Source organism: Elgaria multicarinata, chromosome 4 (assembly GCF_023053635.1).
Source record: "Elgaria multicarinata webbii isolate HBS135686 ecotype San Diego chromosome 4, rElgMul1.1.pri, whole genome shotgun sequence".
Classification (NCBI taxonomy): Eukaryota; Metazoa; Chordata; class Lepidosauria; order Squamata; family Anguidae; genus Elgaria; species Elgaria multicarinata.
Window position 1 is genome coordinate 145634227 of NC_086174.1, and position 121896 is coordinate 145756122.

General features: G+C 42.7%; 1 protein-coding gene across 1 annotated transcript; it reads left to right on the forward strand.

Annotated features, from left to right (window-relative positions):
* Nucleotides 1–20317: 20317 nt before the first annotated feature.
* Nucleotides 20318–119955, forward strand: SPTLC3 (serine palmitoyltransferase long chain base subunit 3). The gene is made up of 12 exons (XM_063125869.1): nt 20318–20444; nt 65698–65889; nt 70617–70771; nt 73092–73240; nt 90131–90255; nt 91974–92067; nt 93043–93148; nt 95160–95379; nt 96899–97025; nt 112538–112673; nt 114260–114389; nt 118933–119955. The coding sequence occupies exons 1-12, from the start codon at nt 20334–20336 to the stop codon at nt 119044–119046; spliced, it is 1659 nt and encodes a 552-aa protein (XP_062981939.1). The 5' UTR covers nt 20318–20333; the 3' UTR covers nt 119047–119955.
* Nucleotides 119956–121896: the final 1941 nt, after the last annotated feature.

The window sequence follows — 121896 nt, forward strand, 5'->3', positions numbered from 1 at the left end:
AGTAGAGCATCAGTGTCTACAGTGTCTAATAAATAAAGGAATAAAAATAATTTCCTCTATGACTGAGTATTCAATAAATGTTTGCCTTGGTAAAAAAAAATCTCTGGGTGTACACCCTAATGAAATGTGCTTCGCATGCCTATGTTAGAGAGATCCAGCAAGGTGTATGTAAGCCTTCTAGAATGCAAAGCAGTTTCACCATGTAAGGCAGCAGGTCGCAGTGGGTGTGTTTCTTCCTAACCTCCTGCTCTCGTTTTAAGAAATGCAGCAGCTCCTGCTACATTCTGTTCTTCCTGTGTTTATACCACTAAAACAGAACTCCAAGTAACAGGGAAAGTTCAGCAAAGTGAGGAGCAGAAGAACATAGGCTGACAGGCATTACCCAGAGGACCTTCTCTTCTGCTGATCCCAGACTGTGGAATTGCCTGCCGGAGAAGATTCGTCAACTTAACAGCCTTTTAGCATTTAAGAAGGCTGTAAAGACTGATCTCTTCCGGCAGGCCTATCCAGTGGAATTTTAGGATGCTTTTAGGGTGTGTGTGTGTGTGTGTTTAGGAAGTTTTAACAATGTATACTGTTTTTAATCAGTATTTTACGTATTTTTTAATTACTGTTGTTCCCCTCCTTGATCAGGATGGAGAGGCGGGCAAGAAATAAAATTATTATTATTATTATTATTATTATTATTATTATTATCATCATCATCATCATCATTATTATCATAGGAAAGGGAGGTCTCTGTGCAAGCGGTAGTGAATCCGCGTGTTGTTCTGGTTATAGTTCTGTGTTTACAAAAGTTACAGTACTTATTTATCCATGACACATACAGCTTGGTGGGGTGTACTGACTGGGTAGGTTAAGCTAGAGGCAGGGATTTGCAACTGACAACATCCCAGCTGAATTCAGTACACCCTACTTTGAACTGCCAACCCGCTCACGCCATGCCACCCCCACCCCACCCCACAGAAACCACCCTTCTGTTCCCTACTTTTTGGGCTTAAAGCAGCTCCAAAGGATCAAAGACAGAGGGAGCCAGAGATAGAAAGGAGCACCAGGGAGAGAATTTCTCTCATCTTTCATAGGTGGGAAACTGCTGCGGCAGATAAAAGGGGAAGACAATGGAGGTAAAATGCAGGGAGGGAGGGATTAGCCTCGGAGTAGCGGCTCCCTCACACTTGAAGACACCACAGGATAATAAATCAGTGTGCAGCCAAGTGCAGGTATGTTCTATCCAGACCACAGTTTTTTCTATAGAATGCACCTTCAAATGCACATCTACACCCACACTGAGATGGACATTTAGAGACATCTAAATACACATTATGTCCTATAGATAGATAGATTAACTGATATGCCCGGCATTGCATATCAACTCCCAGCATGCCTTTTGCAACCTCCTTCCGTTCTGCTACCGATGGGGCCTAGTAACTGAGGCAGCCAACCCAGGCACTCTCCCTTCAGGCTCAGGATGGTGAGCCACTTCCAGATGATGGCTGCCACAGCCTGATAAATCTTCCCTCCCAGCCAAGGCTATTGAAACAGAAGAGTGAATGGAGGAATGACTGACAGCTAAGGCTAGAATGGAATGGTGGGCGGAGTTAAGGGCAGTTGGGGAAAGTCAGTTAGTGGGGGCCGAGTTAGGACTGAGAGATAGTGATGCCAGTACTACAGCTCCCAGCATGCCTTTGGCAGCCCTCAGGTGCCCACATCCTCTGAGACAGCGGTCCCCAGCCTTTTTGGCACCAGAGACCGGTTTCGTGGAAGACAATTTTTCCACGGGCTGGGGGGGGTTGAGGGGATGGTTTTGGGAAGCCCTCCCCCGCCCCCCGCCCCTCTCCAGTGTCCTGGCTTTGCTTCAGCTGGGTGGGCGCCCAGCCGAAGCGAAGCTAGGACGCTGGGGCAGGCAGGCGGCTTCAGAACAGCGTACCTGGAAGTCACTCTCCCAGAGCAGCTTCCAACCGGGCGCACCGTTCCAAAGCCACCCCACCCCAAAGTCCTGGCTTCGCTTCAGCTGGGCAGGCAAGATGGCGCCCCGCGCCCAGGTACGCTGGGGTGGGGTGGGGTTAAAGCAGCTCTCCTGCGCAGCCTGGTACCGGTCTGTGGCCCGGGTGTTGGGGACCCCTGCTCTGAGAGGCACTTTCCTCCTCTCATGGCTGATGCTGCTCCTTGACAGAGCATTGAGGAGTAGCTTTGCCAACAAGGAGTTGCAGCCTACCTACATCTGGAGAACCCCATGTTCCCCAGCACTAGGCCTCAATATAAATGGCTCCATCAAAAGGTTTGCTGCCTGATGAAGCCCTCTATAGTTTAAAATATAGAATGTGCAAACTTATTGTGCACCTTCAAATGTTAGAGCAAGGTAGGCAATTGCATGTCCTCCAGATGTTTTGGACTACAACTCCCATCAACCTGGTCATTGGCCATGCTCATGGGAGCATATGGGAGTTGTAGTCCCAAATAACTGGAGGGCATGAGGTTGCCCACCCCTGTATTATAAATCAAAAGCTGTACGAAGGGATTCACCAGGTAACATTCAACTGGACAGCCCAATTGAATGGACAGGAAAAACAGTATTCCTGTGGTTTCTAACCCTGATAGATCATAACTCAGGAATAGAAAGTATAAGGGCTGGCCCTGGACGTAGTGAGATTTTTGTAGCCTTCAGCAATTTTGTTTTGCGTATCTACCCCTAAGCATGGTAACACTAAACTGTGATGACGTCAGGATACATATTAGTCCAGGACCATTATCTGCTCATTCATCCATTCAGAATGCAAGGAGCTGCAAGTCCTCCAGTTTCATTAGCCTGAATAAACATCTCTGGCAAGTGTGTCACAGGAAATGCCTTCATTAAAGGAGGCACATATATGGGTTTTTTTTATCTTGATGTGGGTGTAACAGGTTTCCAGGAAGTAAATGTACCATTTTAAGACTTGAGAGATGATGCATTCTCAAACCAGCTAAGGGAAGAAAGGCCACGGGAAGAATCCAGTCCACGGCACCTATCCCAGTGAGTTAACGTTCAGTCCACACTATGATAGCCATTCCCCCACACAAATAGGTAACTAAGGCTGCAAATCTAAATGACTGATCTGGGAGTAATGGAGTAAATATGCATAGGATTTGGCTAGTATCTTATACACACCTACCTGGGAGCAGTGGAGGCTGGTGGCTCCAATGTCAGTGGGGCAGTGAATCTGCTCTGGGCTTCAATCAGAACCAGTCAGAACTCTAGATGAGCAATGCAAGGTGCTGAACCCAGTTTGGTGTTGTGTTTCAGCACCTTGGATAGCTCTTTGAGAGTTCTGACTGGAGGGGGGGATATTGGTGTCAACAAGTTATCATTGCTTTGTAAAAAGAATGTTCCAGCTGTGTTTCCTAGATGAAGCTTGCAAGTGTGTAAAAGTTAGCAGTGTGTGTGTGTGTGTGTGTGTTGGGAATGCAGTAAAAAGAGAGATGGCACATTCCTTTGTAGGGTACCCTAAGTCTCCTTTGGAAATAGACAGGGACTAATTAAAGCAGCACAATTGAAAGTCTTGCAGGAAGTGTAAAAATTCAAGCCTGAGCTTGCTTTGCATTGTTTCTCAACAAAGTGCCCCGAAACTGTTCCATAACAACAACAAAAGTGAAATATACAGATATCTTTAGTGGTAGTGCTATGGCTTTTGCCAGTTTAGGCTCTGGTGGACAGAACATAGAATAGATCTCCAGACTAGAGGCATTCCAGAGGCAGCTGGACAACCATCTGTCAAGGATGCTTTAAGGTGGATTCCTGCATTGAGCAGGGGGGTTGGACTCGATGGCCTTGCAGGCCCCTTCCAACTCTACGATTCTATGTTTTGAACTACAACTCGCAGAAGCCCTTGCCAGAATGACCAGTGATCAGGAACGCTGGAGGTTGAAGTTCAAAAACTCTAGAGAGCTACTTTTTTGCCCATCCCTGATAGTAGCCTTCCCCAACTTGGTGCCCTCTAGATGTGTTGGACTGCAGCCCCATCATCCCAAGGCACCCTGACATCAGTTTGGAGAAGGGTGAAATTACAGAGAAGGCCTTTGGGGGAAGGTTGCTATTCTTCCTTCAACACAGAAAATTTGAGAGGGATGGGTGGAGTTCTCTGTAGCAGGTTTCTCTCCAGTTCTTATCAGTGCCACACTTACTGTAGCACTATAACATGCATCACTGGGTGTGGCTAAGAACAGGCTCTGAGAGTTATGCCTCCATGATAACAATCAGTTTATCTACCTCTTGGGCCTTTGCTGCTGGAAGGAGCAGGAAAGTCCAGTAGTGGTCTAACTAGAATGTCAGGTAAATTCCTTATCCTACCACAGCTTACTGTACCAGCACTGTCTGAATCAGCCTAAGGATTGACACACACGTTTTCTTTTCTTTTTTTCAGGAGGAAGGGGCAGGCCTTGAATAGACAAGTACAACTTCCTGCAGAAGTGAATGTTACCAGTAGTGTTCTAGGATAGGCATGTGTGAAGACTGTGAACAAGAGTTTCTGGTGTAACCTTTTATACTGTGATGTAATGTTACATTAAGGATGATTTGTGTTAACCTTCTCCCCGCATACCCAAAGCTGAGTATTGGCAAGGGGTGTATTTGTGTGTGTTGCAAAATCAATTGTGCATTTCAATCCCAGATAAGGCTGCCACGTTGTATTTCATTTTCTGGCAATGTTCTTGTCCACTGAACAGCTGCCCGATTGGAACATAGCTGTTAAAGGCACAGAACAACTCTGGAAGAAGAAGAAGAAGGCGAAGGAGAAGGAGAAGGAGAAGGAGATTTACATTTATATACCGCCCCATAGCCGAAGCTCTCTGGGCGGTTTACAAAGATTAAAACACTGAACATTAAAAACCAATATACAAAATTTAAAACCATAAAAACAGATTACATACAATATCCATTTAAAACAACTATTCTGGATCAGTTAAAAACTCAACATATGCTGTTAAATGCCTGGGAGAAAAGTCTTGACCTGGTGCTGAAAAGTTAACAATGTTGGTGCCAGGCAAGCCTCATCACCAAGATTGTTCCACAACTGGGGAGCCACCACTGAAAAGGCTCTCTCCCTTGTTGCCTTCCTCTGAGCTTCCCTTGGAGTAGGCACCCAGAGGACGACCTTAGATGTTGAGCATAGTGTACAGGTAGGTGTTCATGTCGGGAGACACGTTCTGTCAGGTATTGTGGTCCCAAGCCATGTAAGGCTTTATGGGTTAAAACCAGCACCTTGAATCGGGCTCAGAAAGGTACAGGCAGCCAATGCAAGCAGGCCAGAGTTGGTCTTATATGTTCGAACCTTCTGGTTCCTGATATTAATCTGTCCACTGCATTTTGCACAAGCTGCAGCTTCCAAACCGTCTTCAAAGGCAGCCCCACGTAGAGCATGTTGCAGTAATCTAACTTGGAGGTTATCAGAGCATAGACAACTGAAGCCAGGTTATCCTTGTCCAGATAGGGTCATAGCTGGGCCAACAACCAAAGTTGGTAAAAGGCACTCCATGCCACTGAGGCCACCTGAGCTTCAAGCGACAGAGATGGTTCTAGGAGAACAATGGCTACTAGCACTGATGGTTGTGTGCTATCTCCAATATTCAAGGCAGTGAGCCTGTGTGCACCAGTTGCTGGGGGACATGGGCAGGAGAGTGGTGTTGCATCGTGTCCTGCTTTGTTGGTCCCTGGCTGATGGCTAGTTAGCCACTGTGTGAACAGAGTGCTGGATTAGATGGACCCTTGGTCTGATCCAGCATCAAGGCACTTCTTATGTTCTTAACTCCCAAGCTACAAACTTGCTCCTTCAGAGGGAGTGCAACCTCATCCAGATAGGCTAACAAAGCTGAGTCGCCAGCCAAGTCAATGACTTTCTGACCAAACATACTCCATCTTATGTGAAAAGTCAGTAAGAAAAAAAATAAACTTTTCCAAAATTGAGGACGGTGATGGCATTTGGGGACAATTCTGTGCAACAGGGTGTTTCTGTATGAAAAGTGTTCTGAATCCAAAAACCTAGTTTGCCAAAATTTTGGTTTAGTAGTTTGGCACCATCTTAGAAAATAGCTGCCAATTTTCAGATTTTTGATTATTGTGTACAATATCAAACCCATCAAGCCTCTGCATACAAGGATTAATGTGAAATTTCAATATTGTTTCATAAGGAAAAAAGTATGGAGTTTTTTTCCCCTATGGCAACATTTGTTATTACTTTATAAATTCATGAAATCCAAAGCACAGAAATTGAAACTATTTCAATTTTTTATGCTGAATTTCTGCAATGTGATAAATTACTTTGTGCCATTTTAAAAGAGAGTGGTGCACACAATTTCATCCTACAAATGAGTCAAATCTTTCTTTTTATTTCTCTTTCATTCTGTCTATTTTATCCTCAATAAATTCCAAGTAGATGTCATCAAGCAATCAGACAAGAGCTTCCATCAGAGTCATAGAATCATAGAATCATAGAATAGCAGAGTTGGAAGGGGCCTACAAGGCCATCGAGTCCAACCCCCTGCTCAATGCAGGAATCCACCCTAAAGCATCCCTGACAGATGGTTGTCCAGCTGCCTCTTGAATGCCTCTAGTGTGGGAGAGCCCACAACCTCCCTAGGTAGCTGATTCCACTGTCGCACTGCTCTAACAGTCAGGAAGTTTTTCCTGATGTCCAGCCGGAATCTGGCTTCCTTTAACTTGAGCCCGTTATTCCGTGTCCTGCACTCTGGGAGAATCGAGAAGAGATCCTGGCCCTCCTCTGTGTGACAACCTTTTAAGTATTTGAAGAGTGCTATCATGTCTCCCCTCAATCTTCTCTTCTCCAGGCTAAACAGGCCCAGTTCTTTCAGTCTCTCTTCATAGGGCTTTGTTTCTAGACCTCTGATCATCCTCGTTGCCCTCTTCTGAACACGCTCCAGCTTGTCTGCGTCCCTCTTGAATTGTGGAGCCCAGAACTGGACGCAATACTCTAGATGAGGCCTAACCAGGGCCGAATAGAGAGGAACCAGTACCTCACGTGATTTGGAAGCTATACTTCTATTAATGCAGCCCAAAATAGCATTGGCCTTTCTTGCAGCCATATCGCACTGTTGGCTCATATTCAGCTTGTGATCTACAACAATTCCAAGATCTTTCTCGTTTGTAGTATTGCTGAGCCAAGTGTCCCCCATCTTGTAACTGTGCATTTGGTTTCTATTCCCTAAATGTAGAACTTGGCATTTATCCCTATTAAATTTCATTCTGTTGTTTTCAGCCCAGCACTCCAGCCTATCAAGATCACTTTGAAGTTTGTTTCTGTCTTCCAGGGTATTAGCTATCCCACCCAATTTGGTGTCATCTGCAAATTTGATCAGCGTTCCCTGCACCTCCTCGTCCAAATCATTAATAAAAATGTTGAAGAGCACTGGGCCCAGGACTGAGCCCTGCGGCACCCCACTCGTTGCCTCTCCCCAGTTTGAGAAGGTTCCATTGATAAGTACTCTTTGAGTCCGATTCTGTAGCCAACTGTGGATCCACCTAATAGTTGTTCCATCTAGCCCACTTTTAGCTAGTTTGTTAATCAGAATGTCATGTGGTACTTTGTCAAAAGCTTTGCTGAAGTCAAGATATATGACATCCACAGCATTCCCACAGTCCACAAGGGAGGTTATCCTATCAAAAAATGAGATCAAATTAGTCTGACAGGATTTGTTCCTGACAAATCCATCCATGGTAGATCAGGCCCCAATATGGCTTAATGGAACTGGAAAGAGAGGTGGTGGGACTGGAATTACAAAGACATCAACAGTTTTGAACCAATGCAACCTCTGCTTTCAGTTTTCAGCCAACTGAAGGTGTCTTCAACCACCCTGTACAACATGGTGGAACACGTTAACGCTCTCCAAGATAAATCCAGCAGTTCAGAAAAACAGCATGATAGCAGAGATAGACTCCCTATTCAGCATTCTTTGAGGCTTCAGTGGTTTCCACAACCTGGATGAATCCTGCTTGTAGAACATTGCTGATAAGGACTTGCCCTCACAAGACATCACAGATTCTTTACTGGCAAGTGACCTACTGCATACTTTCATAAAGAACAGGCTGGTTCATGGCAACGGCATTCCTGTCGAGAGAGAATTTCATGCCAAAACGATTAGAAGCAATCCCCAAATTTTCAATTCCCTGTATACCAGGCATGGAGAACCCGTGGCCCTCTTGATATTATTCCCATACAACTTTTGTCATCACTCACCATTGACCATAGTGGCTGGGGATGTTGGGAGTTGGAACCAACAACATCTGGGTGGCCACAAGTTCCTCATCCCTGCTCTATACTTTGGTGACACAATCTCGAGTAAAAGAAGACATTCTTAAAGCAGGCAGACGTATCTTACAGTAGCCTTCCCCAACCTGGTGTCTTCTGGATCAGTTGGCGTGCAACTCTGGCCTTGATACCCAGGGTTGGTGGGAGCTGCAATTCAACATATCCAGAGAGCACTGGGGAAGGCTTGTTGCGGGAAGAGAACATATAGATCCACATTCCACAGAGCATTTTGGTGCTGTCATCCACATGGATAAATACTTTCAGGAAAGATGAAGCAATGAATTAATGTATCTAGAAATGTATGTCCTCATCTCTGTCACATGTATTCGAATGTAAATAGCATTCCTGATGTACATAGGCATTGCAGAAGTGGAAACCTTGGAACACTTCATGGCCAATTAAGTAACGTGTGTGTGTGTGTGTGTGTGTGTGTGTGTGTGTGTGTGTGCATGCATGTGCATGTATGTGTTTAAAGCATTTTACCCCACTCTTCACACCCGCCCCCCCACACACAAAAAGACTCTCAGATCAGCTTACAAAAATTAATAAGACAGTCCCTCCCATCAGACTTGCAATCTAAAAGCCATGATACAAAAGAAAAAGGAATTGGGTGGGAGGAGGAATAAAGCAAACCTCAGGCATAAGTTCTTAGTTTCAAAGTTCTTATAGGCATTCTTTCTGGCAGGGAAGGGCAAAACAAGCTCCCTGTAGCTGTTTCTTCTCTGGCCAGTGCATGGGGCTAGGTTGCTCTCCCCCTTGCCGTAGTGTTCTTCCTGGAGGTGCAGCCTCCCAGTCGCTCTTGACTTTCTAGCTGATTTTGGTTTCAGAGGCCATGCGGGTGGAGGAATTAAAACTGCCAGAGGGGGCATTTGCAGAAGAAAATTGGAAAGAAGGAGTAGGGTTAAGTACCCACTCCCTGCAGCCTATTGCTTCTGCACTGCAAATGCCATTCCCTCACAGCCCACATGAGAGTTTATTTATTTTATCTATTCAATTTCTATACTGCCCAATAGCTGAAGCTCTCTGTGGTTCACAAAAAAATAAAACCATAAGGTACAGCATAAAATATAAAATATGGAAGCTTAAAACCACAATATAAAAGTATGAGAGTTATGTAAGTAAAACAAGGTTGAGAACCTCACCTTCCTTGTAATGTTCAGTTTGGCCCTCCCTGTGCATAGGACAGAAAGGCAGAACAATTCTGCAGAATCATAGGCCGTATCAGGGCCAGATAAAGAGGGTGGAAACGCTGGGCCTTTCCCAGGGGGCCAAGATCAGCAACGGACCCACCATACTAACAATGCCATCATTATACAAAGGCAACATGAGAGAATTCTGAGTTTATACAACCCATCAACTTATCCATCTACTAGCATTCAAGAAAGCTATAAAGACTGATCTCTTGCAGCAGGCCTATCCAGTGGAAGTTTAAGAAGTTTTTAGGATGTTATGTTTTAATTCAGTTTTATGTATTTTACCGTTTACTGTTGTTCCCCGCCTCGATCAAAATGGAGAGGCGGGTAAGAAATAAATTTTTTTATTATTATTATTATTATTATTATTATTATTATTATTATTATTATTATTACTACTACTACTACTAGCTGTACCCTGCCACGTGTTGCTGTGGCTCAGTCTGGTTAAATTGAAAAGAAAGAAAAGACAAAGCGGATGTTTCTAATATGTTTAATTTCACAATGCTTGAGGATATACAATATTTTTAGTTGTTCCATTGTCTGTGTAGATATAGAGATTGTCTGGTTTGCCGACTCTAGAACACGTAACATATAATTGTCCATGTGAGAAGCAATCTGTGTCTAGATCTAAACTGCACAATTCTAAAGATTGGCCCTGAGCTTTGTTGATGGTGATTGCAAACGCCAATCAAATTGGGAATTGCAATCTCTTAAATTGAAATGGCATATCTGTTGGAATCATAGGAATGCGAGGAATGAGGACATCTTCACCTTTGAAAGGTCCTGTCAAGATTGATCTCCGACTATAACAATTGCCACTTTGTCTATAATTGGAGCATTGAATCTTTGCACATGTTCTCCAGCAGGCGTTTTGTCAGCATGAATAACAATCTTGTGTGTATCAGATGGCATCATGTCAATTGCTGTTTTGAACAAATGTACTAAATTGTTTTTTTCGTGAAGTAGCTGTTGCAGTTTTGAAACGATGGACCTTTTTATGCCGGTATAAATTCCGCAGCGTGCATTCAATTCATCATTGCCATCACCAATGAAATACATTTGTAGGAATTTATGTTGACTATCTTGAAACGGAAGGAAGGAGCCGGCTTTATGATAAATTTGTCCTTTGACTTTGAAAGTTGGCATAAATGGAGCTGTGATGATTTCTGCGCCGAACGACGTCATTTGGAAGCATGAGTTGTATTTCCTGATGTTAGATAGGAAATGCTTTGATTCTGCGGTATATCCGGCAAGCAAAGTTTGTAATGGCTCTGGTGGTTCTCCAAGTTGAGGCAGTTTAATTTTTCCAGCAGCACAACACATTCCTTTTGTTTCTCCATTAAATTTAAGAGCCTTGCAATAAGGACACACTTCAGTCATAGTGCCGATGAGAACACGCCGCCTCAAACTATAATCATCAGCTGGGTTGTACCAGAATGCAAGGCGATTGGAATCGTGTGATTGTTTACCACGGAGTCGTGTTTGACGCTGATGTGCTGTTTCTCGTTGACGTCTTTCAGCCACTCTCAGCCTGTCGCATTCATTCTGTTGAGAACAAAGCAGATCTGAAGCTGTAGAACGCGATTGCCGTGCTCGCAATCGTGCATCCTCAAGTCTGGCTGAACGTTGCTTGGCTGGTTCCTTGGCACGTATTTGAGGCATTCTTTTTCTTTTTTTCTGTACCCTGCCACGCGTTGCTGTGGCTCAGTCTGGTTAAATTGAAAAGAAAGAAAAGACAAAGTGGATGTTTCTAATATGTTTAATTTCACAATGCTTGTTGATATACAATTTTTTTTGTTGTTCCATTGTCTGTGTAGATATAGAGATTGTCTGGTTTGCTGACTCTAGAACACGCAACATATATTTGTCCATGTGAGAAGCAATCTGTGTCTAGATCTAAACCGCACAATTCTAAAGATTGACCCTGAGCTTTGTTGATGGTGATTGCAAACGCCAATCGAATTGGGAATTGCAATCTCTTAAATTGAAATGGCATATCTGTTGGAATCATAGGAATGCGAGGAATGAGGACATCTTCACCTTTGAAAGGTCCTGTCAAGATTGTTCCTTCTATGACGTTGCTCAGTATTTTTTTTACTGCAAGCCGCGTGCCGTTGCAAAGTTTTGGCTGGTTGATATTTCGCAACATGATAATTGGCATGCCGATTTTCAATTGCACTACGTGCGGTGGCATCCCTGGCAGATCGAGTGAATTCAAAAATTCTGTTGGATAATTAACCTCTTCATCTGCTTCCACAACAGTGTCGATGGACTTGTATGTGACTGCCTCGCTTTGAATGTTAGATTGAATAATATTGTTAAGTTCGTAGACGTTTTTGTTCTTGGCCGCAAGAATAGCTCGTTCACTCAGCCAGTCGTGATTCTTATAATTGGTTTGAATATTTGGAAATACTTTTTCAACCAATTCTTCTTTTGACGTCACTAAATTACAGAAGTTATGAGGTAATAAAATTCGTCCTGAGGTCAGATCAACCGGCACCTTTCCGTTCCCAATTTCCAGCAATTGACGTGAGAATATCTCAGCTGATCGATCATTTTGCAGCTGGACATGCATATTTGTAGTTAATTTTAACGTCTTTACATGTCGCCACAAAGTAGAGTATTTCAGGCAAGCATTTATTTCGTCCGCTGGTGTCGATCGAGGAATTACAGGTAATGTTTGCCTGAAATCTCCTGCAAGCAATATTAATGTGTTCCCAAATGGTCTGATGTTTCCACGCAAATCTTGCAATGATCTATCAAGAGCCTCGAGTGATTTTTTGTGTGCCATTGTGCATTCATCCCAAACAATAAGTGTGCATTTTTGTAATATTTTTCCCATGCCGGATGCTTTGGAAATGTTGCACGTGGGAGTTTCAATGAATTGTATGTTTAATGGCAATTTCAAAGCGGAATGAGCAGTTCTTCCACCAGGTAGCAATGTCGTAGCTATTCCGGACAACGCAAGAGCTAAGGCTATGTCATTTTGGGATCGAATTGCTACCAGAATCAATCTAATTAGGAACGTTTTACCAGTTCCTCCTGGCGCATCTAAGAAGAAGATTTCTCCAATCCTGTTATTGATGGTTTTCATTATTTGATCGTAAATGCATTTTTGCTCAAGCGTTAGCTTAGGAATATTTGATTGCACATACGACAAAAGATCATCCGTGTTGTAATTTTGGTCACGACGCAATTCTACATCGAACGAAGCAGCAACAGTTCAATTCGGTGATGGCATTCCCAATTGATTGAGAACTTTGTTTGCGATTTCTAAGCACAAATCTTCAATCATTATCAACGCTTCGTTGTCGCGTTCATTCTGTTGAGAACAAAGCAGATCTGAAGCTGTAGAACGCGATTGCTGTGCTCGCAACCGTGCATCCTCAAGTCTGGCTGAACGTTGCTTGGCTGGTTCCTTGGCACGTATTTGAGGCATTCTTTTTCTTTTTTTCTCATTTGCTGATGCCCGTTCTTCCTGAGTCTGATTTGCAATTTCTCGTCGCAGTGCTTCCGCTCTGCGAGTACAACGACCTAAGTGTGATCTTCTGCGAGGCATTATTTGGATGAAGTAAAGCAGATTGTTTGGTTTTTTAAAAAGGATGTTTTTACGGTGAGGAGGTTAGTGGAAACTCCTGGCAGTTACCTTTCTTCAGAACGTGTAACTGTCACAGGTGTGACATCTATATTCACTCAGCCAATTGTGAGAGAACATGCAAATAGGAGAGGAGGCAGAGGCAGCGGATTGGCCTACTGGTTGGCGATGTCACAATGACCTATAAGAGCAAATAGGAGAGAACATGCAAATAAGAGAGGAGGCAGAGGCAGTGGATTGGCCTACTGGTTGGCGATGTCACAATGATCAGCAGGACTGGTTTTGAGGAGGTCTATTTCTTCAATTTTAAGACAAACCTTTGACCCCCATATAGAACATAGTTACATAACAATGCTCGCGTATTCGAATGCAACGTTGTGTCAAAATTTCAAAGCAATCGGTGAAGAACTTTCGGAGATATAACATCTGTTTCGAACGAACATTTACATTTTTATTTATATAGATTAGGTTTTTTTAACCTGCCTTTCAGCGCACATTGAATTCACCAAGGCTGCTCACAATATTATAAAACAATAACATTCAATTACAACTAAATACACACATACACAACAGCAGCAGCAAAAGATTTTTAAAGCACCATATGCAGACTGGATTAAATGTGTTTTTAGGAAATATATATTTTTAAAGCCAGCAGTGATGAGGCTATACATATCTCCCTGATGGAAAGTTCCAAAGGAGTCACCACTGAGAAATCCTGGTGGGCCAACCAACAAGAGCCATTAGTCTGATGCTGGAGTGGCTCATATACACGTAGATAATGTGGTGGTAAAACATTTAGAGCTTTAAAGGCCAAAGCCAACAGCTAAAACTGGGCCCAGCAATTGGGCCCAGAAATTACCAATGTAAATGATATAGAATAAGAGTAATATGAGCCGAATGCTTAACCATCACAAGCATTCTAGCTGCCACATTCCATACCATGAACTGCCTGTGTGACGTGTGTGTCATTGAGCAAGAAGTGTGTGTGCGTTTGTGTGTATATGTGTGAGAGGGAGTGAGGGAGTGTAAAGTATGAATGTCTGTTATAGAGGCATCAGATTGAGGATTCATCTGTTGTCTCCTCAAATGGCTTGCAGGGGAAACTGTTTCACTTGCACTTTTTGAATCTGGGAGTTACAATCTCAACGTTACTCAAAAAATTAACGAATTCTGCCTAGCAGGGAAATGGAGGCTCCCAACATCGAAGACCGGGGGTTACAATTTGCACGTATTGGGGCCCAATGAACGACCTTGCTGCCAGGGGAAAAGGCACCCAGATATTGTGGCACTTGGCTGACAGTTGTCAGTCTGGATACTGTTTTATACTGTTATTTTTAATATTTTGATGGTTTTAAATTTTGTATACTTTTTTTAATTTTCACAGTTTTAAACTTTTGTAAACCGCCCAGAGAGCTTCAGCTATGGGCCGGTATATAAATTTAATAAATAAATAAATACCAGCTGCAGGTTCATAAGAACATAAGAAGAGCCCTGCTGGATCAGACCAAGGGTCTATCTAGTCCAGCACTCTGTTCACACAGTGGCCAACTAGCTGTTGACCAGGGACCCATAAGCAGGACACAGTGCAACAGCACCCTCTCACCCATGGTGTACATAGGCTTACTGCCTCTGATACTGGTGGTAGCACATAGCCATCAGGGCTAGTAGCCATTGATAGCCTTCTCCAGGAATTTATCTAATCCACTTTTAAAGCCATCCAAATTTGTGGTCATCACCACATAGAATCATAGAATCATAGAATAGCAGAGTTGGAAGGGGCCTACAAGGCCATCGAGTCCAACCCCCTACTCAATGCAGGAATCCACCCTAAAGCATCCCTGACAGATGGTTGTCCAGCTGCCTCTTGAATGCCTCTAGTGTGGGAGAGCCCACAACCTCCCTAGGTAGCTGATTCCATTGTCGCACTGCTCTAACAGTCAGGAAGTTTTTCCTGATGTCCAGCCGGAATCTGGCTTCCTTTAACTTGAGCCCGTTATTCCGTGTCCTGCACTCTGGGAGGATCGAGAAGAGATCCTGGCCCTCCTCTGTGTGACAACCTTTTAAGTATTTGAAGAGTGCTATCATGTCTCCCCTCAATCTTCTCTTCTCCAGGCTAAACATGCCCAGTTCTTTCAGTCTCTCTTCATAGGGCTTTGTTTCTAGACCTCTGATCATCCTGGTTGCCCTCTTCTGAACACGCTCCAGCTTGTCTGCGTCCTTCTTGAATTGTGGAGCCCAGAACTGGACGCAATACTCTAGATGAGGCCTAACCAGGGCCGAATAGAGAGGAACCAGTACCTCACGAGATTTGGAAGCTATACTTCTATTAATGCAGCCCAAAATAGCATTGGCCTTTCTTGCAGCCATATCGCACTGTTGGCTCATATTCAGCTTGTGATCTACAACAATTCCAAGATCTTTCTCGTTTGTAGTATTGCTGAGCCAAGTGTCCCCCATCTTGTAACTGTGCATTTGGTTTCTATTCCCTAAATGTAGAACTTGGCATTTATCCCTATTAAATTTCATTCTGTTGTTTTCAGCCCAGCACTCCAGCCTATCAAGATCACTTTGAAGTTTGTTTCTGTCTTCCAGGGTATTAGCTATCCCACCCAATTTTGTGTCATCTGCAAATTTGATCAGCATACCACATCTTGTGGTAGTGAATACCATAGTTTAACTGTGCACTGTGTGAAGAAGTCCTTCCTCTTATTTGTCCTGGACCTCCCACCATACAGCTTCATGGGATGTCCCCTGGTTCTAAAATTTTGAGAGAGGGAGAAAAATGTCTCTCTATCCACATTCTCCACACCATGCATAATTTTGTACACCTCTGTCATGTTTCCCCTTAGCTTCCTTTATTCCAAACTAAACAATCCCAGCTGTTGTAATCTTCCCTCATAGGGGAGATGCTTCAGCCCCTTGATCATTTTAGTTGTCCTTTTCTGCACTTTTTCCAGCTCTATAATATCTTTTTTGAGGTGTGGCGACCAAAACTGTACACAGTATTCTAAATGTGGTCGCACCATAGATTTGTATAAATGCAGTTATATTCTCAATTCCTTTTCTAATAACGCCTAACATGGAGTTTGCTTTCTTTACAGCGGCTGCACACTGGGTGAACATTTTCATCGAGCTGTCCACCACAACCCCAAGATCTTTTTCTTGGCTGTTAACTGCCAGCTCAGATCGCATCAGGTTATCCCGTTTCCAAATCCTCTTCAAGGACATTCCTAAGGAGAGCACATTACAGTAATCTAACTTGGTTGTAACCAAAGTATGTGCCACTGTCGCTAGGTCAGCTTTCTCTAGAAAGGGCTGCAGCTGCCAAAACAACCTAAGTTAAGGTGGCCAACTGAGGATGTTTTGCTTGAGGGTCTCCAAAATCCTGCAACTGACACTGGACGCTACGCAAAATGGCCATCCCATCCTTTAGCCTAATCTACAATGAAAAGGAGATTTATGCTTAGATTTTACATGCTATTGTTATTGGAGCTGTATATCTTCAAAACCACACTGAGCAATGTATAACTTTGGGATCAAGCTCTGCAGCCTAATCTATGCTGCTTACTGAGAAGGCAGCTCATAGAATTTGTCACTGGTGCACGAGGACACAACTGGTGACTTTGTGCCAGCTCTGGAAACCAACTCCAACAGCCCCAGAGCCCACTGATGCTTGCCCCTCACTTCCACAGTGGAATAATGGTGCTACACAATGTAAGTAATTTTAGTTTATTCATTTGGAACTCTCACCCCACAGGCTCAAAATTATCAGATTTTATTCAGAGCTCTCTCATGGGAGAGGTCCTTTTTCTCCTCCTTGGCATCTTTTTCTTAAACAACTTCATCCTAGGAAATTGCCTGGAAGCTGCATCACTGCCATGTTCCTCAGCAATTTCTGCTTCTCACCTGATGCAGTAATGCACCCTGGTTCCCTTTCACACCTAAGCTAGTTTAAAGGGATAGGATTATCCCTTTCTCTGTTCTATCCAACCTGCTCTCTTGTAAAGACCCCCCCCCCAAAAAAATCACCCCCTGGGTGTTTTCTGCTTCACTTTCGGTGGCACACATTCCCCCTAGACCAGACTTCCTCAACCTTCCAGAGATGTTGGACTACACCTCCCATCATTTCCAGCCAGCATGGTCAATATCCCTGTTGGGTGGAAACAATGGGAATTGTAGTCCAAAGCATCTGGAGGGTGCTGGGCTGGAGAAAGCTAACCTAGACAAAGTGGAAAGGAAGCACCCTCCCTAGATTCTTCACTTCATTTTCCTTTTAACATCTAGTTTGGCCTGCTGTGTATCACTATAGGACCAAAAGAAAGGAGAATTTCATAGAATCAAAGAGCTGGAAAGGAACTTGCGTGTCATCTAATTCACCACCACCCTGTTCAATGTAGAAATTACAACACAGGATGCAAGTACAACATTCTTGAAATACCTTCAGTGAAGGAGAACCCACCACTTGCTAAGGTAATCCGTCCCACTTTTGAACAACTTCTACCATTAAGAAGTTTTCCTAACGTTTAGCCAAAATCTGCTTCCCTGTAATTACCACCCAGTGGTTCTAATCCTGCCCTCTGGAGCAACAGAGAACAAGTCTGCTCCATCTTCTAGAAGGCAGCCATCTAAAGATTGGAAGATTTTAATCTTCTCTTTTCCACAGTTCTTCATAGGATGTGGTTTCTGTGAAAATCCTCCAGTTTTTCAATCTCCTTCTAAATATGCTCTATCTAAAACTACACACATCAGTATTCCAAAGGCAGCTTGACCAGCACAGACTAAATCAGTTCTATTACACTCCATGATCTGGATACTACGCTTCTGTTCAGTATCAACGTCAGGCTGACTGGTCCATAGTTTCCTAGATCTTCATTTTTTTACCAAGTCGCCAGACACAGGAAGCAGCTGGGAGGTAGCACTCCTTTCTCTTCACTTGGTATTTTCAAACCCTCCTCTACCTTTTCCCTCCACACTCCATGCTTTGTGTGAGTTGCCTTGTGCAGCCAGATCATATGCATATTTAATTAAAAATTGGTGCTTGCCCCCAAGTAAATGTGCATAGTACTGTAGCCTTTCTGGAGGGCATAGCCTGTGTCTTGATTTTGTTTTAGTTATAGTGTTTAGTTACTGCAGGTGATTATCATGATCATTACAATCATTATTACAAATCTTATCAGGATTCAGTCTAAGGGATTTGCACAGGAATTTTGTTTTTCTTAGTAGTAGTTTATTTACCTGTTTATATAATCAGTAACAATAATAATAGAAATTAAAGAACAACTAAAATTAAAAAACAGATTATCCTTTTGAGTGGTACAGAACTATTTGGAAGCAGTATCTAATCATTATATTATGTCCCTGTGGGCCAATTTTGTATTGCAGGCCTCATTCATTTAATATGATAATTCATTTAGATAGATTCAAATTTAAGATTTGCCTATTTCTCCAATGACCACAGGATGTAAGACTGCATTAATCTATGCACACATACAGAGTAATCCTAATTGGTGTGGGTGGAGGAGTGAAGTGGTCAGGGCAAGAGATGTGGGGTTGCTCTCCCATTGTAACTTGGGGTGGGAATTTGCTCCAGGCTTGCATAGTGAAGGGGCCCAATTCAGGCTTCTCAAGGGAACTGAGGTGCTTTGAATCCACTGAATCCAAAACTACCTCCACTCTACCCCATTTTGGGGGGCTACTGCTAGTGAGAACAACACGGGTGGTAGATCTACGCCTGCTTGTGGCAATTTCTGAGGGCATAACTGGGGCCTACAGGGCTGCTACACTACTCCTCTCTGCTGGTGGAGGGGAGCCACGGCCACATCCTAAACCCTGTGGTACACCTGTCTTGAGTAGGTTAGGATTGCTCGGCCCCTTAAGACTAAGTCCCATTGAATTCTGCAGGCTATCCTATAAAAACACATGTATATATAGGATGAAGCTACGCCTCTCGTTTATTTTAGTGAATCTTCCCCAAGCACATTCATACAATTGGTTACTGCTGTCTTGTTCTGCTATGGATTGGGGCTCCTATTCTTTTAAAGAGAAGGGGGAATTTAATTAGGTGCAGTTTTTCTTACCCCACGCTGGTACGCTGAAGGAAAAGCTACCCTCGGCAAAATCTAAATTTTGCAACCCCCTTGACAAAACTATCGGCCGAGTGTTTTCAGGTAAGGACAGAAAAGGGGTTTTGATCCCCAACATACTCATGAGTAGTACACACATGCAGCATGGGGCCTACAGGAGGCTGAGTATCGCGTTACACTCGGATCAATATTGCAGATGCGGCCCCGAAGTTTAGCTGATAAAAGAGCAAGCCTACAATTTACCTTTCTGCTTCTGGCCTCCCAGCCGTTTGATGTACATCGAAATCTAGCTAATCCCATTGCTAGCAAATCGACAAGATCCCGAAACTGAACTCAATATTCCTAGGCTTTAAAAAGCGCCAGTATTCAATGGAAGTTTTGCCCGAGAAAGGATTGACGTGTTTACTTAACTATCTTGCTGAGTTTTCAAAGTGGAATTCTTTTTTCTCATGGGAAATAAAAACCTGCCACTCTGCTGACAAGGGCGCTTTCCGGAGTGGGTGTGTTAATTTAAAAATGCGTGTACTTTTAGACCGAAGAGTTGGAAGGTGGGGAGGACGAGATCGTACAAATAAAGCAATTGCTCTGCTTCCTTTCCCTCCCCGCGCCTATAAAGTTAAATTTCAAATATTGGCTGAGTTCGGACGACACGCTAATCAACTGTTTCCCATTCTGTTCCTATTACCCAACCCCGCAGTTGATTAGCGTGTCGTCCGAACTCAGCCATTGCAGCACCATCGACAGACGCGCGGGTCGGATCACATTGTCAAATATTTCGAAAGGAGTGTGCCTTTAAGGGTTCCCGCCTTCTTCCCTGCCCCACCTTTTTTTCCCCTTGCTAGCTCCTCTAATCCTATTGAGTCACAATTTAGGAACTCAGTACCCGGCATGGGTTGCACACTTTGTCCCGTGCTGTTTAAAAAGCAACTTTTTGCTATTCTCGTTCAGTGGGATTGAAAGGCACAGACCAGTTCGTTTTTTTAGCTGCTCAGGTTTTGTGAAGCGATTGGTATAGCATTTCCTCGAAAAGCCAGCCAGACCAGTTGGATGCCTTTCTACAGGTTTCTCTGTAGGAGACTTTTATCTGCTCATCCTGCGTTGGTTTGTTAAAAGTTTGAAATACCAAAGCCCTCCTAAAGGCTAGGAACCTGCTCTTTGAAAGTAAATGGCCACTCCTAATGGTCTCTGCAATGGACATCTGCACAGTCGGCAGAAAAGGAATAACATCTTCAAACATGAAATCCACAAGAAGAATGGAGTTGTTAAAGAAATTAAGGTAAACTTTGCGTTTCTGGCTCAGCTCTCTGAAAAAGAAAAGAAAAAGAATGTTTTAGTTATATGGGGTAGCTTATTCTCTCCACCAATTTCTTCCTGCTTTCATTGTAAACCTTAATACATAGTTGTGGAAGTCAGACTGAATTGCCTAAAACCAATACTTAAGCTGTTGTTATTTCACACCCCCTTCCTTTCCTAATTAACTTCTGGCTTTCCATAGCCCACTTGGCTGCACATGCTTTTCCTGCCTCTGTCTAAAAGGCACCCTAATAGCTCATACTATCAGCACCCTAATAGCTCATACTAAAATGAATCACAGCTTTTTTTTAAAAAAAAAAAAAAAAGAAGAAGCAAACTTTGCTTTCCCTGCTCTTATATATGCTGGATGGTCTAACTGCTGTGTGACTGATTTACAAAATGGAGCCAACTGGTATGAGAGACCTCTTTGTCATTTCGTAGCTAATACCACCCTAGTATGTTCTTGTTAAAACTATATGGAATAAACTGAACATATTACCATCCTTACTTGAGATATTATTTCGCTTCCTTCACTTTCATCATCCTCAAATCTGGGGCTGCAAGGTGGCACTGTGTCAATTATACAACACAGCAGCCACCTCACAGCCATCATGGGGCTTTCCCATGAAGCTGCAGCTTTAAAAAGTCAGGGACTTACCCTGCATCCCCCCCCCCCCCCCGGGAGCAAGACGAGAATGGCACGTCTGCCATCTCTCCCTGCTTTGGAGTTGTGGCGGAGGTGTTCCTGAGCAGATGGTGACCCCTGATTGGTCGCCATCCGCCAGAGCAGAAGGCAGGGAGGGCCCAGCGTGTCAGTGGCTGCTGGAAACCCTGGGGGCCCCTCTGCATTAAGATTAGCCCTTGCCACCCCACTACAGAGAAAGCAAGGGGTTTTGCTTAAGGCGGTGGAAACCCATCACCATATAGGTAGCCCCTCAGATGCTTCCTGATTTATGGAGAGTCATCTTGCAAAACAGGCTGTGGTTAAAGTTTTGAGATGGGTGGCGGGGGAGGAGGACACTTTCCATATAGCAAAGTATTATGTGATGTTTAAAATGTATAGTTGTGATGGGAAAGGAGGTGGAACCTAGGAAGGTGCCGTCATGCAGAATCAGCCCCCTGGACTATCTGGCTCAGCATTGTACAGCTGGAGGGCCAGGAACCCACTGCTGGGTTCCAGCCTGATCTAAGTCACAATAAACAGCAATATCTCTATACAGCTATATGGTGAAAAATTAAGAAGTTGGTCCCTATGTTTGGATTAAAGGTGGGGCCCAGGTATGGAAAAGTTGAAAACTACTGGTGTGCTCCCTGGTATTAGCTCCCTACGGTTTCAGACAGGAGTCTTTTTCACCCATACCTGAGGATGTTATGGATTGAACTTGGCATGCAGACTAGGTACTACATACAACCCTTCCCCTAAGGTGAAATCAGTTCCTTCTTTCTGGTAATTCAAAGTTTTAAGAGGATAAAATGTATTAACCATGAGATTTTAAAAGCTGTGGTTTTGCTGAGTAAAATAAAAAGTGTTCATTCATAATCTAGTGTTGCTTGTCGGATAGCATCTGGGTTCTAACTTTCCCATGCATGGTTTAAATACAGTGTGGTGACAGAACAGCTGTTGATTGAATTACCCAGGCTTGGAGATCCTTCAAACAAGAATTTCCTATCTGGATTCTCTTCCTATCGCAAAATGCATGCTTACCTATGATTATGAAATAGATCCACCCTGTGCCTGACCCAAGGAATGTCTGTGGGTGGCTCTTGCTTGGCATGACAAAGGAAGAATACTTGTGTAACTTAAGGGAAGGGGGTGTTTGACTCAGATTTGTGACGTTCACCACTCTGAGGCTTAGTTCAACGTGTATAAGTAGTTACTTGATGAATGATGGAAGAGAACTTTTGACGAATAGACTCTGTGCAAGAGAAGAGATCGTTTCCCAAAATCTAATAACCTTCTTTAAGGAGGATATGACCAATAAAACAATATTTGATAAATGAACATTTTTACAATTGTAAATAGAAGTGATTAGAGAGAATTACTAATAGGGGTATAATTGTATTATTATTATTATTTACTTTATCGGGGTATCTTTTAATACCTCTCCCGCATGCATGAACACATTCTTACAGTATCAGGAAAAATCATAACTGTCTGGCCCTTTCTACACCTAAGGATTATCACAGGCAAATGGAGGGATCATCCCTGCCTGCTCCCGGGATCCCCTGTGTGTCATCTGGATGCACAGGGATGATCCCAGGAAAAAAGGCAGGTGTCGAAATAGCCTCTATCTAGAAGACATAGAGTTCTGATTCCCCACCACCACCACCAAAAATACTATGAAGCAGTGGAAGTGTTTTAAGTCTGTAGTAATATTTTGTTTCCTTTATTAAATTGATCCAAAACATTCTCATGACTTTAAAACTGCCTTAAATTCATGTGCCTGTTCCATGAGTTTATCATACTTCGCTCACACTTTGTGTGTGTTCAGTGCTATATCTACACAAGTGTGCTTGGGGTGAAGGGTGAGTTGGAGGAAAGAATGCTGCATATGGTCTTTTGAGGAAAGTGATCTTTGAGACTTGCCATTTGAAATATCTGGGATCTCCAGACCATGTGTTTGCACTGCCACCCAAGTGATCTTATTTGCCACCTCATTGTCTAATCTCTCTGTATATGGTAGTCCATGGGTTTTTGAAAAGATCTACATACGTAGATCAACCTTGGCAAGTACAAGTCTTTTTCCCCCTGTAAACTCCCCCCCCCCCCGGGCCTGCCCTCTCAAACAAATGGTGGATTTATGGAGTAGAAAGGGATTTCTCACCTAAAGAGAAATCTAGCTCCTGGGATAGTAGGATTATAGAGAGGAATTGTGAACAGGAATGTTAAAATAGCAATGAGGGACTCACAGAAATGATCATATGTTTGGAATTCTTTCTTTCCCTCTATTCTTTCTGTGGGCTCATCTACACCAAGCAGGATATTCCACTATGAAAGCGATATATAAAAGGTAGGAGCCACACTACTACTTTATAGCGGTATTGAAGTGCACTGCAGGATCTACACTACTGCTTTATAGTGGTACTGAAGTGCACTGACAACTGTTGGGGCCCATGACACATCTACACCAAGCAGAATATCCCACTATGAAAGTGGTATGAAAGCAGTAGATGGTATGTGTCATGGGCCCCAACAGTTGTCAGTCCACTTCAATACCACTATAAAGCAGTAATACCGCTTTCATAACACTTTTATAGTGGAATATCTGCTTGGTCTAGATGAGTCCTGTGTCTTAACATACATATCAGTGTCTGTTCTCCATTTGGATTTCTTGTACATTCCATATGTTCACATGTAGAATGGAGATGTGTGTGGATCCTTTTCAGTCAACTACCATTGTTGTTGTTTATTCGTTCAGTCGTTTCCGACTCTTCGTGACTTCATGGACCAGCCCACGCCAGAGCTTTCTGTCGGCTGTCGCCACCCCCTGCTTCCCCAAGGTCAAGTCTGTCACCTTCAGAATATCATCCATCCATCTTGCCCTTGGTCGGCCCCTCTTCCTTTTGCCTTCCACTTTCCCTAGCATCAGCCTCTTCTCCAGGGTATCCTGTCTTCTCATTATGTGGCCAAAGTGCTTCAGTTTTGCCTTTAATACCATTCCCTCAAGTGAGCAGTCTGGCTTTATTTCCTGGAGTATGGACTGGTTGGATCTTCTTGCAGTCCACGGCACTCTCAGAATTTTCCTCCAACACCACATTCAAAAGCATCTATCTTCCTTCGCTCAGCCTTCCTTATGGTCCAGCTCTCGCAGCCATAGGTTACTACGGGGAATACCATTGCTTTAACTATGCGGACCTTTGTTGTCAGTGTGGTGTCTCTGCTCTTAACTATTTTATCAAGATTTGTCATTGCTCTCCTCCCAAGAAGGAAACGTCTTCTGATTTCCTGGCTGCAGTCAGCGTCTGCAGTAATCTTTGCGCCCAGAATGTTTCCATATATTGAGTTTAGTACAGAAATGTTAACTAGTTACCTTTTAAACACCATTTCTATATTTCTCAGGGCTGCTTCTGTTGCAGGCCGTTCCTCCTAGTATGTAGCTATTAAATGCACAGCTGTCAGCCCCAAACCTGAACCCTCTGCTGCTGCAGCAATGGTACCAGGTCAGGCTATTTTTCTATTTAGCCCAGTATTGACGACTCTAACTCACGAGCAGCAGGCCTCCATGGTCACAGGTAGCAGCCTTTCTCATTGCCTGCTTTCTGATCCTTTTCACGTAGCAAGGGAAAACCTTTCAGTGGAAAAGAAAAAATGTTTTCTTCCCCCCCCACACACACAAAACCCCTCTCACATGAGACCTAAACAGAACTGAAAGTTTCCTGTGCTACGTTTGTCAGAGCTCTAAAGAGGAACACCTGCCTTATGCATTGGGCTTTCATTCTATTAATTACTGCTAGGACTTCATTTGGAGGTGTGACCTGGATGCCCTTGCTGAGGGAATTAAGAACTTACAGAGTTGCCATATTTTGATTTTAAAAATATTGTTGCTTTGTGTGGGGGCAATTATTTGTTGCTGCAGTGGTATGTAATGGCTGGGATCAAACGAGCTATTTTAGACATGCTTCTAGTAAGGACTTCTACTTAGTGCTTTTGAAATCCCTCAGTTTCAAAAGTAGTTTGCTGTGTGGTACAGAAGTCAAGTCCCCAAAACTCCATTGAGTAGAACTGGTTGTGTAGGTCTTTGGATCCCAATTTTTGTCCTTAAAAAGAGAAGCTTTGGGGTGAGAGTTGGTGTAAATTCTACTGTCCCCTGAACATTTCTGGGAGGTAGAAGAGGAAAGAAGAAAAGTCTCATAGTGTAACTTATCTCTATAGGAGACAGTCTACAATGGATCTGAGAGTTTGTTAAACCACTCAACGTTGAATTAAGCAAGCAAAGTACATAACAGCTACCAGGAGTTTACAAAATAGGTAATGCTTATTACTAGTGCTGCAGCCAAGAGCTTCTGCGGTAATAGCTGCTCGCATTCTATTATAGCTGCAGTAAATCCACTTTGAATAAGCTATGAGCCCGCTGTGGTCTTCATTCTCACATTGCCAAGCAAGGCGGTAGAGCTAATTAAGACAGGAAAACAATACAGCATGATGAATAAAAAATCAATAATTTTAAAAAAATCAGAAAAATATTTTAAGTTAAAAAATGTAAATACTACGTCTCTCTTAAATAATAACTAAATTCATGTCCAATAATCTGGATATAAGCATGTTAGCCATACAATTGACCTCTAAATTGAATCAGTGCTTCTACCAGATACATTGAGTTAAAGGAGGCTTTTCTGGCAAAATGAAGAGCAAGTCCGATCATTTCTCAGAAATGAGTATTTACATTCTACCCCAATGTTGGTATTTAAATATGTTAATCTTTTGTAAACTGCCCAGAGAGCTTCGGCTATGGGGCGGTATTTATTTATTTATTTATTACATTTTTATACCGCCCCATAGCCGAAGCTCTCTGGGCGGTTCACAAAAGTTAAAACCATAATAAAACAACCAACATGTTAAAAGTAGAGAAATGTAATTATAATAATTAATAATGAAGTTCACGTGATGAAAATAAACTGTTCCAGTCTGCCGAATAACTATCAAACCTTGCTTCAGCCTATCAGTCATAAAACTGTCCAGTGTGCATCTGCCTATATTACCGTACTTGGGCTGCAATCCTGTAACCACTGTGCTTGGGAATAAGCCCCATTGAACTCAATAGTGTATAGTAGACATCTATAGGATTGTGCTACAAATTATCATGGGTGCTGGTTCTAAGAAATATCTTGTATGGGATTTTTTAAAAGACTTTTTTTATAAATTAAAAAGGAAAGCATGCAAAAGATACACTATGAGAGAAGGAGCATCAAAATGAAGCAAACCCTACTTGTAAGTATGAACTTGTTCAGATGAGCATTTTATCACATGCTCACGACTGGCCACTCATGGATCTTTGCGGGTCATTTTGATGATGATGTATTCCTCCTGCGCTGGCCTCTCACTCCTTCCACCATAGCATCACCACAAAATGCTTAATGAGTAGATTGCTGGTTTGGCATCTACCTGTTGCATCTTGTTCAGCAAAACCTTTTGTTCCATGTCTATTAGACACCACAACATCTCTTTAATAAGGGATTGTCTAATTCAGCTAATTTCTGGTAGTGTAATACAGCTAATTCTTCTTGTAAACATATGTTTTGGCAATGTCCAGTAATTATTTCTTTTATTGAGGAGGTTATTACACATTTTGTATTGGAACAGTCGTTAGTATTGACAGATGTACACACACTTTTAAATTAACTAATGGTCAGCATAAATGGATTCTCCATACCCCTTTGACAGCTCAGAGACTGATATTACAACACTGGAAGGATGAACACTCACCTCCTATAATGCAGTGGTTTGAGAACCTTACAATGTTTTCAATATTTGTACAGGTGACATATAGAGGGCATTTGGGACATTTGGTCCATTTTTATTGAAGCCTAAGTATAATTGCTAGAAAGTTGTGTTCATTTCATACAAATCCATGTATGTATCTTTTAAAAAATGGAAACAAGAAAATAAATTTTTAAAAAAACATTTTGGGTGCCTGGCACCACGTTGGGAACCTCTTTGTGGGCACCATAACACCTATGCGTGCTCCATTGGGGACCCCTGCTCTATTTGCTTGTAAATGTACATGGTTTAATAGTCAGATTTGCAGCATTTTTCAGGAAACGTATCCAAGTGTCAATGGGAAACTTGATTTATGTAAATCAACCTTTTTTCTTGCTGATTTAAACTGTTCCTGACACAGAATATTTCCTGGCTTTTCAGAAGTGCAGCTGCTGCATCCAGTTATCCTGCTTTGTATTAGTGGATTTACTGTTTCTGTTCTCTCTGATATTTGGGTATCATGGTTTACCATTGTGCTTTTGGTATAACTGCCCCCCCCCAAAAAAAAACTGTCATCCAGTCCAACACCATCCTAATATAGTCCATTCAACCCCCATCCCACTTAGATTTCAGATCTTACTGCTTCATAATTAGATGCTTCAAAGATTCCATTCACCTGCCAGCTCTTCTTTGTTGAGCTAACCAAATCTAGCATTGTTGTGAAAAACATGTGCGTATGTGATCAGTACTCGCTATGGCAGAATTGCTCACTTTGTCAAATCATAGGTACCTGATAGACCAGCCTCCCACAGCTTGGTGCCCTCCAATTGTGTTGGACTACCAATTGGGGAAGGCTGTGATTGAAGGAAGAAGTGGGTAGTGCTGTCCTGAAGTGGGTAGATGCCTTCTGGCAAAAGCTGTGCATCTAGATTGAAGGAATGGTCTTCCCTGAATACTGTACATTAACTTTCACCAGGGACTGGAAAGCACATAAGAGCTTCACTGGGCCACTAAGCTGGACAGCCAGGTTCTTTCAGGAAGCCTACAAGCTGGACATGAAGGCAGTATGTTCACTTAGCAATCATGGCTAATATCTGTGGATCAACATCCTCCATTAATTTGCCTAATCCCTATTTATTAGAACCATATAAACTGATAGCTATTAGCGCATTGTGTACTGTGTAATGTTATGCTTATCCTCAGTCTACTTCCAGTCAGTTTCATTGGGTGACCTTCTAGTCACAGTGTTACAAGGGAGAGAAAATGATCTATCCCCCCACTTCAGAGTGTGGTTTGCTTTGAAATACCAAGATTGTCAGGGGTGACGATAATTTAATATATGAGTGCACATCATTTTCTACACAAGTCTCAAGTAAATGTGGCTCACTTGGACAGTCTGACAGATTGGCCACAGTGTTTGCGTGTGGAAGGTTTTATTATACACCATTAACAGGTTCTGTTACCAGATCGTATTTTAAGACCAAGCTTGGCAAATCTTTAATTGGAGATCGGGGGAGGGGGAGTACCAAGTAGCAGCATACCCCTCAGACTCTTTGTTGTTTATTCGTTCAGTCGCTTCCGACTCTTCGTGACTTCATGGACCAGCCCATGCCAGAGCTTTCTGTCAGCCATCGCCACCCCTAGCTCCCCCAAGGTCAAGTCCGTCACCTCCAGAATATCATCCATCCATCTTGCTCTTGGTCGGCCCCTCTTCCTTTTGCCTTCCGCTTTCCCTAGCATCAGCATCTTCTCCAGGGTGTCCTGTCTTCTCATTATGTAGCCAGAGTACTTCAGTTTTGCCTTTAATACCATTCCCTCAAGTGAGCGGTCTGGCTTTGTTTCCTGGAGCATGGACTAGTTTGATCTTCTTGCAGTCCACGGCACTCTCAGAATTTTCCTCCAACACCACAGTTCAAAAGCATCTATCTTCCTTCGCTCAGCCTTCCTTATGGTCCAGCTCTCGCAGCTCTCCCTCAGACTCTACCTCCATTCAAACTGTGTGCTCCAGTTGTCAATATATATTGGTTTTGCATCCGATACTGCAGCATGTTTTCCAGCAGACCTGACCTTACCATTAGGCAGAGTGAAGTGGCAGCCTCAGGCAGCAAATGCTGAGTGGTGCAGAATGGACAGAACGGTATATGTCATGCAACTCGCCCTGTGCCCCCTAAGTTGGCATTGTACCGACAGGTGCAGCGGAAAATATCCTGTCACCAGTGATGAAATAAGATTTGACTGCCAGTATGTATTTGTTTATGGATGGGGGCTTCAGGCCCATCCTGTCCTTTGCCTCAGGCAGCAAAATGTATTGGGCTGGCATAATTTTCAAAACCTCTATAATGTCCTCCACCGTCATCCCACTTGGTCATCTGTTTTTTCCTAAATTATAAATCACCAAATGCTTTAGAGCATCTCTACATTAAGGGAAATGACATTGTTTACCCAGGGCTGTTGTGCGTCCTAGTTCTTTGTCACAATTGATATGGGCTGCATTACACGGGAGGAGAGGGGCGACGAAGGGGAAAATCCTGCTGTTTTCCGGGTCGCTTTTCAACAGCAGACATGTTTCATGGGAGCACCTCCCTCCCTCCCTGGCATGTGCGCAAAGGAGCAGGGGTGGGGTGTCATGTGCTATAAGTCTGCAACTATTGGCACACTTACTTGGGAGTAAGCCCATTGAACACAATGGGACTTCTGAGTAATCACATGGGAACTACTAGCAAACGCTAACAGAAAGAAGAAAAATTAAAGAATCATAGGCACAACTCTAATCTACCATAATGAAGGGTCTTCCTTACTTGGGAGTAAGCCAAGTCTGCTTCCCCTTGTTGCAGAGAGGCATTTTAACTTTTCTCCCTCCAATAGCAGGGAAAGTCCTTCCTTGGCAAGTTTGTAGTGCACTGTCAGTTTTGCATACTGCTGATTTCGTGCCATTAGAGGTTTATTCCAGGTTATGAATGATTTTTTTAAAAATTAAGTAAGCCGCAGGGACGGGGACCATAGGAGACTTCCTGTTTGTTTACAGCGCCATGGACTCCACCCGAAAAATTCTGTGAGTGGCCAGTTACGAGTGTTCTATAAATAGCTGGTTTAGAGGAGGCCCATGTGTCTCATCGTAGGATAGACGCTCCCATCTCTTGATTGTATTAGTTGCTACTTTCTGCATTTCCTACAGTGACCAGAACTGTATGCAGTATTCCAAATACAGTAGTACTGCAGGTCTGTATGAGATATGAAAATTGGATGTTTCATATTTGATCCCTGCCTGGAATTTGCTTCTTCTCTGTGTCGCACATTGGCTAACTTTCACTCCCATTTTCCTTGTTCCTGCTGGCTTTCTCGTACAACGTAATTTACAGTCGGCATGTTTAATTAAGATGGTGGCATATTTAAAGCTGGGGGGGGGGGAATAATCACTTGCATTATGCAATTACAGGTGGAGCTGCCACCACATAATGTAATTTGTGTGAAGGATATGCCACAACTAAAGGAAGAATTAAGTATTTATGTAAGCAATGGGACATCTGTAGTTATACAAACAATTTTTCTGCTTCTGGAAACTGCAGAGGAAACACAACTTTCTGCACCACAACCATTTTAACTGTTATTTCATGAGAATACTGGTTCTGCTACTTAGAGGGCATCTATGACCAGGACTGTCTCTTTCCAGCTTTGCTGGATATTATGATGATGTGACTGGCACATGTGTTCTGGTAACCTTATTGCAATGCACTCTGGGGAAAGTATTTGGAAACTGAATACTCCAGAATGCAGCTGTTGACAGTTCAAGAGACTATACAAAATAGGCCTCTACTTGGCAGCCAACCAATATATTTGGCTAGCCAGTTGCAAAGTTCATTCCTAAAACAAAAGTGGCTGAAACTGGGTAAGAGCATCCATTAGTTGCACCACTATGCTTACTAACAAACAGCACAATAGTCCAGTAAATTTATGCAACTAGATCCCATGCAAGCCATCCATACTACTTTTCACAGAAAATTTAGGCTTCAAACTAGTGTACACTTATCTGAAAGTCCTAAGCCCTGTTCATAAAGCATGTTACCTCTACCCATGAGGGAGTGGACACGTGTCCTAGCACCACTGCCCCCATTATCATCAGCCTCCACTTGTAGAGGCTGACCATCTGCTACAGAGAGCCTTCTGTATCTGTGTAGGCTCTCTACTGAGGACTGTCAGGTGCTAGTTATGGAAGTTGACGGTGGACGGGGGTGCAGAGCAGAGGAGGCTGGTGGCTCTGATTTCAGTGGGGCTGTAAGTCCATTCTGGGGTTTAGTCAGAGCTCTAAAGGAGCTGTCCAAGATCCTCAATCTATTTTGGATGGGATACAGTTCAGCACCTTGGATCCCTGCTTCAGAGTTCTAGCTGGTTCTGACTGCAAACAAGAATGGATTCATAGCCCCACCAGCCTCTACAGGGACAGAGCTAGCATGCTTGTGCCTGCTCTCCCTCGTCATGTGTTGAGGTTACATTCTTTATGAATACCTGCATAGAGCCCTACTGAACACATTTTTATGGGGCAGTTCTGTTAGAAAAGAGGAGGCGGAGAACAAGCGAGTGAAAACTCAACCACTACACACCCAGATCTAATATTACATCATTTGTTCATTACCATGCAGCACTCAATAAATTCTTCCAGATATAGCAAGCACAAAAGATGTTACAAGTTCCCTAACATTTGTACTGTCTTCCTCCAGACAACTCCATATTCGAAACCCAGACAGCTCACTTAACCGTTTAGAGTGGCTTTTTTTATCTTTAAGGCCAAAATAAGAGACCAGCTGAAAATGATTCTCAAAATGCAAACATGTATTAAAAGATGCTTTGAAAGAATTATCAATATACTTTGAGAGAATTATCACAATAAGTGGCGTGAAATCACTTTGTCCCTATATGATGCAATTCGCTGAAACATGTTGGGCACACTTGTGTTTTCTAATACACGTTTGCATTTCAACTATCATTTTGAAATGTTGGCTTCTGGTTTCCTCAGTGCTCCCTTTCACTTTATGTTTGAGCTTTAACTATAATTTTTTTGGGGTGGGTAAGTGAGTTAATCTTTGGGAGACCCTCAGAATTGGGCAGGTGCCAGTACCATTTCCTTACTTCTTTTTTCTTTTGAAATTTTCTTTCAATAGAGGGGTGTCTGCCAGCTCACTTCAAGTTTTCAGAAGTGTTAAGACCTTCCCCACTTCGTTTTTCAGATATGTTTGTATTATTTTTTTAGACTGGTACTGCTGGAAATACTTTGCTGGAAATGGCTATTGGTTATCCCTCTTTTTTGTCTTCTAGATTTTATACTTTTGGTTTTATTGTATTTATTGCTTTATTAGATTTTAAATATCCACCAGTTGGTGATGATTGTTTTTCTCAGCAAAGCAGGATTTAATATGTGTCTCATGGCTTCATAGTGATCCTACTTTTAAGATACATTTTATTTTGGTTTTTGTCTAGGTTTTCTGACAATTTTTTTTTCTCACAAAGGGCCTCACGTTAATTGGAAAAAAGAGAGATAGGCCTTGCCATCAGGCTAATGAACTAGGATTTTACAAACCAAGCCAAGGTTTGTTCTTGGGTTATAACTCTGGCTTGTCAGAGTCTCAATATCCGCAGTGTAGTGTGTTATCTGAACATCCGCAGGGTAGCTTTTTAACCTTGAAGTGTGGCTTGTTAACTATCCTGAACAACCCAATAATAAACAATGGGTTCTTAAGGCTGGTTTGAGAATATAAGTCACGCTGCATGATTAACAAGCAACCCTGTGGACATTCAGACAACACACTAACTCATGGTTCAACAGCGGCCCACACTCAACCACAGAGTATGGGCTGGCACATTGTCTGTATAGCCTGAGACTCTGCATCCCTGGCTTGGTTAACATGATGTCCAAACCGCCCAGAGAGTTTCGGCTATTGGGTAGAATAGAAATGTAATAACCCACACTCAGCCACTGAATGTGGGTTAGTGTGTTATCTGAACAGCTCCTCCAGCTTGTTTAGCTGCTTCCACTGACAGGAGGAGCCAAGCTTGAATGATCCAGCTGCATGCACTACCAACCTAACTCACAGTAACCCAGATTTTTTTAAAAAAAATCTTTGGGTTGTTATGGCATGTGTTATGGCATGTGAATCTTGCATCAATCTCTCTCTAGGAATGGCTACACATTTATACATATACTTTCTCCAAAACCCATAGATGTTTGTTTCTGTCAATAATGTCCAGATTTCTGCATACTGTTGGAGTGCACAGTTGTCTTTCCTAATTCTTCCTAGGTTGCTTCATGGTCCTAATGTATATAGTTCCGGTGTCCTGCAATAAGTAGGGTAACATTGCATACGAATACAGCAGCTTCAAATTCTGCACATAAAAACATGAGCATAAAGAGGGACAAGCTTTGTAAGGCAGCTGACTCATATAACATGCTGTTTTTACTATACTCAGCCAAACCAACTAAAGGTAAGAGGAAGATATAATGCAATCTCACATGCCATTGGTTTTCTAGAAAATATTGAATTACAGCCTTTTTTCCAATTACTTAAATAGACTAGAATATGATTTAACTTTATTTTAAATTTATATTAGTAAATTTATATTAGTAAGCCCAACTCAAAGTACAGATTTATATTAGTAAACACAACTCAAATTTTACTGATTTTGTGCTTTTTACATGGTTGATAAATATCTCAGTAGCCCAAAGCACCTGAGAATAAATATTTAAAGGGGGAGGGTCAATAAAACACACATTTAAAATGTGATGTACATACTATATTCAAGCCAATTAAAAGCCTTACTTGACAAATATTTTGATTGGGATATTTGATCATCACATCATATTTAATTAGAACTTGGGAACTGCACCAATTAGACTCTTACGTTATTTTTTTTAATGAAAAAATAAATTTATTTATTTAGAAAACAGGCAATTTTCTTGGGAAAATATAGTTGTGGGAAATTTTCTGGCCCATATCAGTTTTCATGCTTCTTGACAGTGAATTCATTGGTGCTGATCACCCTTATGTGTATGTGTGCATGCACAAACACAGCTTTCATTTCGCTCTAAAGAAAAGTTAACATATTTACAAATCCAACAAAGAGCATATCCCAAAACATATATAGAATCAACAACAAAAAATTCCAGGTACACCTCTTTCATGCCCTGACCCTGTATTTGTCTGTCAAACTGTAACTATTCTGGTGTTGTCAGGCTAGATGTAATTGAACAGAAAGGCCAACGTTCAAAGATAACCATTCTCTCTGAGAAAACTTCAGGTTTTGTCTGAAGCAAGTATAAAATGTTTGTTACTCTGAAGAACTAATCCATCCACTGAAAGCTACTAGGCCTGCTGCTATGGGAACACATTGCTCCTCATAGTTTCCCTCAGGGTTTTCCTTGTGTGCCTCAGCATTTAGTACAGTCCTTGGTAGGCTTCCCATCAAAAGTGGTGCTGTGAATCTACCCTCTTCTGCAACATTCCCATGAGACGGTTCTTCTTGTACCAGTCAGGAAAAGAAAGGAAATTTCCATGTCCCCTTATATATATATATCCTAAAGTAAAAGAGTCAAGAAGACCCAGAACTTCCTCCTTCCTTTGAAAGGAAACTTTTGACTGATGATATTGAATTCTAATGTAGGGGCTTAGTTGAATTGTGAAAGGCACTGAAGGAAAAACTAAAGACTCACTGAAGAGGGAACCCAGAGGCACCAGCTAAATCTATTACATACTGATTCTTAATGGGGGTCAGAGGCCTGGAAGAATGGGCACCCCAAAATCTAGGAGAAGAGATGCCTCCTCTCCTCAGGGCAACGTGGGGAGAAGGAATAGCATATGTGGAGAGAAAACGCCATGAAGAAGTGCCCAGGCGACACAAAAAAGGGCTAATAATTGACATTTTGAGAGGGAAGAAGGGATTGGACTTGCTGAGGAGAGAAAATGAAAATGAGCAGCCTGAGCACAAAAGCGGAGAAACGGGATCACCGGAGAGCAGATGTAGAATAGCTTTGTCTTCAGATGTATCAGCAATACAGGTAATGAGGGGACAGAACTAGGCCGTGATCCCAAAGTATGGAGGAGAGATTTTAATCTTGCCCCTCAAATACAAGGTAACATGCATCTGTGGAGAAGCAATCCAGAAGAATTCTCCCTTGCCTCACTCATGCAGCTGTCTGAATGTAGCTCATAAATGTCTTCCCACAAACTTAAAATTCTCTATATTCTCAGTACACAAAACTTAATTTTTACATGTATTTGCACTCTCCCTTTCCTTGGCTGATAGTTGCCCGACACGATTTTATTCTCCTTCAGAGAAGAAAATACTGAAGATAAAAATGGCCTAATATGTTTGTCTACAAATATAAAGTTGAGTAGGTAATAAGCAATCGGCTTTAGTAGCATCTGTGCCAAAGAGCAAACTATATTACTGAAGTACTTGTCAAGAATATGTCTTAACCTATAACTCTAGAACACTTGCTGAAAACTAGGAAGCTTATTTCACTTGCCCAAAATGACCCCTTTCCATAACTTAAACTTTACGTTGTCCTTATAAATCATCTTTATACAGCAGTTGCTTGCCAGGACTATGTGTTGCTCCTCAGAGAATTTCCATTGCATGTCCATATCTCAGTGCTGTGTTTCATTGCAAAAAACATTGGTAGTACTAAACAAACAGAACATGAAATACATTCATGGGAATCATCCACCTTTCTTAGCATAACTCCCCAAATCTAATTTACTATTTCAGACCATTCCATTTTATGCCCCAGGCAGTATCTTTAAAAAAAAATGAATGGTTTCATAGGGAAAAATAGATGAGACTTTAGAAATGATTTATAGATATAAGTAGGGCAGCTAGGAGTATAAAATTTAAATTTATTTTATGTAGCATTTCAATTACACCAATTAAATTATATTGTCAGACAGATTTTTTCACTGGACAGGGATGGAATACACAGAGGTGTGGGTTTTTTCTATTACTGAAATCTTGGTCGTCCCACCCACATTGAAATTTCTACATGAGATCAGAATCTTTTTTACCAGTGAAGCTTCTGCAGTGTGGCATCTGCAATTTCCCTTTCAATATATTTTATGTTCCATTAAAAGATAATCACGTTCAAATATCTTATAATTTTTTAAAAGAAAGGAGATTAAGTTGTTTTCGTAACATTTTTTCATAACAAGCCCTCGTCCAGATGTAACAGTATTGCTTGAGAATTCTAGGTCCTTAGCCCCCCAGCCCGGCCCCATTCATTATAAGATTTTGCTGACCTCCTAAGAAAAATATTTGCTACTTAAAAGATTTGTAATTCTCTGCTCAGTGCATCCTAACAAAATTGGCTGTGGAGGAGTTTGAGGAGTTACATTTACTCCATGTTCCCTATATTGATTTTTATATATTGATTTTTTTATTTTTTAAAAAACCTCATAACTCTAGTATAGCTTTGACAAATAAACTGCCACAAGGAAATGTGAAGTGGCTCAGTGGATGGGTCTGTATAATGGAAGAGTCACTAAACAGAGTACTAAGGTGAGTGAATGATGGGGACCTGGGAATAGTGGAAGGAAAAGGACACAATAAATATCTAAAATAGCAGAGGAATGAGGTTGGGTAAAACAGGCAAGCATTAAGGGAAATGGAAGAACTTCTGAGAAAGGATGAACACCAAGGATAACATACGCAAATGTACACAGTGAGACTAAACAAATGCATATGATATTTTACCCAGTGCACCCTTCCTCCCTTCATAACACAACTTTATAACACTACTAACACAATACATTTGTATGCTTAGGTGTCATTTGTACATACATTTTATGGGGAGGAAAGCCACCCTTACTAAGAGCATGACATGGTATTTATAAATAGTGAAGGTTTGATAAACTGTGTTATGTGATCTTTAGTTCAAGATCTAAACCAGACAAAATTGATGACTGCTTACTGGTACTTTAAAGAGACATTTATTCTGGGTACAAAAAACAATGAAGGTAGGATATAGATTGAGAAAGATGGTGATGGCAAGGAACTGAATTCAGTATTTTGTAGGTGAAGTGAAAGTTTTTGCCAGAATAAAATTGTTAGTCTTTAAATTGCCACAAGACTTTCTGTTGCTTTTGATTCAATATCATTGCTGGTTTGAAAAAGAATGGAGCAGAGGTGTCATGAAAGCTTGTGTCTAGTGCATGAGTATGCAAGTGAAAGAGAAATGAGATTAAACAAACATGTGTAAGCTTTCTATGCATGCTTTAATAGTGCTTAAAGTTTAAGCTTTTAATAGTGATAATATTTAGTGCAAAAGGAAATAATTAATATTGTCCTTTTTTTAAAAAAACAACCTTGGATCCTGTAAACTAGGGCAATGTCAGTTTTGCATAAAAAACATCTACCCAGAAAAATTGGAACGTACAGCAACAATTTGAAAAGCAAAATTAGGGAGAACTTTAGTGCTAAGTTTTGAAGTAGTGGAAGCAGAAGAAAATGTTCAGTGACAAACATTTATTTATTTATTTATTTATTTATTACATTTCTATACCGCCCAATAGCCGGAGCTCTCTGGGTGGTTCACAAAAATTAAAACCATAGTAAGACAACCAACAGGTTAAAAGCACAAATACAAAATACAATATAAAAAGCACAACCAGAATAAAAACCACGCAGCAAAATTGATATAAAATTAAAATACAGCGTTAAAACAGTAAAAAAAAAACAGTAAAATTTAAGTTAAAATTAAGTGTTAAAATACTGAGAGAATAAAAAAGTCTTCAGCTGGCAATGAAAGGAGTACAGTGTAGGCACCAGGCGGACCTCTCTGGGGAGCTCATTCCACAACCGGGGTGCCACAGCGGAGAAACATTACTATGCAATACAGTATCAGGAAAACAGTTTTGCTTTCTTATCATTTTATTTGAGAGCTTGTGGACTTTTTGAGGTGTGCTACTTGACTAAACTGAATAGGCTGTCGCTAATGTATCAATAGGTAGAACTAAGTGAGACACACAGGAAGTCAGATGGAAGAGGAAGTCAGGGACACTGAGACTTTGATTGAAGGAATACTCGCCCAATCAGGAGGTGACACAGCAGTCAGTGACTCAGCACTCTCAGGAGTCAGTCAGGGCTGGAGAGAAGTTAATTAGAAGCTATGTTTGTTTGAGGCAATACAAGTTTTATTTTTATATAATACTGCCTTCCTCATTTGCAACAAACCCATCTTTGAAACATGGTGTCAGAAGTCTAACAGGGACCCATTTACAACAACAACAAAAACAGCTTGAGATTTTGCATTATGGAGCAAGGTTTGAAAGCCCCCCCCCCCATCACTGGATTTCACTGGGCCTAATCTGGCTCAAGCTTGGCAGAACTGGAAAGAGGAGTTTGAATTGTACCTGGATCTTGCCTTCACAAAAGAGGAAGAAAAGCAAAAGGTAATGTTATTATAGTATCTGATTGGAGAAAAGGGGCGAGAGATATGCAAAACTCTTGGGTTTAGTACTACTTCTAGTCTGCAACAGCTAGTAAAAGGGCTGGATGATTACTGCATACCTAAACAAAATGAAGCAATGGAACGATATCAATTCTTTATGAGGCAGCAGGGGTCTGAAGAGAGACTGGATGCTTATGTTACTGCACTAAGGACTTTGGCAACAACCTGTAATTTTGGGGCTATCACAGACTCCCTCATCAGAGACAGAATTGTCTGTGGGACCACAGACCAACATCTCCGTGAGAGGCTGTTGCGGGAGCCAGATTTAACACTGACTCGTTGTTTGGAGATTGCTAGGGCAGCTGAAGCTACTAAAGAAAGGCTTAGGACATTAGAAGGCACCCATGAGGTGCAGGTGCATGCAGTCCAACACCAGTCAAGTCCGTATAATGAGCAGGGCCGGCAGCCTCAGAGACGACTGCCTAAAATACAGTGTATGTTCTGTGGGAAACAACACAAAAAGAGAAAAGAAAGGTGCCCAGCATATGGACAGAAGTGTAAAGGTTGTGGCAAACCCAACCGTTTCCAAAGTCAGTGCAAGAGTGAGAAGAAACCTAATAGGCTGGCTGTGAGAACAATACAGAATGAAAGCGATGAGTCTGAAAACTGTGAGGATGTTTTAAGCCTCACTTTGGGTCCAGTGAATCATGATGTCCACATAGTGGGGAATACAGGGAAGAAGGTAACCTACCCCACTGCATTGTTTGCCACTATGTTGTTGAACAAACACCCAATTCGTTTCCAACTGGATTGTGGTGCCACCTGCAATGTGCTGCCACTAGCTCTAATAGACAGGAAAACAGATCTGGAACCATGTGGCCAATTGCTCATTATGTACAATAGCAGTACCCTGAAACCTGTGGGGAAGTGCAGGCTAAAGATTCACAATCCAAAGAATAATAGACTCTATCGCTTAGAGTTCATCATCGTGGAAGGGAATGCCCACAGACCTCTGCTAGGAAGCAAAGCAGTCCAAGCTATGCAATTGATTCACATGCAACATAAGAACATCCTGAACGCTGTACAAGCCAGTGAGCAGAACCAGTCCAGGATTTGGACTATGGAGAAAATACTGAAAGATTTTGCGAATGTTTTTGAAGGGGAAGGACATTTGGCAGGGAAATTGAAACTTGAGGTAGATCCTTCAGTAGAACCACAAAGATCCCTAAAAGGAGAGTTCCTATGGCACTGGCAGAACCACTGAAGAAGGAACTAGCAAGCCTTCAAAGCAAAGGCATAATTGCTCCAGTAGAGACTAGCACAGAATGGATCTGCAGCTTGGTCATTGTACGGAAACCCTCTGGAAAACTCCGTATTTGTATTGACCCTAAACCTTTAAATAAGGCATTAAAACGCAGTCATTATCGCCTGCCAACCATTGACGATGTTCTATGTGACCTATCACGAGCCAAGGTTTTTTCAGTGTTTGATGTGAAAAATGGATTTTGGCACATAGAACTGGATAAGGAATCTAGCTACCTGACCACGTTTGCAACCCCTTTTGGCAGATACCGCTGGTTACGAATGCCAATGGGCATCAGCCCTGTCCCAGAAGTGTTTCAACGTAGGTTGAATCAAGAGCTAGAGAACATCCCAGGCTTGAAGATAATCGCAGATGATATCCTAATTGTGGGAGAAGGAGATACGATAATAGAAGCAACAAGGGATCGTGACAAAAAGTTGTGCCATTTTCTGGAGAGGTGCAGAGAGAGGAACATCAAATTGAATCAGGATAAGGCCAGATTAAGACTGAAAGAAGTACCTTACATTGGCCACCTGCTGACTGCAGATGGGTTGAAGGTGGACCCTGGAAAAGTTAAGGCAATCCGAGAGATGCCACGACCCGAGGATGTGAAAGGTGTGCAACGATTCTTAGGCATGGTAAACTACCTGGCGAAGTTTTGTAAAGGGTTAGCAGCTGACTGTGAGCCACTCCGACAGTTGACACACAAAGAAGTAGAATGGCAATGGTCAGAGAGTCATCAGCAAGCATTTCATAAAATTAAGGACACTGTATCTAAGACCCCTGTACTGAAGTACTACAGCCCAGGGGAACAGCTAGTCCTACAATGTGATGCCTCACAAAAGGGGCTAGGAGTGGCCCTTTTACAAAAACAACAACCAATTCCTTTTGCCAGTAGAGTACTGTCAGAAACAGAGAAAGGTTATGCACAAATTGAAAAAGAACTGTTAGCTGTCCTTTTTGGGATGGAACGCTTCCACCAGCTCACTTTTGGACAGACAGTACATGTCCAATCTGACCACAAGCCACTGGAAACCATTGTGCGGAAACCATTATTGAGTGCCCCAAAGAGGCTTCAAAGGATGTTGATGAGATTGCAAAAGTATGATGTACAGATCCAATATCATCCAGGCAAGCACCTGGTAATGGCAGACACATTAAGCAGAGCATATCTCTCAGAGCCCAGTGAAGATGGTTCAGTTGAAAAGGACATAGAGTCAATAAATATGCTGCAATATCTACCCATTTCACGGCCACGCCTACAAGCAATACAGGAAGGCACAGAGCAGGATACCAACTTACAGATAGTTAAACGCATTGTCCTGGATGGTTGGCCAGAGACCAAACATCAGCTACCAGTGGAAGCTATACCCTATTTCTCAATGAGAGAGGAGCTCAGTGTGCAAGATGGAATTCTCTTTAGGGCAAACAGAGCTATCATCCCAGAAGCAATGCGCTTGGACATAATGAAAAGGATACACTCTTCACATATGGGAATCGAGAGCTGTCTGAGGAGAGCGAGAGAATGCGTATATTGGCCTGGCATGAATGATCAGCTGAAAACTTACATGGCACAATGTGAGATCTGCAATTCTCTAGGTGACAGACAGCAAAAAGAAACACTCCACCCACATGAGATTCCAAGGAGGCCTTGGGAAAAGGTAGGAGTAGACTTATTCAAGTTGCAAGACAAAGACTACCTCATAACGGTGGACTACTATTCCAATTTCTGGGAGATAGACTCCTTGCTAGATACCCGATCTCGAACAATTATCAGAAAGCTTAAAGGACACTTTGCCCATTATGGAATACCCAATGTTTTATTTTCAGACAGTGGCCCTCAGTTTGTGTCTGAAGAATTTAGGGCCTTCAGAGCACAGTGGGAATTTGATCATCAGACATCATCACCGGCCTATCCCCAGAGCAATGGGAAAGCTGAGTCAGCTGTCAAGACAGCAAAGCGTATTTTGGTCAAAGCCAAGAAAGCTGGGACAGATCCATATCTAGCTGTCTTAGACCACAGGAACACCCCGTCACAAGGCTTGGATGGGAGTCCAGCTCAGAGTCTCATGGGTCGAAGAACTAAGACCTTACTTCCAATGCGAGGAAATTTGCTGCAGCCAGAAATCCATAACAGACGAGCTGACTCTATAGCAGAACAAAAATCTAGACAGGCCCATTATTATAATAAGTCAGCCAAAGATCTACCTGATCTACACAGTGGTGAGCAAGTCTGGATTCAGCCAGCAGGGCAAGAGAACAAGGAATGGCGAAAGGCAGAAGTACAAAGGCAAGTGAACACACGGTCATTTGAGGTGGTGACACCAGAGGGTCAAGTCTTCAGAAGAAACCGTAGACATCTGCGGAGGAGCAGCCAACTAGTATCAAATGCAAGTGTGCAGAACCACGACCAAGAACAGCAATTCCAGGAGGAGAGAGCACCCACTTCACAGTCTGGCCTCCAGGCAAGAGGTCATTCGGAATCCCCTGCCAGAGAGACTGGGGAGATAGTTGAAATGTCCTCACATCCTAGGGATACCCATGATACCGCTTATCACCCCAGAGAAACTACATCTCCTATAGCAAAACAAGTAAGAACTCGAGCAGGTTGCCTGGTACAGAAGCCACACCATCTACAAGACTATGTTTAACTTGGGGGGGGGGGTGTTAAATGGTAGTTGTAATGTATTGTTGGTTAAAATAAAAAAAAGGAAAGATGTATCAATAGGTAGAACTAAGTGAGACACACAGGAAGTCAGATGGAAGAGGAAGTCAGGGACACTGAGACTTTGATTGAAGGAATACTCGCCCAATCAGGAGGTGACACAGCAGTCAGTGACTCAGCACTCTCAGGAGTCAGTCAGGGCTGGAGAGAAGTTCGTTAGAAGCTATGTTTGTTTGAGGCAATAAAAGATTTATTTTTATATAATACTGCATTCCTCATTTGCAACAAACCCATCTTTGAAACAGCTAAGATCTTCAAACATTCTTGCAGAGCACTCCTAAGCATGTTGTATTCAGAAGTAAATCACTTTGAGCTCAGTGGGGTTTTCTCCATAGTAAGTATATCTGAGATTGCAGCCCCAGATAAGTAAAATGCTGGTACCGTATTTCTTCAATTGTAAGACGCCATCGATTCTAAGACGCACACTAATTTCAGTACCACCAACAGAAAAAAAAACCCTAGGACACATCCGCGATTCTAAGACGCACCCCATTTTTAGAGATGTTTATATGGGAAAAAAGTGTGTCTTAGAATCGAAGAAATAGGGCACTTCTGTGAATGGCAGTATGAAACCTTGGTGTTATTTCCACAATTCTGCTATACCATATCACCACCTAGTGATTGTGTGATTGAACACATAGGAAAGCAGAGAAAGAACCCCCGCCCCCAAACCATGTTTAAAAGAGCCAGAGGAAATAAAAAAAACCTAGGGGAAAAACAGGTGTAAAGGAGCCAATTTTAATCCCATAATCAATCTGGAAATAGAAGGGTCCGTAAAGTGATGGGTTAAAAGCCTCATGTAGAAACCCCCTTCGGCTAAGCCTAACATACTACTTTGGTGTTTGGTTCAAATGAGTTTTTTTAGGTTCTCCTTAATAGGCGCCCAAAGCAATTATTCTGTTTAAATAATAATTATGTTTGTGGTCTAATGATCGTATAAGTGATATCCTGAAAGAATAGTGAGGGAGTAAATCATTGAGCATTATGACTTTATGGATGTTGGGGGGGAAAGTGCTTCTCTTTAAAACAGGGAATTGTATGATATTGTGAATAGCTTTAACCAAGTATTGGTTAGCAAAAGAGCATCAAACCAGAGTTACCTGTGTAACTTGTGATTAGGGTTGCCAAATTCTGAGTTAAAAAAACCCAAAAAACAGGTTCTGTCCCTAGTCCAGCCCAAAGAGCTGAAGATTCCAGGAGATCAGGGTGGAAGCAATAGCAAAAACTTTTGGTTCACTCTGGTGGGCTGGCCTAGCAGGCATGGTGGACTGATCCTGAACTTTAGCTCTAGTACAGTACAAGTGAGAACCTGTAATGACATTGTAGCATGGAGTGTTCCTGTTCAATTTGCCAGCAAGCAATGCCCCTTCCTGCCCTCCTGATTTCCTGCATGCTCAGACCTTGCGCGGGGGGAGGTTGAGGTGCCCCACCCCCCGGACTTTTTATCTAAAGATCTTTTGCACTTCTGCAAACCTTGGCGTGACAGTAGGTGGTGGCGTTTTGATTATATAAGGATCTACATTTAGATCCTTGCTATTAATATATCTTATATAGGATGGAGAAGTCATGCATAGAAACATGCATGAGAGCAGCTGATACAGCTTGTCTCTTTGTGCGCCCACCATCTTGTCTGATCTTCTAATCTTTAGCTACCCTGCTCTTGGCTCAGCTGGGGAGCAGGGAGAGAAGCAGTAAATAGGAACTACAGTCATGTATAGCAGTGATTGGGGTCCAGTAGCTGGAACCAGATACAAAGTATTGGCTCAGGGGAAGATGTAGACTTTGACATGGGAAACAGGGTGCCTCTGAGCATATGCTTAGTGCGGCATTCATTTTTAGTTCCAGAACTGAGCTTGCAGAACTTTCGCACACACATTTATTCTTACAAAAAGCAAAGTGTTTTTGTGTTGACCCAAAGAAAAATTATAAAATCCATATTCAGGTAACATGTGGTATTATATTAGGTTAGTTCAAAGGTCACAAAATTCTCTAGATCTCTTCATCAGGCACGAATTTAAACAAAGCAAGAAGACAATAAAAAAGAAAAAGGTGGCTGATGTTCAAGCCATGGATTCTGCATCTGGTTACAGTCTTAAGATGGAAAGCAGGAGGAGGCTGCAGCCATTCAGATAACACTCTGCCACAGCTTTTCCCAACCTGATATTTAGGACATCAGCCCCAGCCAACATGGACAATGGACAGGATTCCTAAAAGTTGTAGCCCAAAACATTTGGAAGGCATCAGGTTGAAGAAACCTGCTCTACTAGGTCCTGAGGTGGTGTCAGGTTGTACCTGGGACTCTCCTAACTTTTACTGGAAAGAAGAAACAAAGGTACACCAATTTTTGAAAATATAAAATCCAACTGTTACTCAGAAATCCTTAGGCAAAATGCACAGGTTACTTAAATATGGAAAACAAGCAGAAAGAAACACAACAGCTTTTATATTAACAAAGCTAAAGGTGGTGTTAGACTTTAAAAAAAAAGTCAATAGATGCCAAATTGGGTAGCTTAATCTATTTATTTATTTATTACATTTCTATACCATCCAATAGCTGGCGTTCTCTGAGTGATTAAAAAAAATTAAACCATTAGAGAATAAAGACCCTTCAGGTGGCATTAAATCATCTTCCTTCAAGAAAGGATCTCTGTGTTTCTCTAAGCTTCCTCCATTTCAGGAATTTAACTTTTGTGAGGGAGAGAGACCTTGTCACTACATGAAGAGGATCTTCTCTGTACTGGTCCCGCAGTAGTGAAATGCTCTCTTCTCAGGAACTTGGCCAGCAGGTGGCTATCAGGAGGAGGGCCTTCTCTGCTGTGGCCTCCGGCTGTGGAATGAGCTCCCTAAGAGAGGTTCGCCTGGCACCTATGTTATACTCTTTTTGACACCAGGTGAAGACCTTCTTATTTTTCCAGTACTTTAACAGTTTATCATCTTAGTCTTTTAACTTTGCTGTTTTAAATCTGTATTTTAAATGTCTGCATTGCTGCTCGGATTTACCCTGGTTCTGCTTTTATATTGTAATTGTATATTGTGTTTTATACGGTTTGTTTTATACTTTGATTCATATTTGATGGTTTTAACTTTTGTGAACCCCCCAGAGAGCTTCAGCTATTGAGCTGTATAGAAATGAAATGAAATAAATAAATATAATAAATAAATCGTGTTGTGGTAAATTTTGAAGTGCAGGTGCTCACTATGACAATCCTCATAGGTACGACCACAAGGTGAGTCCAAAAATGTGGGCAGCTGTTTGGATCCATGTCAACAAATCAAGTTCTAGCTGTTTTCCTCTTCACCAGGAGCAGGCTTTTTTAGAAAAAATCTAATGGGTCTTAATTGCCCATTCAAGACTAAGCCACCCCAAAATACTTTAAATTACAATAGGGAACAAATTCATTTTCCCCCAGCTACTGTGAGAATTGCAGCTAAGCTTGGTGGAAACAGTGGGGGACAGATGACATCAGTGCCCTGCTAATAGGGAAAAAAAAGTGCTGCAACTTCCTCCCTCTGAGCCTTGGCTCCACAACTTTGAGCCTGGCGCCCTATATTGATATATTTTCAGTGCTAGGCAAGGATCTCTCTCTCTCTCTCTCTCTCTCTCTCTCTCTCAGGCTTTTAAAAATTTTGTTCTCAATAATTATAATATTTTAATTCAGCTGATAACTACGGAAGTTTGGACTATGGTTTATGTTAGTGCATCAATTCTACATGATCACTCTTGTGTGATATATTGCATTAATTGATAGGAGTTTAGATATTTGTGTTGCTTTGTTTACTTGTTAGTTTAAGTGTGTGACCCAGTGTTATGTTTTAACTTTTACTTATTGTTCACTGTGAGAATATTTTCGCTAGAGCAGCTCATTACAATATTACAAATCACCCAGACATTTAACAATAGATCCTGGTCAACCTTCTACCCATCCCTGTTGTAGTGACTGAAGTGGAGCTGACCTCAACAACATAAGTGTGTGCATATTGTACTGTAGATTAAAAAGGTACTGATGGTTCTTGCTTAAATTTGTCAACTGGCTCGGAGGCAAAGGTGTTGCTATGTACTTAAACATCCAGGACACCACGACCCATGATATAAATTTGCATATATATATATATATATATATATATGTATGTGTGTGCGTGTGTATACTCTCTCTCTCTCTGCTGTATAAACAGTATCATTTATACACATTAACTAATGTTCTACTCCATCTCTTGTTGTGCCTGATTGCATGGATATATCTCTTTATCTGTTGCTCAGGTTCTCATTGAGAACTAGATTGGGGGAGAGACCTCAAACTACTGATTGAACTCAGTTGTGATCAGTAGTTTACTTTGAGGAATCTCTCCCCCTCTCCTGGAGCTTTGTGATCGAGGTAAGGGGATTTTCTTTCTCTTTGGGGCTGGGGAAAGTGTGTGTGTGTGTGTGTGTGTGTGTGTAGGATGACCAGAACAATCCTATATAGGCTTACTCAGAAGTAATTCCCACTGAGTTCCATTTAAATGTGCATAGGGTTGCACCCTTAAATTGCTGTTTTGTTGTGCTTCAAATATGTGGATTGGCTTTGGAATTCAGACCCTTCTTCTGCTTCTACTCAGCTTCATGAGATAATTACTTATCTTCTGACCAGGCCCCTATAGTAGCCATTATGTAACTAGGCACAGCCTCCATGGGAGCCCTTTTGTGGAGTCCACAGCAGTTTCTCAAATTGTTCATGGGTCCAAAAGGGTTGGGGACTCCTGATTAGGCTTTAGAGAACTCATGGGGGCATTGGCGTGCGCACAGGGGGTGCAGAGGGTTCCACTGAACCCCCTAATGTGCTGCTGCCGCCATGTTTGCCCCGTCCTTGCTGAACCCCCTCTGAGGCCGCTGCGGGCCGAGCCAGGCGCCGTCACTCCGGAGACGGGTCAGAGGGAAATGTGCAGCGCCGCCCGTCAGAAGCCGCTCCAGCGGCTGCACCCGCCCCACTCCGGTTCCTGCTAATCCTCCGGCTCCTCGCCTCATTGTGGCCGCAGCTGCGGTTCCTGCTGCTGGGCCTGGCGGGGGCAGGGCCTGGCTAGGTGTATGGCGGGGCCAGTAGTAAGTGCCATTTGGGCTTCCCTGCGGACCGGAGACCTTTGTGGGTGCGTTTCTCCGCTGCTTTCCCCAGTTACCTCCTTCCGCCTTTCTCTTTCCCCGCGAAGGGCCAGAGCAGGGAGAGTGGCCGGCGGGCGGGCGAGGGGCTGCCGCGCTTCCCGCAATTCACTCGTCAGGCGCGTTCCTTCAGGGGCAAAGACAGATGTTCGGGGAGAAGGGCTGCTCTCCCATTTCCAATTCACAGAGACCACTGGAAGAGACCTGCTGCCAGCTCTCCTCACAGAGGAGAGCTGGCAGCAGCAACGAGGAGGAAGAGAAGAGCACCACGTGCGAAGGAGGTGAGGGGGAGAAGGCCGGCCAGCGGTGGGGCTTACAGTCAGGGGCCTACACTGTTCCTAGCTCTACAATATTTATTTTTCAAGCCATTCTTTTGGTAAATATGGTATGTGTGTCTCTTGTGTCACTTTAAAACAGAGCTGCAGCACAATCCTATGTATGTCTACTCAGAAGTAAGCCCCACTGAGATCAATCAAACTTACTCTGAGGTAAATGTGCACCAGATGCAGCCTGAAAATGAAGAGACGATGAAGAAAGGACAGGAGAAAAAGAATTGTAGAAATAGAATAGCAAGGTAACTGTGGGATATTTAACCATATTTAAAGACAATAAGTACATCCCACACTGGGATATTTAACCATATTTAAAGACAATAAGTACAGCAAAATTAGTGCCCTTCTACTTCAGTCCCAATCAAATAATTACAACAGTGAACCAGCCAGGTCTTCCATAGGAAAACTCTGTACCAGGTGATAGTTATTTTTAAATTTTAATTAAAAATATATTATCCTTTCCTATAACAAAATGGTACTTACTCCTAAGTAAGTGTGTCCCACTGAAGAAGGAAATCCTATTTGATTCCTGTATTCCTGTTAGTGTGACATGATAAGTTAAAGGCACAATTTTATGCATGTTTAGACAGAAAAAAGTCCTTCAACTCCTAGAATCCCCTAGCCAGCATGGCTGGCTGGGGTATGCTGAGAATTGTAGGACTTCTTATACAGTATGTGGGTATGTGGTGTGGTTTGGCTTGAATTGCTTGTGTCTGGATTTCCTTTCTGGACTGGACTTGATGGTTACATGACCCACAAGGCCAGGTTGTGGTATAGTCCTCTTCTTCTTTTGTGTTTAAAAGCTGTAAAGTATCCTGTGAGATCTGGAAGACTCACAACTTTATTATGGCATAATAAGCTGTTGTCCACTGGCCTCAAGTGCCAAAATGACTTTACTGGCTTTGCACTGTGAGTTTGGGGGTGGGGTGGGGGGTCATGTCATTTGCTATTCCGCTTTGGGCAGCAAAATGTCTTGGACCAACCCTGGCAAGAGCTGGCTATAATTTAGATACTGAACAACATGCATTGGGTTTCCTAGGTGTACAGGGCCCAGGTGTCTCAAGCAGGATCTACACTACTGTTTTCATAGAATCAAAGAATAAAGGAGTTGGAAGAGGTCTATAAGGCCATCAAGTCGAACCCCCTGCTCAATGCAGGAATCCACCTTAAAGCATCTCTGACAGGTGGTTGTCCAGCTGCTTCTTGAATGCCTCTAGTGTGGGAGAGCCCACAACCTTCCTAGGTAACTGGTTCTACTGTCGTTCTGCTCTAACAGCCAGGAAGTTTTTCCTGATGTCCAGCCGGAATCTGACTTCCTGTAACTTGAGCCCATTATTCCGTGTCCTGCACTCTGGGATGATCGAGAAGAGATCCTGGCCCTCCTGTGTGTGTCAATCTTTCAAGTATTTGAGGAGTGTTATCATCTCCCCTCAGGCTTCTCCTCAAGGTTAAACATTACCTCTGTTTCCTCTCCCCTCCGGGACACTCATACCTCTCCTGTCTGCACCCTCTCTCCCTTTTCTAACCCACACATAGGGGCATTTCTCTCTCTTCTTTCCCCAGGGCTCCCCCTACGCCAATCCTCTTCTTTTGCCCTTATTTTATTTAGAGTATTTTTATCCCGCACCTCAGCCTAAAAGTCTCCCAGAGCGGCTTACAATTGATCAGTAAAGAAGAGTGATGTGCCCTTGTGACGGTTTCCCATCCTCTCTTTTCTCCTTCATCTCCTGTCTTCTGCCAATAGCCCCTTCACAGCTTTCCAGAGATGCCCCTAGTTCCAGAGCTCCTACACTCCCCCAAGTTCTCCAAATCTTGCCAGCCAGCCCTCTCTTACGCTAGGCTCGCAGCCACCCCTTGTCCTCACTATATTCACCCCAGAAGTCTCTCTCCTGGACCTCATTCCAAATTCTTTGCTCAGCAGCACACAGGGCAATCTTTTAAAATCATTATTAGGGCATTTGATATATGGTGTATTCTCTGTATGGTGCTGGAACTTAAGATGACACTCATTGTTGTTAATGTGATAGAATCTGTTTTAAATGTGAATCTGTTTTAGTAAGTTTGGATTAGGTCATTATCTGATTAAATTTAAAGATGGTGAAAATTGACTGTATCTTTATATATGCCTGGTTATCACTACAGCAAAAAATAGTATTCAGAGTCTCCATTTTAAAATGTGTATTTTTAAAGTACAGATTACTTGTTAATTAAAAAAAATACAGTTTACTTCAGTTTTTGTTTATTTTGTTTGTTTGATGAATGGAAAAAAGTCCTTTATTACTATATATTTAATCAATGTTTACCTTAAAAAAACCAACCCCTGGCTGAACCCCCTAATGAAATGTGCTGCGCACGCCTATGCATGGGGGGAGGGCACCCAACGAGTTTGCTGAGCCCTGCTCCAAGCAACCAGACTTGCCGAACGCTCATGCAGCCTCTGAAGCCCTCGGCAAAGTGCACTTTCCGGGACTTCCGGAAAATGCGCAATTCCCATGGCACCCCATTAGAATGGCCGGGGGAATTGCACACTATCTGGAGGCCCCAGAAAGTGTGCTTTACCTCACCACCACCACCACCACGCACCAGTTGGGGCCCTAAAAGCCTTTTTAATGCAAAGTTATGAGGGCCTTTAAGGCCCCGATAGGCGCGGTGGGGAATGCAATTTCCCCAAGGCTGGGGAAATTGTGTATTTTCCCCCTCCACTGCAGAGGCCACCAGTGAGGGAGGAAGCAGCAGCCAGGCACCTCTCCACCGTTCCTGGGTCCAGCTCCAGCTGAGAGCCCCCCCTCCCTCCTGCTACCAACTGTCTCTGCAGAGGCCACCAGTGAGGGAGGAAGCAGCAGCCAGGCACCTCTCCACCGTGCCTGGGTCCAGCTCCAGCTGAGAGCCCCCTCCCTCCTGCTACCAACTGTCTCTGGAGAGGCCACCAGTGAGGGAGGAAGCAGCAGCCAGGCACCTCTCCAACGTGCCTGGGTCCAGCTCCAGCTCAGAGCCCCCCTCCCTCCTGCTGTCAACTGTAACTGCTGAACTTTCCAACTAAGATTGTAGTGCCTGAATTTGCTTTCCTTTTCCCCCTCCTCCTCCTCCCTCCCAATCCCCTTTCCTTTTGTGTCATGTCTTTTAGATTGTAAGCATGTGGGCAGGGACTGTCAAGAAATACTTTTGTAAGCCGCCGTGAGAGCCTTTTTTGGCTGAATGGCGGCATAAAAATCCTTAAATAAAATAATAATAATGGTGGCTGATGGATGCCTTAAAGGCCCTGTTAGTAGGCTGGGGAAATTACATATTTTTTCCCTCCACTCTGGCAGAGTGGAGGAAGAAAATATGGAATCCCCCCCCCCTGCTGCATTAATGGCAGCCACCATTAACATAGTGGGAAACAACAAAGGGCAAAGGTCAGGGTGGGACCATGCCCTACTGCTCTCAAAGGCTCGAGAGCAGTCAGGCATGGGCCTGTCCTGGTGATGGGTGTGTCCTCCTGGGCCATGAGGGCTGGACTCAGGGGCATCCACTGCCCTCAGAGGCCAGGCAGATTTTTGCCCCAGCACTACTCCTGATGCTTCCATTATGCTACAATCCTTGCTGGTCTCCTGAGGTCTTATGTGCACTCTCTACATGCAGGGAAAGCCCTGCGGTGTCTGTGGATCTGTGCCCAGTCGGTTAAACAAAGCAGGCACAGATTTGCAGCCACTGTGGGGCTTCCCTGTGATGCTGCGTTTTGAAAAAGTCAGGAATTTACCCCGACTTTTTCAAAGAGAGGGACGTCAACATGGCATTTCCGCCACGTAATGTCACTCCACGTCCAATCTGGGGCCAACCTGGGGGCAGAGCCTGGTGGAAGGCCTTTCACCAGGAAGAGATGGAGGCGGCTCCAGGACCTGGATGGTTGCCCAGAAACCCCGTTCCCCCATCAGCATCAGGATTACCCAACGCTGCCCCAGGAAAGGGAAAGCACAGGGTTGAGGAGAGAGGATGCCACCCCAGCACTGTGGTCCTATCCTCACATAGTAACTTTTTGGAGGATTAGAAAGGATGAAATTACAAAAATTGTAGCATGGAGCGTTCTTTAAACTGATTGACTAATCATGCTTAGGATTGCATGTGAAGACACATTGGCTGTTATACAGAATTCCTATAGCAACCAAAGTCAGTCTCGATACTCTGGTTAGTTTTGCATAAATCCCTTTTGCCAAGAAAGCTTAAAAACCTAGTCCTTTTTCTTAATTTTGCAAGTTGCCCCCTCCTTCTGGTATAGAACATTTCTATCCTAATCCTGTTGATTTAGGGATAACCAAACCTAAAAAGGATACCCTCTTCTAAATCTGATTGTTCAGCCTAAAGTGTAGCTTAGAAGCTGACTGCTCCATCCCCTTTACTAGTAAGATTTACCTCCTTAACCCTTTCCCTTTGTGTTTATAGCCCTTCTCCACTTTTGTTGTTTTGAACTCTTTTCACTCATAGTTCTAAGGGAATACACCATTTCCACCTCCCATCTTCTGACGTTTCTGACGTTTTACGTAAACTTGGCTGCTGTAGAAGTTTTGTTGTTGTTGCACAGATTTACATAGCATTGTTTGTGAGTAACCCATATAATTCAAGTTCATAGTACAATTACATATTAATCTGTATTTAACATAAAGTGTATTTGAATAGACTACTAATATAACTTGCTAATGGTAAAATATTACTACTGTCTTATGGCAGCTGCTCACTTCAGAATACAACTGGTAGCATTTTTCCTAAATGTTGTTGACAAGGGTGACTACTTACATGACCATTCCAACTGATATTGTTGGGATATCCCATGTTGTTACATATTGGAATATTACAAGCCCTAAATGGTTTGGGTCCGGGTTACCTGCGGGATCGCCTTCTCCCATACAGTCCGCCCGGCACACTCAGGTCCTCTGGGGTGAACTTACTTCAGTCAGCTAAAACTAGGCTGACATCAGTTTCCCAGAGGACCTTTTCTTGTGTCGCCCCCAGATTGTAGAATGGCCTGCTGGAGGAGATTCGTAAAATTAACTCTCTGTGTGATTTTAAGGCAGCTTTAAAGCCTAGCCTTTTCTGGCAGTCCTATCCAAATCAATATAAAATCAAGAATTTTTAAGCTGTATTGATTACTGTTCTAATGTTGTTCCCCACCTTGATCCAATGTGGCTCCACAAAAAGCTTAGAGATAACATGAAAACAAAAAGGGATACATATAGGAAGTGGAAGGAAGGCCAGGCTACAAAAGAAGAGTACAGACAAGTGGCGCAGAAGTGCCGAAATGGCGTCAGGAAGGCTAAAGCTGTGAATGAGCTGAGATTAGCGAGGGATGCTAAAAGCAGTAAAAAGGCTTTCTTCAGATATGTGAGTAGTAAAAGACAGAGGAAAGAAATGGTGGTTCAACTGCTTAATGAGGATGGCAAATTGATAACAGTTGACAAAGAAAAGGCTGAAGTGCTCAATTCCTACTTTGCCTCAGTCTTCTCCCAAAAGTGGGTCTATGACCCCCCTGGAAAAAGTGAAGCAGAAGTTGAGGGGGCAGGATTACAGTTTGAAATTGATAAACAAAGAACACATGGTCAAAGAACACCTAATTTCCTTGAATGAGTTCAAATCTCCAGGGCCCGATGAACTCATCCTAGAGTAATGAAGGAGCTAGCGGAAGAACTCTCAGAACCTTTGTCTATTATCTTTGCAAAATCATGGAAGACGGGTGAGGTGCCGGACGACTGGAGGAGGGCTGACGTTGTCCCTATCTTCAAAAAGGAGGAACCTGGGAACTACAGACCAGTCAGTCTGACATCCATCTCTGGGAAAATTCTGGAGAAGATTATAAAGAAGTCAATCTGTAAACACCTTGAAATCAATGCGGTGATCACTAGAAGCCAACATGGATTTGTCAAGAACAAGTCCAGTCAGACAAATTTGATGTCATTTTTTGATAAGGTAACCTCCCTTGTGGACCGTGGGAATGCTGTGGACGTTATATGTCTTGACTTCAGCAAAGCTTTTGACAAAGTACCACATGACATTCTGATTAATAAACTAGCTAAAAGTGGGCTAGATGGAACAACTATTAGGTGGATTCACAGTTGGCTACAGAATCAGACTCAAAGAGTACTTATCAATGGAACCTTCTCAAACTGGGGAGAGGCAACGAGTGGGGTACCGCAGGGCTCAGTCCTGGGCCCAGTGCTCTTCAACATTTTTATTAATGATTTGGACAAGGAGGTGCAGGGAACGCTTATCAGATTTTCAGATGACACCAAATTGGGTGGGATAGCTAATACCCTGGAAGACAGAAACAAACTTCAAAGTGATCTTGATAGGCTGGAGTGCTGGGCTGAAAACAACAGGATGAAATTTAATAGGGATAAATGCCAAGTTCTACATTTAGGAAATAGAAACCAAAGGCACAGTTACAAGGTGGGGGGATACTTGGCTCAGCAATACTACAAACGAGAAGGATCTTGGAATTGTTGTAGATTGCAAGCTGAATATGAGCCAACAGTGTGATATGGCTGCAAGAAAGGCCAATGCTATTTTGGGCTACATTAATAGAAGTATAGCTTCCAAATCACGTGAGGTACTGGTTCCTCTCTATTCGGCCCTGGTTAGGCCTCATCTAGAGTATTGCGTCCAGTTCTGGGCTCCACAATTCAAGAAGGACGCAGACAAGCTGGAGCGTGTTCAGAGGAGGGCAACCAGGATGATCAGGGGTCTAGAAACAAAGCCCTATGAAGAGAGACTGAAAGAACTGGGCCTGTTTAGCCTGGAGAAGAGAAGATTGAGGGGAGACATGATAGCACTCTTCAAATACTTAAAAGGTTGTCACACAGAGGAGGGCCAGGATCTCTTCTCGATCCTCCCAGAGTGCAGGACACGGAATAACGGGCTCAAGTTAAAGGAAGCCAGATTCCAGCTGGACATCAGGAAAAACTTCCTGACTGTTAGAGCAGTACGACAATGGAATCAGTTACCTAGGGAGGTTGTGGGCTCTCCCACACTAGAGGCATTCAAGAGGCAGCTGGACAAGCATCTGTCAGGGATGCTTTAGGGTGGATTCCTGCATTGAGTAGGGGGTTGGACTCAATGGCCTTGTAGGCCCCTTCCAACTCTGCTATTCTATGATCTATGATAAGAAATAAATATATTATTATTATTATTATTATTATTATTATTATTATTATTATTATTATTACTACTACTACTACTACTACTACTACTCGAGCCACTACACCTAGTAATTGTTAGATACTGCTGACATTTTGCTGGCATGACTACCTGCATCAGTAACTATGCAGCGCTGCAGTCTGATAGTATGCTGCAAAGTTGCTTTGATTCCTGAGAATACATAATACTAAGCATTCCCAAAGAGCTTACAATCCTCCTTCTCCTCCTGTCCCCTGCATTTAACTTGTTTTTGCTTAAATGTTCTGTCGCTCCCTAAAGGCAATAGTGCTCCTGGTCCACCAGATATAATGTGAGAAACAGTCCGTGCCCAAAAGTATCTTGCTAATTGTATATTTTAGACTGCTGATCTTGAAAATGTGCATGAATGTTCTTTTCATTTGCATCATAGCAGCATAGGAAGCTGGGCTGGTTTGCACATCACATTAAGCTACTGTGGTTTGGTTGTTCACTCTCTAGCCCACATTTCTCCTGACAGTTTGCCATGGTTTCCTTCTCATTTAGTCCACCCACCCACTCCCAGCCCTTATTCCAGGGGGCTTTGCAGCACAGCTCCTTGTTTTGCAGCTGACACCTCTTGATGGAAACTTTTCACCTCACCTGGTCTGATAAGCAGCCCCCTTTGCAGCACAACTCCTCTCATATCCTCGCATACCCTATGGAGTGAAACTTTTCCATCTGGCTCCCTCCCCCACCCCATCGTGAACCCTTTTTGGAGCAATTACTTTATTCACAACTTTTTCTTCTGCCTTTTTGGTGCTTTCAAGTGCACAGATGGGTTAGTATTATTTTTTTAAAAAAATCCCAGTCCTTTGCAAGTGCACAGATTCACCTGTCTGCTATGTGCAGTCTACAGTTGTACAATAGCTTTGTCAGTTACTTACTCCACTTTAGAGCTTGTCTTGATAGCGAACTCTGAAAGCGGCAAGTAAATGAGACAGAGCGTTGGAGGCAGGTATTACTGCTGCAGTACGTGAAACTTATTTCTACTGTGCCAATGTACAAAACAGATGCTCTAAGGAAGCATGTAAAATAAAAATGACAATATGCATTGAAGCAGTCCTGCAATTGTTTATACTTACATGAGTATGGTGGAAGGTGAAAAAAAGACATTGCTGTCAAGGAAGCACCTAAGCAAAGTAGATAATTTATAAGGAATATGACAAGGCTACTGTACTACTGTAGATTGTACATAGGAGATAGGTGAATTTACACACTTGCAAAGGATCAGGGAGAAAAATAATTAAAAAGTTACAAACCCATTCACAAACTTGAGAAACACCAAAAAAGAAAAAAAAGTTTGCAAACACATTCAGGATATTCCAAGTATCATTTCTATATCAGTGATGGAGTGAGCATCACTGATGATGGAGGCAGCACTAGTAAGATTGCGAGGAGTAGCTGGGCTTTTCTCCACTCTTGCTAGGCGAGAAGCTGCTAGCAACTCACGCTGCCAGATTTGCAAGCCACCCTAAGAACAAACCATCTTCAATAACCCAAGAACAAGGCATAGATATTTAGAGTGGCTTGTGTGTGTGCTTAACAAACAGGGCTTGATCCTTCACACTGAGTTCAGATGTCATGATGAGCCATGTTGACACAAACAAGTCTTACAACCCACCCTGACTTATGCTGTGCAAACCAGGTCACAGTGAATTGGTTCACATGACATAACACACAGTGGATTGTCACCTACGTTTGTTTCAGAGTGGCTTCTCGTGACGTCTGAAGCAGTCATGGTTCTTCTTCGTGGTCTCTATGCATCACACATATGGGCTCTGCGCCCGCGCTAAGACCTGAACCGGAACCTCAAATAGCTTAATATAACGTTTTAGGCGGGAACCATCCCCCAGCTCTACTGCACATGTACATGCGGTTTCCTCCTATACCTCAGTTCTTCGTCGTCCACCATTGTGGCTAGACCTAGACCTAGCGTTTTTCCTCTAAAATTACCTAATAACTTACCGTTTAGACTCGTAGTTAGCTGTTCTTCTACCCTGCTTCCAACTTCTTTCTTTTTATCTAAAAAAAAAAAAAAATAGAACTTCACTCTTTCCTTTTCTTCGTGATCCGCGGATCGCTGGAGCCTACTGGGTATATGGCCGTGAAGGCTCCCTTCAGAAAATGTGTTAGCTGCCGGGCGAAACTCCCACCAACGGACGGCCACTCGCTCTGTGTAATTTGTCTCGGCGAGGGGCATAAAGTTGAGACGTGCCACCATTGCATGTCTTTCACCAAACAAACGCGCAAGAATCGGGCTGACCGATTGAGAGCCATTCTCTGGGAAAAGGCTCTCAAGGCTACCAATGTTCTGAGACAAAAGCAGATGGATAAACCCATAGCTTCAAGAAAAACCATTACCCTCACTCAACAGAGTGTTGAAGAAGAACAGAACTCTGGCATACAATCGTTAATCATTTCTGAAACAACCATGGCAGAAAAGAGGTCAGACATACCCCTCACGCCTGGTCGATCTTTAGTGAGCTCCGTGGCTAAGAAGATATCTAAAAAAGCCCGGACTCCAAAGTCTGCTGAGATGCAGAAAAGGAAGAAAAAGAGAAAAGACTCTAAAATATCTTCCTCTCCATGCGGTTCGTCGATATCAACCATTACGGTACCGAGCCGGCCGGCATCAATACCGACCTCGCTACCAAGACCCCTGGAATCTATTTCAGAGGGCGAAATTAGGGACTCGACACCGACAAGATCGGTACAGCAAGATACGGCATCATGTGAGTAAGTTGCCATGGAGCCTGACAGGCAATCACAATTAAACATGCCTCCAGTTTCCCCAGTCAGGTCTAGGTCACCAAGACCTTTCACTTACAGAGAGTGATCGTATTCTCCTCGTTCGGATTGGGACAGACACAGGCTATTCTGACCCCTAGAGACGTCGTGAAGGGGGCGATTGGGAATAATACCACCCGCATACCTACCTTCCTGTCAAGGACTATCAATATTGACACTGACAACCGACAGGGAGCCAATTTGCTCAACCTCCACCAGTGTCTAGAAGTCTTCCAGACCCTACGGCACCTCCACTAAGGTACCCTCCCATCGGTACCAAGAACAGTCAGCTACGGTACTGAGTACCACGATTGTCCCAGTATTGCCACCTCCGCAGCCAGATCAGACGGTCCAACCTCGACTACCATCACCGCAGGGGGAACCTCATTCTATATCCCCTGAGGATGATTACCAATCGGATTCAGCTTCCTCTATATCTGCAACTCCTTCTATTCCATCACCTGATGATGCAGTAAACTCTAAAGACCCTTCATCCCTGTCTGAGGATATGGGTCATTTTTCTGAGCACATTCTTAGAATCACTAGGGCTCGTAACTCAACAGCCCATGGAAAGACTAGACCAGTGGTTCCCAAACTTTTTCAGGTCACCGCCCCCTTGGTTCCACAAACTAATGCCCAGTGCTCCCCTACCCTACACTATAAAAATCATTATTCAGAATAGTGGTTTTCAACGACCCACCAAGGAAGATAATAGCAATAAAATTCATAACAGTAACAATTAATTGAATACTTTTTTCAACATCCAATGGTGTGCCCTGCCATGCTGGCTGCAAACAGAGGCGTTCACTCTCTTTTCCCTCCCTCCCTCCCTCCACAAGCCTGGGGCAGGTGCTTCCCATTTAGAGGGGATTCTAGGAGTTGAAGGACTTTTTTCTGTCTAAACATGCATAAAATTGTGCCTTTAACTTATCATGTCACACTAGCATGAATACAGGAATCAAATAGGATTTCCTTCTTCAGTGGAACACACTTACTTAGGAGTAAGCACCATTTTGTTATAGGAAAGGATAAAGTATTTTAATTAAAATTTTAAAATAATTATCTGCCACCTGGTACAGAGTCTTCCTATGGAAAATCTGGCTGGGACTGAAGTAGAGGGGCACTAATTTTACTGTACTTATTGTCTTTAAATATGGTTAAATATCCCAGTTACCTTGCTATTCTATTTCTACAATTCATTTTCTCCTGTCTTTTCTTCACCCTCTCTTCGTTTTCAGGCTGAATCCTATGCACATTTACCTCAGAGTAAGTTCTATTGATCTCAGTGGGGCTTACTTCTGAGTAGACATACTTAGGATTGTGTTGCAGCTCTGTTTTTATGGTGACACAAGATACACACATACCATGTTTACCAAAAGAACACTTGAAAAAAGGGGGCTGGACACCCTGAAATAAGCAAGGGCAGATAGGAATGGTTTGAGCAAGCATTCTGAAAAAAGGTGCTGCTGAATCTTCTTTAGCCAGGAAGGACCTGGGGAATTGCAGTTCTCTCTCCCTCCCCCTTTTCTTTTCTCTCCCAATCCTGTTGTAGTCCAGATTTTTTGGGGGGTGGGAGCACGCACAGAGACACACAGCAGCTCTCTCTCTAACCCCCCTCCCCCCAAGCCCCACCTCTCTGTCTCCAACCCTCCCTCCCCCCAAGCCTCACAATAGCTGCCGGGCTGACTACGACAGGAGGGCAGCAGCTCAGAGGGGAGATGGCCCCAATCTGCAACTCCTGACAGGGGAAGGGAGCCTGGTGATACCCTGCAGCAGCACAAGCAGTCCTGCTCCCCACCCAACCTGCCGGCTGACTGCTGTTCTTGGCAACTGTCTGCCACCCACCGTCCTCCACATGCTCCTTCCTCTCTGCCACATGGCTGCTGCTCCCGCCTTGTGCAGCAACTATCGCGTGAGGTCTGCCGGGGCAGCTTGTAGGAGGGAGCAGCTCTGGCCGAGCAGGCGGCGGTGGCTCCAGCAGAAAAGAAGCCCTGGGCCCTTCCTGCTGGAGTGGGCAGAGCAGCTGAATTCACTGCTGTTTCCTTCTCTGCTTCCTCCTGTGGGCGCTTCCCCCACCCCCTACTTCTGGTGGGGCTGCTGTGGGCTTGAGATAGGAGGAGAGAGTGGCTGTGTGAGTGACAAAGTCCTTCCTGAGCAGGAGCAGTGTGGGGAGAGCAGCTGAATTTGCCGCTCTTTCCTGCTCGGCCCCTGGGTTTTAGGACCTTCTGGAGAGACCACCTCGAGCGCCCCCCTGCCGCCCCTTTGCCTGTTAGCGCCCCCTGCCGTCCCTTTGCCTCTTAACGCCCCCTATGCAATCCCACCGCCCCCAAGGGGGCAATACCACCCACTTTGGGAACCACTGGACTAGACAATCCTATATATGATGTCCTCCATACCGACACTAACGTCCCAGTGGCTATCCCGTTTCCACCTACCTTGTTGCAGACCGCTCAGATGTCCTGGAAAGCACCTTCCTCGACTGCACCAACTTCCAAGCAGCTCGAAGCAATGTATCACATTCAAGAGAAGGGGGCTGAATTCCTTTTCCATCTTCCAAAACCAAATTCAATCGTTGTAGAATCCTCGCAGGGAAAATCTCAAAAGATTCATTCTGCACCTGTCGATAGAGAGGGAAGAAAATTAGACTTTTTGGGCCGAAAGATTTATGCCTCCACTTCTTTAGGGCTGCGTGCTGCCACCTACCAGGCAACTATGGCACGCTACCAAGTTTTTTTGTGGGGAAAAATCGGATCAAAAATCATCACCTACCTGATGATAAAAGGGAATTAGCCAGAGTCTTCCAAGCAGAAGCATCAGCCATTGCCAAACAACAGCTCAGTACTGCTAGACACCAGACAGACTGTGACTCCAAAGCCATGATGGGCTCCATAGCCCTACGTAGGCATGCATGGCTGAGGTCAGCGGGGCTGAGCCATGAGACTAGAAAGTGCTTTGAAAACCTACCTTTCGATGGCAAAGGACTCTTCAATTCTAAAACAGATGAGGCGATGGACTCCATACATAAAGTTCGTACGGCGACGAAAAGAATGGGTTTCTCAGCACCAGCCATTCAATACAGACCAAGACGATGGTCTAGACAACCCTACACCCAACAACAGCGCTTACAATACGATAAGCAGCCTAGGCAACAGCAGCAACAACTCCAGAGGAAGCGTGCTTACCCTCCTCGATACCAGCTGACCCGTCGCCAACCAGATTTTGGGAAGAAGCAGCGCCTTTGACTGCCTTTGCCCATACCTACCACCATTCGGAAACCGGCTTCAACCTTTCATCCAACAATGGGAAAGCATAACTACAGATTCTTGGGTTCTTACCATCATCTGCAATGGATACAGTATCGAGTTTGACACCCCTCCACCTTTTTCGACTCCACTTCTCCAGGAAATACAGACTGTCCTCGAGAAAGGAGCTGTCTCTTATGTACCAACTCCCCAGATCAAGCAGGGTTTTTACTCCCATTACTTTACTGTCCCGAAAAAAGATGGGGGTCTTCGACCGATATTGGACCTAAGGCAGCTGAACACCTTTATCACTCCAAAAAAAATCCGTATGATTGCTGTGGCATCCGTTCTCCAACTACTGCACAAGGGCGTCTGGTTTGCAGTAATAGACCTGAAGGATGTTTACTTCCATATTTCCATCAGGAAGTCAAGTCAGCCTTTTCCTCCGCTTTTTAGTTGGGGACCAGCCATTCCAATTCACTGTTCTCCCATTTGGACTTGCAACAGCCCCTCAAGTGTTCACGAAGGTCATGTCGGTAGTCTGCACACATCTCAGGCAACAAGCCATCTCTGTATACCCTTACATCGACAACTGGCTGTTGGTAGCAGAGGACGGTGCTACCCTCCAGGGGAATATTGCCATTACTTTGCAGCTCCTTGACAAGTTAGGACTCAGGGTCAATCTAGAAAAATCTATCCTAACACCTCGGGTGAAAATAGATTTCATAGGTGTCACCCTGTCGTCGACTGATGGGAGAGCATACCTCCCGAGGTCGAGAGCTACAGTCCTACGTGAACTGGTCCTCAATATCAAGGATCGCCCCTTCACTACCGCATGGACGATACAGAGATTACTGGGGTTAATGTCAGCAACTGCTGCAGTCATCAAGTTTGCGAGGCTACGGATGAGAATCCTTCAGAACTGGTTTCTCAGGTCATTCAATCTTCATGCTGATGCCCGACGAACTCGACGGTCCCTACCACTCTCGGTGCGGTCATCCCTCCTATGGTGGCTACTGGACAAGAATCTCTTCGAGGGAGTTCCCTTTCACAGCCCAACACCATCAAAGACGGTCACTAACAACGCCTCCTTAATAGGATGGGGCGCTCACTGCAACTCTCTCCTAGTTCGGGGTCAATGGTTCAGATTGCAGAAAGAGGAACACATCAACCATCTCGAATTGCTGGCGGTGGGAAGGGCACTGAAAGCCTTCGCACTGATCCTGGAGAAACGCAGTGTGCTCATCGCCACCGACAACACCACTGTTGTTTGTTACCTCAACAGGCAGGGCGGCACAAGATCTCACCCCTTGACACGGTCAACCCTACGCATCTGGAACTGGTGCATAAGGAGAAACATCCATTTGACTGCCATCCATGTAGCAGGAAAGGAAAACACCGTGGCAGATTTCCTAAGCAGATCCTTCCATACCAAACACGAGTGGGAACTCGATCTCGGGACCAGGGAAGACCTTTTTCAATACTGGGGTTTCCCAATGGTCGATGTCTTTGCTTCAGAAACCAATGCGGTATGTCCCAAGTTCTGCAGCAGAGCAGGCAGAGGAAAGAATGCTCTGGGGGATGCATTCACCAGGAGGTGGAAGGGGACGTTAGTCTACGTCTTTCCACCATTTCCACTCCTAACTTGTGTACTAGCCAAGATCCAAATGGACGAATCGGACTGCATCCTGATAGCCCCTTGGTGGTCTCGACAACCGTGGTTCTCCCACATCTTACGCTATCGAACCAGTTACATAAAGCTTCCATCGATACCAACACTGCTGACTCGGGATGGAGTCAGGGTTCGACATCCAGACTTGTCGACACTGAAAATGACGGCGTGGAGGATAACTCCTCGCAATCACTACACACCGAGACACTAACAGTCGATAAAATATTGCTAGCATCTCGCAAACCATCGACCAGAAGGTCATATGCTAGCAAATGGAAGAGATTCTCTATTTTCTCCAAGGACAAAAATCTTCAACCCGACTCTTGTACTCTTTTTGACATCTTAGAGTACCTACTCTCTTTACACCAACGGGGTTTAAAGCTGTCATCAATAAGGGTCCATCTAACAGCTATCTCGGCGTTGCATAGGGGCATCGACAACTTCTCACCTTTTTTACGGGGATTGAAAAACTTGATACCGACAACTAAACACATAGTTCCAGCTTGGAGCTTGTCGGTAGTACTGCATGCCCTAACAAGGAAACCTTTTGAGCCATTGGCCATTGTCGACCTAAGACTGCTGTCCTTTAAGATCGCGTTCCTTGTAGCAATAACATCTGCATGACGTGCAAGCAAGCTCAGGGCATTAAGAGTTGATCCGCCTTACCTGACTATTCATAGAGATAAGGTTGTACTCCGTAACTGACATAGCCTTCCTTCCTAAAGTAGTGTCGGCTTTTCACACCACGCAGGATATTGTGCTACCTGCTTTCTTTTCTAATCCTACAACTCCAGCGGATTCTACGTTACATCTGTTGGATGTGACAAATGCTCTTGCTTTCTATAAGGCACGGACTGAAAACTTTAGGAAAACAAAGCAACTTTTTGTTTGCTATGGGGAACCCCATAAGGGTCTCCCTATATCCTGTCAGCACTTATCGCACTGGATAACTCAGACCATTCAGGTGGCTTATTCTTTGTCAAGTATGCAATTATCAGATACTGTGATAGCCCACTGGACTAGAGTTGTGGCGACTTCTGTGGCTTTTTGTAGGGGTATTCCTCTACAAGACTTATGCAAAGCAGCAACATGGTCAACTCCATCCACGTTAGTCAGACATTATAACCTTGATGTCCATGCAAGGCAGGACTGTTCGTTTGGAAAAGCGGTCCTCTCCGAAATACTAAGATGACACACCAACCCACCTCCAGGTAGGTCAGCTTGTTAGTTGCCCATATGTGTGATGCATAGAGACCACGAAGAAGAAATGCAGGTTGCTTACCTGTAACTGTAGTTTTTCGAGTGGTCATCTATGCATTCACACAACCCACCCACCATCCCCTCTTGGTGGTGCGTTTTTGATGTTACCATCACCGTCGGTGGTGTGTTCTTTGATGTTCCTTATATTATCTTGTCTACCTAGATATATGTTTTTGGGGCCACAATGTCGGTCTCCTGTAAACTGAGGTATAGGCGGGAACCACGTGCACATACACAGTAGCGCTGGGGGATGGTTACCGCCTAAAACATTATATTAAGCTATTTGAGGTTCAGGTCTCAGCGCAGGCGCAGAGTCCATATGTGTGAATGCATAGATAACCACTCGAACTACAGTTACAGGTAAGCAACCTGCATTTTCTTCCGTGTGGTTTGTTAACCACGCACAAGCCACCTTGAGACCCCATAGCATGTTTTTGGGGCCAGGCTATGACCCCACAACTCCGGCCCGTATAGGAGTTGGGGAAGTACCTTAGCCATGTATAACTTCAGGGCCGGAACTACTAGAGAGCCTCCCCTCTGTCTTCCATGAGAGAGAATTGCCTTTGCTGTTCTACCGGCCGACAATTTTACTGCTTCCAAGTGGGTTTTCCACGTGCTGTTGTATGAAAAATGTAGTCCCAAATATTTAAAGCTTGCGCATTGTTCGATCTGCTGTCCATCTAGACACCAACTGTGTGCGCGTTTACTCTTAGAGAATACCACTACCTTAGGTTTTGAGTGATTTATTACTAGTTTCTCCTCATGACATAACCTGCCTAACCTACTTCGGAGCCTCCTCATGCCTACTTGCGAGATTGATAGGAGTGCCATGTTGTCCGCATACAGCAGCATCTGTACCTTTCTGGGGCTGATGGAAGGGGGGAAGCAGTCCATCGCCGTTAGCCATTAAGTTGTTCACATAAAAGTTGAACAGAAAAGGGGCCAGTAAACAGCCCTGCCTAACTCCTCTTCTGGTGGTGATCTTTTCCGAAAGCATGCCAAAAGGACCTATCCGCACTCTTATATCCGTTTCTGAGTGGAGTTTCCTGATCAGAAACAGCAGTTGCTTATCCATGCTGGTCTCTGAAAGTTTCTCCCAGAGGCGGTCTCTATCTATCAAATCGAATGCAGATGTAAAGTCCACAAAAGCGACATATAAGCTTCCTTTGGGTTGTGATTGATATTTATGGATCAGATGGTTTAGAACATAACATTGGTCTATCGTGCTCCGTCCCTGTCTAAATCCTGCCTGTTCATTGGCCAGAATATCGTTTTCTTCAGCCCAGTTTTGTAGTTTGTCCAAAAGGAACCTGCTATATACTTTTGAGACTATATCGAATAAACTGATTGGCCTATAGTTTTTGGGATCAGTTCTCTCACCCTTTTTATATAGGGGAACGATGATACTAGAGTGCCAACCATCAGGGATGTTTCCTGTTTGATTGATGTATGTGACAGGTATTACCCAGAGGACCTTCTCTTCTGCTGCTCCCAGACTGTGGAATGGCCTGCCGGAGGAGATTCGTCAACTTAACAGTCTTTTAGCATTTAAGAAAGCTGTAAAGACTGATCTCTTCCGGCAGGCCTATCCAGTGGAATTTTAGGATACTTTTAGGATGTTTTTAGGAAGTTTTAAAAATGTATACTAGGTTTTTAATCAGTATTTTATATGTTTTATACTTGCTGTTGTTGAATTATTATTATTATTATTATTATTATTATTATTATTATTATTTTCTGTTTCTATTTTCAGAAAAATGGCATAGCAAATGGAGGCACCTACAAAAGACCATTTAATGAATCCTTTGAACAAGCACCAATTTATGTTGCTGTCTTTACATTTGTGGGTTTTACAGTAGCAACATTATCTGGCTACCTGCAGGACTTCTTGAGAGCTCGTGGAATACAAAAATGTGTTGGCGCTACAGAACGGGAGGAACAAAAGGTATATAGGACTGAAACTCCTTGAATTGCTCCAATTCATTTCCAAGAAGCCAAGCAGGAAGGAAAAGTCTGGAATGTTCTAACAAGAGGAGGATTTCCCCTCTAATGTGCTTTAGATCTTCATTATTTTCCCTCAGGTTGTCCCGAGAAGCCTTGTGTGCTAGAAGTGGGGGACTGGAGGGAGATCCCTGGCTGAAAGCGGTTGACCCCTGTTACAGCAGCTTACATCTTTTCTTTTCTTTGCAAAATGTAGATAATCTAAAGCAGGGTGTTGAATGTAAGGTCCTAGGGACGTATCTGGCCCAGCCAAGGTCCCAGTCTGGTCCTCTGTGGTTCCCCAGATGCCCATGCCCCAAGCTGATTCCTGCTCCCCCACCCCAGGCCACACCTGCCTATCATTAGGTGGTTTCTTGGTTTTTGCCCAATCCCCCCCTTTTAAAGGATTGGAATGCTTCTCATAAAGGCTTAGCTAACGGCAGTAAGAGCTTTAATCTAAAATATGCTGGTATATTTGCTATTTGGGCCTGCCCCCTTTGTTTTTCCCACCCGCCACTAGAATATGTTCCCTAAGAGCTTCTCCGAAATTGAATTCAGCCCTCAAGTTTAAACAGGTTCAGCCTCCTTGATCTAACACATTCATGCAACCTGACTAGCCTATTAAATGCAATCAAAATACAATGGAAGGCATGTATTGGCCCAGTTCTCATTTCACACTATACTATAGGTTAGGATGACATGCACAAGCAGGAACAAGGTGCAGCAAGTCTTAGGTTCGTGTACTCCCCTCTCCTCTCTTTTCCTCCTACATGGGCAAGAGGAGTTAAAAAACGTTCACTTCTGCTTTTGGTTAACCAAAGATTGTTCTGTTGTCTGGATATGGAACTGCTGACCACAGTTCAAACTGTGATTTCCGAAGTTGGGTTTTTTTAAACCAAGGTTGGCAAGCCTGTGTTTTTCCAGATATTGCACTGCAACTCCCAGGTTCCAAGATCATTGACCATGATGGCTGGGGCTCATGGGAGTTGGAGTCTAACTAAATCTGCAGGGACACAAGTTCCCCATGCCTGTTTTAGATTAATTGTAGTTACTGTTAAGCACAGTTTGTCACTGCAGACAAATGAACAAACTGCATTTCACCAAAAGCTTTTGAATTCCCCTTTCCAGTCATGTGGGAGGCAAAAAGGGAATGCATAAAAGGTTGTCACACAGAGGAGGGCCAGGATCTCTTCTCAATCCTCCCAGACTGCAGGACACGGAATAATGGGCTCAAGTTAAAGGAAGCCAGATTCCAGCTGGACATCAGGAAAAACTTCCTGACTGTTAGAGCAGTATGACAATGGAATCAGTTACCTAGGGAGGTTGTGGGCTCTCCCACACTAGAGGCCTTCAAGAGGCAGCTGGACAACCCTCTGTCAGGGATGCTTTAGGGTGGATTCCTGCATCGAGCGGAGGGTTGGACTCGATGGCCTTGTAGGCCCCTTCCAACTCTGCTATTCTATGATTCTATGATATAAGCCTGAGACTTATTCTTGCTTGTCTCTCTAATCCATGGTTTAGCATGACATGCAAACTGGGCCATAGTCACTTAACCCTTAAAAACAAACCCAAATATGACTTGAACAAGGGTGGCATTTAAATTTGTGTGTGGTATGAATGTAAAGCATTTAAAAAACACATTAAAATGTTCTTAAATTGGCCCTTTGTAAGAAATGAAGGACATAGTTGTGTACTTTTCAGTATCCATGAGGAGAATTAGTGGACACCAGGGTGAGCTCTTTTATTGCACTGGTTTATAATTGTGATGCTAAATAATCCAGTAATTGTGGGAATGTAGGGGAGGGGTCATAGATCTGTGGGTGAGCACATGGTTCACATGCAGATGGTCCTGTGTTCAATGCCTGGCATCTTCAGCATGAGAACATAAGAACAGCCCTGCTAGATCAGACCAAGGTCCTAACTTGTCCAGCATTCTGTTCACAACCATCTGCCAACGGAAAACCCACAAGCAGGTCACAGGTGAAAAAGCAACCTCCTACCCATGTTCCCCAGCAGCTGGTGTTCATAGGCATACTGCCTCTGATACTGGAGGTACCATATAGCCATCAGGACTAAAAGAGGCAGGTAGCCACTGATGGGAAAGATCTCTGCTATACAACTAACCACTACATACATAGGAATGTCATCATTGTTTTTCAACAGAGACACCATTCATTAAAAAAGGGGGGGAGAGATTTATGCATAGGTTTCAAGAAAAGCAGGCCAAATATATTTATCCACTTGCAAGTGTCGTCTGTATAACACACGTTCAAAAATTGATAGTGTTAAGACCTCAGTCCGTTGCATTATGGGAGATGAACATATATTCATATTTATTTATTTTATTTATTTATTACATTTATATCCTGCCTTTTTTCTTCCAAGGAACCCAAGGCAGCGTACATAATCCTCCTCCTCTCCATGTTATCCTCACAACAACAATCCTTTGAGGTAGGTTGGGCTGAGAGTCTGTGACTGGCCCAAAGTCACCCAGTGGGTTTCCATGGCCGAGTGGGGACTAGAACCCGGATCTCCTGACTCCCAGTCCAACACCTTAGCCACTACATCACACTGGCTCTCCATTGTAATAATATAAGTCTTTTAGCTGTCTTAAGGGCTCCGAAAATCCATGTGTGTTGACCATATGTTAACTTCCAAGAAACTGGTAGGTAGTGTAGGAGGGCATGCACATCATTCCATATTAAAGACTGTTTCAGTACAAAGTTTATCCTTAATATAACCAGACGAAGAGATTTAACAAAATCTTTACATCCCTGTTTCCTAGTAGTTATTCTGCAAATAGAAGTTATTTGTATCTTACATTCTAGCAGGAATCTGTACATATTGCAAAAACTGGCCTTTCAGACTCAGCTTGAGTATGCCATCCTATGCATGTATGTTCATAGCTTGTTGGCTTACTAATGACTTAGTTACCACATGTAGATCAATTTCCCTTTCTAGAACTTGCAAATCTCCCAACATTTTTTTTTTAATGTAGGGATAGTTCATACATACTGTTAAGAATTTCAGGTAATGAAAATAATAGATATGAAATAGCCCTAGGATGTATCCCATATATTCCTATTATGCATCTCCTTGTTTCTCTTCTTCCTCCTCACACACCCCATAGATGTCAACTCAAGCAACTGCATATTAATCAACTCCGCTCATAGAGAAAGATAGTCCAAAAGTCCATATAACATGGAGCCAGTGTGGTGTAATGGCTAAGGTGTTGGGAGATCCGGGTTTTAGTTCCCATTCAGCCATGGAAACCCATTGAGTGACTTTGGGCCAGCCACAGAACCTCAGCCCAACCTACCTCACAGGGTTGTTGTTGTGAGGATAACGTGGAGAGGAAGAGGATTGTGTACACTGCCTTGGGTTCCTTGGAGGGAAAAAAGTCTGGATATAAATGTATTAAATAAATAAATAATTTTTGCCTCTCTCTATGTAGTAAAAATGCAATTCTACCATCACTATCTGAAGTATGATGTGTGTTTCCCATTGTAAATATATGGATTAGGCAAGGGATGCTTTTGGCATGGGGGGAAATTCAGTGTTGAAGCAGCATTCAGTGTGACATTTAGAGCTCACTTCAGGGTAAGTATTTTATGCATACATCATGACTACAGCAAAGTAAGAATGCTCCACATCAAGCACCTAATGCCATCTTCGAAATGCTATGTTAATTAGTTTATTGATCTTTAAATTACCTGTTCACTGATCTAACAGACAACTTGCTTTTCAATCCCAAAACTCCCCTTAATAGTACCACAAGTAGGCTGTCCCTAGGGTACAGTGTTGTAATCTGACAGAATTGCCTTTTTAATCTTACAAAGTGCTTTTTCAGTCTTGTCCTGTTTGGTAGAAATATAAAAATAGAAATAATCTAGAAGTGTGGTGTTTTTAAGATCTGGCACAACACCAAGGAAATTACCTGTTGCTGGACCAGGGCTTGTAACCATGTCTCGTTAAATGCATACTCGAATGATCTCATATCTTGTACAAACCACACAATTTATCCTTTATCTAACCCAGCGTTGATGACCTGGGGCAAGTGGCAAACCAGAAACTGCAGCAAAACAAATTAATTGAAACTTCCCCAGTCCTTCATCCCAAGCCCTGAAAGCAAAGCTAAGCAAGAAGGTCTTAGAATGCTTCAGAAAGGTGCTCAGGTTTGGGATTTGTAGTGGGAGGGAGTGCCCTAATTGAAGGAGAAGACAGCCAGCAAAAATAAAAGTTGTGGGTTTCTATCCCATTCTTCTTCAAAGGAGCTTAGGGCAGTAGACATCATTCTCTTATACCTACACCCACTCATTTTATCTATACATTTTGTCCTCACGCACACTCCTTATCCATGGAGTGAATAACTGGCCTGAGGCTGCTCAATAAGCTACATAGCTGAATAGGAATTTAAATCTGGAATTCCTGATCCTAGGCTGATGTTATAAACATGCATGCTGTCTGTGCATGCATATGTGTACATTTATGCTTCCTTATACCCTCTAATTTCTCAAAGAGTTTAAATTTAAACTGGGGCTGCCTAGAAGCCTAAATCTATGGGCAGAGAGCAAGGGAGGCAATATTAGCAGCAGCTATTTTTAAAAAAAACTCTTAAAAGGTGCAAATGATTTAGAAATGCAATTTAATCACACTTTCTTTTTCTTCTTTTCTTTTTAAAAAAAACCCTAGGATTTTATACCACTTTATCAAGAGTTTGAAAACTTTTATACAAGAAATCTCTATGTAAGAATAAGAGACAATTGGAACCGCCCTATCTGCAGTGTTCCTGGACCAGTATTTGATGTGATGGAACGTGTTTCAGATGACTACAACTGGACATTTAGGTGAGTTAGTCTAATAAGTATAGGTAGGGATCACTAAAGAAAAACATCTCTCCCTGTCTCTCTTGATAGCAAAAAGTTGTATTTTGTAATTACATTTTTTCTTAATACTACAGACGTCTGACCAAATAATTTCATTCTACCAATTTTTACAATTAGTATACCTGGTTTGTCACTCAGACCTACAACTGAAAGTGCTTGGGGTTAGGGCATCTCTTCTCTGCTGCTCTCTCTCTCACACACACACACACACCCTTGAAGACCTGACTTTTCTTTCAAGTAATCTATGAGGGTGTTTTTGTTTGCATCATCTGATAATGTCAGCTGCTATTTAACAAATAAAACTTTTTAGGCCCATATTTGTAGAGTTACTATTTTGAATATGAGATAGAATAAAATATACACTTCTGAACAAAAAGGTCAGAAATAGCTTCCAGGGCTGGTTATCTAGGTAATATGGTAGAAACTCTGTCCTTGGGGCTTAGTGGCAAACACTTAATTTTAGATGGTGTTTTACAGGCCTGATAACTACCAACCCCAATGTTAGATCTGATTTGCTAGAATTCAAAACCATTTTACACACAACAGACATCCAGGCATGACTGCATGCCTATGCTCATTCTTCCTGCACCATCTCCAACTCCCATTCCCTTTTTCTTTTCTTTTTTAATGTCCAAGTCCCAGAAATAATGTGTCTTCCAGGGGGCATGGTGTGTTACTTGTTGAAGCTGACATTTCTGCCAGCAATTTGCTTTTGACTTTTGTTTTCATCTTCTGGTGGAGGACTTGGTAATGTCATTTTTTTCATTTACTTATTTATGAAATGTTATAGAACATAACTGACTTTTCATTCCCTCCTCCCTTGCATCCCAGGCCTGCCCTCCCAATTTGATCCCCAATACTCTCCTTGGGGAAGACAGATATATGTAAAACTGGAAGCAAAGAAACTCATAAAACACTCCATGTTCATAAAATGGAGTGAGTGAGTGTGTCTGTGTGTACATATCTGCACAACAGTTAGATTACAGTTACCACAACATTGCACAGAAAACATGAACGCTACACAGAATCCATGTGGCTTCTCTGTAATTCATCTGTACTGCAGGGGTGTTTAGACCTCAGGCTTGTGGGATCTACTTTGTTTTCTTTACTAGGTCTTCAAGAACCACCAACTGGAGACAAGTGTTTGCATAGTGGCTCAGTGGGGCAGACATAAATTTAGAATTAAAGAATGGTAAAGGTTACCTCTGAGCACATGCTCAGCCCAGGAATTAGTTTCTATTGCCAGAAAGGAGTTTTCAGCCTTTTCACACAAAAAATCCAGTCCTGGTTCATCCCACCTCAAATTTCCTTTGTTTGAACAGAGAGAGGGAGAGTTTTAATTGCTGCTGTTGGTAAATAGTTGGAAGTCAGAAAACCTTGCAGAGCTTCTGCAAGTCACCGAGTGATCTTCCAGTAGATCCCATCCCACCTTTTCCACACCCCTACTCTACTGTGAGCACAATACATGAAAAAGAGGAAATAAGAACTTATTTTTAAGCAATTTGAGGAGTAATCTCAAGCTCCCTGGAAAGGCAGCTGAGGGAGCATTGGATGTTGTGACCCTCCATCTATGCAAGGGGAGAAGGACGTCCACACCTGGAGGTCTCTTAATTGCAGTAGTGGAATGCTGCTGCTCTGGAGATATAGGCTGAAAAGGGGAGGACTGAGGAAGCCTTTGGATCCACCAGACCCAAAGCCCCCTCATTCCATGAACATGTGCCTGGAATGGGGGAGGGGAGGTTACAATGGCCCTTGGGGCTTATATCGTTATTCTTACGCTGAAAATAGGAGAGAACATAAGAAAAAGGAAAGACTGAAAAAAATGACATGAGTCTGGTACAGCTTAGGAAGTGGTGGTTCTCCCACCACGAGTTCTCCACCCCACCTCGCCCCACTGGATAGTTCTGTGAATTGTGTAAAAACTTTTTCAAGGTGGAGGGGACTGTCCTTGCCCAAACTATATCATTGCGTGGAATTCTACCCTCCCCACTCAAAATGGAAACTATACACACAGAGAGAGGAGAACTACTATGGAGTTACTTCATGTAGGTGAAAACAGATTTAATTTGCTTATTGACCTGTAATCACCACCTAAGAATGAGCCACTTTCAAGCATACTTATTATTGACCCATTGTATTAAGGAAAGTAAAACAGTGGCAAAGACAACATATATACACATTCATGATACAGCTTCTTCATGCTAATTTAGCTCAGACCAATTTCTCTTAGTTCAGAGTGTAATTAAATAATAATACATGTTAAATATTTTTCCTTGTCTAGATTCACTGGAAGGATAATCAAGAACGTAATCAACATGGGTTCGTATAATTACCTCGGCTTTGCAGAAACTGATCCGAATGCTTTGAAAACTGTGAATGCTGAGTTACATAAATATGGCACAGGAGTATGTAGCACCAGAAAGGAAATGGGTAAGGAGAATAAATTTGTCAGTTTCAATTTTTACTACCATGGACGCTATCTAGGTGGCTCCACTTATAAACAAAAAACCAATTTTAGACTATTGACTTGTTGTTTTAGAGGAATTTTATTCTCATTGCAATGTAAGATTAAAACAATTCACCTCTGCCTTTAACTACTTCCCCCGCCCCCCCTGCAGCAGAAGTTGTTACACTGTGAGTACTCATTTGGTTAAACAGAACTACTTATGTGAGAGTTTGACAGCATTATAATCTTTGAATTCTGGGGATGCAAGACTTTAAACGTTTCAAGAAAGAGAAGGTTTTTGTGTGTGTGTGCTGGGCTCAGTCATAAAATTTTGTTCTTCATCGTGGTCTCTATGCATCACACATATGGGTTCTGCACCTGCGCAGAGCCTCGCATCGGGTACTTCAACAGCTGAGGAAAACGTTTTGGGTGGGAACCCCTCCCCCAAAGCTACTGTGCATCTGCTACTGGTTCCTGCCCAACTGTCAGTGGTTGGCATGGGTGGGCAGCTGTCCAGGGCTCAGCAGTTTAGAAGCCCCCCTTCCTAACCCCGCCGCAGCTGTCACCATCCTCTTCCTTGCCCTCCCAGCCGGCCCTACTGATGAAAGGAAGCACCGGAGCTGAGCCTCTGGGCCCCGCAGCACCCCATTTGCGGGGTGGGGGAACACTTACATCATGAATGGGAGCATTCTGAACCAACCAGACACTCCCATTGGGGGAGACACAGCCAATGAGAGTGGTCTTTATGTTACTGCTGTGCCTTCATTGGCCAAACCTCCCCCCTCTTCCCCCCCCCCCGAAAAATAGCACCTGATTGGTTCGGATCACAGCCACTCAAAAGATAAGGTTTTTTAAAAAAATCTTTTAAAAACACACCCATAGGGACCTGAAGTCTCAGCTGGCTGGCCACCACAGCACTTTGCCAGTGGGATTGTCCAGGCCAGAGAAAGTCCAGAGTGGAGGGAGCAAGCAAAGACTGGCTACCGGAGTAGGGGCTTCGGTAATCGAGTGGGTGGCTGGGGGGCTCTGGTGGTGAGGGGAAGTTCAGCAGCAAGTACCCACTGGCAGCATTGTGCCGATGGCAAAGTGGAGTCTGGCACCGGCTCTATATGAAGAGTCTACACTAAACACAGTACCTGCTAGTTAATCTTATCTTTGTTCAAGTAGAGTAATCTCCTAAATGAGATGACACTATACTCTTAGTGCTCTTTTAAATGTGCCAAGCTGTTACATCAGATTGTAGAAGGGTGCTGCTTTCATACTACGCATGCTGCTCAACATGCATACAGCCCTGATCTTTATCATGTGTAGAAGGGTGAATTATGAAAGAATGGCTGCCTAGAACTCCCACGTTATGTACTCTTGTTCACTCCATCGTCTTCTTCTAGTTCATGATACAATTGAAAGCCAGTCTGGAGATATTTCTTCACCTTCCTACAAATACATTCACTATTGTCCAATGAAATATGTATGACTACTTGGGGAACTGTTGGTGTGAACCAGGCCGCTCTCAGATGTAGCTAGTAGCAATATTTACAATTGTGGTAGCTCTTCAAGTCACTACAATCAAGGAACAGTACAGACCATAATTTGAGAATCTGCTATGGCTGTTCTCTCTTTTGCATGTGTGTATGGGTAAACAAGCTCTTCTCATAGGAAGCTGACACATATGGTCCATCTAGGCCCAGTATTGTAGTCACTGACTGGCAGCAATGTCTCGCCAGAGTTTCAGGCAGGGCTTTTCCAGCACTACCTGGAGATGACAAAGATCAGACCTGAGACTGTCTGCATGCAAAGCATGTGCTGTACCACAGAGTCATGGCCCCTCCTATTTTTTAGCCTGGTTTGCATCATCCCAACAGGAATGGCTAATTAGATATCCAAAATAATCCAGTTGTCACTCTGGAAATTGCTTTTTACCTACTCACAGACTGGGTTTGGACGACACGATAACCTTCAGTGGGTTAAATAGTCAACAGTTGGTTATTGTGTCATCTGTCGTGGCTTTTTCACACTATGGTTGGTTATTCGGCTGAAATAACCAGTGCTGTGCAGAGTTGATTATTTAAACAACTGTTGGTTCTTCTTCGTGGTCTCTGTGCATCACACTTAATGAGGCTCTGCGCCACCTCCACCACCTCTAATGGATTCTCCCATTCAAGTGTTGGTGAGATCGCCGCTGCCACCACTCATCATTGAGCCCATTTCGACATCAGAAGGGGAAATCAGACAACGTTCCCACACACACACAACCGTCACCGACAGAGGTTCGCTCCCAGAACCAGTCTGCTGACCATTCGGTACCTCCAAATCAAGAGGCAGAGACCTCCTCGCCTCATACTGATGGCTTCCATCTCTTTCTCGAAGCCGAAGATCAAGTCCTCGCTACCGATCTCCCTCATACTCTCACATGAGGGAAATGGAGGTAGAACTTACTACTATACTGACCCTCGGAATTACCGAGACCGCTCGAGGTCTCCACACTGAGACTGGGACCGTGACTATGGTCGTTTCCAACCTCCACGATATTATTATGACCACTGGTCTGACTACCGACGAAGGTTCGCTCCCAGAACCAGTCTGCTGACTGTTCGGTACCTCCAAATCAAGAGGCAGAGACCTCCTCGCCTCGTACCGACGGCTTCCATCTCTTCCTCGAAGCCGAAGATTGAGCCCTTGCTACCGATCTCCCTACCGGACTACCAAGTTCCACACTGCCAAGAGTGGCATTTTGGAGATCTCGCTCCAGCTCATCCAAGGGCACAAGAAACCGTGCAAAGACCACTTGCACCAACTCCAGACACACCACTACCACTGGTACCGCCCCATGACACATCCTTGAACAGACCACAGGCAACATGCCCTTCACTGCCTCCACCTCCAGCAAACAGCAACCAAGCATCTATAGTGGTACCAGGTCGACAACTAACAGGGGCAACCCCCCAGTCCCACCAGATAACTAAAAATCCGAATTGTCCTCATCTTCATCACCAGCACCGTCCATCACCTCTCCAAAAGATACTGTAGTATCTAAAGGTAGAGCATCGCCTTCAGAAGAATTAGGCGTTTTTTGGAAAAAGTCGTACATATAGGGCCTCAGGGGTTGTACGTATAGGACCTCAGGGGTCCTCCGCAAGCCCCTGCCAAAGGAAGTGAGGCAGGTGGCTACCATGAGGAGGGCCTTTTCTGCTGTGGCACCCTGGCTGTGGAATGAGCTCATTAAGGAGGTTTGCTTGGCACCTACATTATATTCTTTTAGACGCCAGGGGAAGACCTTTTTATTCTCCCAGTATTTTAACAGTCTATAAATTAATTTGAAATTGCTGTTTTAAATTTGTATTTTAAATTTGTATTTTTGCATTGCTACTGTTTTTATTTTGGTTGTGCTTTTATATTGTGTTTTATATTATGGTTTTATACTGTTGTTCTATACTTGAATTGTCTTAATTTTGTAAATGGCCCAGAGAGCTTCGGCTATTGGATGGTATAGAAATGCAATAAATAAATAAATAAATATAGCCCAGAGTCTAGGCATCGAGGCCCAATAGCAAGTGGAGCACATCAAGGACCCCGTCTTCGATGCGGTCTATACCGACTCCATGATACCAGTCGCAGTGCCCTTCCTGCCTGCCCTACTGCAAACAGTCCACCAATCCTGGTCTGCTCCTTCAACCATGGCTCCAACATCTAAACATTTAGAGGCCATGTACAGAACACAAGAAAAGGACACGGTATTCCTTTTCGCACATCCTCAACCAAACTTCATAATAGTTGAATCAGCCCAGGTCTTTGTCAATGAAACCTTGTCTCTCCTTCGCAAGGGTGCAATACAAAGAGTACCCTCGGAAGAACAGACAAACAGCTTCTTTCCCCGATACTTTGCCGTCCCCAATCATGATGGTGGACCTCTCCCAATTTTAGATCTTCGTCCCCTCAACGTACATCATCACCAAGAAATTCAAGATGACCACCCTAGCCATCATACTGCCACTACTCCGGCAAGGAGTATGGTTTGCATCCATAGACCTCCAGATGCCTATTTCCATATTGCAATTCATCCTGCCTACCAAAAATACCTCTGGTTTGCAATGGGAACACAAACATTCCAATTCCAGATCCTCCAGTTTGGACTGTCAGCGGCACTGAGAGTCTTCACCAAATGCATGTCGGTTGTATGTGCCTTTCTACAAACCATCGGACTCGAGATATACCACTGTCTCGATGACTGGCAAACAATTGACAGAACATGCACTCAGCCGTACTCTGAACCTCTTACATTCACAGAGAAACTCAACCTCTTCCGTCACAGACCATCAAGTTCATTGGTGTGACTCTCAATTCACAATCCAGCTGCGCTTATTTACCCATGAATCCATGGCATTGATGCTCTTTCACAGCAGAAAGACCACAGCACATACTGTCCAACGCCTACTTGGATACATGGCAGCGATAGTGTCTTTGGTGGAATGGGTCAGGTTGAGGATGAGATGCCTCCAACTGTGGTTGGCAGAAGTCTTTGACTTCGAATCCGACGGCCTTCGATGTCAAGTGACGATACCGACCAGCATTGTCCGTTCCCTACTATGGTGGATGGACATAAACAATCTAATTCAAGGCATCCCATTCATTCGTGCCACACACACCAGAGTCATAATAACCGATGCACCTTTACTAGGCTGGGGAGCCCACTGCGGACCCCTCCAGATACAAGGCCGTTGGTCGGACCAGGAAAGTCAGCTCCATATCAGTGCCCTAGAGCTCCTTGTGGTATGGAAAGCAATGATTGCCTTTGAACCGGAAATTTCAGGCAAGCAGATACAGATCCTAACCGACAACACTTCGGTACTCTGGTACCTAAACAAGCAAGGGAGAACCCACTCCTTGACGCTAGTGAAGCTCACCTTAATGATCCTCGAATGGGCAGTCCCCAGGAATATCTGCCTTTTTGTGGTACACGAAGCAGGAACAAGCAATATCCTGGCCGACTCCCTCAGCTGTTCAGTACAGTCGTCCTACGAATGGGAACTTGCAACGCGCGTCCGACAGAATCTATTTCATGAATGGGGAGCATGCACAATAGACCTGTTTGTTATAAGAAACAATTGGGCCTGTCGGGTTTTTTGCTCCAGAGGAGGAATCGGACAATACTCACTAGGCGACGCCTTTTCCCTCCAGTGGACAGCAACACTCTTCTACATCTTCCCACCCTTTCCTCTGCTGACAAGGATAATATCCAAAATCAGCAGGGACCAAACAGACTGCATCATCATCAACCCATGGTGGCCGACGCAAACTTGGTTCCCAGCGCTGCTCAGACTATCCCAGGGATACCACATACGCCTCCCATCACTCCACGACCTACTGTCGCATAGCAATGGCAGAGTCCACCATGCAGACCCAACGACTCTGAAACTCATGGCATTAGAATAAAGGGCCGGGGACACATTCCCCCATTCCAGCGCAGGTTCAAATAATCCTCGACATGGCAAAACACCTTTCCACTAAGAGGTCATATTCAGCTAAATGGACAGCCTTTTGCAAATTCGCAACGGAAAGCAAGTTTGACCCTTACAACAGCTCGATCACAAATGTCCTTTGATTCCTCACTCACCTATTCCACAAAGGACTAAAACTCTCATCCATCCGTGTCTACCTAGCAGCCATTTCCAGCACATGCCCCCAGTCGATGGCTTCACACTTTTCTCGCACCCACTAGCACGCTCCTTTCTGAGAAGTCTAAACAACTTGGCTCCACCACTCAAACCTCGAGCACAACCATGGGACCTATCGCAAGTACTAAAAATAGTCATGACCAAACCTTTTGAACCTTTGGCCACTTGCAATCTCCAGTTCCTATCCTGGAAAGTAGCATTTTAGTCATGATTACCTCAGCCAGAAGAGCTAGCGAACTGGCAGCAGTACAGATCGATCCACCATACCTAATTTCCCATAAGGAATCTGTATCCTTACACCCCGTTGTTACCTTCTTTCCAAAGGTAGCATCGGACTTTCATCTCAACGAACCGATATCGCTACCGGCGTTCTTTGTAGAACCAAAGACTGATCTAGAGAAGCATCTCCACACACTGGACATGAAGAGGGCACTAGCCTTCTGCAAATCTAGAACTGAATCCTTTAGATCCACTAAACGCCTATTTGTCTGTAATGGTGAGCCAAAAGATGGCTCACCTGTTTTGTCACAGCGAATAGCAGCATGGATCAGACAGACTGTGATACTAGCCTACCAGATCTCGAAGAGGGAGCTACAGTCATAGGTTACAGCCCACTCTAAAGGCAGCTTCAACAGCCTTTGCTAGAGGAGTCTCCTTGTCATACTTATGTAAAGCAATGACTTGGGCTTCAAAATCAACATTAATCTGTCATTATAAACCGGATATACAAGCCAGATCCAGCTCTCGATTCAGAAGAGCCATGCTGGCATCAGTCCTTCAGTAGGACACCTTACCTACCTCCGGTAAGTGAGCTTGCTAATCGCCCCATTAAGTGTGATGCACAGAGACCACAAAGAAGAATGACAGGTTGCTTACCTGTAACTGTGGTTCTTCAAGTGGTCATCTGTGCAGTCACACTACCCTCCCCCCCCCATCCCTGCTTCAGCTGAATGCTTAAGTTCGAGATCAAAAATTCAGTCTCAAGGAACTGAGGGATTAGGCAGGAACATGGTACATATACACACGACGGTGGGGGAGGAGTTCCCGCCTAAAACGCTTCTCAGCTATTGGAAGTTCCGGACGAGACTCTGTGCAGGTGCAGAGCCCCATTAAGTGTGACTTCACAGATGACCACTCGAAGACCCACAGTTACAGGTAAGCAACCTGTCATTATCGTGTCATGTGTCGGGCACTGTTGACTATTTTAGGTGACTACAAAGTCCTGTGGCAAGAGTGACCAAAGTGGCAGATGCTGCTGTAGTACAGCTGATACAACTCACAATTGCTGATGGGATACCAGCGGGAGGACTGAAGTGGGGAGAGAGGTTGGGGGATGTTTCAGTGAAACACACCGTTGACTAATAGCCAACTCGGCACTGGCTTTAATCCACACCACAGTTGATTGTAATCATGTTGTGTGGGGAGTACCGCCTTGGTAATCAACTGTGGAGTTGACTATTAACCCCATTGTGTTGTCCGAATGCAGCTACAGAGTCAGGCTACGGTCATCTGAGTAGGTCTTTTTTGGCTTTGTGGCATGCTGCCCAAAGATAGGCTTCATGTAACCTTTTATTTATACCAGTTTTTCTGTGCTGAAAAGTAAGGCACCTTCCAGTTTTAAGAGTTGCTGCTTTTAAGTCATCTATCAAGGCAAAAAAATTACTAGCAAGAGCCCAGTTAGAAATTCCCAGGGCAGTTTCCTTATTGCTTCATGATAGTTTAACAAGTGTCACAGAGACTGGAGAAAGGTAAAATAACATTAGGATGATTAACACAGTTAATGACTGGTTGCAACCTCATGCTAGCATAACCCAAGTTTCTAAATGTCCGTAGTTAACATTACAGCTATCTGCAGCTGTTTTGCCTGCTGCCTCACGACAAGGCCATATGAACAAATTTTTGCTCCCTACTTCCCCATGTTGCATCAAAGGAATGATTGTTACAGGCTCTAGATTTTATAAGAAGATAGCTATAGTAGTGTCTGTCTGAAATTGACTCCTTAGAGGCTGCCTCCACGTGGCAAGCTATGCATCTGGAGCAATTCAGTATAAAGAAAAGTAAGGTCTGCACAGATTATTAAGAGATAACAGGCTTTGCAGGCTCCTTTCCCTCTCTTTTTGGGTGGAAAAGAAAAGTGGATATTGTTATGTGTGTGTAGCCAAGTGCAAAGAAATCATAACTATCCTTAACCGAAATAAATACAGTGAAAATGTTGAGAGAAATTATCTAGGTATTTATTTATTTTATTACATTTATATACCGCCCCACAGCTGAAGCTCTCTGGGCGGTTTACAGCAGTTAAAATAGTAAACATTAAAAAGTATACAAGATTTAAAAAAACGTCAGAAACATAAAAACAGTATAAAAACAACAGGTTTCACAGTGTAACTCTTAAAGAATAGTTTAAAAAGAAGTTCATTCAAATGCACCCGTGGTATTGGTCCCATACACAAAAAGTCAAAATAAATCCACACAGAATTGTTTATAAAATATATACAAACTTTCAGGCTCTATTTATACAGATTGTAAAAATGCTCAGCAGCCTTAGATGAAAATGTTGCCATGTCCAGAAGTAACTAATTTAAACTAATTTTTGTAGGAAAATTGTTGATTCCCCACTCGAATTTGAATGTAAAAGCCATCATTTATGGTCAACTAATACAAATAAATTACTGTTACTAACAAGTAAAGGAAGCAGTGATGTCCTGCTTAGAGATGTAAAATTTCCGGAAATTTTGAAGCCATGGAAAAAAACAGTTTTTCCGGGGGGGAAACGGAAATTTTTGGGAAAATTGAAATAATGCAATATTAGCACTTTTTACAGATTGAAAGTCACTTTCTTACTTTAGGAACATAAAATGTAATTATGTCCAAGTTGGTTTGGCATAAAATTATTACATTTGGTATATTAAAAGTAGCGTATTCAAACAATTATTACAAATTTAATTTACTTTTTTTACTTTTTTTTTTTTTTGGTAACAAATGAAGCTACAAGCTCCTGAACTGTAAGGAACCTCTTTGGTTCTGCCAGTTTATGAGGAGCAGGCAAAAAACAATTTTAAAACACAACAACTGAAGAAACGACCAACATTAGTAACAAAGAAAATTATTTATTATGTCTCCGCTAGTTCTCCAGTGTCAAGATATAAAGCCCCCATTCCCATAAAAAGAACTAAGAAAAATGGGGGGGGGGACCAAGATTCAGTGAATATGCATGAAATTTAATCAGACTCATTTTCTGACCTATCAGTATTAGTTTCAGTCTCTGCTTCCATGGAAGTGCCCCCTAGAGGCAGAAATGCATCTTCCTCTTGCATTTGAGAGTTGTAGTCTCAGTTTGCAACCTAGGACTTGCTTGTCCTTGGTGCACAGACATTGTAATAATCTGATACTGTACAGTTTTTAGAAATCATTTGGAGAAGTAAATATCTAAACACCTTGTCTTAAACATTTTATTCATCATGCTAAAATAAAACATCCCGTAATCTGTTTTTTCTTCATTTTTTTCAATTTTTTCAATTTTTCGGAAAAAAACCCAAAGAAGGCTTTGGAAAAAAAATGTTTTTTTTCCAATTTTTTTCAGGTTTTTTCTGGGCCTTCACATCTCTAGTCCTGCTTAATAATTTCCTCCATTGTGGCCCTGTTCAAAAGACACCTTAAACCATGGCTTTAACCATGGTGAATAAAGCAAAAAGCCTTATTCATCATGGTTAAAGCTGTGGTTTAAAGTGTCTTCTGAACATGGCCTGGCTTTCTGGCTTAACCGTCGTATTTCAAGGTGTCTTCTGAATGTGCTAGCCAATAAAAAAAGAATACTCTCTCACCAATTATTGTAGCCATTTCTGCTGTAGCAGCTAGAAGGAACTACTATCAGGAACTGCTGGCAGACCTTGGAACAGAGTGTGGGGATTTGGCTGAGGAAGGAATTATGCTGAAGCATTCCACGCACTGTAGAATGAAGTGAAAGCCTTCATGGAGGAAAAGGGAAGAGCAGTGCCACAATTGTTCAGTGGCTGTCTGACCTAGCTTTCCCGGTAGACATCACTGCATCTTTCAGAGCTGAATCTGAGATGTTTCATCACTTCTTTCCAGTATAAGGGCATTTGGAGCCAAGTTAGAATTATAGAAAATGAACCTGTAAGTAGCCAGACAGGTTGATTCCTAACCTTCAGGGGTAGGAGCCAGAGTCAACAGCAGAGTACGCAACACAGAATAGGTTTTGTGATTCCAAGGAGCAAGACTCTGACTGGGCTCAGATGTCATGATAAGCCATGATAGGTTAATTAACCCATCATGGGTTATCGTATTGCCTGGTGAGAGGTTTTTTTATAACCCACCATGTCTTATTTGGCCAAAATAACCCACTCTGATAATCCACAGTCTGCTGATTGAGTTATTTCAAGCATTGTGGGTTATCGTGGCATCTGGCAGTCACTGTGGGTTATTTTGGTTGACTATAGAGAGCTGTGAGGCAAAAACAGTCAAAACCAATGCTGCTCTGCTCTTTGCTGGCTGTCAGGGCACAGGGTCTTGATGATGCATCGGGTGCCTCCTGACTAGGGGCACATCTACAGGGGCTCTTTACGCCGAAGTAAATGCGCAGATTCGCATTTTAGGACACAAGACACTTCTGTCCATTCACAGCAGCACCGTGTTTTTAACCCAATAATGTGCATATTTACAGTTGCGATTTAACACGACTTTTGAGCAATGTTTGAATGTGCACCGCATTAAGCTGATGTTTCATCGGGGGAGTTAAATTGCCTTTTGACATGTGGGCGTACCTTCCAGGGCAGGACAAAGTGATTGGCCGAGCTCCCACCTTCCCACCTATCACATCCTCCTCTGGCTCCCTCGTTCCTTTGCGCCCTTTCATTTTTTAATTCTATGATTCTCCGGAGCTTATATTAAATATGAAAACAAACAGGGGGCAACGGGCAGCCAAAGGCAGGAGATGTGTTGTTTTCAACGCTCTACTCACTGCCCCCCCTCTTGTATCCTCCTGTGCTGCCTCGTTCCTTTCCCCAGCTCGTTCCTTTTCCTGGCTCGTTCCTTTCCCCCACTCATTCCTTTCCCTTGCTCTCTGTTAATGCTGCAGTGTGACGTTAATTGTGTAGATTCAAATCTACAAAAATTCAGCTTTAGATTTAATGAGGAGCAATCCCATTGTCATATAGACGGGGGCTAGAAGAGGCTGTGTGTGGAATTTGGTTCCAATCCCGCAAACCCTCAAGCTTTTCTAGCTACTTCTCCCTTTTTGGTGCACTAAGAATTTTTGCTCCTGTGGACTAAATGCACAGGAGTTTGATAGTGGATCAAGTGCCTCCTGACTAGGGAGGCTGTATGTGAAGTTTTATCCCTATCCTGCAAACATCCAGTGCTTCAGAAGTGATACAGTGCCACTGCTCGGGCAAGAGTACTGCAGCAGGATGGGGGGGTGTGAGTTAAATTATACACAGTGGCTTATTAGTCTGCTTGTGTGGTAGGGGATTGTGGGCTGTTTTAAAAATAAGCTAAATAAGATATTTTTGCAACATCTTTCAATGTTGAAGCAGGTGATGCATCCGATGAATTCCAAGATGAACTCTTGGAACTGCAAACCAATATGGAACAAAAATCAAGCTTCATCAACATGGCCATTCTTGAGTTCTACAAACTGTGTGTGACTGCTTAGAACACATGTGCTTAAAAAAGACAGCTGCAAGTGGCAGTATCATCAATCCAAACAGATATTGAAAGGCTTATAAAGGAGAAGATATCATAGTCATCACACTGGACCACATATCAAATTACATTGTTTTAAACAAGTGTAAAAAAAAGAAGAGAAACTTGATTCCACGGTGCAAAGTTAGTGGATGTAACAGGTTTTATATATGTCACCCTAAGCGTGCAGATTCCTGCTGAGCAAGCCTTGGGAATCAAACCGAGTTTTAATAGCTGTACTTTAATAGCTGAAGTTGGAAATAGAAATTCGATGAAACTGAATTGGCCTTTTAGCCCCACCCAGCTTGTCTTGTGACAAATCTCCTAGTGATAAGATCTGGTTGGTTTCTCATAGTTTTGCTTAAACACCTCACCTACCACCCACAGAGCTTCCATTCTAATTAGAAATGTGCAAAGCGAAAGGGCTGGTCTTGTACATCCTTGTTAATCAGGTTTGGCTTTTGCAAAGTGGAATTAAGAATTAGTTCTCATTGTGATCCAGGAGCCATTGTCCTGCATTTTTTCTGTGGAATGTTTACTTTGTTGTCGTGGTTTTTGCTAATGACAATTAGCATTCATAACTCCACAAAGGGGACTTTGCTAATTGCTGGAAATGGCATTGAGTTAGTTCATTTGAGCAGCCTGAAGTGTTCAATTAGCAAATTTGTCACACAATAGTCCAACAGATACGTCATAATTTGGGTGGCACCAGAAGCTAAATTAAATTTAAATTGCCAGAAATTAAATGCATTGGTTTGGATCCAGGATAGCCCTTTCGCAATCAGAGTGAGCTGCAGTCCAGCAGAGGCTTCTGCTCACAGAAGAATCCTCATTTATTTATTTATTTATTTATTACATTTATTTATTACCGCCCAATAGCCGAAGCTTCCCTAATGTTCCAGAGGGCTCTCCAATCTTCCAGAATAGTTTTTCGAAGAAGTGGATGGTACTAATAGGTGGAAATCACCTCTCCCCACATCCCATGACCATTGAGTGGGCAGAACACTGCCCGTGGATCTCTGGATTCATCTGGAAATCATAACTTTACTACTTGGTATATTTATGAAATGTAGAAATAAAAATGCTTTTGGTTTTTATTTACAGTTATTACTGATATTTAGTGTTGGAAATGAGAGCTGCCAGTAGCTGCACCCTAAGCTGCTCAAGTATATCTTGGTTTTTGCTGGTTGAGAAAATTGGCAGAGAAATCAGTACTTTTTTAAACGTCCTTCTTAACTGGGCTTAGAAATAATATGCAGACCTCAGCAGCAGCATGTAGAAAATTATGTGGAAAAGGCTATCAGTGGCTACTAGACCTCTTGGCCTCTATACACCAGTTGCTGGGGAACATAGGCGGGAGAGTGCTGTTGCACTTGTGTCCGGATTGTGGGTTTCCCATCGACAGCTGATTGGCCACTGCATGAACAGAATGCTGGACTACATGTTCTTATGTTCTTAAAATGCCTTTTTTTAGAGGAAAAAGATCAAGAAAATAAGTATCTCTCTCACTTAATTGAAGAAGAATAAATTGAGATGTTCTGTTACACTTGATCATGAAGAGTTCAAGACTTCCTCAGAGATGGGTAACCAGGCAAGAGCACTTTCTCAGTTGTGGCATCCCATATGTGGAATGCCCCCCTTCCCCCCAGGGAAGCTCACCTATTGACAAATCTGATGCTCTTCCAGCACCACAAGAAGACGTCTTATTTGCCCAGGCATTTCAGCATGTATTATAGTTGACTTTAATTAATGGCTTTATTGTTTCTGTATGAATTTTCATTCTGCTGTGATTCTGAAGTGCTTTTTTTTTTTAGTTTTTGATATTGGGCTATATTGCATTTGTTGTCATGTTGTTTAAATTCTGTAAGACACTCTGGGACTGCTTTTTTTTTAATGGAGGGTGGCGTGTAAGTATTCAAACGAATAGCTAAATAACTTGCATAGCACTTCTCCACCCCACACTCTGCACAGCAGAAAGGGTGAAATGTGAACTGTAAATGGGGCAGTAAATCCCATGGGGCATAGATTGGGTAACTATTGGCTGTCCAGGTGTTTTGGCCTACAGCTCCCATCATCTCTCATCATTGGCTATGCTTACTAAGGATGATGGGAGTGCAGGCCAAAACATCTAGAGGGGTGCAAGTCCCCCACCCCTGCCATATGGAATCACAAGTTCTTTTTCTCTTTTTAAAAATAAATTATTTATTACTTTTATTTATACTCTTTAGTCTCGGGTTAGACTTTAACTGTTAGAGGTTAATCTAATCATTAGAGGTTGTTGAGCAAGACCCCTGTAACACAAGGGATATCTTCTCCCCACCCTTCTAGATACTACTTCCTGCAGTACAGTCTTAGTATGGGAAGTTCCCAAGTAGGTATGTCCTTTGGCTGCTGCTTCTCACTTTGTCAAAGAGAATTAGCTAATTTCTATTCCATCTTTGACGTCTCTTGCCAAGTCGCTGAGATCATTTTTGGAGACTCTTCTCTGCACCCCGACAACATTGCAATGAGTGGCTACCAGGAAAAGAGCCTTCTCTGTAGTATCCCCCACCCCCGCATCTGTGGAATCCCTTCCCATGGATATTATTGTTTTCATGGTGGTTATATTTTGGGGTGGGTGGGTTCTGTTATTTGAAACCGCTCTAAGAGCATATGTTAGTTGGGGGTGGGGTAATCAAATTTAATAAATATAATGATTATTTCCTCTTCCTCCTACCCATATTCCTAGTGCTCACTGGCCCTATTCAGAAGCTATCTACGTATACAAGGCTACACTGCCAGCACTGTCTATGTGTTGAGTCCCGATAACTGTGAAGGGGCGTTTATACACATTTAGCTACACCTCTTTGGTTACATTCATATGGACATCTACACTCAAAACGTGGACATCAGGGTGTGGGGTGGAGCCAGTGAATAGGGCTATTGTCTTATGGGTTACTGTGTTTGCTGGTTGATTTAATGAAAGTTGCTCCATCTCCTTCATCGCATCTTAGGGTTCAGTGTCACCATATTTCACCAAAGCATGGAAGCATAGCATTCAAACTTAAGCACTTTTGTATACTTATGCAAAATCTTTCCAAATGTTAACAGTCAGTATGTCATAAAATGTTTTGACTTAAATAAAGTCAAATTTTAAATAAATAAATTTAAGTATAAATAAATTTTGTCTTTTTTCCTAAGTGTAAGCCGCTCTGAGAGCCTTTTTTGGCTGAGGAGCGGGGTATGATAAATAAATAAATAAATAAATAAATAATAAAATTAGCTTGTCTTCTCTCCGTTTTGCTTAAAGCTCATATAACTTCTTTGTGGTCTCTGTGTATCATACATATGGGCCCTGCACCTGCACTGAGCCTTATTTCGGGAATATTCCTTAGCTGAGGAAAAACATTTTCAGCAGGAAACTTTCCCCCATTGTCTAGTGCACACAGCCCAGTGTGTTCCCGCCTTTCCCCCCCAGTTCCTTTATGACCACCATAGCTGGTGGGGAAGTTGTTTTTTCTTGTTGCCTAGCTGAGGTTTTTTTGCCGCCATGTCCAAGTGTTACCAGACAACACAGTGATCTTGTGGCACATCAACAAACGGGGGAACTTGATCTGCCACATTGATCAACCTTACCCTCGACATATTCCATTGGGCGATCGCGAGGGGCATTCAGCTCACCGCGTTACACATTACAGGTGTAGACAACACGCTAGCAGACTCTCTGAGCAGGAAGTTTCAAATATAACACAAATGACAATTGTCAACGTGCATACTGAGGGGCCTATTCCTGAGATGGGGCTCAGGATGGGGCTGTAAACCCCAATTTACAGACCCTAAGCCTCATGGCATGGAGGATTCATGATCCGTAGCCAATTCAACCTCAGTTGACCACAAACCACATGGTGCACCATCACAGAATGGCATAGCCAACGACAAATAGGATGAGGCGCAAGATGAACTCTGAGCAGGATCACTACTGGCTGAAGTGAGACATATTTCAGTTTCTTGGACGCTCGCAACGAAAGCATCATACACCCCAAAGTGGACAAGTTTCTCTTCTTTCTCTGCCACCCACTCCTTCCTTCCCTATTCTTCATCGGTGACTGATGTCCTCACATTCATGCACCATTTATATGAGAAAGGGCTGAAGTACTCCTCGATAAGCACATATCTCTCTGCCTTGTCTGCATATCAAGGAACAGTTAATGGTCACTTGCTGTTCTCACATCCACTCGTAAAACAATTTTATGTGTTTTCAAGAATTTGGTGCCCCCTCTCCACCCTATCATCCCAGAGTGGAGCTTTTCCATCATTTTGAACACTGTCTACCAAGCCCTTTGAGTCGATGGCAACGACGGACCTCAGTTTTCTTACGTGGAAGGTAGCTTTCCTGGTAGCGATAACCTCCACGAGGAGGGCAGGAGAGCTCTGTGCGCTAAGACTTGACTTACTGTTTACAAATTTTCATAAAGACAAGGTGGTCTTACTGCTAGACATTACCTTTCTGCCTAAGGTTGTGTCACAGTTCCATGTTAATCAATCTATAGTTTCTTTCTTTCTTTCTTTCCCCTCTCCGTCGACTAATGTACAGAGGAGGCTACACATTAGATGTTTGCTGACCATTGGCTTTTTGCAAGGATAGGATGCAAAGTTTTCAGACAACCCAGCATCTGTTTATTTGTTACGGTGGTCGAAACAAGGGCCAACCAGTATCAAGTCAGAGACTAGCATCCTGGATCGTTTATACGATAAGACTGATCTATCAGTTGTCAAGGCTGGAGCCTCTGACACATGTTAAGGCACACTCAACAAGAGGTGTAGCAGCATCGACAGCGTTTATGAGGGGCATCTCACTTGATGACATTTGTTGAGCGGCGACCTGGTCAACTCCGTTGATGTTCGCCAACCATTAGAACCTTGATATCAGGTTGCGTAAGGACTGTTCCTTCAGAAGGGCTGTACTCTCATCAGTCCTACACTGACACCTTCCCACCTCCGGTAAGTGCCTTGCTTATTAGTCGCCCATATGTGTGATGCACAGAGACCACGAAGAAGAAGAACAGGTTGCTCACCTGTAACTCTAGTTCTTCGAGTGGTCATCTATGCAGTCACACAACCCACCCACCATCCCCTCTTCAGTGTCAATGCTTTTCTGATGCCGATACTGAGGAGTGTTCCTCTTTTCTTTTCATTTTTGTTTCCTTTGGTTTTTTGAAACTACTCTACTGGCGGTCTCAAGGAACTGAGGGGAAAGGCAGGAACATGCTGGGGTGTTCGCACTAGGCTGTGAGGGGAGGGGTTTCTGCTGAAAACATTTTTCCTCAGCTAAGGAATATGTAGGCGCAGAGCCCATATGTGTGACTGCACAGATGACCACTCGAAGAAGTACAGTTACAGGTGAGCAACCTGTTCTTCCTGGGTAATCTGTTGGACATGACTTTTGTCTTACAGTGTGCTTAGATTTCATTGGGAGATGCTAATGAAACCTTCAAAACTTCTTTTAATTGTTTATAACAGGCAACCTTGATAAAAATGTGGAGTTAGAAAATCTGGTAGCACAATTCCTTGGTGTCGAAGCATCTCTGGCGTTTGGCATGGGGTTTGCTACAAATTCTATGAATATCCCAGCATTGGTTGGGAAGGTGAGTCAAAATTCCTCAGCTTATTTTATCTGACTAACAAGCCATTTGTGATGTGTAAGTGTGTTGTTTTAATAACTTGTTTAACCTTTGCTCTTGGCTTTGCTTTAACGAAGAAGCAAACCACCGGATCCCCCAGGAACTTTTCCAACCCAAGATCTGCTGAGCCAAGTTGTAATTGAACAACAGTGTATTCAGGCAGGAGAAGTTCCTAGTGGGTAATGCCAATGGTATTTGCTTGTTCCGTGTCTTTTATGTGTGCATATAAGCATTTCAATAAATTAAGCCCATTGTAGAATATTTTTCGATGAGGGAGACTGTTTCTGGACTTCCTTGAGGAATCGAGATGGCCACTTTTAGAAACATGAAGTTGGACAAAGGGACACATAGTTTGATCCAGGTGGGGGGGTGATATTTTATTGGGAGGGCTGTGTTTAAGATGATAATTGGGAGAAATGCATGCTACATGAGACCTTTTTAGGAGTCCCTTATGCCCGTTGGAAAGGGCAATACACATTTACACAGTGTTTTACCTTCAGTGTGCAAAATGTGAAAATAACTCTGCTAGATTTCAAATTGCAAATTCACTTCAAAATATGACGTTGAAGCTGTGTTAAAGTGATTTTTCTTCAAAATGGGTGTTTGGAGCAGACACAAGTTACAACAAGATGGTTTAACATTCAGGTCTTTAATGTGTCAGCAGGGAGGGGAAAGCCTTAGATCAAAGTTTTTAGTTAAATTCAAGTTTAGTAGAACATTATGGTACAATATACAATAAGCTGAACCAAAGTTGTCTGATTCTATCAAGTCATCTAATGGTATGAAGTTTTAAAGTGTTACTTCTATACAAAATCATGCACAGTTGCATAAATGGTGATTCTAGCTGTCTTCCTTCCTGCTGTGTGAAACACCTGCTTTAGATAGCAAAAATGGATAATTCCTCTAAATCTATTATTATTTATTACATTTATATACCGCCTAATAGCTGAAGCTCTCTGGGCGGTTTACAAAGATTAAAAGAAAGATTAAAGATTAAAAATCAACTAAAATCTTCTAACCACAATCCTTAGTCAGTAAATGTTTCAGTGAGTTGTGGGGTTTGGAGGGGGGGAACAACTTGTGGCCTTCCAGATGTTTTGGTCTACAGCTCCCATCACCTTTAGCCAGCTGAGCCAATAGTGAGGGATGATAGGAGCTTAGACCAAAACATCTGGAGGTCCACGTGTTGTCCACCCCTGCTTTGCAGTAAAAGTAAAAAATGGGACAATGTTGACAATTGTTTGTACCACATAGGTCAGAGGCTGTCAGCAATCTGGTATGTCTATCAGTAATAGTCTGCTCTGCTTTTTGTGCCTCTGATCTGTTTTTACTGTAATGTATTTATTGCATTATGTTTGTGGTGTGTTTTAGTTCTTAGATTTTTTGTTCACTGCCCTGGTATCTTGATATGTAGTATGGGTTAAAGATCCCTTTAATTAATAAATAATGTAATAATAAATATCCAATATTTTACAGGAATACAGCAGTAGGGAACCTGCAGCCCCCAAGATGTTGGACCACAAGAAATGTTGGGGCAGCCATGACTCGTAGATTATGGGAATGGTTATCCAACAACATCTGGAGGGCCACAGGTTCCCCACCCATGCTGTAACATATTAATACAATGTTGCAGGTTGGTGTGCTTATTCTACCTCCTTCTAATTCATTATGTACTTTCACAGGGGTGTCTTATTTTAAGTGATGAGCTGAACCATACTTCACTTATTCTTGGTGCAAGACTCTCGGGAGCCACAATCAGAGTCTTTAAACACAACAGTGAGTATTAATGTTGGGCATTTTGAGTAAGACATGTTGCAGGGAAAATATTTTACATATGATACTTTTTCTCTGGCATATTTTTAGTATGTATTTTTTTAAAGTGTCTCTTGTTTTTCATGAAGTAAAAACTCCTCAACTTACCCACATTGAAAGCAAAATGTCCAAATATAATAAGGAGTTTATTCAAGGAAAAGTAGAGAAACAAGGGGAGGAAACCAAGGAAGGCAGCAATCACACATGCACAGAATTCCAAATGAAAATCAAAAAGTCAGTCTAGATCATCTAGTCACATTACTTACTTGAGTAAAATCCTGGAGCCCGAGAAAGAGAGAGAGAGAGAGAGAGAGAGAGAGAGAGAGAGAGAGGGCGGGCGCACCCGGTATCCAGTTAGATGGTATGTAGGAAAGCCAGACTGACAGTTGGTCTGTCCAATAACACAATAGCCTCCATTTCTGATGTCAGTGGTCTAGCCAGCAAATCAGATAAGGCTGGACTTATCTGATTTGCTGGCTAATCAGTTCTTAATGACGGTAACTTCCAACTCAAAAGCCCAAGGTGGTTGGAACCAGTCAGCCTATTCAAAAAAAGGGATTAAGATGTTGTTTGCATTTTGGAGGACAAAGACATGAGATAAAGCTAGATAAAACTATTCAGGTTGCCCAGCAAGGTCCCCACTGACCAGATGCTCTAGGGGGCACTGTGGATTTATAGCAGAAGTAGGGATTAGAACCCGGATCTCTCAACACCCAGTCCAACACTCTAACCACTACATCCAGTTTAAGAAGCTACTATACTATTGGTGTCTTATACAAAAGTTCGGTTTTGCCTTCCTAACCATTGGTGCAAAATGTAGACATAATCAATTCTGAAACTTTTTATTGTAAGCCACCTTGGTTATTTTATAGAAAGGTGGGGGTATAAAGGCCAGTGATGGACTGATTGACACATTATGTTTTGTGTTTTTGTAACTAGATATGCAGAGCTTAGAAAAGCTGTTGAAAGATGCAATAATAAATGGACAACCTCGAAGCCGAAGAGCATGGAAAAAAATTCTTATTCTCGTAGAGGGAATTTATAGGTACGTCAACTGGTCTTTTATTAAGTCTAATTTTTATTTTGCTGCTGTACATGCTAGGCTTTTTATCTGTTTAATTTTGTTGCTTTTATAGTTCTTCTTTGGTTAAATTGTTCTTTTTTATTTTTTACCTGCTTTGGGAATTTGTTTTAGCTTGAAATATGAACTATAGTTTACTAACTAAAGTTTAGCAAAACTTAATGCTATCAGCTGGCTAGTTTACCTTCTCTGAACTCCACCAAGGCAGCATTAAGTATCGAGGAGACTAACGTGTATTGCATTTATTAGTAACATAAGTGTACTGGCCTTCCTCTAGTCTTGCAGAATAAATGTGTGAGTGTTATTCAGAGAAGGGGATTAAGCTGTACATAGCAAACATTGGCTGAAAATGCTAGGCTCGATGTTGAGGTTACCCTTTTAGAAAATCAATGCATGAAAGCCATAAAAATGGATTTGCTTAGCAAATAACAGATAAGTGACTAGAGCTGAAACTACACGTTACTTCTCAGTGGGGTGTTTTCAGACCCAAAGTAACCTGGGGTAGGCTGCACCTGTTGTTGTTTTTAGAGCAAAATTGCCAGCTGCTTTTTTGCCTGTAGGAAGAGAAAGACATATTGTGAGTATCTTACAACCACCACTGAATGGCAATTTGGGGAGGCTGATTTTAATGTGCAAAATCAGAAGGGTAGGGGGAAAGTGAAATAATTTCTTCCCTACCTGCCCTTGATATGCTCAGATGCAGCCTGCCCCAGGTGTCTTTGGGTGTTTGTTTTTTAAAGGGAAACATTTCTGAAATCCATATTAGCATGTAATTTGATCCTTCATTCTTAAACCAAAAAGGGTATTCCACTTCTTGTTGGAAAGACACCATTTGTTTTTTGGCAGTTTTTTGAAGGACTTTTTGATATACACTATGAACGGAAACACCTCTCTCCCTATATATATTGTTTACATTATAATCATGCTTCTTACCTCAAACTGATCACTTTTCTAGTTCCTGTTGTCTGATGTTAACAACTGGATGGCTAATAATTGAGCAAACAGGGCACTTGGGCTGCGTGCATTGCCAATCAAAACACTGTGAAGTATCCCAGCTCTTATTTTAGCTGCAAATGCAATGCAAATGAAAGCTGGTGTTGATAGATTTCTAGGAACACCGAATAAACAAATCATGTCTTTTATATTTGCTGTGAACACTGGACCTTCTGCTGCTGTTCTTGACATAGTACTAAAGGCAGGTGGCAGTAGAGTGTGGAGGAAAAAGGAAACTTTGAAAAAGTACTTCAATGTAAAAGCAAGCCAGCATGTGTAGTTGTATAAAAACGATATATAATTATTTATGCTTTCTGTTAAGCCATTTTGTCACAAACGCTCCTTTGGTGAAATGCCTCAGATATATATTTCTACCAGTTGCCTCTCAACACAGGGTAGTTTTCCAAAACAGTCTGTACCTCTTTAAATAGCAGGTTTTTTTTTAAAAAAAAAAAAAAAGTGGGGGGAAGCAGTTTTAAAGTGAGACAGGCATGCATCTTATGTTGGCCAAACATGCACACACACAACCAGCATCTCCATCCTTGATTGTTCTTGCACCTTTCCATCACTGTGTACCATATCATTGGACCAAAATATGTGAATAGCTGGAGTAGAGTTATGAAAAAAAAAATGTCCATTTGATGGGTGCTTTCCTTACAGGCTTCCCATGTCTCTGGTTTAGCATACATGGCTGAACCAAGAGAGCAGAGTGCTCTCGTTTGAACCCTCCCTTGTAGATCCTAAGAACTGGTAAATAACAGATTTCTACTTAGCTGGAACTCTTCTGGAGCTTGGGGTGGGTGGGTTGTTGGTTACAAATAAATATGAGTGTCTTTCAACGTTGCTGTGATACTTTGGCTAGAGCTGCTTCTGAGCAATTAATTGCATGGTACCTGTATTATTATATATTAATAGTTACAGCTGCATCTATCAGTGAGAGCTCGGTAGTCAGTAGATTTTGGTTTGTTTGTTTTTCTCCTAGCATGGAAGGCTCCATTGTACGCTTGCCAGAAATAGTTGCCTTGAAGAGAAAATACAAAGCCTATCTCTACTTGGACGAAGCCCACAGCATAGGTGCCGTTGGCCCAACAGGGAGGGGAGTTGTGGAGTACTTTGGAATGGACCCCAATGATGTTGATGTATTGATGGGAACATTTACGAAAAGCTTCGGAGCAGCTGGAGGATACATAGCTGGCAAAAAGGTAATTGCAGCAGTCGTTGGCATTTCCAGTTGTGCACAAACTCATGGGCTTAGGAAGCACTTGTTTTCTTTTAAAAAAAATGAGTGACACCCTAGGTTGCAGAAGAAGTCGGGAAGCAGGCATCTTCATTCTAGTTCCTAGAAAACCCTGGTTGCTCTCAAATGCTGCAACAGTTTTTGAGCCCTTGGGAGTACATTTGCAGTAGGCCTGAAGAATTTCTAATTCAATGTGCATCCAAAGCATTGATGCTCTGTCAAGTAATGTGCTGTGTTGCATATGTGATATTGTGACAGTTTTGAGTTTGCTCTCCCCTCCTCCTAGATGATTTCAGACTGTTCGCACACTGCTAATCATATTTTCATAAAGATACAGCTATTTGGAAATTCCTCATGTCTCCTGGCTTCCGATATTCAGCTAGCTATTATTGCTGTCTACGGATTTCCATATAGTTTGCTCAGAATGGGTTTACTCATCATTATGCTAGGAGAACTCCACTAGTACAATGGGACTTTCTCCCTTTCTCCACCCCCTGCAGCCCTCCACGCCACCCAGAAGTCTGTTCTAGAGGGCTTCCTGCCCAGAAAACTACCCTGGAGGGCTTCCCTGCCCATCCAGAAATCTGCTCTAAAGGGTGCATAAGGAGGAATTGCTTCTGAGTTCCGCTGATTGAACTCTTTCAGCAAAACTATACCACTGGATACAGTGCTCAGGGGCTTTTATGACAAAGGTCCAGGTTGGAGGTATTCGGTGACAGGCAATTAAATTAATTTAATTGTTATACAGTTTCTGAAGTGGTGCCATGGAATACAATTAAGGTGCTACAAGTAATTAATTAGTATTAAGATCACTTAATATATATTGAAGAACTCACCATATTTAGTATAATATTTAGTATAATATTTATCTCCCGCCTTAACATAAATACTTTACTGGATATCACACTGTATTGAAAAAGCATGTAGCCAGTTGGATAGATACATTTATTGAATTTTTTATACCCACTTCAAATCTTGAAGGCCCAAGATAAAAAACAGTTTTTGAAGGAGAAAGTCCTTTAAAGGGCTACCAATAGGATAGAAAACTGAATCCATAAAATGAGACAGAAAAAAATGGTGCAAATGTGCCTTTAAAAACCAAAGGATAGATGAAAAAGGTTGATTTTTAACCAACTATGTACCCATATAATGGCAAAATCGTTCTGAATACAAGATGGATGGAAGGGTTGGGGGTATATGATCAATGGGTGAGGTAATGATCCAACACCAAAATTGCATCCTTAGGTGCCTTTCTGTTCACGTCTGTCTTCACAGACAACTTGGAAATGTATTTTTCTCTATCCTGACCATTTTGGCTGTTGCTGTATAATTGTTATATGTCCTGCAGTTCTGAATTTTTGTGTTGAGTGGGTATGCAGCCAATTTTTGATCAGATAACTCTTATCATCTACAAACTTCTATTCCAGTAGAAAGAGGAGGGCTTTTTGATAATCACACTGTATTTTCTCTCTTTTTTATTTAAGGAGCTTGTGGACTACTTACGAGTTCACTCCCATAGTGCGACGTATGCCACATCTATGTGTCCTCCTGTAACAGAACAAATAATACGAGCAATGAAATGTGTCATGGGACTAGATGGAACCACACAAGGTAGGGTATTTCACCAACTCTGAAGATTTTAGTTTATAGCTTTGGGATGTAAGGGGATGGGGAGAGTATGACGAGGATTGTCAAAATACTATGGTAATGGTAGTCGTAACGGATCATCTTTAGAACTTTGCTTTCGTGAATTAATGCAACTGATCATTTGTAGTCCAAATATGAGCAAAACAAAAAACCTTCCATTTTGGGGACCCACTCCCTGGCCCACATATATCTGCAGGCAGACCTTGCTCAGAGAATGTCATTGGGCCATTTCAGGTAGAATGATCCTGGCTTGATAAACCATGGTTTATGAAGACAGGAAACAATCATTGGACCCACCTCCTTCACCCCTCCCCTTCCCAGACCTTGGTTAGTGAAATGATATTAAGCTATAGTTTCTTGTCTTCTGATGTAATAGGAAACTGCTTTACTCTAAGTAGGATTGAAACTGGTGCACTAGGAGAGGGGTGAGTGAGGAGCACCCAGGTCCAACACATATTTCCAGTTTACAAAGCTTGGATTATTGCTTCCAAACTAAGCAATGTTGTTGGGGTTTTTTAAAAAAAAAATTGTAAGGGTCATAATGATTTCACTGTATGATATAAATGTTAATCTGAATGAAGCAGTCTCTGAAGTATTTCACACAAAGTTCTACATAATGTTAACCAAAAATAGCCAAGATTACAAGTGTAGACAAAAATCTGTGGCCAGAAAACCCAAGTGATGAAAATTTAAATATCACGTTTATATTCCCATTAATGTGATTTTTTCGCATAATTTTGGGTTTGTTTCCTGTCTTAGATGAGGAAAGTGCAACTGGGACATAGAATATTGTTGGGTACTGCATGTCTAGTTGGTTGTGTGAAGTGGCACTTGTGTTGTTTGGGTCAAAATCTTCCATGTCAGGAAATGAAGGTTTTCTCTGGCATGGTTAAAATTAGCCAACACCATGTTTGATAGACCTTCATAAAAATGTGTCAAGAAGTGCCCATACATTTCATATCAGGTTCCCAGTGGCAGACACAAACCAGCGTATTGTGAACCAGGCGTCAATCTTCAGTATTGGTTTACAGGGCCTAGTACTTTAATGCAATATTTGGAATGTGTAGAATTGTTATACAGGACCTTGATAGACCAGGCCGGCTGAGCCGGCCTGGAGGCGGGGCGATGGCGCGCTAACTTTAACGCGCGCCGCGAGGCCTCCTAGACGGCCGACGCGTAGGGACGACGGAAGCCCTGCAGCGTAGGCCATTTTGTTTTGTTTTGTTTTAAAGGGGCACCGTGCGCCCCAAAGACTGCGGACAAGGTAAGTGGTTTTTAAAAAAATTAAGCCCCTGCCCCCTCTTTCCCCGCCCTCCCTCCCCCTCCCCCTGTCGCGTTGTGCCAGCTCTCCCTCCCCTCGTCGCGTTGTGCCAGCTCTCCCTCCCCTCGTCGCATTGTGCCAGCTCTCCCTCCCCTCGTTGCGTTGTGCCAGCTCTCCCTCCCCTCGTTGCGTTGTGCCAGCTCTCCCCCCTCGTTGCGTTGTGCCAGCTCTCCCTCCCCTCGTCGCGTTGTGCCAGCTCTCCCTCCCCTCGTCGCGTTGTGCCAGCTCTCCCTCCCCTCGTCGCGTTGTGCCAGCTCTCCCTCCCTCGTTGCGTTGTGCCAGCTCTCCCTCCCCTCGTTGCATTGTGCCAGCTCTCCCCCCTCGTTGCGTTGTGCCAGCTCTCCCTCCCCTCATCGCGTTGTGCCAGCTCTCCCTCCCCTCGTCGTGTTGTGCCAGCTCTCCTCCCTCGTTGCGTTGTGCCAGCTCTCCCCCCTCGTCGTGTTGTGCCAGCTCTCCCTCCCCTCGTCGCGTTGTGCCAGCTCTCCCTCCCCTCGTCGCGTTGTGCCAGCTCTCCCTCCCCTCGTCGCGTTGTGCCAGCTCTCCCTCCCCTCGTTGCGTTGTGCCAGCTCTCCCTCCCCTCGTTGCATTGTGCCAGCTCTCCCCCCTCGTTGCGTTGTGCCAGCTCTCCCTCCCCTCGTCGCGTTGTGCCAGCTCTCCCTCCCCTCGTCGTGTTGTGCCAGCTCTCCTCCCTCGTTGCGTTGTGCCAGCTCCCTCCCCTCATCGCGTTGTGCCAGCTCTCCCTCCCCCTCTCCCGTGTCGCCCCCGAGATCACCTCCCCCTGGCCCGATGGGCACAGCGCTGAGCGCTGTGCCCAGTCCGTGGCTTTTTGCGGCTACTCGCGAGCGAGTAGCCGCAAAAAGCCACGGAAGTCTCTAGATGTTCCGTAGCCCCGGCCGCAGGCTGGGGCTGCGAAAAAGGCGTGCCATAAGCGACTTCGCTTATGGCGCGTTAGAGGAGGCCTCAGTGCGGACTGGGGCCGGATTCCCCTGTGCGTCATGTGGACGCACAGCAGGGAAACCGGCTCTCAAAGCACACTAAGGCCTCATCTAGCAAGGCCCACAGTTTCTGAAGTGGTGCCAAAGAATACAAGTTTATACTGTAAGGATAAATAAGAACTTGCAATACGAATTGTAAAATTAGATTTATGTTCTTGCCAATGGAGGGCAATAGTATACTGCACTTTTCAAAATCCTAGCATTCTCTCGGGCTTTAAGAAATAAATTATAAGAGGCTTTCTCTGGGCTGTGTTTCATCAATGTCCTCCAAAAGCACCTTATCTTTTTTTTGACATGCAGTCATGTGTGTGTGTGGATGGATGGATGCATAGATAGATAGAGATAGATAGATAGATAGATAGATCGCAATTCTCAGAACCTGTGTTTGATTACTGCAAAGTCTCAAGGATTGTTGCAATGCAAGAGCCTAGCAGAAAAACATACATTGCAGTGACTCTAATTCAAACTACTGTGTGGGTGGGAATGTATATCCTGACGGTCTACGGGAATCGACATTCAGTTGATTGTCAAGAATTTCAGAAGCTACAGAATATGCCGGTGACTCTCGCCCTGCTATTCAAATTTCAACAGATTGTTAAAAATTGCCTTGTTTACCAGTTACACCTGATATAGCATAGTAGCAAAGACCTAGTTCTTAGTAAAGTGATAAACTTTTGCCTAGACTTTACCACTCAGGCTGGAGGTCAGAGCCAACATGAGGGGATACTCCCTCATGGGAAGAAAAAAGATTTCTATGCAAAAACAAATCTTTTGGCGAAAAGGTTAGGCTAGATCATTTCTTCCTTATCAAGCTCTTCCCACGGTTGATTAGAACCCTTATGAGGTTTCTATAAAAATAAAAGATCATTTGGATTTTTCAGGATCTTTGTATTGCTATCATTGGAAAGTCTGGTGAGATTTACAGCAGAGTTGCTTTAAATAGAGAAAGCGTGACAACACAAGCTTTTAGTACTGGAGACAATAAACACAGTCTAGAGCCAGTATAAAAGAAGTTGAAATCATTTACTTTATTGGTGCTGTTATACACATCGTCAGAGAAGGCTATGTAACGCTGGTTAACTACAAGCATTTCCTAATGCTGGGTATGTGAATGTAAGTGAGCAAAGGCATGAGATTTGGTTACTTGTTTTCCTCAGAGATGCTGTCTGGCACTTCTTGTCATAGAGGCAGGGGAAGGAGGAAGGGAAGGAAATAGGAAATGAGAACAGACCAAGCTATAGGACATTCTTTATCGCCCCTTAGCGTCTGGAAGCATGCAAAGTTATTCCTATTATCCAACAGCAATCAGAATCATTTTTACTGTTTGCAGCCAATGGCCATTACAACATCATAAAACATTAAGAACATTAAAACATTAATCTGTTTAAAACAATTAAAACAATAAAACAAATTAACACATTAAGCTAAATAAGGTGTGTGTATTTAATCTTCCTTTCACTGAACAGTAAATGTGCAGTTATCACTGACACAGGAGGCGCTTCAGTTGTGTCAGTGCATTTTTTAAAAAATAAGCTTCCCATTGTAAATCTGATCCATTGGCATAGGACGAAAAACTTTCGAAAATTAAAAATACTCCAGTGCTTAATTTTGCCACAGAAAATTTCTTTTTTCGTAAATTCTTTAATAAAAATAAATGTATTAGACAAGATTGACAGTTTCAACTTTGTAATTAATGTTTTTCAGGTGTTTATCTCTAGAAAGTATGTGGGAGAATACATATGTATCATTGAAATACTTATGTCTCAGTGTGAAAAGTAACTAATAAGTAGTGACATTGAAATCAAACGTGCCTCAACAATGTTAGTGGAAGAGAGTTGAACTCTGTCCAAACAAATGAGTGTCAGTATATCATTCAGAGTTCTTTGGGTTGTTAAAATTAATTAGTGTGTCAACAGTTTTCAGTACTTCTTTCTTTTTTAAAAAAAATTGAACAGTGTAAGGGAAGTACATGCTATTATCTTTAATTTTTTATAAGTATTCCAATAAAACGTCTCCATAATATAACATTAAATCACATTAAGAGAGTAATCCCATCGCCCCTAGACAACATCTGGGAGGCTGTAAGATATTTCAGATTCCTGGTTCAGATGTTGGAGACAGATCTCTGACCTAAGGCCCAGGAAACTGTGCTCCCTGCCTCCTCCCCTTCACAGTTGATGCAGAGAAAATTGAGCTGGCTGTCTTTCTGAGCTTGCAAAAATGACCTCAGAGAGCGGATAAAGGGGGCATTTCTCAGGGAGGGGAGGGGACTGGAGAGACCAGATAAGACAGTGACTGGGTTCAGATAACACAATTGTCCACGGTTGATTAAATAGTCCACCGTTGAGTATTGTGTCATCTGTCGAGCATTTTCTACACAACAGTTGTTTATTTCTCAGAAATAACCAATGCAAATAATCAACAGTGTGCAGAGTTGACTATCTGCACAACCATTGATTATTATGTCGTGTGGAGGTCTCCATTGACTATTTCACATGCCTACAGAGTTGTGAGGCAAGAGCAGCAGAAACCCCTGCTGCTCTTGCCCAGCGGGACTCTGTAGGCATGTGTCATTTGTCCTGGGGAAGCACGTGGAGAGCCTCTGATCGTGCCATCCCTGGGTGGAGCGCTGCAATCTGCATCTCCCCACGCGCTTCCCAGGACGTGCACAAATGGTGATCAGGGCAGAGGGGTATAAGGATCTCTCCTACATCTGCAACATCAAACCGAGGAGAAATCCCCCCCCTCCACCCCAATATCCATTTGGATATCAGGGAGGAGGAACATAGGGATCTGTCCTGTGGCTGTAATGTCAAACTGCGGATGGATTTCTCCCGCAGTTTGACATTACAGCTACAGGGCAGACCCATACACCCTTCCGCCGCAATAACTGAAGCCCATTTGTTGATATTGGGATAGCGTCAGGCAAGCATCTTCCTCCACCACGCTATCTATTGTTGGATATCGGCATGGTGCAGAGGGAGATAGCAAGTGTCTTCCTCCATGCTTTCCCGATATCCAGAAATGGAGAGCTTGGCGTAGTGGAGGAAGACACTCCACGCTATCCAAGCATCCCCCCGATCCCATATCCAAATAGATAGCAGGGGGGTGGTTCACTCCTGCAGCTGGGATAGGACATGCACAGTGTGGCCCATGGAACATTGGGGTGCCACGATCGTCCCATGTGATGCTGGTTCTTATGGGAATCCCCCTTCATGCCGGGTCCCCCCACCATCAGAGCAGGAGGAGGAGAGCGCAGCGCCAGGTACTGACAGTGGGGTGACCCAGCACAAAGGGGGATTCTCATGGGAACTAGCACCGCCACTTGGTGGGTAGGGCAGAGAGGGGGTGGGCAGGGGCAGGGATCATCAATACTCAGCCATGTGTTAATAGTCAACTCCACGGAAGACTATAATCATGTCGTGTGGAGAATACCCTCTAAATAGTCATCCACAGAGTTGACTATTAACACATGGTTGACTATTGTGTCGTCTGAACACAGCCAGTATCTCAAGGCCTCTCCAGCCTCCTTCCCTCCCCTTCCAGAACACCCCAGCGAAGCAGGTGAAAAACTCATCTAAATAAAATGCAAAGAGGGAGACACAATGGAGATGAAGATCACCTCTGCCGCTCCTCTCGCTCTGCAGTAGATGCTCGCAAACCTCCGAGTTCAGAAGCTTACAAGCATCAAGGGCGAATGTCATAGGATCGTGCCTTTAGCCTGCTTTAATGTTTCCCCTCAAACATTTCAGGTCAAAAATTTATGGTGTATTGGGCCAAAGATTATCATGGGGTATTTTTGTGTAGCTTTGTTATTTACTATATACAAGTAAAATAAACATGCTAAATTAGATCTCTTTAGTGCATCAGAAAATTTTCAAATACGAACTGGAAAGTTTCTGTTGCAAGTGACCCTATGCTAATTAACCTAGCCCTGTGTGTGGGTTTCTGATGGGCAGCTGGTTGGTAGACTAGATGGATCCTTGGTTTAATCCAGCATGGCTCTTCTGATGTAACTATACACATTCAATCCGTGCATGAGCCCCACTTTTATCTGACATTCATGATAATTTATATAGAAGCCAATAGGTGGACAGCCCAACGCTCTTTGGCTCAATCCCCACAATGGCTGTGCCAGAACAGATCATCCAGATTAGAGCTACATGCATTGGATTCTAGACATATAGGCCCCTGGGCAAATGTTAAATGCAATGCCGAAACATTAGGTAGGGGTAGTATGGCCTGATCTTGGAGTGGCTACTCCCTGTCAGGGAAATTTATGCAGAATGAAGCTGTTCTCCATAAACAACTGGCACACCTACAGCTGATCCAGCAGTTTCTTTTCCACCCTTGAATTGCTCATCAAAGGTTTTGGGTAAAGAAGCGCTTCTCAGGCCACTTCAGTAGAGTGCGCAACTCCTATTTGCGTAATCTGCCTGTACCATAGAAGTGAATAGAGAAGCGTGCTTATGCAGAAGCTCCACGTACACTTTGGAGTCTTAGCAGAATTCTGGTTGTCAAGCCTTGCAGAGAAATACAGTATACAGGTTCCTGCTTTCCATAAATTCAGAGAACGTCTGGTTTTACATGTCATTGTATGTGACTCTGGTTTAGAATAGTGTATGAAAACTGGATGCAGCTGCATGCTTCAAAGCCATTGTGTGGGAAAACAATCCTCTCTGAAGATAAGATGTAACTTGTCAGTTGAGAAACTGGAAACTGTAGTTGCTCCATTGGTGACAACAAAAGAAATTATTGGAATTTGTTCTATTTATCTTCCGACAGTTTACAGAGTGGAAGCGTGCTTTTAGGCAGGAAGTTGGTTGATGAGCCATCTTTCTTTCTTGGCATCACTGTGCATAAAGTTGCATAAGCTACGTGCTACTCCCTTTATCTACATTTGGATGTAGCTGAGAAGCTCACTCAAGTTGTTCTTACTCCCACAGAGATAGTGGCAGAGCTCAAGCTGAAGGAAGCATGTATGGAGCTTCACAACATTTGACTAGTCTTCATTCTGATAGAAGAACTGAGAAATGTTTAGCTTAGTTTCCTTTTGCAATTAAGACCCAGGTATACTAATGGGGTAGGGCAAGTTAGTTTTCCTTCTTAGAAAGAAAGAGTTCCAGCTGAGCGCACTAACCTTGGATCAGCCTCAACTTTTTTAGCTTTTGGCTCATTCATGTGGCATTGTCACCTGTCTCTGGACTGTACCATTTCAATTTGCACATGATAGAAAGCTCCTCTATAAGAAAAAAAACTTCTTTATGTGGAAATCAAGCATATCAAGGCGAAGGCCAGGCTAGAACCCTAGCTTTCTATGAAAAGAGGTGGTTTATTTTTTGTATGTTGGAGCTTTCCATCACGTGAACCCCTTCCCATCTGTAATTTGAAATGACATAGTCCAATCACAGATATACAACCTTGATGAGAATTGGTTCTCTAAAACTTCTTTAGCTTATTGGCTAAGATTTTTGGTATAATGCAAATCTCACCTCTTCCATGAACTCACTAGTTTAGTTTAGTTTAGTTTAGCTACTCTGATCTATCTCTCAGTTCCCCCTCCCATTTATAATATTTAAAATTAAACTTTTCAGAAGTGCTGTAAAGCTTACTGTGAACATTTTAGAGTGCTATATTAATGCAAAGCATTTCTTATAAAGCACTCCCTAAATATACAAACACAAATGAATACAAAGACAATTCCGAGACCTTATCTTGCGGTTCCTGAATTACTACTGTGGGTGTGCCCCACCTCCAGTTATCCTTCTACTTAGAATATTTGTGTTTAGCAATAAGCAGACTTGAAATATGAAAATATAGTACCATCTAGCTGCTGTGTACTGTTCTTACTGCAGCAGCTTTAGAGGGATCTTTCATTAACAGGATCTTCCATTCTTCCTCAAAACCTATTTGCTCACCCTCTGGGCCTCTTCAAAAAAGCAAGATGTGGAATGATTCCTTGTTGCTCATCGCAGAAATGGAAAATGGTCTGGGTAGTTCTGTAGTTTATGAAAACAATCTAAAGTGTTGACTCCAATTAGCTGTACTACAGATTCTTTAGAGAGCTAAGAAATTACAAGCGAAGTATTCCAACTTCAGCTTGAACTAGTAAAAGTTGCACATTTAAAACTTGGCTCAGGCAAAATAGTCTAACCATTTCTGCTTCTGTGTCATGCCCTTGCAGAATTACCTTGATTCAATGTCGTGGAGCCACATCGAGCTGTGAGTCTGTAATTGTGTTCAAGTACTGAGGTTTTTCCAAAGTACCTATCACCATAATATCTGTTCTTGTGTGTTTAAAATAGCTCGGCAAAGCATGTATATAGGGCTGGGGGAGACAGTCATGCAAGTGTGTGGTCTTTGACCACAAAACACATAATCAGAAATGAGAGGAAAGTGGTGAGGCTTGGTAAGAATGGTTTACACCCTTTCCGTTATCCATTTGAAGCAATTCTCTTCCCTTCTGTGTTCAGTGCTTGCCCACCTCAATTGCACAAACTATTCCTGCACACAATACCCGAATCTTTGTATACATAGTTCTTTCTCACTCATTTGCAATTGTTTTGGTATTTAGGGGGGTATAATGGTGTTCAGTTAAGGTCTTAAACAGCCTAAGACATTCATATGTCAATACTTTGAAACTTTTGCTAAACCCAGCAGGGGTGCCATTTTTGGTTTCTCTTGGGAGGGGAGGCAGAGTTTTTCTTCTTTTCTTTAATTCGTTAGTCACCCTCTAGCATTTTTTCTCGGGGCAACATGCATAAAGGAATGACATAAAATCCAAAAATCCACATACTTAGTTTTTTAAACAAATCAATTTAAAACAAAGCAAAGGCTAAATTCATAAAAAGCAACAAACCATGTAGAGATCTAAAAACACCTTAAAACACATCAGTTTTAAAAGCCTGTGAGAATAATTTCTTTAAAGTATTTCTATGGCACCAAAAGCACGTTACAGAAGGCACGAGGTGGACCTCTCTGGGGAAGACATTCCGTACTTGGGACTGTGTGGAGGAGGGCTACTGCTGAGAGCCCTTTCTTGTGCGAGAACCCACTGCAATGCATCTCTGCATGCGAAGCCACCTGGCTCATGGCAAGGTTCCAAGGCCTACATCCTCTTTATAGCTATCAGAAAACAAAAATATCTCTATCAAAGATCATGTGTGAGAGGAAATAGCAGTTGGCAGCTTTGAATTTGGAGACTGAGGAAAAGGCAGAGAGATGGGAATTGGCTGATGCACTTGTATGTCTCTGGGGATCTGATGCTGCAAAGTGGACCTCCTGCATTGCCATAGTGCTTGTTTTGACCCCAATTACACTCTGCTTTTACATTTGTAAATGAAGCAAATATCACTGGGACAGAGTCATGACTAACTTAAGTCTCATTAATTTCAATGGGTCTAGTCTAAGTTTGGATTCAACCCTAAGTCTCCAACTGGCTCTTCTCCAAAGGTAGTGCTACTTGTAGAACTTCTCACCACTTGAGAGTGTGGGACAATATTTTTTTAAAACGTTAAAAGTGCAAAATACAATGAGAATTTTAAGAGCATCCATCATTTCTTTATATATACCACATCATGGGCAGCCCTCTAGGTGGTACACCTGAGGAATAACTTGCTTGTCAGCTGAAAAACCTACCCTTCCCTAAATGACACTCTTGAGGTATGCTTCAATGGCAAATATCTCCAACCCAAGTACACCTTCATTTTAGCATGAAATCTTGGAGATAAGATGTATTCTAGGGCGAAGAAAAGTTATTTGTTTGATATAGGGATATCAAAATATTTCGTGTGGTTAGATAGTCACTTGCCTCCCCCTATACTCCTTCAACATTTATTCATGGGTGGGCAATGTTGTTGAACTTTAACTCCCATCATCCCTCACCATTGGCTACGCTGATGAGGGCTGATGGGAGCTGCAGTCCACAAGTTACCCACCTCTGATTTATGGAACTATTTTTGCCCCAGGCCATTCTCTGCTTGTTTGTTTAATTCGAGGGCAAATGTTGGCAGCTTTTTTGTTGGATGCTTTTAATCCCTGCAGTGTGGCCATCATAGCCAACTGTCAAAGCAGACTAGGGGAACTGCAAATGAAAGTATGAATGGCATAATCCATATAGAGGAATGTTGTGAAAATCCCTGGTGATGTGGTACCTTCTGTTTGGGTATTGCATAGGGGCTAGCATAGGAATCTCAGATATGGACATGGATTGCTCATTGTGGTCTGCAAGTTCTAGAAAGCTTGGAATCTCCTCTGGTATCATACTAATTTGCAAGTGTTTTGTTAAAGAATTGAACAAGAAAGGGGTGTATTAAAGTACAACCTATGTGTTCTGTCTCCCTGCAATTCTCCCCAGCCAGGAAAATGGATCATATATTCAAGTACGTGTCTTTGTTCCTTCATTCTTGAGCTTCATTTAACCATTGAGTCTCTTCATTAAAGCCACTCCTGATAGAAAATAGGAATCAGGTTTGATACTCTTGGTAACTTTTAAGGAAATACCCTTTTTTTCTAATCGGTGCATTAAAATGCAAAAGTCCCAGGCTTATAATATTTAATGGTACTGAAAAATGAACTAAGTCTCGTATGTTTCCTGTACGCTATTCAAAGATGCACCATCCCCAACTGCTTGTTCCTTGTTCTTTTGAAATCTGTTATACCAAAAATATTTTTTGGAAATACCTCCAGACTATTGTTTTTATTAGCAACTGGAAAGCTTTGTAGTGAGATGCATTTGTGTGTTTTGTTACTCTGGCACAGCTGTTTTTGTTTAAGCACCACTGAAGAGATGGTTAAGCTATGGTTAACTCAATGGATTTGTCAAATGGAAACTGAATAGCAAGCACAAAGGAAAAAAGACTGTTCTCTGACCGGACAGCCTTTTCTGGTCCTTTTCTTTTAATTCAACAAAGGCACAGATAATTCCTTAACTATCCTTTTCTATATGAAAATTTCCCAGGTGGGAAGTCATGCACTTCAGTTGTCACTTTTTTTACAACGGGCAACCACCTGTTCTGGTACTAGTTGCTGGTAAATCATTGTCCATATTTTTGGCCTCTCAGGGATGCCTTGTTAAATTTGTGTTACCATATTTCTTTGATTCTAAGACACATTTTTCCCCATATAAACATCTCTAAAAACGGGGTGCATCTTAGAATCGCGGGTGCATTTATTATTTCTTAGAATCAAAGTTTTTTTCTCTTGGTGGTACTGAAATTAGTGTGCGTCTTACAATCGATGGTGTCTTACAATCGAAGAAATACGGTAGTTTGAATTGCTACTATGATCATCTCAAGGTTCAGCTTTGTCAAAAGGCATGCAAAGCATATGCAACAAGTGCACATTTGTAGTTGTTTAAACTATATGGAAAGTTCCTAAATAATGAGTCAAGGAGAGAAATCCTGCAAGGTGATAGCCCTTCTGACGAAGCAAGGACAATCTGTGTGCAGCAGCCAGTTTCGCACAAAGGACCTCTTTACTAGCTTCATTCCATGCATACCACTGCCTAATAAGTGGTTGACTGTGATAGTACTTACCATCTATTTTGAGTGGGGACCTTACATAGTCCTTCTAACCCAACATATCTCTTCAGCAGCTGCATGCACATAGAGATTATCATTATCAGCTGTATGCATCTGTGGATCAGGGATATGCCCAACATAAGGGAAAGAAATACACAAGAGTTAAATCTATTTACAGCCCTGTAAGTTCCTGGTTTGTGCCAGCATAGTGTCTTTGGAAATCAAGAGAGCTGAAATGCCCCATTTCTCAAACCAAATGGGATGAAGGGAAGAACCTCAGAATTATGGTAATTACTGATTTTTTTTTTAATATAGGACATGCAAAACAGTCTGGCTTGAAGTGGTGCCTAAGAGCAGTGCTAATTACAAAGGACTCCAGAGACGTTGTAAAATAATAATAATTCTCGGTGGGGTGGAGCAGGATGTGCCATGGATAGCTGCTCTGGAAAGAGTGAGATGCTGTAATGATTGTGATGGTGGCCTAAAAGAGAAATATGGTGGTGCAGTCAAGCTGTTAAAAAGATCAGAGACTCCACAAGATCTGCTACTTTGTGATGTACAAAGGCAGCCTGCAAGCTTTTGCAAACATGTGCTTTGTGTCTGTCTCTTACTAACTAACATTAGAAGTAATCCAGCTAGACTCACTTGGTTATTGGAAGATTAAAGAGATAGCAAGGTTATCACCTCCATCAATGAAGGCAAGATCAGACTGTCTTAAATTGGGGAAGGATTCCGTCCGCTTTAGGTTTACCTAGATCCTAGAATTTTTGTGTTTAACTTATTGATGTCTGTCATATGCAGTGGCAAAGCCTGAGTTGGCAACGTCTTGATTTATGGCTGAAGAGCCTAACTTATACTGGTCCAGATCACAAATTACCTTTCCACAAAATTAGTACAAAAAGAGAGCTGTTCTGTAGATTCCCTTCCTGGCACTCCTTAAGCAACTCTTCTGAATGGCCCCAGCTTGTGTCCTAGTTCAGTTGCATTTCCAGCAGTTCCCCTGCCCTGATGTGGTACAATGTTAGGGCAGTTCTGCTTTGCTGGGTGCATGTGAGGCTGGCCCCAGCCTCCTATCAGAAATGTACATGATGACACATGTACCAACCTATCTTAATATAAAGAGGGCTTACCTGGCTGTCAGTGAACTGTCGAACAGGCCATCCTATCTTTATATATTATTGCATCAATATCCTTTGCATTAGCAAAACTTATAGTGGAGAAAGAAAGTTGGACTTTCAGGAATAGCTTTACCTTTTATAAGAGACTTAAAAGCTTTGAAAACACAGGACAAGTCAACAGTGGAATCTTCTTTCTTTCCATATCTCAATCTTGCTTTGGCTGATTTTAGGAACTCTTTAGCTTTTGTGGATTAGACTTGCAACCTTTTCTTATCTGTCACATTTTATCCTGCCCATTTTCCAAAGAGTTCAGGGCAGCACACATGGGATTATCATGTTTTTGTTTTCACAATAAACCTATGAGGTAGATTAGGTTGTGCAGGAGCCCGGTCTTTGTATTTAGGTCTCTCTAGCAAGTCCAACACTCTGGTTCCCTTCATTGGCTTTGTACCTCCTAGCACTTATTTCATCAGTTGCTTACTTGCATGTAGAACAATAGTGTGCTACATGAAACTGGGACGGGCCTACCCATGTGCGCACATACATCATCAATCAGTATGAGGATTTCTAGGGGAGGGAATAGAAAGCCTTCTCTCTATGCACACCCCAGCAATCCTGATACAGACTGCTCTTTCCTCACCACTAGCAGCAGCAGGAAAAGAGTGATCCACCTGAGTCTCTCTGGGGGAAGGAGTGGAGAGTGCAAATGGTGGGATATTTGGCAGTGGTTCTCGAGATCGGAGTGCTCTTGTGAGGGCTGTAAATTCCTGGGGAGGACTGCGTGTTGTGCGGTCCTGACCTAGAAGATGCAAGTTGCAGAAATGCGACATCAGAACCAGCACTCAGGTCATGTTAGCTCTCTGAGCAGCCTTCTCCACTCTGGTGCCCTCCAGAGGTTTTGAATTCCCATCAACATCAGCCAGCATGGCCAACATCACCCAACATTAGCCAGCATGGCTACATGCTGGGACATGTAGTCCAAAACATCTGGGGGGCACCTCAGGAAGGTTGCTCTAGACTGAGCATTGCAGAGTATACTGAAGTAAATGAAACGTAGCTGCCCCTTTGCTTTCAAGCTCCTGTCTAGCATTCCAAAAGGATAGGATTTTAATGAATCCATGATGGTAAGATCAGCATTTCTTTCTTTCTTTCTTTCTTTCTTTCTTTCTTTCTTTCTTTCGTAAACCTGTGTACAAAATCATATATTTTTTTTACTTAGTAGGAGTTCCAGGCATGGACAGTGAGGATTTGCGTGTCCTTGATCCAGAAAATAGTTCTGGATATCCAAATTTGTCTTGAAAAGATCTCTTTAAACCCATGTTGAATGGAATTTGGGTGGGGTTTGTTGAGGTTTTATGATTGAGGTTTATGGGAGATTTTCCAACCTCATTAGTTATTGCACAGACTAGGCTTCTGGCCAATCACTTTGTAGCAGAGTATTACAGCGGTTTCCAGCCAAGTCAGCAAAGACACTAATTACGACTGAGATTTGAATTGGTTTAAACAAACTTTTACTGGCATATAAAAATATAATTTAGTTATGGCAATCACAGATAACAAATACTTACACACGGTCAGTAAATACAGCTCTGATACATCTGAGTGATATATTCTGAGTGATACATGTACATGGAAATACATTTACTTTTATAGACTACCTGTACAATGATGCAACTTCTTGCAACCCTTAATTGAAAACAATCAGTTTACCAATTATTCAATTATGACATCAATGTCCAGGTGCAAAGTTGACCTTTAAGTTTTCTGCTGAGTCTTCTGTTTCTTCCAGCTCCTCAGCAATTAGCAAATCAATGGAAACATAACCAGGATCCGTTCCAGGATTCCAACAGGGTTGTGTGTCAGAACAAAATTGGCTAATTGAGTTTACTATATTAAGCAACATAGAATGACCATATAGTAGTCAGTCATGGTAGTTTACGATTCTCTCTGCTAATTTCACTGAAAATAATTCCACTGTGTCCTTTTTAATGCAATTGAGGAGCAATTACTATTCTACTTGAAAAGAGAGGAGGGAAGTGCACAGTGTGATGAGGCTGTCATTCACATGTCCCACCTATTCAAATGTAAAGCGAGGTGGAGGGGAGGGTTTGTTCTCAACGCTGCAAGACACCTTGGGGAGAAGGGCACTAAACTACCCACACCACCCTGCTCCTTCTCCTCCCTGTAGTAACATTACTCCAGTGTTTACCTTTCATGTTTACATTATATATTAGAGAACTTAGCTTTGTAGTAGACTCAGCAACAGTGTTGTTTGCTGGTCAGTCTGCAATATGAAGATCTATTTATTATTTATTTATCTTATTACATTTCTATTCCACCCAATAGCCGAAGCTCTAGATGAGGGGTAAGCAACTTTCCAGATGTTTTGGGCTCCAACTCCCATCAGCCCCAGCTACCGTGGCTAATGTTGCCTACCCCTGAGGGTGGGGGTGGGGGTTGTCCTCTGGTAGCATGTATGTTGACTTCATGCACTCACTGATTTCATGGTTCTTTATTTCAGGACTTCAGAGAGTCCGCCAGCTAGCAGAAAACACAAGGTACTTCAGGAGAAGATTGCATGAACTAGGCTTCATTATTTATGGCAATGAGGATTCTCCTGTTGTCCCTTTGCTCCTTTACATACCTGGTAAAATTGGGTAAGTTAATTCTTACTGTCCAGGAAGCTATGCAAAGTTTTCACAATTTCAACCCAAATCTCACAGGAGGGGCTGTGGCTCAGTGGTAGAGAACATGTTTTGCATGCAGAAGGTCCCAGGTTCAATCCCTGGCATTTCCAGGTAGGGCTGGAAAAACTCCTGCCTGAAATGCTGGAGAGCTGCTGCCACTCAGTGTTGACAATACTGGGTTAGACAGGCCAGTCATCTGACTCAATATAAGGCAGCTTCCTACATTTCTATGTGTTCTCAATTCATTTGGTGCATTGTCCTTTTTACATAATACCGTACTTATCTAAAGATAAAAAAATAGCATTGGTCTTCAACTGGTTGGACAGGAGTAAGCTACACCCTGAGCTAAGGTGGGTCACACCATTTTTGTTGCTGTTTAGGGTTGTAGTTTTTCTTGGAAACAGAAAAAATAAGTGTCTGTGAAAAATGTGTAGGGAGAGAGGAAGGGTGACCAGAAGCAAAGGCAGAACAGAGCACCTTTACTTTTTAATCATTGCATAGGAAATGCTATATTAATGGATATCCTGCATTGGCAGGGGGTTGGATTCGATTTAAGACAACATTAAATGCGGCCTAAAAATAATTTAAAAATTAATTACATTTGAGGTACCTTTCAACTCTGATTCTATCTCTGCCTGACAAACTACCAGCAAAACTCCCTCGTTTTGCATCTGGTCACCCTAGAGTCAGGCCAAGGGCCAAATCCAGCCCTCCAGGATTCCTAGAAGGCCACACAAACTTTCCCTGGCTCCACAACCACTGATCATTTAGTGTTTTCCTGGCATCTATACAGTTTTTCACCATTCCAAAAGGTTGAAATGCCTCTCCTAAGATTTAATTCCTGGCAGTAAGAATTTTAAATTAAACTATGCTGGTATTGGGGGCACTTTGGGCCCATTCTTTTTTGCCTTTGGCCTATCCCACCACTAGCATGCAGCTTCCAAGACTTTGTCGGAAAGAAGTCAGCCCTTTGGCTAACATTGGTTCTGTGCTCCTTTTCTAGAGAGAAAGAGGGGAGAAAGACATCTATAAAACAATTTAAAGTCAGTCATGACAGCATAAGAAGAGCCATACTGGTTTAGACAAAGGACCTGTCTAGTCCAGCATTCTGTTCACACAGTGGCCAGTCAGTTGCTCATGGAAAGCCCACAAGCAGGACATGAGAAACTGATATACGGAGGAATATTGCCTCTGACCCCAGAAGTAGCACATAGCTTTCATTCTAGTAGCCATTCATAGCCTTATCCTCCATGAATTAGTCTGTTGTTCTTCTAGGTGTTATTAAAGATTTCTGAACAACTGAAAGATCACTAACAACCATAAATAACTGATGCCCATCAACCCATCATATGCCATTAAATGCCTGGGAATATAGACAGCAGCTCCTTGTTGATGCATTTCTTAGAGAAGTAACACTTCCCCCTCCCCTCCCCATATAAGTAGCATTTTACAACATCTTTGCATTGTTTAGAAGTCACTCTGCACACTAAGACTTCCCTTCTCTTTCTTGCAGTTTGAAGGAAATAACCTTTTGTTTCACTCATTTCCTTACCCAGGGCATTTTCAAGACGCATGTTAGCCAAAAGCATTGGGGTGGTTGTAGTTGGCTTCCCAGCAACTCCGATCACAGAATCCAGGGCTCGGTTTTGTGTGTCAGCTGCTCATACACGGGAGATGTTAGATACGGTAAGCACAACAGATGGCTTTGCAAAATGAACTGCATGTGTTGAAAGGGTTTGGGAGAAGCCCCATCATGTTTCTCTGCTCCATATCCTCTTTACTGTCTGCCTTGTTTAATCATCACCATTTGATTGTGGAAGCTTTGATTTTTAAAAAGTAAATATTCAGTTCACTGTTAGAATCAACAGAACATACTGCTGCAAAGAAGTGATTCAGAGCATGTAAAAAGCTTGCCTAACCAGCTTGTGAGTTTAGTCGTATGTAAGTGTTTGAGTTTTATGGAACACCTTCAGTGATAAAGTGGAAAGAAAGGGATATATGTATTGTATATGAAGAGAATGAGTGTGGGATTAAAAATGACTGAAATATGCTTTACAGATTTGGAAAAACTTCCTTTGCTGATAGTTGGCACTGGAAAGCTATCTCCCCCCCGCCCCCATTGAGGTGAAAATAAATTGCAAATCCAGATTCTCTATTATCATGTCTTCTATACTGGGCTCTTCAGAAGACTCTTTGAACCCTGCTGATTAAGGCTCTGCAGGGTTTAATGTGTGCTTTGCTAAACCCTGCTCACTCACTAACCACAATCAGATCATCTGCAACAGAGTTAGCGGCTCTAACCGTGGCTTAAAGTTGTGTGCGACAGCACAGCTTGTGGTTAGTGCTAATCCCAGAGAACCACAGTTACGCTAACCATAGAGCCTAAAGTGTCGTCTGAACAGGCCCATTATTAGCAAACACAGTTAGGAGTTTGTTGTATATAGACAAATAGTTTCACCCATAAAAGCATGGTTAAAGGACTATGGTCTTCATACCCAGTCAGTTTGGGAAACGAAATAAAATTTAATTGGATTAGCATGTGTAAGATCATGAAGTCTTAAAAATGCACTGTTGAGATTCCATGGCTTGGCCGTGTGCGGGCAGACAGAAGGCAAACTTTGGACGGCATCCAATGGGGCTACAACAGTTATGAAATCAATGCAGCAGAAGTGAATTCTAGCATAATGGCAATAGGATAAGCTGATGTGAAGGTTATTCCAGGGAAACCAGTCTTGCCAGCTTATGCTTACACTAGTGTTACATCAGTTGCATAAGCGCAACAACCCTGTTGGAAAATGCCCCCTGTAAAATAATGCCCTGGTTTGAATGTAATGTTAAATCAGGATTTAGTGGTAGATACATGCATTAAAACAACCCTGAGCAAAGCGTCGCATTCACATGCTCTCTCACTCCTCTCTCCTCCTTTGTGGCCAGTTTTGTTTCACTTTACCCAAAAGCTGGCTTCTCCGTACATTCGGACCTAAGATTGTGGTTTACAGTAAACTCTTCGGTTTCAAAACAAGCTAATTTCAAACTCTGGATTGTTTTGATGGGGTTTTTAACCAGAGTTTGTTTTAAGCCACATTCTCAGGTTTGAACAAAACGACAGGCCAGCTTTTGTGTAAAGCGAAACAACTTGGCAAGGGTCTTCCTCCTGGCCTTATGGATGGAGGGAGGATGCAAGCCTGAGGTTTTGCTCAGGTTTGTTCCGGCTTGTACATGTAGCTCTAAATCCTGGCTCTGTGGTGATGTTTTCCTAACTCTAGGCTTTTGATTCTGAAACCAAACCAGAGCATAATTAATCTAGCTCTTGTCAGTGTACCACACTGATCCTGCTAAGTTTGGGTTATATTCAAATTGAAATGTGGAGGGAAGAGTTATCTCTGATTTTTCCCTTTTTGTACAAATTGGGCCTTGGTGTGATTGTATGGCCCTGACACTCCATCCTCTGCTCCATGCAAAACTGTCAGCCACACATTTTGAAGTCTTGTTCACTTCCCATACTACAACAGGTTCATTGCAGACTTCAGGAGTAATGGAATGTGGTACAGTGCCATAGGCCAAAGCCATGTGGGGTTAAGACAGGAAATGCTTATTCCATAGCTGGCGTCAAAGGCAGGCATGGTTGGCTACCTGCTGAGGGCCCACACCCCACCAGGGGACCAATGACAATAGCCCCCTGCTGTTGTTCCTCCCTCTTCTTCATCATTGCAACCTGCTTGTTCATCTGCCTCTTGCTTTGACTCAGACAACGATGGTGGTGAGAAGGAGTAGGAGTAGTTGTGACTATCTATTTGCTCTCTGGCTCTCTGCAAGTTGTAGCAATGATAAAAGGACAAGGAGTTGACAGGGGGCCCATTGAGGGTGTCTTGCCCAAGGGCCCTCCAAAACCTGGAGCAGGCACTGGTCAGTGCAGTGAAGCTTGCCTGTTTCAGTCCAATTCTGATGGACTAATAACACTGTAGCATCCATAAAAGAAGGTCTACTTCATGGTTTCTAATCAATCTTCCCTTTGGATAAAAACTAAACAAACAAGGGGAAAAGGAAACGGTGCTATCCTATAAACCAATATCTTTACTGTCCTGATTTGGTTATGCTTCCACTAGTTCTTGAAATAAAGAGGTATTCGGTGACCTTAGACCCAATGCACTTAGTAAGATAAATGCAGATGTTCTGCAATTATATATTTGCAAATAATGCAAATAAAGGAATGTAGTGCACTACAAGGTCATTTAACTAAGTGCATTTTTTCAGTGGATAGAGATACCCTAAGTTGCTCCTCACCACTAAGGTAAAAAAAAAAACACCATAGGAACTTCATAACAAAAGCTCTCAGGTTCCTTATGCTACTACTATTTTAAATTTTAAATTAATAGCAATGCTCTCATCTGCTCACATACACTTGGCTAATACTAGTGCTTGTATGAGAGGAGGGTTGCTTTTAACTAGGCAGCTCAGTTTTTTCAGGGCAATGAGGGCTGCTTTTGTCATTAAGATGTGGAAAGCATCCTGCTTTGGGACAGGGCTGGATCCATAGTGGTGGTGGTGGTGGTGTTTCTAATGGTGTTTAGGCAAATGCTATCACACACCAGCAGGAGAGCAATTTTAAAAGTTAGGATAAAGCCAGTTGTAAAAAAGATACGTATGTGTATGTTAAAACACTCAGAGAAAATACAGTTATGTAAGTACATTGGCTTTGGGTTGTAGTAGTATTGAATTACAAAGTAAAAAATAATAATAAAAGAAGCAACTACAAAATAAAGAAGCTATGGGGGTGGGAAGGGGAAAACCAAGCAAATGCAGAGCTCAGGTTGCTTTGCATTCCATAAAGACCTGGTAGAAGAAGCCTGTTCTGAAGTGAGAGGAGCTGCATGGCTGTATGTGAGCCTGTCCCTTCTGATAAATGCTTGGTGAAAAGTTAACCAAGCTAACTATTTGGACAAAACATTCGAAAGCAAACAAAGTCCACTATTGGGAAAGCAACCAAAAAGTTCATTTTCCCCTCATGCCCAAGGCTGGGGGGAGGGAGTGAAAAATACTGATGTTCACCTCTTGATTGGCGTCCCAAAGATGCCACTGGCTAATTTGGAGGCCCAGAGCCTGTCACCTCTCTATTCGTAACACTGTTATGAATAGCGCTATGGATTACACTTGGATTGTCCAGTTGTCTTGATTTATTTCTTTTTATATATATAGTGGAAACTCAGGGGAGTTCCAAAATGGAGAGCTCGTAGTTCTCCTTTTGTAAGCTACAAGTAGAACTGCAGTTGTGTTTCCACACTATCAGGGGATATTATGTTCTTTCTGTGTGTACATTGGGATATGTTCCATCCACACCGGTGCCCTTAGCTCTATCGTTCTGTCTTTTTGAGGGGTGTGATTTTGACGTTTGGCAGCTGTAGCTATCACATCTCAGCACACATTCACTACACACTTTTTTATATATTTCTTTTAAGTAGTACCAAAACACTTTTCCAGCTACATTTTCTTTTTAAAAAATATCTAGATAGTGAAACACTACATAAATGTAAGTGTTATGGTGCTATATCCCTACTGTGCTTTATTTTATTTCTTTTTTAAAAAAGAAAACCTTTTCCAAGCACTTCCATTTTAGCAAGGTAATTAATAGCAGTGACCGGAAAGGGTTTTTTTTTTAATGATTTTTAAAATAAAATTTAGCATCATGTTAATGTAGTGCTATACCACCATGATGCTGTAACACCTTAATGCTGATAACACTTACTTTTAAGTTATATTTCACTATTTTAATTTTTTTTAACTAAAGCTGGACTAAATTTTAGTGCTACTTAAAAGATGTATGAAAACAATAAACAATTAGTAAAATGGTGCCCACTGCAAATGTCATACTGAATGTGTGCTTAGGAACGATCACCTGATTGGTCGCTGCCCGTGTCAAAACTATGCCTGTTAAAGACAGAAGACTAAAATTAAGGGCATCTACATGTGTGGCAATTTCATTACTCTTCTATCCTCAAAGTCAGATAACAAAAGAGAAGGAAGCGGCACTGGGAAAATGTGGGAGGATTATAAATGGATGACATTGTCATGTGGATTCCCCCGTAAAATATAAGTGAACAAGCCATGATGATTCAACAGTTACTGCCTCATCTGGAAACAGTCATACTCTTGAGTAACTCTTTGTTCTTGATGCTAAACAGAAGTGAGAGAAGCTTTATATCTTTCTTAATATAGTACTGTTGTATTACAGGTCCTGGAAGCTCTGGATGAACTGGGTGATTTTTTGCAGCTGAAATATTCTCGGCACTCCAGGTCATCTCGTCCTGAACTATATGATGAAATGAGCTTTGAACTTGAAGATTAAGCTTCCCTCCCATGGAGAAACCATTATGAGGGAGGAAAAGGGGAACCTAAGCAATAGGAATTTCCTAGGACAGTTTTTGCTTCACAGTTAATTGAACCAAGAGAAGTGTGTGTTTTACCAGAACAGATTCTGTGTGCAACAGACTGGAATATTGCTACACAACCCCTCCAAGAAATACCAGTTGTAATACTACTATTTGACGCAAAAGACTTTATTCCATTAAGCCAATCACTACTGTGCAGCTTTTGTTACAGGCCTTTTAATGAGCAGGCTTTGGATAGTTCTTAATTATGATTACAATAAACTTTTTAAAAGAGTGTCTTGGAATGTAGTATGTTAATTGAAGAAAAAATGTACTTATTAAATCAGCTTTCACTTGTAGAGCAGCTATCTCCATTGCAGTGTATGTGAATTTTGGCAAAGGAAATGGCAGGTGGACATGTCTTGACCTAACTACTAGATTAACAAGTACCTAAATGGGGGGGAGTGGTCATTCAGGACCTGCTCAACATTTAACTGTTACTGGCAAAAGATTTTGAGGAACAAAAAGCAGCTACAACTCCTCTTTTCAAGTTGGTGGTTTCTTTTTTAATTGTTGAAAGTTTAAATTCAATTTGGCAAAAATTGGAAGTCACAAAAATGTCAGCTTTTATTCTTACACAGTTGGTGCATTGAATTCTTTTACAATTAAAAGTTGAGTTTGATTTTTACTAGTTTGATCTTAAAGTGGGCTTATAGGTTTTCCATGTGCAATCTTAATAACCATTTCATTTTCCTGTCTGTAAAATACACAGCATTGCAGTTAAGAAAATACAGTTGATATTTACAAGCCCATTTTTCTGTAATTCTTAAACCATTTTAAAGGCTTGGCAAGCATATGTATGAGAAAGGAACACTTTGGCTGTTAGTTACGCAGAATATGATATGCTGTTTATAAGTCTGCTACCTGTTAAATTGAAAAAAACTAGTAATATTGCTAGTATATTGCTGTTTCTATGAAGTATATGAAACACAATTGGAGATAGTGTTTTTATTTTCAAATGAGGTTTATTTATGCATTAAAAAAAAGTTAACTGTTTTAAGAACCTGACCAATGATCTGAAAAGTGGACGGGAGACAAGAAAAACAGGTGGATATAGTCCCACTTCCATTCAGCCAAATGATTGGGGTCATGACTAATGGAAACTTATCACTGTCTTCAGTCTCAGTTGTATGTGAAATGATGTTCTCCTGTCTCAGCAGTGAAGGTCCTTGTAGTCTGTGTAGCTTTTAAAATAATAAGAATAAGAATAATATAATAAAATAACTGGTTGCTGTAGCTTTTGGGAGCTGCAAACCATTCTGGAATATCTGATGGCATTGTAAACACGTCCAATCAAGAGATGGTTAGCTTTCTGTTGCACAGATGTACTTTGCTTTCATGTTCTTGAAAGCTGTGGTATCCACTTAACTCACAGCTGCAAAATTAGATTTAAGAACAGAACAATTAAATTGTGGAATAGCAATTACAGTATATGACTCCCCTGCTTGTTAAAGCAGCTTTGAGGATAAAGCAAGGCTGATTAGTTATGAGGTCCCCTTTTTGTTGTTCAAGTTAATAAAATTCAATGCTGCTATAATGTTAAGAATGGACTGCGACACATTCCAAAATATCGAATGTCTGCTTCAGAAGTGTAGTTGTGGGGAGTGAGTTGTATAGTGTTGTATGATTGTTCACTTTGGCAAATGAACTTGAGAAACACTAAAGAAGCCCATGTTTGTGTGTTAAGCTAAAACTACTGTATAAAGATTAAAGGATGTTTTTGTGTGTTTTTAATTTTTGAAGTTGGCTTATTTCTTCTTCATTTACAAACTTGCATGGATGAACTTGGTGAGTTACAGAAGAAACAGACGGAGTCACGATCCACAATCCACAGGATCCATAGAACATCCTGTTTTCAGTGGTCATTTCTGACCACTGATGTGGCTTCTCTCTCTCTCTCTCTCTCTCTCTCTCTCTCTCTCTCTCTCTCTCCATCGTGTCCAATTTCATGCTCTGGCCTAAAGTGTTGTGCTTTAAAAGAAAGAGTCAAGTTTTAATTAGGCTTTAGTCAAATCATTCCCCACATCTCTCTCTCTCTCTCTTTCTTTCTCTTTCTCCCCCACCCAACCTTGCATGCATACACACATCCCAGCACTGCCCAAAGTAGCTCTATTTAAGATAATATACTAAAACATGCACAGTGATTTCAGTATGTGTTGCAATACAACAGAAAGGTGCTTTTCATATTGTCCACACTTTTATGTATACCGTTTAATGGTGGGCGTATCTGGGAAGAGCATGTAGATAAAACTAACACTTCAATTCAACCAGCACCTTTTATCTTCACTAAATAAACAGGCTCTCCCCTCTGAGTCTTTGTCACCCACTTTCAAAACACCAACATAGACCTTCTCTCCAGCCGAGTGCTCAGGCTCTTGCTGTACTTCTTCAGTAACTAGAAATTCCTTTGTCTGCTTTCGGTTGTTTCAACACTACTACGAGCAGATGCTGGAATGAGCCAGATCCTCTGATCATGATCAAAGAAAGCAGGACTCTGGCTCAGAGCAATGCTACCGCTCTGAGCTGCTTGCGGCAAGGGAAACGTGCATTGTGTGCTTATATGAAGCCTGCTATAGGAGCCATCTGCCTCTCTGCTCCCATATACAATGTGGACAGGCATGTGACAACAAACACAGTGAACATAAAAAAGAAAAGTAGTCTCATCTGTCTACTGCTTTCCAGTTCATTGATTACCATTTGATCCACCTTCATGAGCGCATCAAATGCCTCTGGCTACATTGAGAAATCATCTCATAGGTGAACATGTA

Bases quoted from the DNA above. Each gene is read 5' to 3' on its own strand.
- SPTLC3 (XM_063125869.1), top strand. From the start codon at position 20,334: ATGGCCACTCCTAATGGTCTCTGCAATGGACATCTGCACAGTCGGCAG. The intron at 65,890-70,616 runs GTATATAGGACT...AAAAAACCCTAG, and splicing joins CAGAACGGGAGGAACAAAAG to GATTTTATACCACTTTATCA. The intron at 93,149-95,159 runs GTACGTCAACTG...TTTTTCTCCTAG, and splicing joins CTCGTAGAGGGAATTTATAG to CATGGAAGGCTCCATTGTAC.